Source organism: Tachyglossus aculeatus, chromosome 22 (assembly GCF_015852505.1).
Source record: "Tachyglossus aculeatus isolate mTacAcu1 chromosome 22, mTacAcu1.pri, whole genome shotgun sequence".
Classification (NCBI taxonomy): domain Eukaryota; kingdom Metazoa; phylum Chordata; class Mammalia; order Monotremata; family Tachyglossidae; genus Tachyglossus; species Tachyglossus aculeatus.
In genome coordinates, this window is record NC_052087.1 from 16,680,794 (window position 1) to 16,824,972 (window position 144,179).

At 41.8% G+C, this 144,179-nt stretch overlaps 3 protein-coding genes and 1 non-coding gene across 4 annotated transcripts; 3 read left to right on the forward strand and 1 right to left on the reverse strand.

The window, feature by feature from the left end:
* Nucleotides 1-15,647: 15,647 nt before the first annotated feature.
* DHCR7 (7-dehydrocholesterol reductase) lies at nucleotides 15,648-32,621 on the reverse strand. The gene is given in 9 exon segments (XM_038764767.1): nucleotides 15,648-17,646; nucleotides 19,052-19,183; nucleotides 20,425-20,629; nucleotides 21,277-21,490; nucleotides 22,423-22,513; nucleotides 22,915-23,137; nucleotides 25,641-25,744; nucleotides 32,468-32,509; nucleotides 32,511-32,621. Coding segments are annotated over 9 exon segments (1,587 nt in total). The 3' UTR covers nucleotides 15,648-17,181.
* Nucleotides 32,622-37,187: 4,566 nt separating this feature from the next.
* On the forward strand, nucleotides 37,188-63,579 carry NADSYN1 (NAD synthetase 1). Its single transcript, XM_038765147.1, has 21 exons — nucleotides 37,188-37,272; nucleotides 39,576-39,636; nucleotides 42,054-42,170; nucleotides 42,873-42,926; nucleotides 45,411-45,500; nucleotides 46,544-46,595; nucleotides 46,781-46,869; nucleotides 47,845-47,962; nucleotides 48,185-48,316; nucleotides 49,537-49,611; nucleotides 51,031-51,155; nucleotides 51,444-51,492; nucleotides 53,544-53,646; nucleotides 56,081-56,249; nucleotides 57,675-57,810; nucleotides 58,336-58,442; nucleotides 58,744-58,875; nucleotides 60,092-60,161; nucleotides 62,204-62,332; nucleotides 62,670-62,846; nucleotides 63,144-63,579. The coding sequence occupies exons 1-21, from the start codon at nucleotides 37,188-37,190 to the stop codon at nucleotides 63,195-63,197; spliced, it is 2,124 nt and encodes a 707-aa protein (XP_038621075.1). The 3' UTR covers nucleotides 63,198-63,579.
* A 1,754-nt stretch (nucleotides 63,580-65,333) lies between these two features.
* TPCN2 (two pore segment channel 2) lies at nucleotides 65,334-115,893 on the forward strand. Its single transcript, XM_038765214.1, has 27 exons — nucleotides 65,334-65,410; nucleotides 66,202-66,261; nucleotides 68,905-68,987; nucleotides 78,277-78,338; nucleotides 80,166-80,242; nucleotides 81,514-81,691; nucleotides 84,573-84,689; nucleotides 86,346-86,452; nucleotides 87,731-87,803; nucleotides 91,057-91,156; nucleotides 93,613-93,678; nucleotides 93,911-93,975; nucleotides 94,567-94,664; nucleotides 94,900-94,981; nucleotides 95,576-95,662; nucleotides 97,244-97,363; nucleotides 97,898-97,957; nucleotides 98,381-98,509; nucleotides 99,363-99,412; nucleotides 102,486-102,585; nucleotides 103,091-103,162; nucleotides 106,130-106,206; nucleotides 106,537-106,618; nucleotides 109,119-109,201; nucleotides 109,871-109,952; nucleotides 110,527-110,621; nucleotides 112,052-115,893. Exons 1-27 carry the CDS (start codon nucleotides 65,334-65,336, stop codon nucleotides 112,128-112,130), a joined length of 2,361 nt encoding a protein of 786 aa, XP_038621142.1. The 3' UTR covers nucleotides 112,131-115,893.
* Nucleotides 115,894-134,599: 18,706 nt separating this feature from the next.
* LOC119944279 lies at nucleotides 134,600-134,737 on the forward strand. Its single transcript, XR_005455774.1, has one exon. It is a non-coding gene; the product is annotated as a small nucleolar RNA SNORA7 (small nucleolar RNA).
* Nucleotides 134,738-144,179: the final 9,442 nt, after the last annotated feature.

Consider the following 144,179-nt stretch of genomic DNA (forward strand, 5'->3'; position numbering starts at 1 on the left):
TTAAAATTCCTTCTAAGTCAAACCTTAACAGGCCTAAAAGGAATTAAGCTTATGAAATATAATTAACTCCAAGTAGGTACTTTCCATAGCAAATATAAAGTGGTTACCAATTCATTTGGACTACCTAAACCCTCATAGTCATTCATTCATTCAATCATATTTATTAAATGCTTGCTGTGTGCAAAACACTGTACTAAGTGCTTGGGAAAGTACAATACAACAATAAACAGGGATAATCCTTGCCCACAATAACCAGCTGGCAGAGGTCTTGAAATCATGGCCTGCACACCTTTCCCTGAACTTTTAACTGGTTCTTGCTGCCTTTTTCCACACCTGCCTACAATCGAAAGGTTTGACTGAGTATGAGCAGCTGAGCCAGGGCTGACCAGAGCTCTCAGGAAAGGCAGAGAGAGAATAGGTCATACCCAAGCTATTGACCTTTTCCTCAAGGTTTAACACAATTTCCTGGAGGGTGTGTGCACACATTTTTGCCACTGATTCACACTAAGATTTTATCTTTAGGTTTTCCAGTCAGGCAACCATTACCCTTCCTTGCCTAAATGCCTGCCCCTGAAATGCAAGGCAGAAATTTGGTTAGAAGCCAAAACCATGAATATCCCCAGGATGAACTCATTTAAAATTATGAAACAGAAACAGCATAAAGCAAAAAATAACAAAAACTCCTTTTCACCATTTTAGAGGTTGTTTGTGAAGACATGAGAAATGCCTTCACAATGTTATGCCTTTGCTTTCGAAGCTTGCACTTGCTGATTATTTCTCCAGTGACTGAAAGCAGCTATAATGAAGTCCTAATCTGTGCCTCTCCCTTCTTTCCTTCCCCCTTCTCTTCCAGGAACCATAATCTTCGGTCTTTCAGTTTCACTTCTGACCTTTTAACTGTGAGTGATTTTTCCTTCATTTTCTTTTTGGGAGTAATCAGATTGAATTCTTAATTCATTATAAAGTCTACTGATTGAAGATAAGTAAGCTAGGGATAGGACATAAAACACATGTAAAAGTTTAAATAAGTATAAGCCACTCTTTACCCAGCTGTTGAATTCAGAAACCAAAAACCACATGAAATGCAGCGATAACATATGTTTTGCCATATGGTTGTCTCAGAAATTTTACATGTGATAAAGTATGTCTGTTTTTAGACTCAAAGCTAGTTGTGGGCAAGGAATGTGTTTACCAAGTCTGTTATACTGTACTCTCCTAAGGACTTAGTATAGTGCTCTGCACAGAATAAGTGTCCAGTAAATAGGATTGATCGCTAAGAAGTGATCTAGCAAATTCATTCATTCAATCGTATTGACCGCTTACTGTGTGCAGAACACTGTACTAAGCGCTTCGGAAGTACAAGTTGGCAACATATAGAGACAGTCCCTACCCAACAGCAGGCTCACAGTCTAGAAGGGGGAGACAGACAACAAAACAAACCTCCTTTTCCAGCCCAGCCTGCACCCTCCGCTCCTCTGCCACTAACCTCCTCACTGTGCCTCTTTCTCACCTGTCAATCAATCAATCGTATTTATTGAGCACTTACTGTGTGCAGAGCACTGTACTAAGCGCTTGGGAAGTACAAGCTGGCAACATATAGAGACAGTCCGTACCCAACAGTAGGCTTACAGTCTAGAAGGGGGAGACAGAGAACAAAACCAAACATACTAACAAAATAAAATAGAATAGATAGGTACAAGTAAAATAACAAAATACGTACATACGAGCTGGGGGGCTGAGGGTGGGGTAATAAAGCATACAAATGCAAGTGCAGGGGCGATGCAGAAGGGAGAGAGATTAGGGGAAATGAGGATTTATTCAGGGAAGATCTCTTGGAGCAGACGTGATTTAAAGGTGGGGAGACTGATGGTCTGTATGTTACGAAAAGGGAGGGAATTCCAGATCCGAGACATCCCGCCGTCGACCCCTGGCCCACGACCTCCCTCTGGCCTGGAATGCCCTCCCTCCGCACATCCACCAAGCTAGCTCTCTTCCTCCCTTCAAAGCCCTACTGAGAGCTCACCTCCTCCAAGAGGCCTTCCCAGACTGAGCCCCCTTTTTCCTCTCCTCCTCCCCACCCCCCCACCCTACTTTCATTCATTCATTCAATTGTATTTATTGAGCGCTTACTGTGTTCAGAGCACTGCACTAAGCGCTTGGGAAGTACAAACTGGCAACACACAGAGACGGTCCCCACCCAACAGCGGGCTCACAGTCCAGAAGTGGGAGACAGACAACAAAACAAAACATAGCAAATCACATTTTAGATAGAGGTACATGACACCCTGGTGGTTTTCAAGGCTATCAGCTCTCTTGAAAATGAAAAGATTTTTGTCACCTTTGCTGTTCAGATTCTCCCAGGCTCCACCAATTGTCAGCTGTGTGACTTTGGGGAAGTCACTTAACTTCTCTGTGCCTCAGTTACCTCATCTGTAAAATGGGGATTAAGTCTGTGAGCCCCCCATGGGACAACCTGATCACCTTGTAACCTCCCCAGCGCTTAGAACAGTGCTTTGCACATAGTAAGCGCTTAATAAGTGCCATTATTATTATTATTTTTTTTTTTTTTTTAACATGTTCTGGACTGTACTCTCTGCCTAGAAATGTTTTCCCCTGCCTCCTCTCCTTACGCTAGGGGAGGCAAAATCGATCCAATGTAGACATGAAAAGGGAATAATCGCCCGAGTCACCCTTAAGTTGGTCCACAGATGATAATTAACCAGATAGGATGACCCCTTTTCGAGGAAATCAGCAGGACTGTTGGGGTAATTGCCCACAAGCGGTAACTGGGAGCCCCCACAGTGGCCTCCCATCTGCATAGCAGCTCCCAGCACTTGGAGTCTCTGCTCCTTCCCCTATTTTTCATGTCTGTTTTTACATGCGCTGTTTCCACGCCTGACTCTTATTTTCGTGTCTGTTTCCCTTGCTAGACTGCCGGCTCCTCGAAAGCAAGAATCGTGTCTATTATATTGTGAGCGCTTGCTGGCAGCAAAGCCCCATCCTGAGCATTTGTAAAGCACCAACAGAAATAAATTGTTATATCATATATTAAACTGTATATTATACATTCTTAATGTATATTTGTTTATTTGTAATTTATTAATATTGCCTGTGTCACCCTGTAGCCTGTAAGCTCATAGTGGGCAGGGAATGTTTCTGCTAATTCTGCTGTACTGTCCTCTTCCAAGTGCTTAATGCAGAACTCTGCACATAGTAAGGGCTCAATTAATGCCATTGATTGTATTCTCCCAAGAGTTTAATATGGTGCTCTGTATCCAAAAAATACTCAGTAAATACCACTGATCGAACCACGGATTAAATGACATTTGCATTTCATAGAATGAGAAATTCATAACTATGTTTTATTAGATCACAGGGATCTACACTGTTGAAAATTGGAAACTATGGTTTTGGTTTGTTCTCCCCAACCCTGCTTTTCAGGGCTCTTCTACAAAGCTGAAGGTCAACAACTTCAATGGACCCTAATGCTTTCTAAAGATATGGCTGACTCCTGCCCTTTCCATCATTCTTCAGCCCTCTGTTGTGATCACTAGGGCAATATTTTTTTCTGATCAGTGCTTAGAACAGTGCTTGGCACATAGTAAGCACTTAAATAATATTAAAAAAAATAAGAAAGCAGTGGTCACTTCAACTGCCCACTGAGTTTTCCTCTAGAGCTTGTGGGATCAATATTTTCATATGGACATCTCCCTGAGACTCCCCCTGTGAAAAAGCTATAGAATACATGCCCACAGTCAATCAATCAATCAGTCATATTTATTGAGCACTTTCTGTGGTCATAAGAAGCACTTGGGAGAGTACAATATAGCAGGGTTGTTAGATAAGTTCCCTGCCCACAACAAATTTACACTCTAAAGGTAACTAGAATGGCAGCCTGTCCAGTATGGACCTGGAAATAAAAAGATCTCTAAACTAGGTTCTGGAGAATATCTTTAAGTAAACCTAGGATCACAGAGGTGGCACTGGAACTTCTGATTAGTTCACAACACTCAGCTTTCTGCAAGTTATTTATCAAGAGGACTGGGATGGGAGAGGGTAGTGAAAGATGGAACCACAGGTGGGCTAATAAGGACAACCCCCCTTCTTTGCCCCAACCTATGTCCCCATATCCAGTAGTTGGGGTAGTAAGGTTGACGACTAGAGTATCTGGAATTTGAGCCAGTTTTTAGTGTGGGTGGGTAAATCTCTAAACTTTTCCTGAGAGCACCTGCCCTGTGGGTTCTACTCTTGTGCTTGCTCATTCTGGTTTGGAGTTTGGTCATACCAAAAATCTATCCATACCGCTACCCTGCTCATTCAAGCTCTCATCCTATCCCGTCTGGACTACTGCATCAGCCTTCTCTCTGATCTCCCATCCTCGTGTCTCTCCCCACTTCAATCCATACGTCATGCTGCTGCCCGGATTATCTTTGTCCAGAAACGCTCTGGGCATATTACTCCCCTCCTCAAAAATCTCCAGTGGCTACCAATCAATCTGTGCATCAGGCAGAAACTCCTCACCCTGGGCTTCAAGGCTGTCCATCAGCTCGCCCCCTCCTACCTCACCTCCCTTCTCTCCTTCTACAGCCCAGCCCACAGCCTCCGCTCGTCTGCTGCTAATCTCCTCACCGTACCTCGTTCTCGCCTGTCCCTCCATCGACCCCCGGCCCACATCATCCCCCGGGCCTGGAATGCCCTCCCTCTGCCCATCCACCAAGCTAGCTCTCTTCCTCCCTTCAAGGCCCTACTGAGAGCTCACCTCCTCCAGGAGGCCTTCCCAGATTGAGCCCCTTCCTTCCTCTCCCCCTCGTCCCCCTCTCCATCCCCCCATCTTACCTCCTTCCCTTCCCCACAGCACCTGTATATATGTTTGTACATATTTATTACTCTATTCATTTATTTATTTTACTTGTACATATCTATTCTATTTTATTTTGTTAGTATGTTTGGTTTTGTTCTCTGTCTCCCCCTTTTAGACTGTGAGCCCACTGTTGCGTAGGGACTGTCTCTATATGTTGCCAACTTGTACTTCCCAAGCGCTTAGTACAGTGCTCTGCACACAGTAAGTGCTCAATAAATACGATTGATGATGATGATCCTGGAAGGCGAAAGGGCCACCACCTTCAAACCTCTGCCTAATTTCCAGGCCACTAACTCTCACAGGAATTAGGCCAAATCAAATGTTCATCCTCTGGGCAGCTCTAGTCCAGAACGCAACTCCACATTTGAAAAGTTACGTACTGCAAAATGGAGCAAAGTTACAAGAAAATTAAGGGTTCAATGTTATTTTTCTGTACAGCATGTCTACAAGGGCAAAGATAAATTACTTTTGGCTGCCCTCAAGTGGCACAATTGGGTAATGACAATCATTTATCGTTTATCACTGTCAAACCCAATATTGAAACATATAATAATAATAATAATAATAATAATGGCATTTGTTAAGCGCTTACTATGTGCAGAGCACTGTTCTAAGCGCTGGGGGGTTTACAAGGTGATCAAGTTGTCCCACGTGGGGCCCACAGTCTTAATCCCCATTTTACAGATGAGGTAACTGAGGCTCAGAGAAGTTAAGTGACTTGCCCAAGGTCACACAGCAGACATGTGGTGGAGTGGGGATTCGAACCCATGACCTCTGACTCCAAAGCCCGGGCTCTTTCCACTGTGCCACGCTGCTCCTCCTTATATAAGATGATCTAAAATGCATAGATGTCTTTTCGTTCCAGGGGCCCCTCAGGAATACAAGAACAAAAAATAACGGTTGAATATTCTACATATCGTTTGTCTTCTGGAAAATGACTAAACAACTGTGAATAAGATCTATCTTGAGCTTCAGTCTCTTGGCTGTAGACTGTAAACTCATTGTAGGCAGGGAATATGTCTGTTTATTGTTATACTGTACTCTCCTAAGTGCTTAGTACAGTGCTCTGCACACAGTAAGTGCTCAATAAATACAACTGAATGAATAAATCAGAATTATAGATATAGGTCTTTAAGATTTCCTTAAACTTGTTATGTAACTTAAAATTCTATATATAACTTAAAAGCATCATGAAAAGTGTTATAAACTAGGAAAACAGGACTTCTGTATTGGTGTAACTAACACCTATCATCTGGGGCAACGGGATATAATGCAAACAGCTAAGTTGAATAAAGCAAACCACAACACATAAAGCCTAGTATTGATGCTGTCATGGATGTACTCTTGCAGGAACCAGAAAATTTAAAGCCAACATCATTGGTGTAGGTGAAGTGAAATCCAAAGAACTTGTTTTCCAGTGAGCAACTATCACCAACTATTCCTTAATAAAGCTGTAAAGAAGGATGCTTTTCTGTTGGTAGAAATATGGAAAAATATTTCTGAGAAGCGGTACTCATCCTTTTAATAACATCAAAGCGTATTGAAAATAATACTTCATGTGCAGCTCAAGGCAACAGGCAAAGGATGAAGAAATTGAAGGATTCTATAAGGGAATGGAATGAGAAGCAGCAGGGCTTAGAGGATAGAGCCTGGGGCTGGGAGTCAGAAGGACCCTGGTTCTAATCCTGGTTTTTCCACGACTCTGCTGTGTGACCTTGGGCAAATCACTTCACTTCTCTGTGCCTCAGTTCCCTCATCTGTACAATAGGGATTAAGACTGTAAGCCCCATGTGGGACAGGTACTGTGACCAACTGATTAGCATAGTGTGTAGAGCATGGGCCTGGGTATCAGAAGGTCATGGGTTCTAATCCTGCCTCTGCCATTTGTCTGCTGTGTGACCTTGGGTTTATATTCTCTGTGCCTCAGTTACCTCCTCTGTAAAATGGGGATTAAGACTGTGAGCCCCACATGGGAGGTGAAGGTAAGAAGGGAGGAAAGTGATGGACAGCTTAGAAACCAATAGTGAGGAATTTCTGTCTGATGCGGAGGTTGATAGGCACCCACTGTAGATTTTTGAGGACGGGGGTGACATGCCCAGAATGTTTCTGTAGAAAGATAAATCTGGGCAACAGAATGAAGTATGGACCGAAGTGGGGAGAAACAGGAGGTTGGGAGGGCAGAAAGGAGGCTGATGCAGTGATCCAGTCAGGTTAAGATGACTGATTGTAAGCACTTAACAAATACCATAATTAACATCATTATTATTACCCCAGCGCTTAGTAAAGTGCCTGGGACATAGTAAGCATTTAACAAATACCAAAAAATATAAAGGTCTATAGTATGCTATATATATGTATACTATAGTATATAGTATAAAGGTCAGAAAGAGAAGGACTAGAATGTTTTACTGACAAGTTAAGCAAAAAACAGCAAAGTGAGGAGACCGATTAGTCTCTCTGTTGCGACCAGACAATTGTGAATAATGAAAAAAATATACCCAAAAGAATGATGTCAACGGTGAGCCAGGAAATGGTCTCACAGAGTCACCCAGACGGTGATCAATCATGATTTTACAGAAATGAAAAAAATATTCTCCAATGTCAACAATAGGTAAAAGCTTTTGTAACAGCTCACCACTACAATATGATGTGATCAAAGTTAAAAAATCATCCCTGCCCAAATTCAAATATTTCAAAACACAAAGCAAAAGTATCAATTTAGTGAAAAAATATTTGTTGAATAATTAAATGAACCGAGCATCAGATATAACTCTTCCAGGGAGGTGAATATGATGTGTCCATTGTACAACCTTTGCTTCAAAGAAGGAAAATTTGAAGGCAGAACTAAGAAAAATAAGAGATGGTCAACGAGGAGACTCTAAAAATGGCAGTGAGGCCACTCATGCAAACCAAAAGGAAATCCATAGAAGCCAGGGATTTTTTATCTATTACCAATATTGTAATCTTCCTAGCTTAATACAGTGCTCTGAAAACAGTAGATGCTCGATAATTACTATGATTGATTGAGAGACAAGGAATATAAAACACTTTGCAAGGACATTTGGAAGATGATTACACTATGATGAGTTCATATAAAGTTGAGAGAAGTTGCAGAAATTAAGAAAAGTGTCAAGAGTTTTAAAGTTGAAATAAAACAAGACCACAAACACACGTTGGACAAAATATGTACAAATTTATGTAACAAAACCTCTATTCGCCTTTTGCATTTAGCCAAGAGCAGACCAGAAACCAGTCCCAGGAATAAGCTGGGAAGAAGTTGAAGATACCATAAAATATTACTGCTAATAATAATTGTTTAGCACTTACTATGTTGCAAGCACCATACTAAGCACTGGGGTATATACAAGATAATCAGGTCCCATATGGAACTCACTGGTTAAGTAGGAGGGAGTACAAGTATTGAATCCCAATTTTACAAGATGAGGAAACTGAGGCACAGAGAGGTTATGCGACTTGTCAGTTAATTATATTTATTGAGCACTCAAGTGCTTGGGAGAGCACAATATAACAATATAACAGACACATTCCCTGCCCACAGTGAGCTTACAGTCTAGAGGGGGAGACTGACATGAATGTAAATAAATTATGAATATATACATAAGTGGTGTGGGGCTGAGGGGTGGGGATGAATAAAGGGAAACATCAGGGTGACACAGAAGGGAGTGGGAGAAAAGGAAATGAGAGCTTAATTAGTGGAAATTAGTTGGAAATGTGCCTTCAATGAGGCTTTGAAGGTGGGGAAAGTAATTTTCTGTAGGATATGAAGAGGGAGGTTGTTCCAAGCCAGAGGCAGGATGTGAGTGAGAGATTGATGGCGAGATAGACTAGATCGTGGTACAGTGAGTAGGTTAGCATTAGCCGAGTAAAGTGTGCGGGCTGGGTAGCAGTAGGAGAATGAGGTGAGGAAAGAGGGGCAAGGTGATTGAGAGTTTTAAAGCTGATGGTAAGGAGTTTTTGTTCTACGTGGTGGTGGATGGGCAACCACCAGAGCTTCTTGAAGAGTGGGGAACGTTTTTGAGGTCTGAACGTTTTTGTAGAAAAGTGATCCGGGCAGCAGAGTGAAGTAAGGACTGGAGTGGGTAGGGACAGGAGGCAGGGGGGTCAGCAAGGAGGCTGATATAGTAATCAAGGAGGGATAGGGTAAGTCCTAGGTCCAAGGTTACGGAGCAGGTAAGTGGAGGAACCCAGTGACAGTCATGGAGCGGAGCCATTTGGGAAACACATTGCCTAGTGGAAGGAACACGAACCTGGGAGTCAGATAAACTGGATTAACAAATGCCATTATTATTATTATTATTATTACTTGCAAATAGAGTCTAGAAAATTCAGGGAGTAGTACCTAAGCAGAATATTTTTAAAAAGGAGGTATTCTTCTATTTAAGGAAATGTACATTGGTTTAATATGTACACTGTGAACAAGACAGTCCTTTTGATGAAAGGTTCATTTGGAACTTTTCAAAATTATTGAACCAGAATTCTCTCCTCCTGCAAATATAGTATGTCTTCCATGTAATTTTGTATGAAGCAATATGAAGAATGAGAAGGTAATAGAGAACAATCTGCATTCCACTCAGTATTCTAAACTACTACTGTATCTTTTCTACCAGCTAGTCAAAAAGTGTTGTGATTACTGTAAACCAGTTTGGGGTTAGTAATTACAAAGAAACATTCAGTTCAGTGGAGTTCAATGTTGTTTTCATGGAACTCAGTGAAACGGGAATTAACTTGACAAGTACAGTGAAGACCTTAGGGAGGAAATGAGTTGCAATTGCATAAGGGAAATCATATTGTTCAACATCCTGGGGTATATAAACTTGTGCAAAAAAAATGATGTCACAAGCTCACAGAAACTGTTTAGTTGCACAAAAATCAGCATTCAGTAAACTGGAGTGGAAAGAAAGCACATTAATGGAAGCAATGATCATACTTCTTCTGTACTAACAATGACATTGTATTTGTAAATAATGTAGGACTCTAATGGAAATTGTAATAATTGAACATGCACTTGTACAAAGTGCAGCTGAAGATGCATTGAGGAGCATTTGGGTATGCTACAAATGTTTCCAAAAAATGATCCAGTCACATAATTGGTGAAAAGACTAAAGAAGTGGAAAGCTGTATCTACCAGACCAATACTTGGGACAGTGAACAGAGCAAGGGAAGGAAAGTGCATAAGTTTCAATAAAGATCAGAAAAAACAATGTCAGACAATTGTCACCTATGAAGAAGAAAACTTTACAACTCACTGTTTTTGTAATAATAAAATACAGTTCAAATAAAAAGCAGTGTAGCTTAGTGGATTGAGCACGGGCTTGGGAGTCAGAAGGATCTAGGTTCTATTTCCAGTTCTGCCACTCATCTGCTGTGTGAACTTGGGCAAGCCACATAACTTCTCTGTGCCTCAGTTCCTCATCTGTAAAATGGGGATTAAGCCCCACGGGGGACATGGACTTGTATCTATCCCAGTGCTTAGTACAATGCCTGGCAAATACCATGAAAAAGAATATGGATAATCAATCATCCATCTATCCAAGATGGACGAGACCCATTGATCAATGGTGTGCTAAGTCTCCCTTCAAAAACATATCCGAAACTGCACAAGCGACAAGCACCAAAAAGAAAATCAATGGGCCATGTGCTTCACGGACATCCAAGACGACAGGAAATATCCACGTGAAAGACCAAAAATGTGCTAGGTGTAATATCTGAGGGGTGGTGGTACTTCCCTTGAATATGGCTAGCCAATTGTCTACCTAAGAACCAACCTATCAAGAGACCAACCTACGACCAAACCTAAACTTTCATTTTTGTTGACTGGTCTCAGAGATGCTCAAACCCTGCCAGTGTCCAGCCCTTACCCAAGGGCCCACCTACCCTCTGTCCTTGGAAGCTGAGGTATGTTCACCACACCCTCCTGAGAGAACCTAAGGAATTCCCAGTTGCCAACACTTGGCCCATTTTTATTATACGACATGCAGTAGGCACTGAGAGAGACAGCTGGGCCACCTCAGCATCCAGGAGCCCCAGACTCAGTCGTGGGAGACCAGATTCGTCTTTCCAGGGGAAAGCAGAGTCCCAAAGCTGTGCTTGGGGAAGTCACTCGTTGAATCCCCATTGTGAGCTAAATCCCCATTGTGAGCTCCAGACTCAGTCGTGGGAGACCAGATTCGTCTTTCCAAGGGAAAGCAGAATCCCAAAGCTGTGCTTGGGGAAGTCACTCATTGAATCCCCATTGTGAGCTAAATCCCCATTGTGAGCTATTTTCATACAATTACTCATCCTTAATACATCTTGCCCCTTAACTGCTTATAAGTCAATTTCACTTTTCTTTCTGCCTCCTTTCTGGAAGAGACCTTCTACCCTCTTTAATAATGATAATGATAATTATGGTATTTGGTAAGCACTTACTATGTGCCAAGCACTGTTCTAAGCGCTGGGGTAAATACAAGGTAATCTGGTTGCCCCACGTGGGGCTTACAGTCTTAATCCCCATTTTACAGATGAGGTAACAGGCACAGAAAAGTGAAGTGACTTGCCCAAGGTCACACAGCAGAAATTACAGATGAGGTAACAGGCACAGAAAAGTGAAGTGACTTGCCCAAGGTCACACAGCAGAAAATTAGCAGAGCTGGGATTAAAACCCAGGTCCTCTGACTCCCAAGCCTGTGCTCTTGCCATTAGGGCAAGCTGCTTCTCTTTGGATGGGAGCCTCTGCTCTTACTGCTCATGGGAATGGGGCCTGTTTGGTCTTGGGAGCCCTGTTGTCTGTTGATTGTCTATTTTCTGCCAAGTTATAGAGCAGTTACCTCACACTGATTCATATTGGTCCCTTGAACAATAAACTGATTCCCCAGAATCCTCATCTTTGGTGTAATTGGTTACAGTAAGTAGATCTAGGAGCTATTTTTGTGTGTGTTTGGGGGAGGAGGGGATGCGCAGAGGAAGAAATGGGATGAGGTTTGCTAGTAATAGAATAGAATAATTTGGAAGCTGCATGGCATAGTTGAAAGATGCCTGGGACTCAGGGGACCTGGGTTCTAATCCCAGCTCTGCCATTTGTCCACTGTGTGACCTTGGGCAAGTCTCTTCACTTCTCTATGCCTCAGTTACCTCATCTATAAAATGGAATTGAGACTGTGTACCCCATATGGGACATGGATTGTGTCCAACCTGACTAGCTTGTATCAACCCCAATGCCTAGTACAGTGCCTGGGACAAAGTGAGTACTTAACAAATACCACTAATTAAAATCATAATAATGAGTTATTAATTTGTAACCATGAAGGCAAGTTGTATAATAGGATAAAAAAGTCTTCACAGCCACAGCCAACACCATATTTTCCTATTGCTACCACACACCTCTTTTTTTTTCAAGTTAAAATAGATGGATTGGATAATCCTCATTAATAGTCCCAATAGAGAGGTATCCAAAAATTTACCCTTGTGTGAAATCCTAAGGGCAGTGTGGCATTCTATTTATGGCATAATCCAATCTTGATATATCCCAATAACAATAATGGCAAACTGCTTTCCTCAAGTTGTAATTCTGATATTGATGCTGGTGAAAAGTAGAGGCTAGTAGGCACTGATGTACAGAAACCTCAGTACAAGATAAATAGCTCTAAAAAAAGAACTAACATTGATGCAAAAAAGCAATTAGCTTTGGAAAAGGATTTTTTCAAGAATTTGAGCAAAACAGAGACCTATCTTTTGACTGTTAATTTAACACTCCAAGAGAAAAAAACAGCCAACAATAAAACTCGCTTTAAATTCTTGATGGAACAGCATGAAATATTTATACCTAAGCATGGGCCAGGATTATGAAATGCCAATACTGGTTGTCCCTTTGGGGTCAGACACACATTATGCTAATAGAAAGGAAACCAAATTTGAAGAACCATTCCCCTCCTATGGAAAGCTTCCAACCTTCAAAGATGCAGTGTGTTTGTCTCTCTCTTTCATTTTGTTCAATGCTCAGAGAGTGGCTACTAATGTAATTCACATGTTGCATTATTCATGTCATGTGTGTAGAACTGCCAGAAGCCAGAAGAGCTGAAGAAATCTGGAAAGGAAAATTCTATTTCCTTGATTTTGTGGAATCCTTAAAGAAAGATACTGTTTCTTTTCACTGTTTCATAGAGAGCTTAGGTTAAAACATGCAGTATACCCCCCCCCCCCCCACCAAAAAATAACTGAAATGGTTAAATGTTGTGAATTTATCAATGGAGAGACTTATATACCCACAGGGTTAAAAAGTCTGATCCTAGCAGGTCTAAAATACAGGGCTTAGCCCTGTGTGGAAAACAAGCAGAAAAGACCTTGCGGAAGAGATCTTCCTCAGCTCCAAGGGGTAGGCCTATTTGCTTCATTAACTTGGAGGAGTTGGGGTTTGCCAGGGAAGACTATAAATTCCATGAGGGCAATAATTATATCTGCTCCTAATACTGTTCTCTTCCACACAGTACAGAGGTATACACAGACTAAGGGCTTAATAAATACTATTGGTGAATTAAATCACAGTATAGGTGCTGTGCTATACTAGTAATACATTGTGTATATCCCACACATAAAAAACGGTTTTCCAGGTGCTATGTAATAAGTCTGCGGAAAGCGAATAAAAATTTAATAAAGAAATAAAGGACTAGACCTACCCATTAGATTTATGTTTCAAAAGTTTCAATAAGGCATATCTTTTTTTCCTTTCAAAAAGATAAAAATGTTTTTTATTCTACAGTTTTTTTGGTTTTGCTTTGTAATTTGGTAATGGGCTCACAAGCTAAGCCATACTCCCAGTGGAAACTGAAAAGGCTTGTCTCAGGTGCCCCGTTTTTTAGATGTATCTTTTAACATGAAAATGGTAATACATTTAATGTTCTGAAGCCTAGAAAAAAATCAGTTCAGGCTGATATAATGCAGACTCCACTCCTACCTTTCCTCATAGAGACCAACCCCCCATGGCATCCACAGCCATACAGTGCAAATTGTCTTAACTATGAAATTTCTAGTGAACCAGGGCAGTTGTGCACATTGGTATGGAATGATTGGCCTAGGGCCTGAAAGAAATTAGACTGTGGCCGAGTGAGAATAATAATATTATCCGGCTTCTCTGGGCCGGATTGATGGTGCTACCAACCTGATTAATTTGTATTTAACCCTGTGTTTAGAACAGTGCTTGGCACATAGTAAGCACTTAACAAGTACCATAATTATGATTATCTACTGGATAATGCTGCATAGAACAAAAAATGATTTTTTTTTTAATTTGTCTACAAGACTCATCAAGGAACAAAATTAAGGCTATTAAATGTGGGGTTAAGGACAGGTCTAAGAATTTCACATTGAGAGAGGAGCAGTCCATGATCCCCTTGAGGATAAAATGGAAATGGTTCTCTAAGCTGTAAGCTTGTTGTGGGCAGGGAACAGGACTACCAATTCTGTTGTAGTGTAATAATAATAATAATGATGGCATTTATTAAGCGCATACTATGTGCAAAGCACTGTTCTAAGCTCTGGGGATGTTACAAGGTGGTCAGGTTGTCCCACGGGGGGCTCACAGTCTTAATCCCCATTCTACAGATGAGGTAACAGAGGCACAGAGAAGTTAAGTGACTTGCCCAAAGTCACACAGCTGACAATTGGTGGAGCCAGGATTTGAACCCCTGACCTATTACTCCAAAGCCCGTGCTCTTTCCACTGAGCCACACTGCTTTCCCAAGGGCTTGTACAGTGCTTTGCATATAGTAAGTGCTCAATAATTACCACTGATTGATTATGTTGGTCAGGGGAGGAAACTGCAATAAGTTGAAAGCCAATCTCATAGTGAAGCAGAACTTCAGATCCTATTCTTAGGTAAGAGTTGGGAAAGATATATAAATAACAACAGACCTTTTCCATACTTGAGAAGCAGCATAATCTAGAGGAAATCAATCATATTTATTGAGCGCTTACTGTGTGCAGAGCACTGTACTAAGTGCTTAGGAAGTACAAGTTGGCCAGGGAGTCAGAGTACATGGGTTCTAATACCAGCTTTAGTCAACTGCTTCCTGTGTGACCCTGGGCAAGTCATTTAACTTCTCTGTGTCTCAGTTTCTTCAACTGTAAAATAGGGGTTAAATACCTGTTCTCTCTCTTGCTTAGATTGTGAGCCCATGTGGGATAGGGACTGTGTCCAACCTAATTTGATTCTACCCCAGTGCTTATAAGAGTATTAGATATATAGTAAGCACTTAACAAATACCATTAGAAAAAAAAAGAGCTGGAAAAGGTGAAACAAAGGGCAACCTTAATTAAGTAGCTTCTAAGTAAGGTTAGCCTGTAAAGACTAGAACTTACCAGCATGGAAAGACTCGGTCTGAAAGGGTATGCGATTAGAGTCTGCAAAAATGTAATGTATATAGAGCAAACACAGAGATGGGTTTTTTTTATGTTATTTGTTAATCACTTACTATGTGCCAGGCACTTTATTAAGCGCTGGGGTAGATCCAAACTAATCAGTTTGGATCCAGTCCATGTCCCACATGGGACTCACAGTATTAGTCCCCATTTTACAGATAAGATAACCGAAGCTCAGAGAAGTTAACTGACTTGCAAGACACAGCAGACAAGTGGAGGAGCCGGCATTAGATCCCAGGACCTTGTGACTCCAGGCCAGTGCTCTATCCACTAGGCTACTCTGTTTTTCTATTGCTCACCAAACCCCGTACTCCCCATGAAAGGGGCCACCCACTGAAGCTTGAAGGTAAGAGATTCAAGGCAAATACATTCATTCATTCAATCGTTTTTATTGAACACTTACTGTGTGCAAAGCAATGTACTAAGCACTTGGCAAATAAAAGAAAGGACTTCTTCACATAGCAGCAGTGAGCCTATGAAAGTTGTTATGACGGACAGTTGTTCACATCAAAACTATCAATAGGGTCAGGCGAGGTTTGGATAAATGGTTGAGAGGCACGAATGGGTTATTAGAGAGAAGAGTTGTCAGAAGCTTCAAAAAGTATTTAAATAATCAGTTACTTGTCTGAACCTTTTTTTGATGGTATTTGTTGAGCACTTACTATGTGCCAGGCATGGTTCTAAGCACTAGGGCAAACACAATCCCACAAGGGAAGTCTTCACCCCTATTTTACAGATGAGGTAACTTAGGCACAGAGAAGTTAAGTGACTTGCCCAAGGTCACCCAGCAGACAGCTGGGATTAGAACTCAGGTCCTTCTGACTCCTAGGCCTGTGTTCTAGCCATGAGGCAATGCTACTTCATACCTTCAGACCCTGGCTGGTATTACCTTTGTTCTCAGGTTCCAACTTCTGCAATGGGCTTTTGCTTTTAGTTGCTAGAGACTAATTTTCAATGATAAAAAACAAACAAGAGATACATAGAATAGCTTGGTCATTTACCAAGGTGAATGTAATTATATTTCTCTACCCAACCCCTGGGACTGAACAAAAATGAGTGGGAGAACAGTGAGGGTAGCTGGCAAATTCTTTTCTCATTTCAATGGAGGGCAGAAAGTGCCTGAGACAGCATTTTCACTCAGATTTGTTCTTGTTTTCATTCAACTTAATTGGCCAAAAAAGTCTTTCCGATACTTACAAACAGATTTTTAAGGCTTCAGATCCATTAGACAGTAATCTAAGAAAATGAGCCTCCATACAACAGGTGTTAAAAACAAATGGAATGTTTTGCAGACTCTAGACTGTAAGATCTTTGTGGGCAGGGACTGTCTATTACTGTATTGCACTCTCTCAAGCGCTTAGTACAGTGCTTTGCACCCAGGAAGTGCTCAATAAATATGATTGAATGAATATGGAATGTTAATTGCAGAAGTTAAATCAACAAAAAACACAAGTAGGCTTGAGGCAGAGTTTGGATAAAGGCATAAACTAGAGGTCCATAATAGGCTTCTAGAGGGGAATGTTAGGGATGCTACATGGAAACCACCTAACCATTAAGATAAATGCCACAGAGGGTCAGCATCACAGTTTCTCTGAGTTCCTGTGGCCATTCTCAGAGACAGAATACTGAGCTGGATGGATCATTGGTCCGATCCCAAATTGGCAGTTTTTGTCATTTTAACACTCCATTTCAGTGGTATAGTGGCTTCTGATTCTAATGAAAACAAGAGCAAAATACTTTCAAAAAATCAAAACAAATGGCAGTGTTTTAAAGATAAACCATAACTCCACCCTTCTCCGGACTACAAAGAAAATCAGTTGTTTTTGCTGGTGAAAAGGCAGTATGAAAAGTCCTTCCCCACCCTTTGCAAGAAGACACCCAGAGGGCCAGAATGAACAGGCTTGTCCTTAGAAAATTCCTGGTACCAGTCGCTTGGGCACTGCAGAGGTATATCGCTTCCAGTCTTTACCATACTTGCTAGAACAACGGTGCTCATCCCTGATGCAGCGGTGAATCAACAGGATGGACATGTAGATGATGTAGAAGTAAGGAAAGATATGGTTAAAGCCACAAGCCAGGCAGTAGGCTAAGGAGCCCATTAAGTCCCCGGTATAGTTAAAATGGCGAGTCACACCCCAGAATCCTGAAGTCATCAGTTTGCTGTAGTGCTTCTTCCCATCCACTGACAGGTAGGAACATTCTATGTACTCTGGCTTCTTGCCCCAGATCTTGCAATTCCCATCGGTGCGTCGGAAAAGGTCTTTCTGGTGATTGGTCACCCTGAAGATAAAGTAACCTACCAAACCTAACAGCAGAACTCCCATTGCGTGAGGTACGGAGAGCTCTACGGGATTGTACACCAAGTATAGACCCTGTTAAGAATGAAAGGACAGAGGATGAGAATAATAAAGTGACGCCTTCCTTTATGTTACTCTAAAGTGGACCTCAGTTCCATTTCTATATTGCTGGACCATCCTGAGGAGAAGGGTTGGGGATCTCCGAGTTTACGGGAATAGATTTAGAGATGGGAGTACCTGCACCACAATCTTGGCTCCCCATGTTACTCTGCCATCGTAGCAAAGATGAGCCAGACCAATGAGACGGTGGGAAAGACGCAGGACTATGTGGAAAGAGCATGGACTGGGAGACAGAACACCTGGATTCTAATTCTGGCTCCTCCACTTACCTGCAGAGTGACCTTCTCTGTGCCTCAGTTCCCTCATCTACAAAATGGGGATTCAATAACTGTTCTCCCTCCTACTTAACTGTGAGCCTCATGTGGGACCTGATGACTTTGCATCTACCCCAGCACTTATAATAAGCACTTAACAAATACCCCAATTGTTATTGTTGTTATTATTATTATTAGATCCATCACAGAAGGTGGCATATAAATCCAGAATAAAAACATCACCAACACTGAAGCTAGAGACTCTCAGGTCACGAAGGATGGCTTGTGTACCCAATGTATTGCCAAGCCTTGGTTTGAGACACTTACACTAAAATCCTTCCTATTTCGCCTCAAGGAATTCAGATGGATGAATCATAAACATGTCATTAACATGCATGAACAACTGTCTTTAAAAGCAATGTGTCATTTCACTGGGGTATTCCCCACTTATTTCCAATGCAACACTAATCCATTTTAACTGGACAGCTGCTCCCCTGTTTTTTATGTTTACAGTCACTTGGCTATTCGTAATGGACAGTTTTATAAAATCTGCATTATTCCATATGGAGACATAACTTTTAAAAATTGGCAACAGAAGAATAATACTTTTTTCATTCCACACATAACACATGCTTAAAATTTGTATTCCCCCCCCCAGCAGCACTTTAATGAAATCATATGCATACACTTTATAGCATAAGGAAAAATGTATTTCCACTCCAGCTAAGCTCCTTCCCTGCTATCTTTTAAAAAGCTCTTGACAGCCCACTTCTGCCACCATCTTCCCCGACTAACTGGAATCACTTGCTCATTATCTAGTCACTGCTGATTCTATTCCAATATACAGTGTATATTTTCACTACATCAAAATCCTTATGCCTTAGCATTTATTCAGGAAGTACTATTTACCTGTGTGTTTCTTTCTTACATATGTATGCCTACGTTTATATGACAAATTTGAATGATAAACTCCTGAAAATAAGGATTATATTTTTTTTTTTTACCTCTGTTCAGAATCTGGCACAATATGTGGTCATTTGATGATAGGTAGGATTAACATTCAAAATGGGTCAGAGAAAACCTCAGAGCATTAAAATTATTCTTACCTGTAGAGTATAGAGGTATGGTAGCCAGACACAGTCTCCCCAACCCAAGTACCACCCAAAGTGATCATGGCAGATATCAATGGTTTTCAGGTACCAGGTTTCATTCCAGAAAAAGTCCAGAACATAAATGCCCTGCAAATACACATGCAATAGTTCATCACATCTTCTTGAGAGATTCATATCTGTCTTAATTCCCTCTCCCACCTCCTTTCCCACAGTGTAGCTGGAGGATAAACTTATTGAAAAAAGATTCTTATCTGCTTTGCCTAGGAAGTTGGAAAATTGCCTACAACTCATTTTCTTAATCGATCGATCGATCGTGCTTATTGAGCGCTTACTGTGTGTAGAGCACTGTACTAAGCGCTTGGGAAGTACAAGTTGGCAACATATAGAGACAGTCCCCACCCAACAGTGGGCTCACAGTCTAAAAACTTAACCTTAACAGTCTTAACCTGCTCTGTTGGGCTTATTAGTGACTGTGTAATTTATGTTAACCTGGAAATCCAGATTCTAAAAGTTGATTGTTAGGATAGGTGGTTAGGTCCAGCTGGACCTTTACTATAAATTCTGAACAAGCAGCAGGGACCTCTTTCTAAACCAGCACTGCCCAGGAACTAGGTTGTTCTGTTCACTACTCATATATTCCTCCCTGGACTGACTACACTCTGCCGTCTTCTTCAGATTTTAATAAATTTGCAGTCCTGTTTTCTTAGCATTTTTATTACCTTCAACCTGCTGAACCAATTCTCCAGAAATCATTATCTCTAGATGGTTCTTTGATCGGAAGTAGTCAGTCATGTGCAGAGCACTGTTCTAAGTGGTTGGGAGAGTACAATACAACAGAGTTGGCCGACATATTCCCTGTCCACAGTGAGCTTGTAATCTAAAGGGGCTAGTTAATGAGGCTCCTAGAGCAGCATGCATGGGCACTTGGGAAAAGAAGTCTCATTACTACTTTCAAAAATTAGTTTTCATTGCATTGGCATCCTTAATATCACCCAGTAAGAGCATTTCATGTCTTTTATGGGTCAGATCTTTTAAAGTAGGAGTACCAGTATTTATTGAGTTTCCCCTTGGTGGAATACACTGTGCTTGTAAACATTTGGGATCCTACAGTACATGAATCACATTCCCTCCCTACCAGGATTTTGTAGTATAGCAGGGGACACAGATAAAGGGTTTACAAATCAAGTAATCAAAATGAAGAGTTGACTGTACAACTGATTATGTATTTATAACAAGTGCTTCTGAAGAAGGGTATGAATAAATACAAAAGTATCTGAGGTGGCTGTTGTGATGTGGGTGTTTGGAGTTCAAGAGGAAGGCTTGAAGGATCAAAGAACTATAGATTTCCTATGCAAATATGAACATACCTGTAGAACATTAACCAAGATCATAGAATTGGTCACCTGACCATAGAGTTCCTGCTGCTTGGCTGCAAACGACAAGTTAATAAGAGTCCAGGCTACAATGCCCGGGCGTCCATTGAAGAAAAGCTTGAAATCAAACCATTTTCCTATTCGAGGATTAAACTCAACACCCATCATGAAGTCGTAGAAGAAGTTACCAGTAAATTTGCTAAAAACATACAAAACAGTAATAATCAGAAAAGGTAACTATAGATGAATACACCTTACAGAAGACAAATCAGTTCACTCAATGTAAAGAATGCAAAGCAAAATTACTTCTTGATATAAATTCAGAGTTGAGAAAGCTGAGTCCATGACTTATAAAAACAAACCCCCACAAAAAACTACAGTTTGAAAAAATGAATAGGAAAGTATAAAGCTGTGTTGAACTTTCTGTTATTCAAATTTTTGAAATTATTCACATTTTACATTGTTGCTATTTTGCTATGGATTTTATACTCCTGTATTTTAAACTGTGTTTCTTCCTCTTCTACAGGTTGCAAGCTCCTTGTCTTCACCAACTTCCATTTTATCTCCCACTATACATTTTACAAAGTGCAAACCCTTAATTAATAATTAAGAAATTGATGATGAAGTGAAATTATTTCTGCTGAAATAGTTCCTAATACTGCCAACTTCATTTCTTTTAAATAAATGACATCCCTTTACAAAGCATGCATACTATGTGCTATGCAGGGTTCTTCACAAAGAGAAACTCAAATAGTAGAACATTTCTGGCTAAAGACCTCTACCACAATTAGTAGAAATAAATACACTTATGGATTTTAATAGCTATTACAGTATAAAAAGACATACCAGTCTGTTGAATTTGAAGGGAAAAGATAGCTCTTGATCATTACAAATATGGATACTATATAGCCAAGAATATTGGCACACCAGAGCAGTGGGATCCAGTTGTCAAAGATTACAGTAGGAGAGAACCAGTGGAAAAAATGGGCATTTGCAAACCAGAGAAGATGAGTAATTATCCAGGCCTGAAGGCCATTGATTTCATATTTATTTACTGCCCCTGAAAAGAAAATGAGAAAATGACAGTTCAATATTCTGAGGACCTACATATTCCTTCTTCAAAAGGATGATATTTTTTTATTAGGGTTATTCTATGACTTCTCTCCAACTTTCATTATCTGTGTCTTTTGCTGCAGGACAGGCAGTGCTCCCTTCATCATTTGACAAATCACAGAAAATAAACTTTGGAAATGTCAGTCCACAACACATCCCAAATGCTAGCATTTACACATATTAAAATCAATTACTGACAATATTAGTCACTGAAAATGTCAGCTCAACAAAAATCACCAGGAAGAAGATGGAGTAGATGGGATCTTGTTTGCTGACTATTAGTCCCCACTCACATCCCCCACCAACATGTAATAACTATAATGATGATAATAATAATAATAGTGGCACTTATTAAGTGCATACTATGTACAAAGCACAATTCTTAAGTGATGAGGTAGATACATACTAGTTTATCAGGATGGACACAGTACCTGTCCCACATGGAGCTCACAGTCTATGTCAGAAGGAGAGGGATTTAATTCCCATTTTATAGCTGACGCAACTGAGGCACAGAGAAGTTTAGTGACTCGCCCAAGGTAACACAGCAAAAACGTGGTAGCGCTAGGATTAAAACCCAGGTCCTATGACTCCCAGCTCGTGCTCTTTCCATTAGGCTACACTGCTTCTTTAGTTAATTTAGCAGTTAATGTCTTTTTGGCTGTCACTGGTCACATGTGGCTTTTTTCCAGAAGTCCAAAAAAATTCCTAGCGAGAACACTGCAAACTGAGTTCTAGCTGTAACTCATACTAAGCAATAATATAATCACACAATCCATTTCAGGTGAGTTTTACAATATGTAGGCAGTGAAACTCTGAAATCTAGGTTAGCTCTCAAGACAGTGAGTGTCCATTTTATTTTGTCCCTAAAAATGAAATTACCTGAAGGAGTTATGGCACCTTCTTGTACTCCTCCTACATAGCCAGGCAGAAATTTATGACAAAAATCAGGAAGCAACATGTACAAAAGGACCTAAGGTACAAAGAATTTGAGAAGATTACTAATGGCAGAAATGACTATGCAGTTTTTTGTATGAATTTGCTCTTCCATTTTAAAAGGTTTCAATCAAAGGTTTCAGTGTAAGCATGGGTACTCTCCTTATTCACTCTCTCTCACTAAAGAAGATTTACTGAAGAGAAATGCATTCACCATTTGAATGACAAAATAATTCTCTCACTTTCAATTTCACTTGAAAGTCAAAACTACTCCTTTAGGCAGGTCATTTCTCACCCCAACATTAGCAGTCTGAAAGGAGATGGCCACAGCATATTAACTCAGATCCTATAACCTGAACCTACTTCACCACACTTAACTTTGAGAACAATTTTCACCAGCACTGTAATCTCCTAACAGAACCGTGATGGGAAGCCTACCTGGAAAGTGACCCATGCTGTGTAGATCTGAGCAGCTTTTTGGCTCACTGATGGTGTCTTCGCCCAGATATCAGAGAGATGAATATTCCCAGTGAACAGATCAATAAGAGGGGTAGTCAGAGCACACTGGTACTGGTCACATGCCATGATAAAGTAATACACAATAAATGGGGCAAACATCAGCAGGAATATGACACTTGCTAGGGAAAACCAATCCACCTCCCTGAAACAAAGAAAAATGTTACTTCCATATATCATCTGTAGGGAAATAGAACATCCCAGCTCATACTACCGCAACATTCTTTATTAGAAGAATACATAACAGAGTAGTGAACTGAATAATTCCCCTGCTGCCAAAAATATTTAAGTTTACTGCTCCTTTATTGTAGAAGGATAGTTGAATAAATAGGTTATTAGTAAGTCCCATGTGGGACATGGGACTGATTCATTTGTATCTACCTCAGCGCTTAGAACAGTGCTTGACACACAGTAAATACTTAAATATAACAATAATTAAAAATTAGTATTAATAATAATCATTTAGACTGTTAACTCCTTGGGGGCAAAGAGTCTACCAACTCTGTTGTACTGTTCTCTTCCAAGGGCTTAGTACAGTGCTCTGCACACAGTAAGTGCTCGATAAATATGTTTGAATGAATGAATGACTATCAGCTTGCTTTCTCTGAGGAATCTCCAAAACATTATTTAATCCTTGCTAGATCACTGGAAAGGAATTATTACCTGTGTCTCACAAAGGTGTAAAGATGGGAAGGGGATGGCACATACTGAAGTGAAAAGAGAAATCAAGGACCAATCCAGTGTCTCATATGGAATTAAAAGTCTGTATATGTTGCTGACTTGTACTTTCCAAGTGCTTAGTACAGTGTTCTGCATACAGTAAGCGCTCAATAAATACAATTGAATAAATGGATGAATCTGATTTCTCCACAGTCAGTAAGCTTTCCTTCTCAGAATGAAGCTTCTAGTTCTGTTGCTAAGCAACTGCTGCTCTTATGGAGGCATTCTAGCAAAATGGCCTTGCTGAGTTTTGAAGGAAGTCAGTTTACTATTCTCCTTTATTAGAAGGGTGCTGCAGTAACTCCGAGTGTGAGGGAGAATAATGGAAACTGGATGGGAGGCTGGCAGGGAAATCCTTAATGCTTAGGAAAACCTAGCAGGAGAGTAGGTGAGGTATTAAGATCTACTCATTGATAAGATTAGTAAGAGCCAATTATGACAAAAAATAGTTGGGTCAAAACTATTCAGGAGGCTTAGTTTGCTTTCATCCTTTTCATAAAATGCCAAAAACAGATCATCATCACTCAGACAAGATCCTTGTCTTCCTCTCCCCCTCGTCCCCCTCTCCATCCCCCGCATCTTACCTCCTTCCCTTCCCCACAGCACCTGTATATATGTATATATATTTGTACATATTTATTACTCTATTTATTTATTTATTTTACTTGTACCTATCTATTCTATTTATTTTATTTTGTTAGTATGTTTGGTTTTGTTCTCTGTCTCCCACTTCTAGACTGTGAGCCCACTGTTGGGTAGGGACTGTCTCTATATGTTGCCAGCTTGTACTTCCCAAGTGCTTAGTACAGTGCTCTGCACACAGTAAGCGCTCAATAAATACGACTGATTGATTGATTGATTGATCCTCAGTCATTGCTGGCTTTGGTTTGTGGAAAGCAGACTTCACCTGGGGCGATACAAGGATGCACACTGGAAGCATGAGAGGTGTCTATGGCAACATTGCGTGAGCAGCAGGATGTAAGATCATTGTGCACAGGGAATGTGTCTACCAATTTTGTTATATTATACTCTCCCAAGCACTGTACTAAGTGCTCTGCACAGAGTAAGTGCTCCAGAAAAATGATTGATTGCGTGATTATTGATTTGGGACACTTATTTGGTCTGGTTGAGGCTATGATGCGTGCATGACTAGAACTGGCCCAGATGCTGGAGAGACGGGAACTGTCGGATTGGAAAGCAAAGATAATCTCTTTGACTGTCAGAGGACGATACAATGGTATAGGAAAATACACCCAAGAAGAGCATTGTTTGGCACGATGACTTCCCAACCATTTCTCCTAATTGAAGTAAGCATTAGAAGCAGCGTGGCCTAGTTGATATTGCATGGGCCTGAGTCACAGGGACCTGGGTTCTAATCCTGAATCCATCATTTGTCTGCTGTGTGACTTTGGGCAAATCACCTCACTTCTCTGTGTCTCAGTTACCTCATCTGAAAAATGGGGATTAAGACTGTGAGTCCTATGTGGGACAGGGACTGTGTCCAACCTGATTACCTTGTATCTAATCCAGTGCTTCTAACTGTGTTTGGCACATAGTAAGCACTTAACAAATACTATTATTATCATCACCATCATTTATGGTCTACAAGTACCAAGTGCAGTACTCTGCACACAGCAGGTATTCCATCAATAAATACAGCTGAGGATGATTATTATACTTTCTCTCCAATTCCTCTGCAAAACCTCCTGTGTCACAGAAGTAGGACACATTTTCTGCTGTTTCTTAAGGTGTCCACCTATGGCACTGTCCTAATAATGAACATTTTGGGCCTGTAGATTTTCAATTGGTTCCCTCAGCTGCAAGAGTCTGGATTTCAGCTTCCCAAAACAGCTGATACCCCTTTAGAAAAGCAGTTCTCCAGTAAACATCACTTCTGTCGTGTCAAAATACCATCAGCCAAAGCTTACCAGGCTCTTCCCCACTGTCCTTGAGGTACTTTATTTTTGCCAGAAATCCCATTTTTGTTCTTGGATTTTGAAGAATTTGTTGTGGAACCTGTAGCCATTGGAACCTACAGGAGACAGAGATTTGGACCAAGAGATTCCAGTAAATAACCACTCCAACAATTACGCCCTATTTAAAGAAAAAAATTAAGCATTTAGTACAGTGTTCTTTTCAGAGTAAGCACTCAATAAATTGCACTTATTCAGGGACTTGCAACACCCCATCTAGACTGTAAGCTCATTGTGGGCAGGGATTGTCACTGTTTATTGTTGTACTGTACTTTCCCAAGTGGTTAGTACAGCGCTCGGCACACAGTAAGCACTTAATAAATATGACTGACTGACTGACTGAATGAATACAAAAATAGGGTGGAGGGTATTCAAGTACAACAAACTTCTGTGCTACTGCATCTCACCAAAACTGGTTGGTTTAATTCTTAATAGGACCCAATGAAGCAAGAAGTTGGAGAAAGGGCCCATTGGGAGGGCATGGAATGGATGTACATCAGTAAAGCATGTTTTCTTTTTTAAAAAAATGGTATTTCTTAAGCACTTAGTCTGTGCCAGGCACTGAACTAACCACTGGGGTAAATACGAGTTAATCAGGTTGGACTAACTGTGGTCTATATCCTACGTGGGGTTTACAGTCTTAATCCCCATTTTATTCATTCATTCAATAGTATTTATTGAGCGCTTACTAGGTGCAGAGCATTGTCCTAAGTGCTTGGGAAGTCCAAATCGGCAACATATAGAGACGGTCCCTACCCAACAATGGGTTCACAGTCTAGAAGGGGGAGACAGACAACAAAACAAAACAAGTAGAGAGGTGTCAATACCATCAGAATAAATGGAATTATAGCTACATACACATCATTAGTAATTTAAATAGAGTAATAAGTATGTACAAATATACACAAGTGCTGTGGGGAGGGGGAAGGGGTAAGGCAGAGCGAGGAGGGTGATGGGGAGGAGAGGAGGAGAAGAGGAAAAAGGGGGGCTCAGTCAGGGAAGGCCTCCTGGAGGAGGTGAGTTCTCAGTAGGGCTTTGAAGGGAGGAAGAGAGCTAGTTTGGTGGATGTGTGGAGGGGGGGGCATTCCAGGCCAGGAGAAGGACGTGGGCCGGGGGTCGACGGCGGGACAGGTGAGAACGAGGCACAATGAGGAGGTTAGCGATAGAGGAGTGGAGTGTGCGGGCTGGGCTGCAGAAGGAGAGAAGGGAGGTGAGGTAGGAGGGGGTGAGATGATGGGGAGCTTTGAAGCTAAGAGTGTGGAGTTTTTCCTTCATAGGAAGGTTGATAGGCAACCACTGGAGATTTTTGAGGAGGGGAGTGACATGCCCAGAGCATTTCTGAAGAAAGATAATCTGGGCAGCAGTCTGAAGTATAGACTGAAGCAGAGAGAGACAGGAGGATGGGAGATCAGGAAGGAGGCTGATGCAGTGGATCTTGGTGATGTTGTGGAGGTGAGACCACCAGGTTTCAGTGACGGATTGGATGTGTGGGGTGAATGAGAGAGCGGAGTCAAGGATGACACCAAGGTTGCAGGTTTGTGAGACGGGAAGGATGGTAGTGCCATCCACAGTGACGAGCAAGTCAGGGAGAGGACAGGGTTTGGGAGGGAAGATAAGGAGCTCAGTCTTGGACATGTTGAGTTTTAGATGGTGGGCAGACATCCAGGTGGAGATGTCCTGAAGGCAGGAGGAGATACGAGCCTGGAGGGAGGGAGAGAGAACAGGGGAGGAGATGTAGATTTGGGTGTCATCCGCATAGAGATGATGGTTGAAGCCATGGGAGAGAATGAGTTCACCAAGGGAGTGAGTATGGATGGAGAACAGAAGGGAACCAAGAACTGACCCTTGAGGAGCCTGTGAAGGAGACTGAGAAAGAATGGCCAGAGAGATGAGATGGGAGAACCAGAACATGATGGAGTCTGTGAAGCCAAGGTTGGAGAGTGTGTTGAGGAGAAGGGGATGGCCTACAGTGTCAAAGGCAGCTGAGAGTTCAAGAAGGATTACGATAGAGTAGGAGCCATTGGATTTAGCAAGAAGCAGGTCATTGGTTACCTTTGAGAGGGCAGTTTCGGTGGAGTGTAGGGGACGGAAGACAGGTTGGAGGGGGTCCAGGAGAGAGTTGGTGTTGAGGAATTTGAGGCAGCGAATGTGGACAACTCGTTCTAGGAGTTGGAAAGGAAGGGTAGGAGGGAGATATGGCGATAACTAGAAGGGGCAGTGGGGTTAAGAGAGGATTTTTTTAGGATTGGGGAGACGTGGGCATGTTTGAAGGCAGAGGGGAAGGAATCAGTGGAGAGTGAGTGGTTGAAGATGGAAGTTAAGGAGGGGAGGAGGAAAGGGGAAAGAGTTTTCATAAGATGAAAGGGAATGGGGTCCGAAGCAGAGGTGGAGGGGGTGGTACTTGAGAGAAGGGAGGAGATATCATCTGAAGGTACTGCTGGGAAGGATGGGAAAGTAGAGGAGAGAGTTGAGAGCCGGGGGCAGGGGGGAGGATGAAGAAGGGGGAAGGGAGGCTTCGGGAGCTCAGACCTGATGGTGTTAATTTTACTAATGAAGTAAGAGGCCAGATCGTTGGGGGTGAGGGTTGGAGGAGGGGGAGGAACAGGGGGCCTGAGGAGGGAGTTAAATGTCTGGAACAGCTGATGGGGGTGATGGGCATGGGTGTCAATAAGGGAAGAAAAATCGTTTTGCCTGGCAGAGGAGAGGGCAGAGTTAAGGCAGGAAAGGATAAATTTGAAGTGACATGTTGTTTAGACTTTCGCCAACAGCGTTCCACACAGCTTGAGCATAAGAGCGAAGGAGGCAGACAGTGGCAATGATTCAAGGCTGTGGGTTAGTGGCGTGAGAACAATGATGGGAAGAGGGAGCGAGTGAGTTGAGTTGAATAGAAAGGGTGGAGTTGAGAGCAGTAATCTGGTCATCAAGAGTGGGTAGAGAGGATAGGGAGGCAAGGTGGGGTGTAATGTGCTTCGAGAGATGAATGGGGTTGAGAGGGTGGAGGTCTCTGTGGAGGAGTAATATAGATTTACAGTGGGGAGGAGTGTGAGAGAGGAGGCAGGTGAGAAGATTATGATCGGAGAGTTGGTGAGGGTGGAGGTAGTGCAACAGTAAAAGATGATTTTATGAGGATGGAGTACCTGATACACATAAATTGACTCACCCAAGATCCCACAGCAGACAAGTGGCATTAGAACCCACGTTATCTGATTTCCAGGCCCAGGCTCTCTTTCTATTATGCAACATTGCTTCTCTAGAATTAAACTACTTGTGAAAATATTTTCATTTTTCTCCTGAATCTCTGCAAGGATCGAGCCTAATGCCAAGTGCCTAATTTCAGGTACTATTTAGCACTCTTTTAATTGGCTCCATGAAAACTGAGTGCTAAGCAAAAAAAATCCCTAAGTCAAATACAGTTTCCCATAGGAAATAACATAAAATCCATTAACATTTTCCCAAGATCCAGAAAATTAGCCTGCATAATATACATATATTAGAAATTAGTGATAAAAACATAATAGTTACATGATCATTAGCAATGTAAATAGGTACAGTTGCAAAGTATTTTAATTCAATTTTTATGGGTACTTAAGTAAATATTTAATTTTCAAATATCTTTCATATCTTCCTCAACAAAAGACCCTTCCTGCTAACACTGTATCTACCATGAATCTAATACCAAGAGTAGAAACAAATGTTACGAATAGACAACTCAATCTTTACTCCAGTGTTGTACTGTACTCTCTCAAATGCTTAGTAGAGTGCTCTGCACACAGTAAGTGCTCAATAAATATCACTGATTGATTGACAGGTCTGACATTAAAGGGGAACCTAAATAAATGCTTGATCAGATTCAAATTAATTTCAAGTAAACAAAGAAACCAATTCTACATTTTTGATGACTTTAAAATTGGTTTGACAAATATGGTATGGGTCCACATAAAAGGCCAAATCACAAAAACTTAAATTATACTGAAATCAATAAAAATGGTCCCAACACTCTTACTTTACTGACTTGGACAATAAAATGGTGAAGTCTCTCCCCACCTCCAAAGCTTTACTAAAATCACATCTCCTCCAAGAAGCCTTCCTAAGCTAAGCCCTCATTTCCTCTTACCCCCTCTTCCTTTTGTGTTTTCCATGCACTTGATATTCACTCCATCCTCAGTACCAGAGCACTTACATACGCATCTGTACTCAATTTTAACGTTGATCTCCCCATGTATACTGTGAGCTCCTCGTGGGCAGGGAACACGTCTACCAATTCTGTTGTATTGTACTCTCCCAAGTGCTTAGTACAGTGTTTGCACATATATTGTACTCTCTCAAGTACTTAGTATAATGCTCTACACATAGTCACCACTGGTCCCCAAATACTTCCAACCCAGAAGGTGTATACCAAAGATCACTTAGCAGATCACAGAGATGCTTCTCAATTTTGCTTCGATAGTAACAGGACAGATATACAAACCCTTTAATCTGTTCTTGGGATAGAAAACATAGTTCGCCCACAAAGTGATTTGGCCTGACTGGGGCATGGGGGTCAAGGTCTCTATATGTTGCCAACTTGGACTTCCCAAGCGCTTAGTACAGTGCTCTCCACACAGTAAGCGCTCAATAAATAAATACAATTGAGTGAATTCTATTTATTTATATTAATGCCTGTGTACTCGTTTTGATGTGTACATATATCTGTAATTCTGTTCGTTTATATCGATGCTATTGATGCCTGTTTACGTATTTTGTTGTCTGTCTCCCCCCTTCTAGACCGTGAGCCCGCTGTGGGCAGGGATTGCCTCTCTCTGTTTCCGAATTGTACTTGCCAAGTGCTTAGTACAGTGCTCTGCACACAGTAAGCACTCAATAAATACGATTGAGTGAGTGAATACGATTGAATGAATGAAAGGGCATAGTGCATTCCTAATCCCCTACCCTGAAAAAAGAAAATCAACTTTTCTGCAATCCTGACTTTCACGGAAAATATGAGATGAAAATATGAGATATAAATATCCCTGGGGGGCGGGCAGGAGATAGAGGGTGGGGAGAACACCATCTTCAGCCTTCTTCTCCCCTGTTGCGACAAAACCCCACACCCACTGGAGTGGACTGGGTACATATTTATTACTCTATTTATTCATTTATTTTACTTGTACATATCTATCCTATTTATTTTATTTTGTTAGTATGTTTGGTTTTGTTCTCTGTCTCCCCCTTTTAGACTGTGAGCCCACTGTTGGGTAGGGACTGTCTCTATATGTTGCCAATTTGTACTTCCCAAGCGCTTAGTACAGTGCTCTGCACATAGTAAGCGCTCAATAAATACGATTGATTGATTGGAGGCGGCGTTCCCTCCTTTTCCCCTCCCACTTCACAAGCAGGAGACCTGAAGGCTCAGATCTACCTCAGCACTTCCACAGTGATCGGCACCCAAAAAGCGCTTTATAATAGCATTTATAATGGCATTTATTAAGCGCTTACTATGTGCAAAGCACTGTTCTGAGCGCTGAGGAGGTTATAAAGTGATTAGGTTGTCCCACGGGGGGCTCACAGTCTTCATCCCCATTTTGCAGTTGAGGTAACTGAGGCCCAGAGAAGTTGTGACTTGTCCAAAGTCAGCTGACAGTTGGCGGGGCCGGGATTTGAACCCATGGCCTCTGACTCCAAAGCCCGGGCTCTTTCCAATGAGCCACGTTGCTTCTCTTCAGCGCTTCACAAATACCACCACAATCCCTGCACACCAGACTCGTGCACCTGCAGACACGTGCATTCACATCGACCTCCTCATCACTGGTCAGAGCATAATTCATTCATTTAGTCATTTAATCAATCGTACTTATTGAGCGCTTACCGTGTGCAGGGCACTGTACTAAGCGCTTGGAAAGTACAATTCGGCGACAGATAAAGACAATCCCTACCCAACAACGGGTTCACAGTCTACAGACAACAAAACATCAGGTAGTGGCGGGGAGAGATACATGAAACAACAGGCAGAGACTGTTCCTGCTACCGCCAATGTCTAGGAATTCAAGGCTTAAATACGATTGATTAATTGATTTGAGCCCCGAAGAGGCCAAAGGACTCAGAAAATCTGTGCAATGGGGGCTGCTGCCATTGTTTCATGTATTACCTTCTCCTGCCATTGCTGTTCTGCTCCACAGAGGGTTCTCCATTGTCATTTTGAGGAATGACATTAGGAGGCCTTGCCAGACTGAGCCCCTTCCTTCCTCTCCCCCTCGTCCCCCTCTCCATCCCCCCATCTTACCTCCTTCCCTTCCCCACACCTGTATATATGTTTGTACATATTTATTACTCTATTTATTTATTTATTTTACTTGTACATATCTATTCTATTTATTTTATTAGTATGTTTGGTTTTGTTCTCTGTCTCCCCCTTTTAGACTGTGAGCCCACTGTTGGGTAGGGACTGTCTCTGTATGTTGCCAATTTGTACTTCCCAAGCGCTTAGTACAGTGCTCTGCACATAGTAAGCGCTCAATAAATACGATTGATGATGATGATGATGATTTTGACCACGGGAGGCCCAGACTTCCCGCCACCACCTGACGCCTATGGACTTGGTTCTGGGAATTCTGGATCCGACCGTCCACCCTTCTTCCTCTCCGAAGAATGCCTGCGTTGGTAAAGTAGCCTGCATCCATCCCTCTAATTTTTCCTATAAAGAACACCTCTTTACTTGCCAAAACGAACCCGGGTTTTCTAAAAACTTACATACACCAAGACGCTGTTCTGACCTAACCACGGTCATTCCCAAGAATATTGCTTACCTCGCTATCCAACGGCTCCTGACACAAACTGTCTTCAATTTTGGGCAGAATTACAAGGAAAAACAGAGGGCCCACCCCCAAATCTGACGCGTTCAGGCCGCGATCCAATCTCTGGTAGACAGCCCATTCGTGTAATGAGAGGCGTTTTCTCCATTGGTGCAGACGGATCAAACCATACCGAGCTGATTAGGTAACCATGGTAACCACTAATTCCCTCCCTCCGGCAGGAAAATCTTAAAGAGGAAAAACCCTCTTCCACTCCAAGCTGTCTGCAAGCTGGATATTCATATACTCCCCTGAAAGCCACTTGGAATTCACAGCCCCGGCTCCCCGTCCTAGTCCTAAATCGAAAAACGGACTGCTCAGCTTTTTGGAAAAAAAAAATGCATAGATGCTTCCGGACCCTGCACCCTGCGTGGATCATCATCATCAATCGTATTTATTGAGCGCTTACTATGTGCAGAGCACTGTACTAAGCGCTTGGGGAAATACAAATTGGCAACACATAGAGACAGTCCCTACCCGACAATGGGCTCACAGTATAAAAGGGATATGTACAAGTAAAATAAATAAATAAGTAGCAGGGGGTTCGTAAGGAGGGATGCATGCAACTGGACTGTGGGAGTGGAGCGAGCTAAACACCGTGGCCTTCGTGGAAAGAGAGCGGGCTTGGGAGTCAGGACTGGGGTTCTAATCCCGCCTCTGCCAACTGCTTGCTGTATGATCAAAGCCTTATTGAAGGCACATCTCCTCCAGGAGGCTTTCCCAGACTAAGCCCCACTTGTCCTCGTCTCCTACTGCGTCTCCCTGACTTGCTCCCTTTGCTCTTTCCATGCTCCCAGCCCACAGCACTTATGTGCATATCTGTAATTTTATTTATTTGTATTAATGCTCTCCTCCCCCGCACACACCCCAACTGTAAACTCGTTGTGGGTGGGGAATGTGACTGTTTATTGTTGTATTGTACTCTCCCAAGTGCTTATTGCAGTGCACTGCACACACTAGAAGCTCAATAAATACATTTGAATGAATGGATGAATGATCTTGGTCAAGTCACTTATCTGTGCCTGAGTTTCCTCAACTGTAAAGTCATCATCATCATCAATCGTATTTATTGAGCGCTTACTGTGTGCAGAGCAATGTACTAAGCGCTTGGGAAGTACAAGTTGGCAACATATAGAGACAGTCCCTACCCAACAGTGGGCTCACAGTCTAAAAGGGGGAGACAGAGAACAAAACCAAACATACTAACAAAATAAAATAAATAGAATGGATATGTACAAGTAAAATAAATAAATAGAGTAATAAATATGTACAAACATATATACATATATACAGGTGCTGTGGGGAAGGGAAGGAGGTAAGATAGGGGGATGGAGATTCAATACCTGTTCTCCCTCCTATTTCAGACTGTGAGTCTCATGTGGGACGGACCATGACTGACCTATATTGACTTGTACCTACCCCAGGGCATAGAACAGTTTTTGACACATAGTAAGCACTTAACAAATACCATTAAACAAACTATCAGGGCGTGTTTTCGCAGATCCTGAATTCTCACACGCACAGTTGGACTAGATAAGAAACGGTGTCTTGGATCCACTGCAAGGCTTATGAAACTTATTTGGCTAGTCCCTCTAGTAAAGCCTTTCAGAAGGTGTTTTCAGGTTTGTTCAGGTAATGTGTGATCTTGTGCTCCGGAGGCAGGGGCTTTTTAAAACGCTAGATGAATCCTATTAAGCAATAACTGAATTGATGAATGCTCTGGAATGGTTAACTGTTGCAATTATTAACACCCCCAAACTTGGATAAGCCTATCCTGGTGGTTGTTGGCCCTTTGAGGTCTTCATCTACAGAGTTTCAGTAGACCGTACCTACAGATCCCTCAAAGATCTGTTGCTTAAAGAAAGTGAGAGTCCGGCTCTCATCCAGATCAATCTATCACTGGAATTTACGGAGCGGTTACTGTGTGCAAAGCACCCTTATACTTCAACTCCCATCTTCCAACTACTCCTCTGATGTCCTTGCCCTCTTTCACTGACTTCAGAGCTCCAGGAATTGGATGATCAAAAGAACCGTACATGCAAAGTTGGAGGGAGGCAAAAGGAGAACAGGAGGCGAAATGCATGAAGCAACAGCTGTTTAGATGGTTATGGGGGAGGCAGCAAAAACAAATGGGTCGGAAGCTGGGCAGGGAGCCAAGCAAGGGCAGAGGAGAGCTTAGTGGAAAGAGGACTGGCTGGAGTCGGAGGACCTGGGTTCTATGTTCAGCTCTGCCACTTAGCTGCTTTGTGACCTTGGGTAAGTCATTTCACTTCTCTGTCCCACCATTCTCCCACGTACAAAATAGGGAGTCAGTCCTCTTCTCCTGCTACTTGGACTGTGGGCCCCATGTGGGACCTGATTATCTTTTCATTCAATTGTATTTATTGTGCACTTAGTGTCTGTAGAGCACCGTACTGCGTTATATCTACCCCAGCATTTAATGCAGTGCTTGGCACATAATAAGTTTCTTAACAGATACCATTATTATTATGTGCATGGGAAGATGAGAAGCAGCATGGCGTAGTGGATAGAGCACAGGCCTGGGAGTCAGAAGGTCATGGGTTCTAATCCGGGCTTGGCCACTCGTCTGCTGTGTGACCTTGGGCAAGTCACTTCACTTCTCTGGGCCTCAGTTACCTCGTCTGTAAAATGAGGATTGAGACTGTGAGCCCCACATGGGACAGGGACTGTGTCCAACCCGATTTGCTTGTATCAACCCCAGCGCTTAGTACAGTGCCTGGCACATAGTTAAGCGCTTAACAAATGCCATTATATTATTATTATTATTATTATTATTATTATTATTATTATTATTATTATCTGGAGGGGGGCAGAAATGCAGCTATTCACTTCTCCCACCACCCCTAAACAAAATGCCCCACCACCCCCTCTCACATTTGGCCTTCAAATCAGAAGGTAATGGGTTCTAATCCTGCCACCTCCCCATGGCTGCAGTGTGACCTTGGGCAAGTCACTTCCCTGTACCTCTGTAAAATGGGGATTGAGACTGTGAGCCCCGTGGATTGGGTCCCAACTCGTATCTACCCCAGCGCTTGGAACAGTGCTTGATCTACAGTAAGCGCTTAACAAGTACCATCATTATTATTGAATTGTCCTTTCCATGTGCGTAACACGGTGCCCTGCACACAGTAAGCACTCAGTAAATACGATTGAATTCATTCATTCAATCGTATTTATTGAGTGCTTACTGTGTGCAGAGCACTGTACTAAGTGCTTAGAAAGTATAAGAATCCCGGCTCTGCCAATTGTCAGCTGTGTGACTTTGGGCAAGTCACTTCACTTCTCTGGGCCTCAGTTACCTCATCTGTAAAATGGGAATTAAGAATGTGAGCCCCCCGTGGGACAACCTGATCACTCTGTAACCTCCCCAGCGCTTAGAAAAGTGCTTTACACATAGTAAGCGATTAATAAATGCCAATAAAAAAAGTCGGCAATATATAGAGACGGTCTGAACCCAACAATGGGCTTGTTATTTGCTTCTGCTCTGAGAGCACTGGGCAGCGTCGGGTGGGAGAAGCAAAGGAAGGAGAAAGAGAAGCAGCATGGCTCAGTGGGAAGAGAACGGGCTTTGGAGTCAGAGGTCATGGGTTCAAATGCTGGCTTTGCCAATTGTCAGCTGTGTGACTTTGGGCGAGTCACTTAACTTCTCTGTGCCTCAGTTCCCTCATCTGTAAAATGGGGGTGAAGACTGTAAGCCCCCACCATGGGGCAACCTGATCACCTTGTAACCTCCCCAGCGCTTAGAACAGTGCTTTGCACGTAGTAAGCGCTTAATAAATTCCATTATTATTTTTGATTCTGCTTTGAGAGCACTGTGCAGCATCGTGGGGGGAAGAAGCAAAGGAAAGAGAACGAGAAGCAGCATGGCCCAGTGGTAAGAGAGCGGGCTTTGGAGTCAGAGGTCATGGGTTCAAATGCCGGCTTTGCCCATTGTCAGCTGTGTGACTTTGGGCGAATCACTTAACTTCTCTGTGCCTCAGTTCCCTCATCTGTAAAATGGGGATGAAGACTGTGAGCCCCACCGTGGGGCAACCTGATCACCTTGTAACCTCCCCAGCGCTTAGAACAGTACTTTGCACGTAGTAAGCACTTAATAAATTCCATTGTTATTTTTGATTCTGCTTTGAGAGCACTGTGCAACGTCGTGGCGGGGAGAAGCAAAGGAAAGAGAAAGAGAAGCAGCATGGCTCAGTGGTAAGAGCACGGGCTTTGGAGTCAGAGGTCAGGGGTTCGAATGCCAGCTTTGCCAATTGTCAGCTGTGTGAGTCACTTAACTTCTCTGTGCCTCAGTTCCCTCATTTGTAAAATGGGTTTGAAGACTGAGAGCCCCCACCGTGGGACAACCTGATCACCTTGTAACCTCCCCGGCGCTTAGAACAGTGCTTTGCACGTAGTGAGCGCTTAATAAATTCCATTATTATTTTTGATTCTGCTTTGAGAGCACCGCGCAGCGTGGTAGGGGGAAGAAGCAAAGGCAAAGGGGCTCGCCCAAACCGAAGCCACTCCCTCTCCGGTTGCAGGGCTGGGGTGGGGAGAGAGAGATGCAGGAAGTGAGAGGTTAAACCGATCCGAAAGAGGCTCCGCCTCCGGAGGGCCGGGACAGTGCTCGGCCCAGGGCCAGGGCCAGGCCTCGCCCCCGTGGCAACCGGCCGGCATGGGTCGGAAGGTGACCGTGGCCACCTGCGCCCTCAATCAGTGGGCCCTGGATTTCGAAGGCAATTTGGAAAGGATTTTAAAGAGTGAGTACTAGGGAGGGAGAAACTCCTCCTCCTGGGCCTGCATGGGTGTAAGGGAGGCCAGGGGGATCGATGGACAGAAGAGATTGCCCGCTGTTGGGCAGGGGCCTTCTCTATATGTTGGCTTCCCAAGCGCTCTGTGCAGTGCTCCGCACACAGTGAGCGCTCAATAAATACGATGGAATGAACGATTGCAAGGGGAAGGACGGGAAAGGCAGTCGATCGTATTTGCTGAGCGCTTGCTGGGTGCTGAGCAGCGTGCTCTTGGGAGAGTACGGTGCAACAAGAAACAGACACAGTTGGGAGAGTACGGTGCAACAAGAAACAGACGCAGTCCCTGCCCGCAACGAGCTTGCAGTGTAGAGGGGGAGAGGAAAGGTAAAACTGGGTTTGGGGAGAGGAGGCTCCGGGGTCCAGGTCTGGCTTGCTTCTTTTTTCTCCCCACCTCTTCCTTCTTCCCTTTGCCTGCAAAAACCCCTGCAGAACCAATCAGTTCCAGGGCCAGGAAGCAACCGCTTCCAAGGCCTCCAAGGCCTCCAACTTCCAGGCCCCGCCTACCCCTTGCACCAGTTTTCTCTTTCATTCATTCATTCAGTCGTATTTATTGAGCGCTTACTGTGTGCAGAGCACTGTACTAGGCGCTTGGGAAGTACAAGTCGGCAACATACCCAACAACGGGCTCTTCTGTCCTGAATGTAATACTAATAATCATGGTAGTTGTTAAGGCTTACCACGTGCCAAGCACTGTTCCAAGAGCTGGGATAGATGCAAGTTGATCAAGTTGGACACAGTCCCTGCCCTACATGGAGCTCACAGTCCTAATCCCCATTTCACAGATGAGGTAACTGAGGCACAGAGAAGTGACTTGCCCCAGGTCACGCAGCAGACAAGTGGTGGAGTCGGAATTAGAACCCATGTCCTCAGACCCCCAAGCCCGAGCTCTCGCCACAAGGCTGAACATCAGTGATATACTCTGACAAAACCGGTTTGGGCCACTCACGGTGTTGCAGACTCTGAAAAGTTCAAAGATCCTCCAGACTGCAAACTCTTGGTGGGCAGAGAACGTGGCTCCCAACGCAGTTGTATTGTACTTTTTTCAAGCGCTTAGGACAGTGCTCTGCACACAATAATTGCTCAATAAACACCATTGATCAATTGATCAATAGTTTTACTGTTGGAAATGTTACCGGTTGCAGCCTGCCCTGCCCAGTGTGCTGCCCACTCTTTCAGTGAGGTGACAAAGCACAAAGGAGCAAGATCCAGTGGCTTTTACATGAGGTGGAGCCCAACCTAGTTTCTGGGAAGCGTGTGCCCTAGAGCTAATCCTCAGGAAAGTAGGTTGAAAACATCCACCACCAGTCAGTTGCCAGAAATATGATGAAGGTATTTGTTTCACTTTTAATCCGATCATTGATTTGGTAAATCACTTAGCCGTGTGTATTGATTTGTCCCTTGAAATATATTGGGAATAATAATAATGATGATGGTATTTGCTAAGCACTTTCTATGTGCCAAGCACTGTTCTAAACGCTGGGGTAGACACAGGGTGATTAGGTTGTCTCACATGGGCTCACACTTTTAATCCCCATTTTACAGATGAGGTAACTGAGGCAAAGAGAAGTTAAGTGACTTGCCGAAGGTCACACAGCAGACCTGTGGCAGAGGCGGGATTAGAACCCCCGTCCTCTGACTCTAAAGCCCATGCTCTTTCCACTAAGCCATGCTGCTTCTCCCTGAGCCATGCTGCTTCTCCTAATTAATGATGATGAATTAATGGTGAAGGCCCAAAGACTTGGAAAGGAATGTGAAAGGGGAGAGGACTATGGTCTGGCAGCCCAAAGTTTCCTAACCGAATACTTCTACTATCTGTGCATGTAACTTCAGTACAGCATTTTCACTGTTCCTCAGGAAACCAATGAATCCCACATCTGACATTATATTGCTGCTGTCACCCCTGGCAAGCAGCACCTCAGGAACAACAGGGAGACTTGTTTTCCCCCTGAAATTGCAGGAATACACTAGATCGTAGTGTGATTATTTGCCCCAGGTCAATGGTTCAGGTTTATTTATAAGGAATGGGTAATTATAGAACACTTTGAAGATAAAATAAATGATTAAGGAGGCAGCTAACATTATGTTGTCGAATTGTACTTTCCGAGCACCTAGTACAGTGCTCTGCACACAGTAAGCGTATAATAAATGCGATTGAATGAATGAATGAATTTTGTATAATAGCATCTCTTGGCCTTTGCCATTTTTGCAGGAATCATCTTTTTCTCTCGTTTTTCTCTCTCCACATTTTATAGGTATTGAAATTGCAAAACGAAAAGGAGCAAAATACAGGCTGGGACCAGAGCTTGAAATTTGGTGAGCATATCTTAGTTTTTATTTGGTATTTTACACAGCTCCCCAATTATGTCCTGTTGTTTGCTTAGAAAACTTAAGTAGTTATAGACGAATTATTATCTGTTCTGAATGGAATAATCAATTAATACAGTTTAATTTTGTTGCTGTGACCAAACCAGAGGAAATTACTTCTTATAGTTTCCATTTCTAGAGCAGCATTCTAGTAAATGTCTGTGTGGTCACCCTGTTTGGGGAAGACAGATGGGCGATATCCGTGCTTCTTTAGGTAAGCCAACCTTCTGGGAAGCCCATGTGGCCTACTAACAGTTTTCTGAGAAGGCTGGATCTCTAGCCCAGTGAAGTTTGGCTTTTTCACCTGTCCTCCAGCTTTGGCTGTTCTCATTTCACTGCCGATTAGCAGTCAGGACTGCTCTGACTTCTGAAATGAAAGCTAAGTCTTCCCTCTTCTTTCCAACACATTGAAAGTGCTTGAGTCAGACTGCAAGATCTTCCATTAGATTATAAACTCCTGGAGGCCAGCGAACAGGTGTTGCTTCTTTCGTACTCTCACAAGTGCTCAGTAAAGTATGTCACACTCAGCAGCCCCCAATAAATACCATGGGTGATGATGATGACTGAGGTCACATCCCTTGTCTCTAAAAAAAAACAAACAGTAAGTTACAGAATCAAAACTTATCATAAGTGGATAGGTGGGCAGCAGGTTCATCCACACACAAGGGAATTCTTTTCAGACATTGTCACAAACCAAAATTAGATCCATTTTTAACTTGGGTCTTAATTCTTGTCATTGAAATCCTGAAGGAGACAGTGCCTTTTGGGGCACAAACACTTTGCGTGTTGCCCTGAATAGGCCTTGCATCTCTCGAAAGAGCCCAGGATTTGGAGTCAGAGGTCATGGGTTCAAATCCCGGATCCGCCACTTGTCAACTGTGTGACTTTGGGCAAGTCACTTAACTTCTCTGTGCCTCAGTTCCCTCATCTGTAAAATGGGGATTAAGACTGTGAGCCCCTTGTGGGACAACCTGATCACCTTGTAACCTCCCCAGCGCTTAGAACAGTGCTTTGCACATAGTAAGCACTTAATAAATGCCATTATTATTATTATCCATCAAGAGCAAAAGTTCTTAGAAATCTTCAAAAATTTTACCAGCTTTTCTGACCCTTTTTATAATAGTGATGCCTATTAAATATAACTGTGAAGGCCTTGGGACTGAATACGTTTGGGTTATACAACTTTTACAAGAATTCTGACTTGCTCACAACCTCATTTCTTTCTTTGAAAACTGTAAACTCTTTTGGCCAGCGATCATGTTTATCAACTCTTTTGTACTGTACTCTCTCAAGCACTTAGTACAGTGCTCTGCACTCAGCAAGTGCCATTGATTAATTGATTCAAGGATAACCTGCTTTCTAGGGCTCTGGACAGATGGATCCGAGACAAAATAATAAATTTAAAAAGTCAAAAGGCATTCACTTTTTATAATTGTAAAAATCTTTTAATTGTAAATTTAAGACCAGAAATTTCCAGGAGATATGGCGTAAAGTAACTTTGATTGGGGATCATTTTCTGCCAGAAATGCAATCATTTCTTCTATACAGTGTTTGTTGCAGCCTTGGAGAACTGTGATTTACCGGAAAAAACATGTTGTAAAGACAACTAAGTTAATGGGAATAAGTGAATTAAGATTCAAAAGTACGTGACTGACATTTTGTAGTACAAGTGCTTGTATTCTTGTTATGTCCTTCACTAGTCGAGTGCCCAGTAGTAGTAGAATGTTCTGCACTTTTGCCACTAAATTGATATTTGCATTAAATATTGTAAATTTGCCAAAACAGTCAAAACACATAGTACACAGTACAATATAATAAGGCTGCTGCTGGCAACATAGCCTTATCACATTCTAACACTATTCATATGCATGAAACTTTTTTTCGTACATTAAATCCATGTAAACCAACATATGGATCATGTTAAATTAAGATCAGATTCATTCTGTGAAAATAATGTACTTGGTGGAAACAGCATGGGCTTGGAAGGCAGGAGACCTGAGTTCTAATCCTGGCAAGTGTGATCTTGGCCAAGTCATTTAACTTCTATGTGTCTCGGGTTCCTCAGCCGAAAATTCGGATTAAATACCTGCTCTCCCTCCCCCTTAGACTGTGAATGCCATGTGGGACAGTGCTGTGTCTGATCTGATTGTATTGTATCAATGCCAGTGGTTAACCTTGTGTTTGGTACATACTAATTGCTTAATAAATACAATTATTAATACACATATTGTCTAAATTGTGTAATGAAAACAGGTTTTTGTAGAAATAACTAAGATGTTTTTTGTATACTGAATTTCAAAGAAATTGATGTGCACTCTGAAATCCAAATTGTTTTCCTGTCTTAAATGTGTATGTTCTCTGTACAGTGGCTATGGCTGTTCAGATCATTATTTTGAGTCGGATACAAATTTACATTCATTTCAAGTTTTGGCCGAACTTTTGGATTCTCCAGTTACTCAAGATATCATCTGTGATGTGGGAATGTAAGTGTTACTAGAAGCATTAAAGAAGGGTTTACTGAATAAAAAGTTGATGTTGGGAAAGAGCCACTGATTTTATAAAATGCCTGAGCTGAAGTAAAAGGAGTCAGAAACTTCATATACTGAAACCATTCCAGCTTTTTTATGATATTCAGGGGGCTTTATAATCCAAAGGGTTACATTCTTGCCAGACCTCAAGTTAGGCTAGTCATGCCTTGGTAGAAGGAAATTTTTTTTCAACACCGTATCTTATTCTATCCCAATAGATGCATGTTATTTGAAAACTGTTACCTAATTTCCCAACAGTATTCTATCCAAAACACACATTGTGAGAAAATTGATTGTGCTATATAATTTTTATTATGAACTCTTATGGAATTAAATAGAATATTCAGTTTAGAATGGAAGCTATTCCTGGCTTGTCACAGCTTTTGAGAGTATTATCAAAATACTATATAGAATTCTGGAAGGGAGTTAGAAACAGATGGATGAAAAACTGCCTTCTTCAAGTTGTATCTTGCCCCATGATTCTGAATGTAATTTGAAGGCCACTTCAGAAGGGCAATATTTCCTTGGACCAAATAAAAGAAAGTCTGTTTATTACAGAAGGTTTATTTAAAAACACTATTTGTTTTGGGGAGTTTTTTATATTTTGAATTGTTTTATATAACTATTACTGACCATGCAAACCATTGCTGTTCTCAGGCCTGTTATGCACCGAAATGTTCGTTACAACTGTAGGGTGATATTCCTAAACAGGTAAGACTAAACAGGCATCTGCTTTCTTGCTGCATGCTATATGCTAAGTTTGGACTTCAGCCCAAAATAATAATTATACTCAGTTCTGCTATAATGCATGTTTTCAATGAGTGTTTTATCTAGAATGCTGTTATTCATTCATTCATTCATTCAATCGTATTTATTGAGCGCTTACTGTGTGCAGAGCACTGTACTAAGCGCTTGGGAAGTACAAGTTGGCAACATATACAGTCCCTACCCAACAGCGGGCTCACAGTCCAGAAGGGGGAGACAGACAACAAAACAAAACATATTAACAAAATAAAATAAATAGAATAAATATGTACAAATAAAATAAATAGAGTAATAAATACATACAAACATATATACAGGTGCTGTGGGGAGGGGAAGGAGGTAAGGCAGGGGGAGGGGGAGTGGGGGAGAGGAAGGAGGGGGCTCAGTCTGGGAAGGCCTCCTGGAGGAGGTGAGCTCTCAGTAGGGCTTTGAAGGAAGAGAGCTAGCTTGGTGGATGTGTGGAGGGAGGACATTCCAGGCCAGGGGGAGGACTTGGGCCAGGGGTCGACAGCGGGACAGGCGAGAACAAGGCACAGTGAGGAGATTAGCGGCAGAGGAGTGGAGGGTGCGGGCTGGGCTGTAGAAGGAGAGAAGGCAGGTGAGGTACGAGAGGGCGAGGTGATGGACAGCCTTGAAGCCGAGGGTGAGGAGTTTTTCCCTGTTAGTGAATTAGGGAATATTCTTTTTACAACACGAGCCTGTTCAGGTTGGGTACACTGTGATATCATAAGAAACTATGTGTGTGTGGATGTGGATAGGGTGAATACTGAAACGTAAGCTTTCCTTAGTGTGAGATTTTTGCCAATAAACAATTCTCATGTATTAGGAAACCTGGGTTAATCCTGTAGCCCTGTCTGTCACCCTGTATATCTGTGAAAATAACCAGTTGGTAACAGGCAAATAGATTATAGAGAGTTTTATCCTGAAGTTTCAGAGGCTAGAAGGGTTTTAATAGGTCAGTTAATAGTATTTATTGAGCTACTATTGTGTGTAGAGCCCTGTACTAACTATGCCCTTAGAAGAGTTCAGTAGAGCGGGAAGAAATGATCCCTGCCTTCAAATAGTATAATGATGGCATTTGTTAAACGCTTACTATGTGCAGAGCACTGTTCTAAGCGCTGGAATACAATCCAGCAAGTGAGACCAAAATTAATTTACAGTAAGCGCATAATGATAATAATAATAACAAGAATAATAGTAATAATAATGGTATTCATAAATTCTTACTAGGTGCCAAGCATTGTCTTAAATACTGGGGTAGATACAAGATAATCAGATCCCAAATGGGTTCACGGGCTAAGAAGGAGGGAGAACAGGTTTTGAATCCCCATCTTGCAGACAAGGGAACCTGAGGCATTGTGAAGTTAAATGACCTGTCCAAGGTCATACAGCAACTATGTGACAGAGCTGGGATTAGAACTCAGGTCCTCCGACTTCCAGGCCCATGCTCTTTTCATTAAACCACACTGCTTCCCATTGATTGATTGACTGATAGGAGGAAGAACCAGTGAGTTCTTACGTAATGAGTGAGTTCTTATGTAACAGGGTATTTACATAAGTTCTACAGGTGGTTGTCATTTCTTTAAGAGAGTAGTTAGTGCCGACCCCCTCTAGATCGTGAGCTCATTGTGGACAGGGAACATTTCTGCTAATTTTGTTGTATTGCACTTGGTATAGTGCTCTTGTGCATAGTAGGCACTCAGTAAATGTGATGGATTGATTTGGGTGGGTTTTTAAAGAGGAAGTAAATCTGTAGATTGGGCTGAGCCACATCTGCTCAGTTCATATTATTTCTGTAAAGAGAGATAACCTAGTGCAGTAGTTTCTGTTCTGTGGTTCAGGAAGCAAGACAGTTGTGGCTCTGACTGACCTTCACTTCTCATATGGGCAAGAGTGAGGTGGATTTGTTTTGGGTGAAAACACTGGTTGACTAGAACAGCTCCTCAGGCGCTTCTTCCTCTAGATATCAAGCAGGCCCTAGCTAGTGATTTTGTAATAATAATAATAATGGCATTTATTAAGTGCTTACTGTGTGCAAAGCACTGTTCTAAGCACTGGAGAGGTTACAAGGTGATCAGGTTGTCCCCCGGGGGGCTCACAGTCTTAATCACCATTTTACAGATGAGGGAACTGAGGCCCAGAGATGTTAAGTGACTTGCCCAAAGTCACACCTGACAAGTGGCGGAGCTGGGATTTGAACCCATGACCTCTGACTCCAAAGCCCATGCTCTTTCCACTGAGCCACTCTGCTTCTCACTGAGACAAATATTTTCCCCATTCTGTTCTCTGTTGCAGCATGTTTTTGTCAGTTATTCAGCGTTCCTGTAGCCAAGGCTTGATTTTGGTTTTCCCATCAGTTTTTTTCATTAGATTTTATTGGTAGCTGGGAACCACGTGAGACATGCCTTTACCCTTGAGCTATTTTTCTAGGAAAATTCTGCTCATCAGACCCAAAATGGCATTGGCAAATGAAGGCAACTACAGGGAGATGCGCTGGTTTACTCCTTGGCAACGAACTCGGTAAGATGGATGTAGTTTTCTTCCTTAATGACAATTTGGAATTTTAAAAAAAGCATAATTGTGCTTAACAAATACCATTTAAAACGAAACCACAAGAAAAATGAATGCCTCACTCAACTTGTGCCCTTACTGTATTTTGCTTTCTTTTTCACTGGGCAAGGGATAAGATGGTGTTGTGAGAGAGAGATGGATGGTTATGAATAGTCAATTTTTCCATGATGCATGTTTTTCCTACATGTTTTGGCTAGAACACTGCTAGGGGACCAGGGAATGTTCTTTCCATTCTAGACTGTAAGCTCATTGTGGGCAGGGAACATGACTACTCACTGTGTTGTACTGTACTCTACCAAGAGCTTAGTACAGTGCTCTGCACACGTAAGCGCTCAATAAATACGATTGATTGACTATCTATTTGGAAAGAACTCGATGTAGTGTCAGATGAGATGTGTGTGAATGCGTGTGGCATTGGTCAAAGTGTGTGAACCATAAGGTGTGCTTACTTTGGGTTTGTTAAGAATGTTACTGGAGAAGTGAAGCTATTGTCATTGAGAAGGCAGTGCCTAGATTTGATGGCTGATATTCTGTTGAGGGCCTGGGGGACAGATAGGCTAATGTTAATCAGGCAATGTTTAGAGAGTATGGGGGAGTGCTGAGGAATTTTATATTCACAGTGAGTTTGAGGTTGGGGAAGAGCATCCAGTTTAGATATTTGGTAATTGTTGGTATATCCGGGACTGGATTAATGGAGGGACGTCATTGGTGGAAAGAGAATTGGGAACCATTTCTTCTAAAAATAGAAAAAAAAATCATGGAGCAGATGTGGTTCTCAAGAGACTGAATATCAACCAAAAAGAGTAGACAGTCCAGGCCAAAGGCTTGGGAGACATCTACCTGCATTGAGGAAATGGGAAAATGAGGATCTATGTGCTGAGCACATAATAAGCACTTAAGAAATGCTACAATTATTATTATTGTTACAAATAGAAACCCAGGCCATCGTAGCTTGTATCAGTACTCTTCACAGCTTTGTTATTTTTTTCCAGGACTATAGAAGAATATTTTCTTCCTAGAATGATTCAAGAGCTTACAAAACAGGTGGGCATCTGAAATTTGTATAATTACACTCATCTCTTAGTGTCCCGGGATAAAATTGATAGTTGAAATATATATTTTATTCCCAAAATAATAAATTTAGCTTATGTATTTTCTCCCCCACCAAATCTTTAACCATCATTGTATTATTTTATTATTTAATTTATCATTTTTTTCAATGAATACAGGAAACTGTTCCTATTGGGGATGCAGTGCTGGCAACTCAAGATACCTGTATAGGGAGTGAAGTTTGTGAAGAGCTTTGGACTCCATATAGGTATTTTTTAATCCTCTAAAAAGCTTCTCTTGGTCTAGGATAGTCTGTTTCCTCTTTTATTTTCCTAGTCTTTAATAATTCCCATTATTTTGGAGGTGGTCAGTTGACTTGCCATCTTCTCACACTTTACCTTTTTCATATTGTTGGTTAATTTCTAAAGACAGAAAAATGCTTAATTGGGTGATGGAAATGTAATGAATGCATGGGGGCGTGTCCTAGAAAGCCTGGACTCTAGGATAGAGAATAGGCTTATTGAGTTTTTAGGTGACACCAATCTAAAAATAAGGTAAGTTGCTCACTTCTTGAAATATTGGAGCAGAATTCTGAGTCCTCTTATTGGAGATGTGGTCACTAAGCTCAAGTTTGGGGGAGAAAGTAAACTTCACAGTTGCATGGAAAGGAAGAAATAAAAAAATGTACACCATGATTCAGCAAAATAGTACTCTAGTTAACTAAGCAAGTAGGTTACTTGGGAAGTAGTGTGGCCTAGTGACTGAAGTACGAGTCTGGGAGTCAGAAGGACCTGGGTTCAAATCCTGGCTCCATCGCTTGTCTGTCATGTGACCTTGGACAAGTCTCTTCACTTCTCTGTGCTTTAGTCACTTCATCTGTAAAATAGGGATTATGAGCCCGATGTGGGGAATGGACTGTGTCTAACCTGATTAGCTCATGTCTACCTCAATGCCTAATACAGTGCCTGGCACATAGTAAGCACTTAACAAATACCATTTAAAAATTTAAATTGCCTCATGAAAGATAAAGGTTGGTATAAGGAAGAATTCCTGAGAGTGTGCATTGCCAAGCACTGGAATAGACTTCTGAGGGAGGGTTTGGAGGCCTTTATAAGTAGAGTCAATTTTCATCTCTCTGGGGTGTCTGGGTATGGCTTTGTGTGATGTGGGGATTGATCATCTGATCACCTCTCTGGGCCTTTTAGCTCTGTGACCAGGGTCTTTGGGAATTCTACATTTTCAGCCCTCACATTGAAATGGGACTGGACGGGGTCGAAATCTTCACAAACGCCTCAGGAAGTCACCATACTCTAAGGAAAGCGTACACCAGAGTCGATTTGGTAAACATGGCCACCTCAAAGGTACGTCTGCAAGCACAGGACAGAACCCTTCTGATTATGGAGGGATTTGGGGGAATCACTTGCAAATTGGAAATAATACATAAGATGGCCACCCTATCCCTCATTTTTATCCAATTTTGTCTTTATCATTTAATCCTTTGTCATTTTAGAAAGGAACTCTCTGCAAGTACCATTTATGACTGCAAAAAAACAGTATTTCAGTACATCTTTTTTCATTTTTAGAACGGTGGGATTTATGTCTTAGCAAATCAGAAAGGCTGTGATGGTGACCGGCTCTATTATGATGGCTGTGCCATGATATCTGTGAATGGAAGTATTGTTGCTCAGGGATCTCAGTTTTCTCTGGATGATGTGGTAATGGACTTTTTCTTTATGTTTTGTGCTTTGGATCTACTCTCTCACTCTAATCTCTCCCAGACTTGTTACACTATGACTGTGCCTCTTTGCCCTCCCTTATTAACAATGCCTGGCACATAGTAAGTGCTTAACAAATACCATCAAAGAAAAAAGCAACCCCTTCCCCCCAGAAAAAAACAAAAACAAAATTGCTATTGCTGTACTTAATGGTTTTTTCTGAGCCTGAGAATGTACCAGCATTGTACTCTCTCAAGTACGTAGTACAGTGTTCTGTAAACAGTAAATATCATTGACTGGGAGAATGGTGTCCAACAAGATGCTTACCTGAAGAATTTCATAGGCAGGTATTAGATCTAGATAATCATTAACAGGTGAAGAGCTAATAATAATAATAATAATAATTGTGGTATTTATGTGCTCACTGTATGCCAGACACTGTACTAAGCGCTGGGGTGGATATAAGCAAATTGGGTTGGATAGTCCCTGTCCCACATTCATTCATTGTCGTATTTATTGAGCGCTTACTGTGTGCAGAGCACTGTACTAAGTGCTTGGGAAGTACAAGTCGGCAACATATAGAGATCGTCCCTACTCAACAATGGGCTCACGGCCTAGAAGGATGGGGCTCACAGTCTCAATCCCCATTTTACAGATGAGGTACTGGAGGCACAGAGAAGTGAATTGACTTGTCCAAGGTCACACAGCAGACAAGTGGCAGAGCTGGGCTTAGAATCCAGGTCCTTCTGACTCCCGAGCCTGTACTCTATTCAGTAGGCTACTTGTAGACTGTGAGCCCGTTGTTGGGTAGGGACCATCTCTATATGTTGCCGACTTGTACTTCCCAAGGGCTTAGTACAGTGCTCTGCGCACAGTAAGCGCTCAATAAATACGATTGAATGAATGAATGAATGCTTCTCCAGCTTCTAATACACACTTGGTTTTTATAGTAAGAATTGTTCACACACCAAGTTCAGCAAATATTCCTCAAGTAATCTTGTAACAAGGAGAGCCATGGTATAGGTGAAGAAGAAGAATTTAGAAAAAAACCCCAAAGAGATACTAGTTTAATAAGTGAATATAGAGCCGTTTTGATTCATTGAAGCATTAGAACAGTTGGGAGTGATTTAGGGTAATTTGGCAGACTTTTATAAAAGTATTTAAATATTTCAGTAAGTAGATAAATAAAATGAAGTCGTCTGAAAACTTTCTTTTCTCAGGAAGTTCTTACTGCGACACTGGATTTGGAAGACGTACGAAGCTATAGGGCAGAGATTTCGTCCCGTGGATTAATGGTGAGAATTCTTCAATATATGCTACTTTTATATTTTAATAAAAGTTTATATTGTATATTTTAAATATACATTTTAAATTTTATGGTCTATACTTTATTGGAGAATATTTAAATATCTTGTTTGGGAAAATTTATTTAATTAGCTATCTTAAATCTCTTATAAGTAAATGTTTGAGTTGTCTGCACCTGCTCTCTCCACTTACTCTCCTAATTCGCTCCTTGACCCACTCTAATCTGCCATCTTCCCCTTCATACCATAGAAGTTGTGCTCTCAAATATCACCAGTGATCTCCTTCTTGCCAAATCCATTGGTCTCTACTTCACCCTAACCCTCTTCGATCTCTCAGCTGCCTTCAACACTGTCGACCACCCCCTTCTCCTGGAAACATTGGCTTCACTGACACTGTCTTCTCCTGGTTCTCCTCCTTTCTCTCTGGCCACTCATTCTCAGTCTCTTTCACAGGCTTCTCTTTTGCCACCCACCCCATAACTCTGAGAGACTCTCAAGGCTCAGTTCTAGGACCCCTTTTATTCTCCATCTACACTTTGAAGAACTAATTTGCTCCTGAGAAGCAGCATGGTGTAATGGATAGAGCACGGACCTAGAAGTCGGAAGGTCATAGGTTCTAATCCACCCCTTACTCTGAGAGACCCTCAAGTCTCAGTCATAGGTCCCCTTTTATTCTCCATCTACACTTTGGAGAACTCATTCGCTCCTGAGAAGCAGCGTGGTGTAATGGATAGAGCACGGGCCTGAAAGTCGGAAGGTCATGGGGTTCTAATCCCGGCTCCATCACTTGTCTCCTGTGTGACCTTGGGCAAGTCACTTCACTTGTGATTTCCTACTTCAACCCGGCCTGAACATTTTGCTCTTCTAACACAGACCTACTCACTGTACCTCAGTCTTGTCTCTGTTGCCACTGACATCTCACCCACGTCCTGCCTCTGGCCTGGAACACCCTCCCTCCTCATGTCCGACATACAGTCAGTCTCCCCACCTTCAAAGCCTTATTAAAAGCACAACTCCTCAAGAGGCCTTACCCAGTTAAGGTCTCATTTCCTCTTCTAACTCCCTTCTGCATTGCCCTGGCATTTTCACCCGTTATTCATCCCTCCCCCAGTCCTACAGCACTTATGTATGTATATATACATATACAATATATGAATAATTTATTCATATTATTGTCTCTCTCCTCTGCTGGACTGTAAGCTTGTTGTGGGCAGCTCCCGTGTCTATCGACTCTGTTATATTGTACTCTCCCAAGTGCTTAGTACACAGTACTTAGCACACTCTGCACAGAGTAATGTGATTGAGTAACTGATAAGCAGTAAATGCAATTGGTTGATGGATAAGTGCGAAAGGTTTTAATTAATAATTGTCTCATGAACGCTGAATGATTTTAATCTTCTTTTTGATCAGGCCAGCAGAGCAAATCCCTATCCCAGAGTGAAGGTGGATTTTGCTCTGTCCTGTCATGATGATGATGTTGTTGCAATATCTGAGCCTATTCAATGGCAATATCATAGTCCAGAGGAGGAGATCAGGTAATCTCACCCCAAACAAAGCATTTGGGTATTTATTGGAAACCTTTGTTGGGATTGTGTTTCCTTGGAAATATTCATTTTAAATCGTACCCACGGCAAAATTAAGATCTCTGTTCTTCGATGTCATAACCTGTCACAACAGGAAACTCAGGTTTTCCTTTTCAGTCTTTGGTTTTATAATTCATTTTATATCTAGGAACTTGCCAATAATTTCATTTGACTTTAGGGGCTAAATGTATCACATTGCAGCTGTTGTCTTGATACACTCTATACCTGCTTCGTTTTCAGCCTCGGACCCGCCTGTTGGCTCTGGGATTATTTAAGACGCAGTCAACAGGTGAGAGTGCAAATTTCTACAATGTGTTTTCTCTATTTACAGTGGCTGGGGGCTTTGTAAATATTTATAGTGAGTAGAAAACAGCTGCATACATATAAAGTATAGTCTTCAGCCATCCTGGTGTGTCTTTTTTTGCAGAAGGACCCTCTAACTGTGGGGGTCCCTCTGGGTCCCCTTCAATTCTTCGCCTACACCCACTCCCTTGGAGAACTCATTTGCTCCCAACTACCTCCTCTATGCAGGTGATACCTAAATCTACATCTCCAGCCCTGATCTCTCTGCAGTCTCGCATTTCCTCTTGCCTTCAAGACATCTCTACTTGGATGTCCTCCCGTCAACTTAAGCTTAACATGTCCAAAACATAACTCCTTATCTTCCCACGCAAACCCTGTCCTCCCCTTGACTTTCCCATCTCTGTAGATGACACCACCTTCCTTCCTGTCTCACAAGCTTATAGCCTTGGAGTTATCATTCATTCAGTTGTATTTACTGAGCACTTATTGTGTGCAGAGCACTGTGCTAAACGCTTGGGAAGTACAAATCAGCAACATATAGAGACAGTCCCTACCCAACAACGGGCTCACAGTCTAGAAGGGGCTCTGACTCCTCTCTCATTCAACCCACATATTCAATCCATCAGTAAATCCTGTCGGTCCCATGTTCACAGCATCGCTAAAATCCACCCATTCCTCTCCATTCAAACTGCTACCCACGTTAATAATAATAATGATAATGGTATTTAAGTGCTTACTGTGTGCCAGGTATTGTACTAAGTGCTGGAGTAGATACAAGATAATTGGGTTGGACATAGTCCCTGTACCACAGAGGGCTCCCAGTCTCAATCCTCATTTTGCAGTTGAGGTAACTGAGGTAGAGAGAAGTTAAGTGACTTCCCCAAGGCCACATAGAAGACAAGTAGCAGAGCTGGGATTAGAACCCAGGATTTTCTGACTCCTAGGCCTGTGTTCTATCCACTAGGCCATGCTGCTTCTGATACAGTCACTCGGCTTATCCTGCCTGGATTACTTGCATCAGTCTCCTGTCTCTCCCCACTCCAGGCCATACTTCACTCTGCTGCCCGGATCATTTTTCTACAAAAGCGTTCAGGACATGTCTTCCATTCCTCAAAAAACTCCAGTGGTTTCCCATCCACTTCTCCATCAAACAAATACTCCTCACCATTGGCTTCAAAGTACTCCATCACCTTACCCCCTCCTACCTCACCTCTCTTACTACAACCCAACTCGAACATTTGGCTCCTATAACACTAACCTTCTCACTATGCCTCAAGCTCTTCTGTCTCCCTGCTGCCTACTCAAATTCTGCCTCTGGCATGGTAAGCCGTCCCACCTCAAATCTGACAATTACTCTCCCCCACTTCAAAGCTTTATTGAAATTACATCTTCTCCAAGAGGCCTTCCCTTTCCTCTTCTCCCACTCCCTTCTGCATTGCTCTGACTTGCTCCCTTTGTTCTCCACCCCCAATCCCCCCACCCCACAGCACTTATGTACATATTTGTAATTTATTCATTTGTATTAATGTCTGTCTCCCCCAGCCTTTAGACTGTATGCTCACTGTGGGCAGGGAATGTGTCTGTTTATTGTTGTTTTGTACTCTTCCAAGTAGTACACTGCTCTGCTCACAGTAAGTACTCAGTAAATGCAATTGAATGAATGTATTTTAATAATTCCCAGCAGCCACTACTCATTGTGTGAAAGTCTGCATTTGTCTTGCTTATCCAGTTGACTCTTTTGGAAACTATTACGGGCAGGTTTTCAGTCTAACTCCCTGCCTGTGTTTTACCAACCTCCAACTCTTGTGGGGAGGACTGGGATTGAGATAACGCCATTTATTTGTAGGAGATCACTTTTTTATGGATCCTATATCATTCAATTTCAAGATTTCTATGAGTGTATTTTTTCCTTGTCGTGCATCTGTTTTGAAAATTACAAGACTTCTTTCTGCAATGAAAATTTGAATAACTTGCAATGTTTGGGTTTTTTTAAGGAGTTTGATTTTTCTTACAACTCTTTCTATTTGGTCTTTTAAGGCTGGATTCTTCCTCCCACTTAGTGGCGGAATGGATAGTTCTTCCTCAGCATGTATTGTGTATTCCATGTGTCACCAAGTTTGCCTGGCCGTGAAGAATGGAAGTAAGTGTTGTTGCTGGCTAGAATTCCAGGGTGGCTAATTCTTAAGGCCAGAAACATTATGAGGAAGCACTGTGGGTTACCCACTGAGAAAACTACAGGCTTGGGCAGTCAAGGAAACTATAGCAGTGGATGTAAAGGATGAGTAGGAGCAGTGAGGATCAGCCAGGTCAAACTGAGGGGCCAGCAGCACTCTGAATAAAACTTGTGATTGTCAAGAACTAGAAATGAATTCACAAGTTGTAGAACATTTCTGTCCAGTTTTTTTGATGTAGAAACAGTCAACCATAAGGAATAGCCTAGGGGACGTTTATCACCTGAAGTCCGTGGAACTGGAATAAAGACCCATTCAGAGACTGCCAGCAGGTGAGGTCAGTCTTTGACTCTCTGATTTGGCTGAGAATGTTTGAGCGCATCTGAATGTGGGAACACTCACTCCAAAGATTGCAGTCCCCTGCTAAATTTTTTGGGCACCAGGGAAACTCCTAAGCCCCACAGTGTCAGGGGGCAGTCCAATGGGATCTACTGCTCCAGAGCACTGTTTTTTAATGGTGTTTGTTAAGTGCTTACGATGCATCAAACACTGTTATAAGTGCTGAGGTAAATTAGGTCGGATGCAGTCCCTGTCCTGCCTGCGACTCACAGACTAAGTGCTCTCCAGTGTGGAACACTTTATTGGGTGGAACTGATCAGTGGAAGAATCACTAGTTGAAAAATGGTTGAAATGTTGAAAGCCATAGGACCTAGCTTTGAATTGTATCCATAAATGGTAACAATGTTTACATGATGATTTAGCAAGCAGGTTGAATAATAATAATAATAATAATTGTGGTATTTGTTAAGCACTTTTCATTCATTCAGTCGAATTTATTGAGCACTTACAATATGCCAAGCACTGTACTAAGTGCAGGGGTGGATACAAGCAAATTGGGTTGGATACAGTCCTTTTCTAATGTGGGGCTCACAGTCTCAATCCCCATTTTATGGATGAAGTTAAGTGAGGCACAGAGAAGTGAAGTGACTTACCCGAGGCCACACAGCAGACAAGTGGTGGACCAGGGATTAGAACCTATGACCTTCTGATTCCCAGGCCCATGCTCTATCCACCTCACCATGCTGCTTCTTTGCTTGTCTGTATCTTTGGGTCCTTCACTGGCCAGTTGCCCTGGGCATGGGGAGTGGCCCCAGTTCTTTAATTATGTTCAGAGTGCTTCATATCAGGAACTGAGATAAGGCAGAGAACTCAGTGTGATGAGCAAAGGTTGGATCTGTGTTGCAGATTGTATCTAAATCTGGGAGATAAATTAAGTAAACTATCCTGACTGTTCAGTTTCTGAAGCCCCATTAGATCTTAAGCTCCTCCAAGGACATGGATTATCTTTTATTTCTTTATTTCTTTACTTTATTTTTATAAATACTTTATTTCTTTAATAAATATAATATAAATATCTTATAATATAAATACTTTATTTCTTTACTGTCCCAAGCAGTTTGTAAATTGTTCTGCACATTTTTGGTGTCCTGGAAATACTATTGATTGTTCAATTACAACACTTTGTATTTGTTCAGTTGTCATTACTCATCACACACATTATACTACCTTATTTTTTTAGTAATATTTGAAGAATAATAATAACAATAGTATTTGTTAAGCACCAGACACTGGACCTTCATATCTCTTTACACTTTCCTCCTTTTAATAATAATTGGGGTATTTGTTCAGTGTTTACTATGTGCCAAGTCCTGTACTAAGTTCTATAGAGATACAAGATAATCAGGTTGGACAAAGTCCCTCATAGTTTAAGGAGAGAGAACAGTAATTCCCATTTTATAAATGAGGAAACTGAGGCATAGAAAAGTTATGTGACTTGCCCAAGGTCATATAGCAGTCAAGTTGCAGAGTTAGGATTAGAACCCAGGCCCATGCTCTTTTCATTAGGCCACTCTGATTATATTTTCCTGTCAACATCCCTGTGAGGTAAGGGGAAGTAGGAATTATTGCCCCCATTTTTCAGATAATGAAACTGAAGCATAGAGCGGTTAAGTGCCCAGGTTCTCTCTGCAAGGTAGAGGGAGAGCTGGGGCCAGAACCAAGGTCTCTGACTTCCATCCCCATGCCCTATCCACTTGATATGTTGCCTCCCATGTGCTCAGCAACGGGACCAGATGCCTGCAAAGACCACCATGTGGGCGTCTTGAAAAATTTTGGCAGGAGAATGATATCTCCCTTACTGTCACCCAAATTGACGCTTTATTTGACGAGGCAAGTGGCTTCACAAAGTCTGTTGTTTGAAACAATACATTAAGTGCTCGGAAGGATGATACAATTTACCCACAGCTGCTAAATAGCTTTCTTTGTGCTAGAAATGAAGGTGATCCTTCTGAATAAACTCTGTTGATGAAATTTTAGTTGACTTCTGCAACTGGATGTTTTCAGATCAACAGGTGTTGGCTGATGTGCGTAAAATGGTGTATAATGACGCCTACACTCCTGAGGATCCCAGGGAACTTTGTGGACGCATCTTTACCACCTGCTACATGGCTAGCGAGAACTCCTCTGAGGAAATGCGCAACAGTGCAAAAGAGTTGGCCAAACAAATTGGCAGGTAGGTGGCATAGATATTAGGCCTGACCCTGTAGGAGGAACTGTTCACAGGCAAAGTCTTTGGTGTGTGAAAGCTCTTTGGAAGGGAATATAAGAACAAGAGCAGCAAAAGAGATGCGGGGAAGTGGAGAAAAAAAAAACAAATTAGAAGTTGCAGTGAGAGTCTTACTTAGATTGTGAACCCTAAGTAGGACAGGAACAGGGACTGAGTCCAACCTGATTATCTTGTTCCTATGCCAGTGTCTAGGAGTGCTTGGCATGTAATAAGTGCTTACCAAATGCCATCATTATTATTAAAAGGAGGAAAGTGTAAGGAGATGTGAATGAAAGACAGAGAGCAAAGCAGGCCAGAGTTGTGGTATTCATTCATTCAATTCAGTTGTATTTATTGAGTGCTTCCTCTGTACTAACAGCTTGGGGAGTATAGTATCTATCTATCAATTGTATTTATTGAGCGCTTACTGTGTGCAGAGCACTGTACTAAGCGCTTGGGAAGTACAAGTTGGCAACATATAGAGACAGTCCCTACCCAACAGTGGGCTCACAGTTTGAAAGGGGGAGACAGAGAACAAAACCAAACATACTAACAAAATTAAAATAAATAGAATAGATATGTACAAGTAAAATAAATTAATAAATAGAGTAACAAATATGTACAAACATATATACATACATACAGGTGCTGTGGGGAAGGGAAGGAGGTAAGATGGGGGTGGAGAGGGAGACGAGAGGGAGAGGAAGGAAGGGGCTCAGTCTGGGAAGACCTCCTGGAGAAGGTGAGCTCTCAGTAGGGCCTTGAAGGGAGGAAGAGAGCTAGCTTGGTGGATGGGCAGAGGGAGGGCATTCCAGGCCCGGGGGATGACGTGGGCTGGGAGGCCAACAATAAGCAGACACATTCCCTACCCACAACAAGCTTACAGTCTAGATCTCCAATGGGGATCTCCACTCAGGAATGACACTAGTATCTTACTTCTACTGACGTTAAAGTTGGCCTTCTGGCTGCTGCATGAATAGGCTGGCTGAACCAGACTATTGTGGAAGATTATAGGAAAGAGCGTGAGCTTGGGAGTCAGAGGATCTGGGTTCTAATTCCAGCCCTGCCACTGCCTATTGTTGGGCCTTAGGCAAGTCACTTAACTTCTGTGCCTGTTTCCTCATCTGTAAAATGGTAACTAAATACCTTTTCTCTTTCTCCCTTGGACTGTGAACCCAATGTAGTCCAGGGACTGTGTCCAGTTTGATTATCTTCTAGCTGTCCCAGCATTTAGTATAGTGTTAGGCATATGATAAGGAATTAACAAATGCAATTATTATTATTAATAGTAGTAATAATAATAAGAACAAATGATGAGAAAACATCTACCCTATTGATTTGAGCTATTACCCTTCGTAAGCCTTAAAATAGATTTTCTGTTCCCCTTTTCAGCTATCATATCAATCTGAACATAGATGGAGCAGTGAAAGCCATTTTAGGGATTTTTAGCGTGGTGACAGGTAGAACTCCCCAGTTTCGGATCCATGGAGGAAGTGGCAGAGAAAACCTGGCTCTGCAGAACGTGCAGGTAAGTGTCTCATAGAGGGAGAGTGTGAGTGTGTGTGTCTGTGTGAGTCTGACCCCCAGGCCTGTGGTCTTTCCACTAGGTCAGGCTGCTTCTCGAGTTTTTAAGTACTTTGTTAAGCACTTACTCTGGTACTAAGTGTACACTGCACTAAGTGCTGGGGCAGATACAGTCCTTGCCCCACATGAGGCAGTAAGATGAACGCCCCATTTTACAGGTGGGGAAACTGAAGCACAGATTAATTAAATGACTTGCCCAAGGTCACAGACAGGCAAGTGGCGGAGCCAGGATCAAAACCTAGATCCTCTGACTCACAGGCTACTCCTACTATTTTGCACATAGTAAGCACTTAAAAACAAGTATTATTATTATAAAACTTTGCTAATATTCACTTTCCTTTTATAAAAGACAATAGTTGAGGTGAAACACTTTTTGTCGTGCAGTAGAGGAGATTAGGAAGCTTTTTCCCCCTTAAAATTAATTCATGCTATGCATCCTCTTTTTTTCCCCTATACCTGCTCTCCGTAGGCTAGAGTAAGAATGGTCCTTGCCTACCTTTTTGCTCAACTGAGTCTCTGGTCACGGGGAATTCAAGGAGGACTTCTTGTGATTGGCTCAGCAAATGTGGATGAATGGTATGTGTAATGTATCATTAAATCATATTTACAAGATAAATATATGCCTTTTGAAGATTATTTTTATTCCGTTCAGCACTCAACTGTAGGTGAGAAATAGAATTATTCCTGTTTTACAGATGAAGAAAGTGGAACCCAAGAGAAATCCTAGTTAAATTTGCCTCCAAATCAGCAAATTTTTATGGTTGTTGTTTCCTTTTTAAAACTGCTCCATTGTAGCTTCCCTAAAGTGAGATGAGTGTCAAATGCCTTGTTCCTGCTTTAATTGGAATTGTTGATTAATTTTATTATCTCACTTCAGCCTTCGGGGTTATCTGACCAAGTATGATTGCTCCAGTGCTGATATTAATCCTATAGGAGGAATCAGCAAGACAGATTTGAAAAGCTTCCTCCAGTATTGCATAGAACATTTCCACCTTGCAGCACTAATAAGGTAAGTAGCATTTTGAGTCTTAATTCAACCCTTTTTTTTTTTGCAGCTAGAGAGGAAGCAGTGAAAGTTGCAATGCAATTTCATGATTTTTGTCCCAGTTCCATTGTGCTCATTTACTTTTGAATGGTATTCATGGGTTCAAACCCCAGCTCTGCCAATTGTCAGCTGTGTGACTTTGGGCAAGTCACTTCACTTCTCTGTTCCTCAGTTACCTCATCTGTAAAATGGGGATTAAGACTGTGAGCCCCACCTGGGGCAACCTGATCACCCTGTATCCTCCCCAGCGCTTAGAATAGTGCTTTGCACCTAGTAAGCACTTAACAAATGCCATCATCATAATTATTATTATTATTATTATTAAGTGCTTACTATGTGCTAGGCACTGTCTGGAGATATGATAATTACATCAGATGCAATGATTAAATTCCATCCTGTCAGTTTTCTCTTTGACCATAAAATAATTAAGTTCCGATTGGTTTAAGTAGAAAAGAAAAGACAGCAGAAAAGAAGTCCATTATACTGCAGTCTTTTTACTTTCAGAATCCTCTTTCATTATGAGATAATACTGTGATGTACTACTGTGATGTTTACCCTGCTTTAAGTTACTCTCCCCTCTTTCCCAGAAAGTATTTTGACTGTCTTGGTAGAATAAGTAGCCAATTGCAATTTACCTTTAGATAATGACATCAGTTTAGCATAGATAATGGGAATTCTATTAACATGAGGTGCCATTTTGCTGAATACAATGTGCGATAACATTGAAAATTAAGAACCCCTTATGTTTGCACATAAAATCTAATTCCAAATCTTTACCTTATGATTTTTTTTTACATTGTGTATTTGGTTTGTATTTAAAATCAGTGTATCTTAGTATTTTTATATTGTTTTAATCTATTTTTTGGATCGTGGGACATTAATACGCTTAAAATGATTTTGTGGGGGAAACTAGTACATTGATGCGCATTTGCTTTTCATGGAACCGATTAACTGTATCGGTCAGGGTATAGTGTAATTAAACAAATCACTTTAATTTGCCTTATAAATAGTAGAGTGCTACTTGATATTACTCATTCAAGTAGCCATTTCTGTCAAGGAGGAAGATTTAAAAGGCTTACGCCCAATTCATGATGTATAAGCTCTTTTACTGATATTTCTTCCCAAAGGGGTTTACTGTTCAGCAGCTACAACCGTTAATATCTGGATTTTTCTGTCACAGCATTTTGAAAGCTCCTCCTACTGCTGAGTTAGAACCTTTAGCAGATGGACGGATGACTCAAACTGATGAGGTAACGGGTGGTGACTTTAAAAGAGTCTGTCAATCAGTGGTATTTGTTGAGCGCTTGAAGTGTGTAGGGCACTGTACTAAGCCTTTATTGATGTGTTGTCTTTCCTGTAGCCCAGTGCTGTCCCCAAGTTGCTTCTTATTTACAAGTATCAAGGAGATGGAGATCATGGCAGGCCATAGTTTGGTTCTTCTAAAGTCCACAGGCAGCTGGGGAATGTTCTGGGGAACATTCACTGTCTTTGTCTATCCTAGCAGATGTTTCCAACTGGGTTTTATCCCCCACCCACCACCACAATACTAATAATTATGGTTAAGTACTGAGTAGAATATTCAGATAAGACCCAGTCCCTGTCCCACATGGGACTCACAGACAAAGGTGAGGGGAGAGCAAAAGTTTTACAGGTGAGGAAATATGGCATAAAGAAGTTAACTGATTAATAAGTCAGAAGGACCTGGGTTCTAAATCTGGCTCTGCCACTTGTCTGATATGTGACCTTGGTCAAGTCACTTCTCTATGCCTCAGTTACCTCATCTATAATATGGGGATTGATTGTGAGCCCTATATGGGACAGGGACCATGTCTAACCTATTTAGCTTGTATCTACCCCAGCACTTAGTACAGTACCTGGCACAGAGTAAGAGCTTAACAAGGACCATTAAAAAATGTATATTGTAGTAGACCATCTGTCTGGCTATCTGAAAATGGGCTCACTATCTGAAAATGGGCTCATCTGGCCAGCGTTTGGTTCCAGAGGATAGGGCGCTCCTGGTAAACATAGCAGTGACATTCAGGCATAAATGATATTTACTGACCACCTAGTGTGTGGGAACTACTGTACTAAATGCTTGGGAAACTGTGATAGAAACAAAAGGCATATCCCCTACCCACAAGAAGATTTACAATCTAATGAAACAAATTAGAAAGAATAAGAAAAAGTTAAGTGTGTCTTTAAATCCTTGTGCAGTCACTAGGACTAAGTCCTAGCAGTTAGTGGTGGACACTTGGCTAAAGCTGACCAGGTATACATCCTTTTCAACCAACAAGCTCAAGCTGGGCTGAGCTTGTGTTTAGCTCTCGTTTCAGAGATGCTAAACCATCTTTTATCCTAGTGTGAGGTGAAAGACTTTTGAAACACCTGGGATAAGGGATTGGGGGACCCAAAGTTGGGGATTTTAAAGATGTAAAGAAACAATATAAACAGTCTTTGAAACCAAGAACCAGGAATTGTGATTAAAACTTGCTCTGGAGGTTTGTGTTTTATGGGAGAGTCAGAATAAAGATGGATTTAGAGGGAGGCCCGAGGCTCTTTAAAACTAAGAACCAGGAATTGTGATTTAAAACTTGCTCTGGAGGTTTGTGTTTTATGGGAGAGTCAGAATAAAGGTGGATTTAGAGGCCCGAGGGTGGATAAGGAACAGTAGATAAGACAATGGCAAATTGGAGATGAAGGTAGGAAAATTAAGGAAACACTGTTTAGTCTGTAAGAGTTTTTGTTGTAATTTCGTTTATTTGAACTGTCTTCATTTGATTTTTATCAACGTTGTCCATTAAATAAAATCTTCTCCACTTTAGCTCTTTACAATCTTGTTAAGAAGCAGCGTGGCTCAGTGGAAAGAGCACGCGCTTTAGAGTCAGAGGTCACGGGTGCAAATCCTGGCTCCGCCAACTGTCAGCTGTGTGACTTTGGGCAAGTCACTTCTCTGTGCCTCAGTTACCTCATCTGTAAAATGGGGATTAAAACTGTGAGGCCCCCTGTGGGACAACCTGATTACCTTGTAACCTCCCCAACGCTTAGAACAGTGCTTTGCACATAGTAAGCGCTTAACAAATACCATCATTATTATCATTATTAAAGGACCTCCATTTAGGTCCTGAACCTCAAAACTCCAACAGGGGATAATTATTTAGTATTCATCTCCTCTTTGAAATTCTCCTAAAGCATTGCTCCTTCCCCCTAGTGATCAAATTAAGCAGGTCATTCTATTCCTTTCAAAATGAGATTTTCAGTTTGAAAGAGTGTTGATTTCTTTTTGTCATTTTAGGAGGATATGGGAATGACTTATGCTGAGCTTTCTGTCTATGGGAAACTAAGGAAGATCACCAAGGCTGGGCCTTACACTATGTTTTGTAAATTAATCAGTATTTGGAAAGAGATCTGCTCTCCAAGGCAGGTAACAAAAGAACAAAGAAACCCCTCCCTTGTAAATTTGGCCTGCCAGTTTCAGAAGATAAAGTGCGATGCTTTGCATTTGACTAATGTTAGGCATAGGGTTATGCTGTGTGTCTATTCCTCCCATTTATTTCTTTGTGGGAGGCAAAAATCTGGAATCAGAATGCATTGATTGTCACCTTTTTAAAGAGCTATTATTGCAAAACTATGGGCAAAGTGGTTTTTTTCTCTTGATTTCAGTGCTGCCCATTCTAGATGCATATCAGCTTTATATATCTGTTATTTTGCTATGTTAAGGGTCTGTTGCTAATCTGAAGCCATATCCTTTATACACTCAGGTGGCTGAAAAAGTTAAACACTTTTTCAGATCATATTCAATTAACAGACATAAAATGACAACACTCACTCCTGCTTATCATGCGGAAAGCTACAGTCCTGAGGACAACAGATTTGACCTGAGGCCATTTCTATATAACACTGCCTGGTCTTGGCAGTTCAGATGCATAGATAATCAGGTATGTCAGACTGAACCTTGTTCATTATTTATCATCTCAGCCTGCAAGAACATTGGTCTTTTTTCCATCATGAGAGGACAATAAAGGACAATTTCCTTTCAAAGAAAATGAACATTACTTGGAATGTTTGGTGTCAATCTGGGAAGTGGAATGTTTTTGGAACTTGAATATTTTAAGGGACCCTCGGAACCGTTTAGCGTTCTTACTTGCGGAGCCGGAAGCAGGCTTCTGGTTTTAACGTAAAATAGAGAAAATGCATTTTAAAAAATACATATATCAACACCTTTTTCTTTACAGGTTCTCAAACTAGAAAGTGAGGAAGTGCTAAACAGCCTTGAAGATTTGGATTGATTGTTCTACTGATGGTGCCACTCACTGAAACAAATAATTTTGAAGACTAATTTACCTCAACGTCACTAGTGGTCATGATTATAAACTCAAATGTTTACTTATGTGACTAAAAATGAAAGCAATTTTAGTTTACTTTGAATTCTGATTTGAAAGCATTCAGCTTTTCAGAGGATGTTAGATTTACACGATTTGAGAGAATGGGGCCATCCTTGCTGACACACACTGGACACGGAGTAAATACAACCGTTCTGCACCCAGGGCACTTACGTCCTCTAAACTGGAAACTTGATGTGGGCAGGGAACATGTCTGTTAAATTGTAGTCACCCAAGCACTTAGTACAGAGTTGTGCAAGTGGTAAGTCCTTAATAAATGATTGATTGATTAAAGAGAAATAAAGGAGTAAAGAGTCAATTCAAGATTGAGGGGTGGCTGTCAAAAGGGCTGGTAGAAATAGCCAAAATAGTTCCCAGGCCAATCAATGACCAGAGTGTCACCTACTCAGATTCGAAGTTGCACACACAAAGACCGATGCTTTGATTCTAGGGACATGTCACCATGTGCCTGGGCCAAGCCTCCTCCAGAGCACAGGCCTACTTCACTCAAAATCTTTAACTCAGAAAAGGAATGGACTCTAAAACCTTAAAGTCCTTGCGTTCTTGGCCTATATAAGAAGAGGTATTGCTTAGGCAGAAAGATAACTCATCACACATCCCCCAGAGTCAAATGGAAGCCAAAGCTTTTTTCCTGGCAGGATTCAGAAAAAGGCAGCATCATTTGGAGCCTGAGTCCTCACTGATAAAGGTTTAGCTCTACCCCCACAGGTGGGCATAGCTTTCTTTCCCGGAAATCAATCAATCAATGATATGTATTGAGTACTTAATGTGTGCAGAGCACTTTACTAAGTGCTTGGGATAGTACAGTACAGTAGAGTTGGTAAACATGACCCCTGCCCACAAGGCTTTATACTCTAGAGGGGGAGACCAACTTAAAAATACATTACAACTAGGGGAAATGGCAGAATTTAAATACATGACTAAGTGCTATAAAGTATCAGGGTCCTTAAGGGGTAATAATAATTGTTGTTAAGCATATGCCAAGGATTGTACTAAGCACTGGGGTAGATGCAAGGTAATCAGCTCCTATATGGGGCTCCCAGACTAAGTAGGAGGGAGAACGGAACAGGCACAGAGAAGTTAAGTAACTTGCCCAAGATCACACAGCAGGCAAGAGGCAAAGCCAGGATTGGAATCCAGGTCCTCAGACTCCCAAACCCAGGCTCTATCCACTGCTAGACCATTCTGTTTCTGGCAATCTCAAATTCATAGATGACACAAAAGGGAGGACAAATAGGGGAAATGAGGGCTTAGGGAAGTCCTCTTTAAAAAAAAAAAATGTTTTTAAGCATTTACTGTGTTCCAGGCACTGTACTAACTGCTGGGACAGTTACATGCTAATCAAGTGGACACAGTCCATATTCTCATGTGGGGTTCACAGTCTTAATCCCCATTTTACAGGTAAGGTGCAGAGAAGTTAAGTGACTTTTCCAAGGTCACAAGCAGGTAAAAGGCAGAGTGGGGATTAGAACCCAGCTCCTGACTCCCAAACCTGTGCTCTATCCACTAGCTCATATGGTTTCCCTCTTGGAGGAGATACTGATTTCAGTAAGGCTTTGAAGATGAGGATGTTGGTTTGTGGGACACAAAGGGGGTTCATTCATTCAATTGTATTTATTGAGCGCTTACTGTGTGCAGAGCACTGTACTAAGCACTTGGGAAGTACAAGCTTGGTGTTCCAGGCCAACGGATTTTGGCAAGGCATCAGCAGTGAGACAAATGAGATCAAGATACAGTGAATAGGTTGGAGTTAGAGGAGCCTAGTGTGCAAGCTGGGTTTTAGTAGATTACCACCTGTCTACATGTTTTGTTTTGTTGTCTGTCTCCTCTTTCTAGACTGTGAGCCCGTTGTTGGGTAGGGACTGTCTCTGTATGTTGCCGACTTGTACTTCCCAAGCGCTTAGTACAGTGCTCTGCACACAGTAAGCGCTAAATAAATACAATTGAATGAATGAATGAATTACTGGTGTTAGGAAGAAGTGCCTTAAAGCTGGTGGTAAGGAATCCCAGAAAAAGCCAATGATGGGCAAATATTGGCCAAAAGCTTTGGCCACCCCACCCTGTTCATCCAACATTACAGTAGATGGGTGCATGTGGATGTATGTGTGAGTTCATTATGTGTGAGTCTGAGTGGAAAGGAGAATATATGCTCAACTCCAGGATCTGGATTTAATTTAATGATGTATTTAGTTGGGTCAGTGGATTACTAGATAAAGATGTGCCTTGCCTGCTTAAAGGCTGTTTTTTTTTTCTTGATGCAAGCACCATCACATGGTCAGCATCTCTCTCCCAGGTGTGGGTTCTTTCCTCAAAATTATAAGTGATGGGAGACAGCTCTCCTGTGCACCAGCCTCCTTAAGGGGAGAGAATGGTTTGGTGATGCTGTGTGACTGGCCCTGAATAATAATAATAATGGCATTTATTAAGCGCTTACTGTGTGCAAAACACTGTTCTAAGCGCTGGATGGCAGGGGAGGGACAGGTGTTTGGGGCAGCATTGGTATGGATTCATCACAGATAACCTTTGTAACCCATTGCCACCAGCTTGCAAAAGTGATTCTGTTTCTAGTGCCATGCCTGAGTCTAATTTGAGAGAAAATTCATTCAAGTCAAATATGCCTCTAAAAAAATTACAGATCAATCAGTTGTATCTATTGAGCATTTATGGTATCAGAGCACGGCACTAAATGTTTGGGACATTGCCGTTAGGGGATATTCCATCGAGGCTGGCCTTACCAAGGGAGAGAATGGGGGTCAGAGTCAAGTTATGCAGGCGGACAGAAAGTGTCCCTGATAGCATATGTTAAAGGTCCTTTGGGGCCAATACAGGGCTATAGGAACTTTTCATGAAAGGCTAATGACCTAAAACTGCTCTCTTATCTGAGTTCTAGGTTGCCAAAGTTGGCCAGTAACATTGCAGAAAGGCATCTTAGTTTGCACAGTGCAAGAAAGTAGGTTTGTGGGAAATCAAACAATCAATTGTACTTATTGAATAATAAGTACAATACAATCCATCCCAAGGAAATTGCATGAATACTGAGGGGAGACTGGGAATCAACCTGGATTCAAATTCTCTTTGCCACATGTCTGCTGTATGATCTTGGGCAAGTCACTTCACTTCTCTGGGCCTCAGTTGCCTCATTTGTAAAATGGGGACTAAGAGTGTGAGCCCCATGTGGGACACCTGATTAACATTTATCTACCCCAGCACTTATAACAGTGCTCAACACATAGTAAGTGTTTAACAAGTACTATTGATTCATTAAATCATATTTATTGGGCATTTACTGTATGCAAAGTACTATACTAAGCGCTTCGGAGCACTGCACTATTATTATTGTTGTGGCCTGAGCGATTTATGTGCACTGCTGTCCCGTGAGAAGCAGGATAGAGCATGGGCCGGGGAGTTGGAAGGTCATGGGTTCTAAACCCTGCTCCACCACTTGTCTGCTGTGTGACCTTGGACAAGTCACTTTACTTCTCTGTGTTTCAGTTACCTCATCTGTAAAATGGGGATGGAGATGGTGAGCCCCACGGGGGACAAGGGAATGTGTCCAAGCTGATTTCTCGTATCCACCCCAGCGCTTAGTACAGTCCCTGATACATAGCAAGCTGAGTGGCTTAGTGAAAAGAGCCTGGGCTCGAGAGTCAGAGGTCATGGGTTCTAATTCCGACTCCGCCACTTGTCTGCTGTGTGACTTTGGGTAAGTCACTGAACTTCTCTGGGCCTCAGTGATCTCATCTGGAAAATGGGGATTAAGACTGTAAGCCCCATGCGGGTCAACCTTCTTCTTCTTAATAGCATTTATTAAGCGCTTACTATGTACAAAGCACTGTTCTAAGCACTGGGGAGTTTACAGTGGGATCAGGCTGTCCCACGGGGGGCTCACAGTCAATCCCCATTTTACAGATGAGGTATCTGAGGCCCAGAGAAGTGAAGTGACTTGCCCAGAGTCACACAGCTGACAAGTGGCGGAGCCGGGATTTGAACCCATGATCTCTGACTCCAAAGCCTGGGCTCTTTCCGCTGGGCCACGCTGCTTCTCCTAATAATCTCGAATCTACCCCAGCGCTTAGAACAGTGCTTGGCCTTGTAGTGAGTGCTTAATACCATTCATTCATTTGTTAGTATGTTTGGTTTTGTTCTCTGTCTCCCCCTTTTAGACTGTGAGCCCACTGTTGGGTAGGGACTGTCTCTATATGTTGCCAACTTGTACTTCCCAAGTGCTTAGTACAGTGCTCTGCACACAGTAAGCACTCAATAAATACGATTGATTGATTTGAGCGCTTACTGTGTGCAGAGCACTGTACTATGATGAAATACCATTATACTATTATTCCAGTGCCTTGCACATAGTAAAAGCTTAACAATCAATCAATCAATCAATCGTATTTATTGAGCGCTTACTGTGTGCAGAGCACTGTAGTAAGCGCTTGGGAAGTACAAGTTGGCAACATATAGAGACAGTCCCTACCCAACAGTGGGCTCACAGTCTAAAAGGGGGGCGACAGATAACAGAACCAAACATACTAACAAAATAAAATAAATAGAATAGATATGTACAAGTAAAATAGAGTAATAAATATGTACAAAAATATCTACATATATACAGGTGCCGTGGGGAAGGGAAGGAGGTAAGATGGGGGAGGGAGAGGGGGACGAGGGGGAGAGACAAATACCATTATCATTATTAAATGCCGTAATTATTATTGTTATTATTATTCCGACCGGCAGCGCTCTATTTTCCTCTTCCTCTCTTTCTCTGTCTCTCTGCTTCTCTCTCTCCATCTCTATTTATTTTATTTTGTTAACACGTTTGGTTTCGGAGGAGCGGCGTGGCTCAGTGGAAAGAGCCCGGGCTTTGGAGTCAGAGGTCATGGGTTCGAATCCCGACTCCGCCACGTGTCTGCTGTGTGACCTTGGGCAAGTCACTTAACTTCTCGGAGCCTCAGTGACCTCATCTGTCAAATGGGGATGGAGACCGTGAACCCCACATGGGACAACCTGATCACTTTGTATCCCCCCCCCCAGCGCTTAGAACAGTGCTTTGCACATCGTAAGCGCTCAACAAATGCCAACATTGTTATTATTATTATTTTGTTCCCTGCCTCCCCCTTCTAGACTGTGAGCCCACTGTTGGGTAGGGACCGTCTCTATACGTTGCCAACTTGGACTTCCCAAGCGCTCAGTACAGTGCTCCGCACACAGTAAGCGCTCAATAAATACGACTGATTGATTCCCTTGCGCTGCGCGCGGGCGCCGCGGAGGCCGAGAGAAGGGGGCAGAGGGGAGAGGCGCGGAGGGCCCGCCCTTCTGGTGGCGTCACGGGGTCCCCCTCTTCTCATTGGCTACGGGAGGGAGGGAGTCTCGGTGACGTCAGGAGGGGGGCGGGCCCGGAGCCCCAGCGAGCGAGAAGGGGAGCAGGCCGGAGGAGCCGGGCGTTCCCCTGCCAGCCCGGCCGGCCCGCTCTCCCTCCCTCCCTCCCTCCCTCCGGCTCCATGGCGGAGACGGAGCCCCTGCTGTCCCGGAAGAGGAGCAGCAGCAGCGGCGGCGGCGGCGGCGGCAGCGGAGGCCCGGGGCCGGCGGGGCGGAGCGGGGCCCGGCCCGGCCGCAGCCCCTCCGTGTCCGCCGAGCCGCCCGCCCCCGCCGCCGCGGGACCCATCGAGGCCCAGCCTGGTAAGCGGCCCGACCAGCCGCCCGCCGCCCCCTGGGGCTGCTTCCAGGAACCCCAGCCCTCTTCTGTCTTCTCTCTGCCCCCAGCCCCTTTGCTCCCTTCTGCCCGCTCCCCCGTCCCTTTTCTCCCTTCTGCATGCCCCTCCATCCCTTTTCTCCCTTCTGCCTGCTCCCCCGTCCCTTTTCTCCCTTCTGCATGCCCCTCCATCCCTTTTCTCCCTTCTGCATGCCCCTCCGTCCCTTTTCTCCCTTCTGCATGCCTCTCCGTCCCTCTTCTCCCTTCTGCATGCCCCTCCGTCCCTCTTCTCCCTTCTGCATGCCCCTTTTTCCCGTTCTGCATGCCCCTCGTCCCTTTCTCCCTTCCACCTGTCCCCATCACTTTCCTCTTCTGCCTTCCCCCCGTCCTTTTTGTCCCTTCTGCATGCCCTTCCGTCCCTTTTCTCCCTTTTGCATGCCCCTCCGTCCCTTTTCTCCCTTCTGCATGCCCTTTTTTACCCTTCTGCATGCCCCTCATCCCTTTCTCCCTTCCACCTGTCCCCATCACTTTCCTCTTCTGCCTGTCCCCCATCCTTTTTGTCTCTTCTGCATTCCCTCGTCCCTTTTCTCCCTTCTGCATGCCCCTCCGTCCCTTTTCTCCCTTTTGCATGCCCCTCCGTCCCTTTTCTCTCTTTTGCATGCCCCTCCGTCCCTTTTCTCCCTTCTGCATGCCCTTTTTTTCCCTTCCACCTGTCCCCATCACTTTCCTCTTCTGCCTGCCCCCCATCCTTTTTGTCCCTTCTGCATTCCCTCGTCCCTTTTCTCCCTTCTGCATGGCCCTCCGTCCCTTTTCTCCCTTCTGCATGCCCCTCCGTCCCTTTTCTCCCTTCTGCATGCCCCTCCGTCCCTTTTCTCCTTTCTGCATGCCCTTCTTTTCCCCTCTGCATGCCCCTCGTCCCTTTCTCCCTTCCACCTGTCCCCATCACTTTCCTCTTCTGCCTGCCCCCCATCCTTTTTGTCCCTTCTGCATTCCCTCGTCCCTTTTCTTCCTCTGCCTGCCCCCCGCCCATTTTCTCCCTTCTGCATGCCCCTCCATCCCTTTTCTCCCTTCTGCATGCCCCTCTGTCCCTTTTCTCCCTTCTGCATGCCCCTCTGTCCCTTTTCTCCCTTCTGCATGCCCTTTTTTTCCCTTCTCCATGCCCCTCGTCCCTTTCTCCCTTCCACCTGTCCCCATCACTTCCCTCTTCTGCCTACCCCCCATCCTTTTTGTCCCTTCTTCATTCCCTCGTCCCTTTTCTCCCTCTGCCTGCCCCCCGTCCATTTTCTTCCCTTCTCATGACCCCTCTCCCTCTTCTTCCTTCTGCCTCCCCCTTCTAGACTGTGAGCCCACTGTTGGGTAGGGACTGTCTCTATATGTTGCCAACTTGTACTTCCCAAGTGCTTAATACAGTGCTCTGCACGCAGTAAGCGCTCAATAAATACGATTGATTGATGCCCCCCCCCCCCCGTCTCTTTTCTCCCTTCTGCTTGCCCTTCACAGCCATCGCTCTTCCAGAGCTTCTCCAGTCTGCCTGTTTTTCCCTGACTCTAGACCCAGAATCGGAGCCCAAGCATCTTAGCTTTGTCTGTCCCTGGGGTCTTGCATGGACCTATTCTGCCGCAAATGCTCGCAAAGGTGAATTCATCACCTGTGATGTCAGATTCCAGCACGAAGGACAAACTGTTTTCACAGGGTCCTAACCAAGAAAGGACCTCCAGCAATCACCTGTGCTGTTATTGTACTCATTAAGCGCTTACCATGTATCAAGTACTATTCCAAGTGCTGGGGTAAATACAAGTTAATTAGGTAGGACCCAGTCACAGACCCACATGGGGTTCACAGTCTGAGTAGGAGGGAGAACAGGTATTGAATCCCCATTCTGCAGATGAGAAGCAGCATGGCCTAGCGGATAAAGCCCAGGCCTGGGACTCGGAAGGATTTGGGTTCTAATCCCTGCTCCACAATTTGTCTGCTCTGTGAGTTTGGGCAAGTCGCTTCACTTCTCTGTTCTTCAGTTACTTCATCTGTAAAATAGGCATTAAGATTGTGAGCCCCATGTGGGACAGGACTGTGTCCAACCTGATTATCATGAATTTACCCCAGTGTTTAAGTACAGTGCCTAGCAAATAGTAAGTGTTTAACAAATACCATAAAAAATGAGGAAACTGAGGGAAAGAGAAGTGCCTTGCCCAAGGTCAAGTAGCAGGCAAGTGGCAGAGCCAGGATTAAAATCCAGGTCCTGTGATCCCAGGCTCTTGCTCTTTCCAATAGGTCACGCTGCTCCCCAGAGAGTTTATTGCGTCATCTGTTATAGAAGAGAGTACAAGGCTCAAATCAGGCTTAATTTAAGAGTTGAAATCATAAAATCTTCAAACATAACTGTAAATGCACTCAATCCTGGGACTGCAGTTCAGCAGAGGTACTGTATAAACAAACAGATTTGCTTGGGTCTGTTGCCTCAATCAGGTGAAATTTGGTTTTTGTTTTTAAGCCCAAGTGATCTCCTGCTAGTACTGGGAAGAAACCTAAAGGGACCCTTGTGCAAATCAGGTAGCTAGCCTCCCAAATTAAGCTATTTGGACTGAAGTCGAGTAGTATAGCTAAGCAAGGTCAGATTCAATCAATCAGTCAATCAAAGGTATTTACTGCTTTACTGGGAGTAAAGCAATGTATTAAATACTTGGGAGAGACAAAGTAGACATGACCCTGCCCTTAAAGTGTGTGTGTGTGGGGGGGGGGGGGGGGGGGGGGGGGGAGTTTCAAAGTGCTTAGAGTTTATAGATTTAAGTGAATAGGTTTCTCAGGGGAGGGAGAATAGGGTGGAGAGATTGGAGAGAGAAGCCTTCCTGAAGGAGATGGGCATTTTAGTAGGGCTTTAAATCTGGGGAGAATGGTCTGTTGGATATGAGGGGGAAGGGTGTGTGGGCAAGTTGGTGAGAAACAAGAACAAGGTAAAGTGACTTAATAGGTATTAGAGGAACAAAGTGGGTCTCTCCCTCCTATTTTACCTTGTTTGTTTCCAACTACAACTCATCACACTATGCTCCTCTAACACCGACCTACTCATTGTACCTCGACCTTGTCCATCTCCCCTCCGACACCTCACCCATATCCTGTCTCGGATCTGGAATTCCCTCCCTTTTCGTAACATACAGACCATCAGTCTCCCCACCTTTAAATCACATCTGCTCCAAGAGATCTTCCCTGAATAAGTCCTCATTTTCCCTAATCTCTCTCCCTTCTGCATCACCCTGCACTTGGATTTGTATGCTTTATTTACCCCATCCTCAGCCCCCCAGCTCGTATGTATGTATTTGTTATTTTAATGTCCGCCTCTCCCTCTAGATTACAAGCTCCTTGTGGGCAGGAAGCGTGTATACCAACTGTTGTACTCTTCTAAGTGCTTAGTACATGCTTTGCTTACAGTAAGTGCTCAATAAATACGATTGACTGGATTGTAGGGGGAGGAAAGTAAGGCTATGTAAGAGGGAGAAAGCTGACTGGATATCTTAAAACCTGAAAAATTCAAGATGAGTCGGTGCTTCCCTGACCTTATTGTAGTCGGAATGCTTTATTATTTCTAGGTTCTGGTTTTACACATGTACATGCCCAAGTATTCCTGTTTCCCAGACTTCAGAGGTTCAGTTCTGGACAGTTCTAATACAGATGATTTGAGCTGTAATGCTACTCTGATAGGAAAACAGTTTGACCTTATGGAAAGAGAATGGTCCTGGGAGACAGAGGATTTGGGTTCCAATACCGTGTATGACCATGGGCAAGTCTCAGCTTCTCTGGGCATCAGTTTCCTCATCTATACAATGGGGATTCAATAATATTCTCCTTCCTACTTAGACTGTGAGCCCCATATGGGACAGGGACTGTATTCTGTCTTATTTATTGAGTGCTTATTGTGTGCAAGGCACTGTACTAAGCACTTGGGAGAGTACAGTATAACAGACAGACACATTCCTGCCTACAATGAGCTCACAGTCTAGAGGGGACTGTATCTTGTTCCTACCCCAGCATTTAGTACAGTGGTTGGCACATAGTGACTGCTCAGCAAATACCACTGTTGCTATTATTAGAGGAGTTTTAAGCAGGAAAAGAAGTACCCCCAAAGGCATATTAGAATTTTCCACCCTCTCTCCCACAGTACAGTGAGCAGGCAGGGCCATTACGGCATTATTGCTTAGTTACAGCTGGATGCTCACCCTTTTTTAAGTATTTTAGTAGAGGAGAAGCTCCAAGGAAAGTGTGAACGCTTTCAGAAGTGACTGTTGATCACTTATCTTTTCAGTGCCTGGCACGTCTGTGTTCACTCGGTGCTTGTTAATTGTTAATATAGTCCAGAAAGAATAATAAGACAGACAAGTAGTGTAACCCATATGGGCTGTCATGTGAGAGCGTAGGGCAGAACATGTTAATCCTGGGTTTGCCACTATTTCCTCGCATGACTTTGGCAAGAGGCTTACAGCGTTTACTTACCACATGCTGGCACTCTTCTTTTGAGAAACTCTCCATCTGCTTATTGATGATTTAATTATTGACTGCCTGTCTGAAGTGCTGTAATGAATATGACGAAGTGGACAGTGAACTACAGTTTTGAAGTACATGATGCTTTGCAGAGAAAAACCAGTCCCGTGGAAATTTAAGCCTCTTAACTAACCGTAACTCCCCCCCCCGCTCCCGCCCAAATAAACATGTCCATTTCATGTCAGCCCTGGTAAAAGTCTAGCATTTCCCTAAACCTCCTGTTTTGTTTTGCAAGATGGTGTGCTAATTTTTTAAGATCAGGCACAGAATATGTGGAGCAAAGAAAGGAGCTTTATGACATTTATGAGAGTGGAGACTTTAAGGATAGGATTGGAATTGTGGAAATTGCCACTAATCCTTCAAAAATTGCTGTTCTTTAAGCATTGGCCATCCATGTTTTGGTACCACTTTGTCTTTGCAGGAATGCATTGCAGCCTTTCAAACCCATTGGGCCATGAATGTTCTCCAGAGCATTGTGGAGCCAGATGGACCCCATTTATGGAAGTCTTTAAACCTGTCAGGATTGTAATATTGTGGACATGGTGCTTGTTGCTCTAATTCCTATCCCACTGTATTCATTCCAGTAAACTACAGCAAGAAATGAGTGGTCAGTTTTGGCTGTCCATCTCCATAGTCAAGAGAAACACTGGCCTACCAAGATGGTAGCAAGTAGGCCAGAAGAGACTCATTCATTTGTTCATTCAGTCATATTTATTGAGTGCTTGTTGTGTGCAGAGCACTGTACCAGAACTCGAGGTGTAGCTTTAAAATATATATAGAAATAGGAAAGGTAAGAATGGTTGTGGTAAGAGGGGAGAAACCTTCAGAGTTATCCAGAGGAGTCAGCTGTCATACTAGGAGGGGTTGGTGGGATTTGTGGGACTGACAGTTCCCAGTTCAGGAAAGACTCTGGAGGAGCCAGTCTCTTCTTGAGGACTTGTGGTGGGGATCCCTATTCTATCCATCCCCCCTCTGGAATCACTGTGGAGAATGTTTGGCTTGGGGGGAAGGGAGAAGGGATCACAGAAACCCATTCAGTCCCATTCAGTTTGGTGGCCTAGAACAGGAAAGGAGTAATCTGGTTGGAGGTGGGTGGCCTGGGATCCGTGTTTTAAGCTGAGCACCTAAAGTTTTGTTGCTGGGAGATAGGCTCCTTGTTGCTGAGGATTGAAGACGGCTAACCAGGGTGCTGCTAGAGCCGAGTCAGCCCAGGAAGACAGTCTCCATAACAGCATAGCACCCAGGTCCCCTAAAATACAACCAGAGTTCAGAGTGGAGAAATAGGGTGTAGACTTTGCCATGACCAATGTCCCAACCTGACAGGATGAACATCACAATTTGGAAATAATGTGGGCTCCTGCCCCAACTCTGCTCCCTTCATTGCTGGTGAGGCTAAGAAACCATTCCACGGCTTTGTGAGTATTAGCTTACACTGGCTTGGTACTGTACTTTAAGCTCAGTTATATATAACTCATTTGAATTTGGTGGCCTCTTGTCTGGTTTTGCAACAGCTGACATGCTGTAGGTGGACATAAAAACAAAATATTTAACCTAAACTACTATTAGAACATTAACCTCATTTCAAGACCCCGAGTTTTTGAATTAATGGCCTGGAAAGTAGTTAAGTAGTTTAGTAGCACTTTAGTAATGGCAGGCTAATAACTTAGGTTATGAAAACTGCCCCTTTTCTAGATATGCTGCCTATTTGACCTTTCGTCTGAATTTGCAGGAAAATTGAGAGACTTAGTCCTTTAATGATTTTTCCATAGCCTCGAACTTAACCTTCATTTTAATTTGCAATTAACAAAACTGCACCCCCTTCGATTAAACCACTAAGGGTGTGAGTACAGTGCTTAAATGAAGCTATTAGAACCATAGCATCTTAGGATAGGTAGCTGCTTTAAAATATTCTCTCTGACAAGATAAACTGAAAGAAAAAGACTTGCACTGGTCTTTGCATGGAGATTTGTACTGCTTGCTGTATGGATTGTTTCCACTTTCAAAACAAGTCCTCGGTCATTTGAGGCCTCTATTCAGCTGCGGTTTTCAGGTGTGGAGCAGTAGCAGTTTCAGGCAATGTTGCCCCAAGCTCTGTACATACGTGCAGGCATGTCCTCTGGCAGTGGGTATCATCCAGTAAGAGGGAAGTATTATAGAACTGGCTCCTCTCTGAACCAATTCACCTCTATTCAATCAATCAATGGTATTTTTTGAGCTTCAGAGGTATTTGAGTGCTTACTATATGCAGAGCACTGTACTAACTAGATGAGAAGCAGTGTGGCCACGTGGATATAGCACCAGCCTGCGAGTTAGAAGGACCTGGGTTCTAATCCCAGCTCTGCCACTTCTCTGCTGTATGACCTTGAGCTAGTCACTTAACTTCTGTGCCTGTTATCTCTAAAATGGGGATTAAGACTGTGATCTCCTTGTGGGACATGGACTGTGTCCAATGTGATTAATAATAATAATGGTATTTGTTAAGCACTTACTATGTGTCAAGCACTGTTCTAAGCACTGGGGTAGGTACAAGGTTGGACACAGTCTCTGTCCCACAAGGGGCTCACAGTCTCAATCCCCATTTTGCAGGTGAGGTAGCTGAGGCACAGAGAAGCTAATTGACTTGCCCAAGGTCACAGAGCAGACAAGTGGTGGAGTCAGGATTAGAACCCATGTCCTGTAACTCCCAAGCCCTTTCTCTTGCCGTTCACCCTTAACATTAACACATAGGCATATTCAATTATTCATTTGGTCACTTCACCCCAATATACTGATGTTACCACTAGAATCCTTGTTTTTGCTCCTGTTATACTTACACGATTGACTTTTGCTACCCTGCTGCGCCCACAGCAGGGATCATGGCTTTGGCACCTGATTGCACTTACCAGAACAGTAGGCACTAAAATGCCACTTATTTGAATAACAAACTCAGTACAGACCCGTGCAGCCAGAAGGTCCTGCCTGGTTAGAACTTCACTTATGAACCTAATCTTTAAGAAGTGTGACCTAGATAACACTGTAGCATTCCTTATAGCCACAGCCAATTTTCACTTGACCCAAGAGTTCATTTCTTGGCAACAAATTCATTCAATCGTATTTATTGAGCGCTATCCCTAGTTTTCTCTTCATCTGATAGTTCAATAACTAATAGTTCAGTAAAAGTTTTGAATGAGCCCAAGTTCAGTAGTCCTTATATCCAAAATAATGTCCAAGTCATCCACGTAATGAAAATTGGACTCTCATGAGAAGACCTAGTCCTCCCATCTATGAAGCCCACTGTGTTCAGATATTGGGTTTTATGCAGGTAGTATTTTGGAGCTTCAGAGCTGACTTAAACTCCAGGTGTCTGCTGCAATAAGCATCTTCTTGCTCTAAAGGACCAAGACATAGTCTTTGATGATGGGAACTTTATCTGAATGCGAGAAACAGCCTTCCAACATGGCTACGGAAATTCTACCGCCGTTCATTGGGAGCATGATGACCTGCTAAATTAGCAGGTATTAGCAGAATAACTATTCTGAGGGGCTAGATCCCTGGCAGATGAGAGCAAATCAGCCACAGGGCAACCTTTGTACTTGCGGTGGACCCATCTTTCTTCATTTTGAAGACACTTGGGGAGAGCTGAGTTGGCTCCAGGAAACCTCTTCTTCCCAAATTGCAATGAAACTAGGGACACCATACAGTGCTCTGCACACAGTAAACACTCAATAAATATGATTGAATTGTCTGGAGGTTCTCAGTCACTCCGTAAGTGGCCCTGGCTGGTGACCTGATGCAGCCAATTGTTGACCCTGGAGAGTTGGCAAGGTTTTACATCCCTCAACATGTGGGCTAAAAGGAGTGTAAACCTGACTTAAAGAATTACTCTCAAAGGGCAGTGTATTCTGGCAGCTAATGGACTAGGGATATTGACAAACATTAGCAGTCATTATGACCAGTGTAAACAACTTTACATTAACCAGAACAAAAACAACAAAATGGGGTATTGACATTGGTCATAATGACTTCTGATATTTATCAGTGTACACAACTCTACACTAACCAAACAAAAAACAAAGTGCAGTATTCATATTGACAAATAGCAGTCATTATAGCTAGCATAAGCAAATTTATACTAACCCAAACAAAAACAGCAATTGGTGCCTGGATTGCAGATCTAGCTTGTATCTACCCCAGCACTTAGAACAGTGCCTGTCACATAAGTCCTTAATGAATATCATTTTTGTAAAAAGTTCACACTCATGTGTCCTTTGCCTTCTGTGACTGAGAAATTGGGATAGTCATTTGAATATCACATTTATAAACTGCAAATAAATACAGGAGGATACAAAAATGGATCAGTGAGTCTGAAGAAAAAAATGGGGAGTAACATTCATAAAGTTATGTAAATTTTCATAGGAATATTTCACAGGGCCCTGCTAGATATCTTTGAAGCCCAAATGATTTGATAATGAATGCCAATATTCATCACAGGCACAATAGGAAAACTGACTATTTTTCTCCTGAGGGTTGATTGTTTTTATTGGAAACTGGCAGTATTGGGTAAAGTGAAGTTGGGTGTTAGCCTCTTCATCATCCTGTCTGCAAATAACTTTAGAAGCTAATCATGGTTTGTACCTTAAAAACTCACATTTTATTTTTAAAACTAGGACTCTGCTTTTTATTTTGAGATAAAAAAAGAAATCTCCTGAAGGTAGAGAATTGCTACTCAATTTTTTTTAACAGCAATTTTTTTCTTTTTTGCAGTTACTGCTGAACATGAGCTCTGTATCAGCCAAGCTGTAGTATTTATTGAAGATGCAATACAGGTATTGGAAGTAGTTTGTTTAATTTCACTGTTCTATTTTTCTTCCCTAATTTGGGTTGCTGAAACGAGACCATACTAAATTAAATTTTAGAAGCACTGTTTATTTTTCAGGTAATTAAAAATTTTAAATGCTCCTGTAAAGTGAATATTGCAAGCATTTTAATACATCGCAGGTTTAATAATGCATCATATCAATCCTGAAATAAGCAACTCTGCCTGACCTTTATGAGTTTTCTAATGCTTTGCTGCTCTAGAGTGGAAGCACTCTTTCTTTGGGATTGTTTTCTCACCCCAAAGAAAAGAGTTAAATTCAAACTGACTCTGGACTAATCCCAGCAGGAGTTTGTGTGGCAAAGTGGAAAGAGCAGGGACCTGCAAGTCAGAGGACCTGTGTTCTAATTCTCAGCTCTGCTCTTTGCCTGCTGTGTGACCTTAGGCAGGTCACTTAACTTCTCTCTACCTCAGTTTCTTCACTTGTAGAATGGGGATTCAATACCTATTCTCTTTCCTAAATAGGGAGAAGGATTACATCCTACCTGATTATCTTGTATCTGCCTTAGCATTTTAGTACAATAGTTGGCACATAGTAAGAGCTTCAAATATATTATTATAATAATGATGAAGAGCAGTCGTGGGTGGGGTATTGGTGGGGTTAGCCAGGAGGGATTTGAGGAGAGGAAGTTATGTTTCTTCCATTCTCTTTACTTTGAGAAGCTTCTTGCTTGCCCTGAACAAATAAGAAACTGCTTAGAGTACAATGTGGATTTAGTTAGTGAAGGTATTTATTAAGAACTTGCTAAGTGCTAGAGTAGATATAAGATAATCAGATCATTCAGTTCCTGTCACTCCCAGGCTCAAGGCCTGAGATTGTGATATTTTCCCACTACAACCTGGGTCAGTCCAGCTGGGTGTTGGTCTATTTTTCAGTGACTCTTGAACACCTACAATTTGAATGTCTAAGAAAAAAAGTCAGCCTCCTCAGTCTCTCAAAATGTGGGATGACATCACTGCTTCCAAGAAGGCTGTTCACTGCATTTCCAAACATGGTGATTCTCATATTTTTCTGGGGTAAGAGGAGAACTTAGTGCATTTAAATGGAGTTGACATTTCCATCCTTGGCTAGTAGGTGAAGAGGCCTTTGAGATTGTGCTCAGTCTGGATATACAACCTTCCAAACAATTCAAACTCCTTTTCCACTGCCTCTAACTTTAAAAGGGGTCAGAAACTGCTCCTTTAAGGTGGAGTTGTGGGTTGATGTCAACCCAAGTACTTTCATGTTCCAGCTTGATGGCCATGTTGTGAATGAAGCCTCTGAGCTGTGAAAAGAGTGATGTGAGCCTGACAGATTCTGTAGAGAAGAGTGTGTGACTGCTGGTTTCTTCATCTAAACATACACTATTATCCATGTGTTCAAGAAAAGGAAGCACTTGAACCTGATCTCTGTTGTAGGTTTTTTTTTTAATGGTTTGTTAAGAGCTTACTATGTGCCAGGTACTGTAGTCAATGCTGGGGTCGTTACAAAGTTTTCTCAATTTGTCCTCACAACTTCCTGTGAGGTAGGGATCATATAAACACAGAAAGGTTGTAAATTACCCAAGGTCACTTAGCCTTTCAACAGTGGAGTTCGGCTTGGGATCTAGGAATCCAGACTCCCATGCTCTTTCCTCTAGATCTGAATGCCTCTCCCAACATTAGATTGAAAAAAAGACTCAAGATTGAACCAAGCCTAAAGTATTCCAGCCTGACGTTTTGTTTTGAAGCAGTTTGTCTTGTGAAAGTAGTTGCAGTGACTGTGATTATTTCACTTCTTCTAACTTCTTGCTTCCAGTATCGTTCTATTAATCACCGCATGGACTCTAACTCGCTGTGGCTCTATCGATGGTATTACTCAAGCATTTGCCAATGGTGAGAATTTACTAATTTAGCAGTGGGGTTGGATTTAAGATTTCTAATGTGCTTTTCCTTTAATTTGGCAATCTTAATGTTGTTAACAATGGAAAAGATTAGTTACATTAAGGTTAAAATAGTCAGCCGTCTGCATGATTGTCTTTTGGTTCCTCCTTGATTCTGGTTAGGGTAGGATTTAGCCCGAGTGGGCCATTCCCACCATTACCTATTGATCTCTTTCAGTTAACAAAAACTGGGGCATAGTTCCCTCTGTTCAGTGTTCATCAGCTAATTGGCACCCAGGGTTCTTCTCCAGCTGAAGAAGAGTGTATCTGGAGTGATATCTGGTTTCTGAGCAGATAGCTGCTTCACTGAATGGGCAGTCATGTGATAAAGAGGACTATGGGAAATTCTCTGACTTCTTTCCCCTTAGCAGAGTGATGTTTGCCAGAGGTTGCAGAAAGAGAAAGATACGGGAGAGGGCCCTGAAGAATGGCTGCTAGGTGAGACTAGTAGGTCTCTTGGCCTACCGGGATCTGATGAGAGGCTGATGGAGAGACTAAACCAGTGGTTGGCAACTCCTGCCAGAGTGACCCGTTGTAACTGTGACTCTGGACAGACACTAGTAATAGTAATAGTAGAAACATTTATAATCTTTATTTTAGCACTAACTGTGCAAAGCACTGGGAAAGCAATTTATGCATGAGGTATAGACATGGTCCCTGCCTCTCAAAGGGCTCCCAACCTAGGACCGAATGAGGAGGTTGGCAACAGACAAGTAAGGAAAGACAAACAAGAATACTAAAGACAGAGATGACAAATCCAGTTCTCCCATAGTATTGTGTTTTCACTATGTATTTTGAGTCTAACACTTACAACAGTAGAAAATGTTCTTTAAACAGTGACCATCTATCTGGGTATAATGAAGTGCATGCAGTGGTGTGAAGAAGTGGTTGTGTGTATGTCAAAATGTTGAGTGAGGCGTAAATGCTACAGAGTGAGTTTTCCTTTTCATGAGGCTCATCAAGAATGTGGCCCCTGCATTAAAGGAGAGCCAGCTGTATTTTGCATGTGAAAAGAGTAACTGCTATTTTGAATTAAAATGCAAAATTTTATGAAAGTGAATTGGGGAAAAGAATAAATGAATTCATTTCAGAATTTTTGATAAAACTGTTGGAAGCAAAGACAATAGAAATAGTTTAATCTGAATTAAGATAATTTTATGGTTGCCTGGCTTGAAGTGTGGATGGAAGTCTTGCATTCTAATCTGCCTTTCATTTGTCTTAAAGGATTTCAAGTTTCAATATTTTCCTCATCTTGGCACTGGCATTCATCGAGACGCCCTCATCTCTGACTGTTACTTCTGACGTGCGCTACAGACGGCCCCCCTGGGAACCTCCCTGTGGCTTGACTGAAAGCCTTGAAATGTTTTGCTTCCTAATATTTATAGCTGATGTCTCCATGAAGGTAAGATTAGAAAGCTTGCATCCCATCAGGATCTCAGAGGAGGAGACAGGTTGAGAGAGTGTGTGAAGGAACATGAACTTAGGTGTATTGGTTAATCAGTCAATAGTATTTATTGAGTCTTACTGTTTGCAAAGCACTGTATATTAAGCACAGACCCCTCCTCTAGGCTAAGCTCCTTGTGGGCAGGGATTGTGTCTTCCAACTTTGTTCTATTGCACTCTCCCAAGTGTGTGCTTAATACAGTGCTCTGTGCAGAGTAATCACTCAGTAGATACCATTGATTGATTGAGTACAGCATATAGGAGTTGGAAGATACAATCCCTGTCCTCAAGGAGTTAACAATATAGTGGGGAAGACAGACATTAAAATAAATAAAAGCTAAAGTAAGGAACAGAGTATGAAGATACATACATAAGTTCTTTGTGGTGAGTATCAAAGTATACAGGTGATGCAGGGATGGGTGAACAGGGTGGGAAGGAAAGGTTAATCAGGGAAGGTTTCTTGGAGGAGATATGATTTTAGTAAACCTTTGAAGATAGGGAGAGAGGTGATATGGGAGGAAAGCTCTATAATCTCATGCTTTAGCAATTAGTAAAGTTGGCACAATTGGACTGTGACCATTGGCAAACAATTATGCACATATCCGTAATTTATTTATATTAATGTCTGTCTTCCCTCTAGACTGAAAACTCCTGGGCAGGAAACATGACTGCAAACTCTGTTATATTGTGCTCTCCCAAGCGCTTAATATAATGCTATATACACAGTCAGCATTCAGTAAATTTGATTGTCAAGGAGTAGCATATCCCCCTAGTAAACTGTAGAGAAGGAAAGACTGGAGAGATTTAATCTTCAACCACTATTTTCGATTTGTACCGTGTAATTTAGTCAGCTTCTATTTTGGAAATATTTTCCCTGGACTTGTACGTGGACTCTGGACTTTGTCATTCACTTTGTCGTTCTAACACTAAATCACTCAAAATTTAGATCGAATGTCTCAGAACATTACAAGATCTTGGCCTTAAAAGGGAACATTGTTAGATAACCTTTTTTCTTCTTCCAAATCTTCCATCTTGACCTGCTTGTTTGTCTCTGAAAAGGTGGTGCAGGGCAAGTCATCTTGATAGTGCCTTCAAGTTGAACAAATTGTGTGTGGTTGAGATTCATTTATTAGACTGCAATTAAAGTCTGGGTAGTGGGCTGGTGGATGCATCTTTCTTAAACATTAGTTTAGATAGGAGGGTTTGCTGTTCTTAAATAGAATTGAGGATTAAACATTTTGGCAAATTTGTCTCTCATTTCTTATAACGTCTATTTCTCTGAGAAATTTCCTAGAAGAGGAAGAAAATGAAAACTTCTTTGATCATATGAGGGACAAAGAGATAAAAACATCCATTAGAGATAGAATAAAAACATCCAGTGATAAGGAAAGGAGAATCATTTTATTTGGTACTATCTTTTTTGGAAATTTGCTCTTTTACAAGGGTGTTGTGAGGTTGGGAGAAAGAAACTAAGAACTCAGAATGTCCTTGTTCCCAGAATAGAGGGCCATGAGTAAAAAATCACTTGGAAAAGTACAGAAGCTCAATGGAGATAAAACATGTCACAGATGTTTATTTAAGAGTTGGTAACTCTGGTGGGTTTGGAGAGAATTGAGAAATAGGTTGTTGGTTTGGGGAAGGAACCCTGTGGTCATTCTGTCTGTTTTAAAATTGTTGAAATCCTGAAATGAGATTCAGATCAGATTTATCTAAAACTTATAAGAAAAAAATTGCACTATCATACGTTTCTTGAAAAAATGTAGAATAAATGGCTGGGGGTTTTATTGGTTTTTTTTTTTGTTTTTATAGTAGGAGTTAGCACTGTGTTATTTACCTGATAATAAGAAAGTGGGCAGGTGGAAGAGGATTGTTGTGTGCCACTAGGAAAGATAAGAGCTACTGATCGGAATGAGTGGGCATGAGGATTTTACTTTTCTTCTGAATTTTCTTATCTGCCTCTCGATCCCACCTCCACTTTGATGTAGGGGAACATAGCATTGTGATGGTTAATGTTCCTGTTTCCTCCTACCTCTAAACATTACTGATACAGTGACATTTTTTTCTACCTTTCCATAAGATCCCAGAAAATCCATGGTAGAAGTAATGGTTTTACAGTCAGTGTTTGTGGTTTAAATGTTTCCAGCTCAAAGGTACTACTACTAATAATAATTATGGTATTTTTCAAGTGCTTACTATGTGCCAAGCACTGTTCTAAGCACTGGGGGAGATACAAGATAATCAGATTGTCCCATGTGGGGTTCACAGTTTTAATCCTCATTTTACAGATGAGGTAACTGAGTGACAGAGAAGTTACGTGACTTGCCCAAAGTCACACAGCTGACAAAAGTGCTTACTACATGTCAAGCACTGTTCTAAAAGCTGAGGTAGTTACAAGTTAATCAAGTCAAACAGAGTCCCTTTCTCACTTGGAGCTTACAGTTTAAGTTAGAGGGAGAACAGTTATTGAATCCCCATTTTATATTGAGGAAACTGAGTCACAGAAAAAGCCCTTAATAAATATGATTGAATGAATGAGTGAACAGAGAAACTGTGAACAGTGAGCCCCATAAGGGACAGGGACTGTATCTGATATAAGTAACTTGTACCTACCCCAGTGCTTAGAACTGGGTTTGACACATAGTAAGCATTTAACAGATAACAATTAAAAAAAAAAAGAAAAAAGAGGAGCCAGGATTAGGACCCAGGACTCTGACATTCAGGTCTGTGTTTTTTCCATTAGACCACACCACTTCCCACCATATAAAAAATGTCCTTTCGCTCTGTCATTCATGTACATCTCTTGGACATAGCAGCTTCACCTGGTCTGTTTTGTCTTCCAGAGCTATTTAATAGGTTGGGATGAGTTTCTGAAAACCAAATGGCTGCTGGCTTATATACTGGTCCTGGTGGTTTCCCTGACTGATTGGATTGTGTCGCTGAGCTATGCTTGTGAGGAGGTAAGGATTGTAGGACTCCAGAAAGCAAAATCTGGGGAAGAATTTGCTGCAATTGGAACTCAATTGTGTGTGCATGTATTTGTGTGTGTTTACTGAAAAAGGGTAAAGGAAAATTAATTAAAGTCCTTAGCGAAAATAATTGAGAATCTAGAATCGTTGTAACATGATGTAACTGTTATAATAATCAATACTAGTAATAAATAATAGTAATAATGATGGTTTAATGAGATCTTTCATAGAGCAAATGGTTTGTCATTAACAGATCATAACTGAACCATTGTGAAAATGAATGTACTAAGAATTTGAACCATGTCTAGACCAAAGTGGAGACTATTTCTTCCTAATCTTTCTCCAGAGTGAGAGACTAGAGGTAATTTCAGTGTGAGAATTTAGGAGAGATTTTCAGCATTGCCTAGTGGAAAGAGCACATGCCTGGGAGTCAGAAGACCTTGTTTCTCATCGCAACTCTCACATTGTGCTGCTGTGTAGCCTTGGCCAAATCAAGGAAGTCCCTGCATAGACTTTGAGCCCCATGTGGGAAAGGGACTGTATCTGACCATATCATTTTGTGTCTACTCCTGTGTTTAGTACAGTGCTTGGCACATAGTGCTTAATTATCACAATTATTTGCCATTTTCCGTTTTCATTCATTTTCATTTAATTTTCATCCATTTTCATGAATGAACAAATGAATTTTCCCCTTCATAAATGGAAAAATGGGCACAGCATTTGAAGCCTTTCACTTTCATTAGCTTTTCATTTTCATTCATTTTCTATTTCCGTGAATGAATGAATTTTCATCTTCATAAATGGAAAAATGGACATAGCATTTGAAGCTAAGGGAACAGTAATCCAGGCCAAAATCTTGCTTCATCATCATCATCATCAATCGTATTTATTGAGTGCTTACTGTGTGCTGTACTAAGCGCTTGGGAAGTACAAGTTGGCAACATACAGAGACAGTCCCTACCCAACAGTGGGCTCACAGTCTGAAAGAGGGAGACAGAGAACAAAACCAAACATACTAACAAAATAAAATAAATAGAATAGATATGTACAAGTAAAATAAATAAATAAATAGAGTAATAAATATGTACAAACATAAACAACTCTTGGGGTTCCCTTGTAATATTACATTCAGGTGGGGGCATTTGATCAAAATAATTAATCTGAAGTTGTAGCCGTAGCATTTACAGTGTGAAGGGCATTGTATTAAATCTGCTACTGAGGGAAAAATATGTTTGAAAGCAGCTTGAGTGTGCTGCTAAATTGCCTGAATATAATTGTCCGAGAGAGAGGCAATTTAGATATTTTGGAGTACAAGTCCTCTTTTTACATAATACATTGATCCGTTAAAACATTTGGCCTTGGGAATAGCTCTTAATAAACCATCACCCAGTGAGCCAATAATCATGGATAGGGTATTTATGTTAAGATGAGACATCTTTCTAAAGTACCTCCTGTGGAACAGGGATTCAGCCTAAAATTTTATCCAGCAAATGTTCACTGAAACGTTTTTCAAAGTACAGGTAGCTTCCAAAAGATATAGATAATGGATTAAGGTTCTTTGACCGTTTTTCCATTTCAGAGCCACTTATAGAAAAGGAGAACCGAAGGTCATATATATATATATATTTTTTTGGTGTTTGTTTCCAGACGATTAGAGTACGGCGCCTTCTTCGGCCATTCTTCCTCCTCCAGAACTCTTCGATGATGAAAAAGACACTGAAGTGCATCAAGCGAACGTTACCTGAAATGGCCAGGTGAGTGACCCTGGGTTATTCTTGGATTTTTCATGTGATGCATGGGGTACCCATCGCTTCTGTTTTCAAAGAAGAAAAATCAGGTCATGATTCTGGGGAATCGGGTCATGATTCTATGTCCTACAGGTAGCCCTCTGTTCCTGATGCCTGGTATTTTTGTCCTTTAGAAGTGCCCTTCTTAGGATCTCAAGTACTTGGTGCAAAGCAGTATGGCATAATGGAAAAAGCACAGGTGTGGGAGTTAGTAAACTCAGGTCTAATCCCAGTCTGATACCTTCCTGCTCTGCTTGGGCAAATCACTCAATTTCTCTCTGCCTAGGCTGCAAGCTCTTCCCTCTAGACTCTAAACTCATTATGGATAGGGAATGTGTCTGTTACATTGTTGTATTGTACTCTCCCACATCTTAGTACAGTGCTCTGCACAATAAATACAGTTAATTGACTGACTCATTTGCAAATTGTTCTTCCTTTCCTTTAGACTGGGAACTCCACTATATGGGAGAGGGACTGTGTCTAATCTGATTGTTTCTGCATCAGCATTTAGCACAGTGCTTAGTGTAAAATAATGCTTTACAAATACCACAATGATTATTATTATCCTGAAACTTAACCTTGCATAATGGCATAATGAAAAAAAGCAGAGGACTGGAGGTCAGGAAACCTGGATTTTATTTCCAGCTCCGCCACTTTGTGAGTTGGGGCAAGTCACTTCACTTCACCATGCCTCAGTTTCCTCTCTGCAAAATGGGGATTAAGTACCTGTATTCCCTCTCCCTAGACTGTGGGCTTCCTGTGGACAGAAACAGTGTCAGATCTGATTGTATTGGATCTACCAAGAAGCAGCATGGCTTAGTGGAAAGAGCCTGGGCTTGGGAGTCAGAGGTCGTGGGTTCTAATGCCGGCTCTGCCACTTATCAGCTGTGTGACTTTGGGCAAGTCACTTCACTTCTCTGGGCCTCAGTTACCTCATCTGTAAAATGGGGATTAAGATTGTGAGCCCCAAGTGGGACAACGTGATTACCTTGTATCTACGCCAGCGCTTAGAACAGTGCTTGGCACATAGTAAGTGCTTAACAAATACCATCATTATTATTTTTACCCCAGGGTTTGGCACATAAGGGTCTCACAAAACTATTATTATTAATAATATTAATCCAACACATTTTTACATGGATAAACTGAGTCAGAACAGTGTTGTTCAAAGTCATGGGGGTAAGCGTCTTAACTGGATTTTTATTAATGATTGATGTAGATGTCAATGTGTGTTCTTTCTGATAGTGTTGTGCTGCTCCTGACACTTCATCTATGTCTCTTCACCATGTTTGGGATGCTACTGTTTGCTCGAGAAAAGGTAATTTAGGGGCTGGGGCAATACCCCTGAGTTTCGTTGGCCTGGGTCAAGAAGATCATGGTGAGCAGTGTCTCTGCTGGCTGTTTTAATAGGTAGATGGATGAAAGCAGTGTCAGAATTATTCTAATTCAAGTAATCCTACCAAGGAGATATCCAGAAACTAAACCATTTTCACAGCCCACAATGGCAGCTTTCCCATATGCCTCGGACTGGCACTTCCCAAATCTATACCAAGCCAAGTGATGATGCCAGCACTTTGATTTTTCCCCAGCAATTTGAGCTAAAATTGTTTTTGGCTAGTGACTTGGAAGGTTTCACAAGGGTAATGATGTGATATGTAGCAGAGAGAATGGGGAGAAATTCCAAGACAATATTGCAGAATAGTGAAGATAGAGTAGTCGCCAGCTGCTTGTGTCCAGGCTCCAATTTGAATTAAATGTGTATCAAGAACTATAGTAACTTCGTGGAGTTAATATTGTGGTATGATTTTTGCTTTAGTTCCTGCTTGATGGGGACCTTGGCTTGAAATGATAGATGTTATCTTAGGTCAAGGCAAGAGGGGGCCATTCATTGAAATGCTTTATCTGGCTAATGAAAGGAATCCAGTCTTAATGGAAAATGTCTCGGTATACACCACATTTCAAATCCTAGTAAATAGGCCTCAATTCCCTGAAATTACATACACCAAAAGATGACCTTGAATAAAGACAGTGTTTTAAGCTTAAATAGCTGAGAGGCTAGAGTTAAGAACCAAGCGTTCCTATTTTTATTTTCCTGGTCAGTTTTTTTCTAGAGGACAAAGGAGGAAAGCCTTTTTTGGTGAAGACTTTTTAGCTGATATGGCGAAAGACATTTTGATACCATAGACACAAAGAAGGGAACCTGAAAGCACAGGAATGCAGAGGACAGGATCTGAAGTCGGAAAGAGAAAAGGGGCCTTAACTGAATAGCGCTTTAAGCAGTTGTCTGACACACTGAATAATAGATCTGGCCATTCCTTCTAGATTATGTTCTTTTAACCCATGGAACTGAGTAAAAGAACATACATTCTTTTGTGTATTTTTCCAGATAACCAACTTGTATATTCTTGCTGTTATTACAGTGCAAACAAAGCCAGCAAAGATTTTCAGTTTTTGATTATGAAAGATAAGTTTAGGCATTGCAATAATTTTCTCTTCCTTCCTAATGAGTTCAATTCTAGGCTTCTTTTGAGCCAGATGAGCTTGCCATCTGAGGCAAAGTGAATTTTGGAGGCAATTTAATGCATCTGAACTAGCGATTCCTACAGTCTACATGGCATAGTGGATAGAGCACGGGCTTGGGAGTCAGAAATGTCATGACTTCACCACTTGTCTGCCGTGTGTTCTTGGGCAAGTCACTTAACTTGTCTGTGCCTCCGTTACCTCATCTGTAAAATGGGGATTAAGACTGTGAGCCAGGGACTGTGGGACAGGGACTGTGTCCAACCCAATTTGCTTGTAGTCACCCCAGCACTTAGTACAGTGCCTGGCACATAGTAAGTGCTTAACAAATACCTTAATTATTTATTATTGTTATTATATAACAGATAGTTGGTACTCTGCTGTATGAGTCTCATGGTCATAATTTGTATGTGATCTCCATTCTTGTGAGGAAAGGCAGGGTGGTCTATATTCTCTGTTAGAGAAGAAGGTTTGCATAGGAAGCTTTGTAGATTGGTCCAGAAAATTTGCTCAGTAATGTTTTTTTTTACCAGTCCTGGCCACACTTATCAGCGTCATTGCAATAATGAATCCGTGGCAGTTAGCTGATGACTATAATGTGTCAATACCAATGTTGTGTTAAGCATTTTGATACTCACCCTACCCCCAACAGCAATTATATACATATCCTAATACTCTGTTCCCTCCCATTCATGTAATTTTTTTGTCTATCTCCTCCACTTGATTGTAAATTCCTTAAAGACAGGCCTTGTGTGTACCAATTCTATTGTACTCTATCAAGTGCTTAGTACAGTGCTCTGCACACAGTGCTATATAAATACCATTGTTGCATTATATCATCAGTCCTATAGCCTAATTTCTTTTAGAACCAGAGTATTTTTTTGGACCCTCTTCTAATTTTCCTGTTCTAGAATTGATTTGAGGGAAAAATCCATTGTCCATAGTAAAAAGATCAGACCCAAACTGGTGATGCAGCGAACAAAAGTGAAAGCAAGTTAGGGCATCACTAGTTGGGGCAGTACTAGGATGGAAGATTCATTTAAAAAAGATACTTTGTCCTGAGGAGTTTGCTAGAAAAGGAGAGTAGGAAGAAGCACTAACAGCTTGGCATAACCCAAGCTTATATGAGTAAGGTTTGCTCCTTTTGTGTTTGTCAGAATGTTGCTTGCAACTTGTACTGTCTTGGGCCTTTATACCTCCATGAAGTGTTGTCCACTGATCGCTTGGGAAGCATCAGATTGAATGGTTTATTGCCTGGTGCCCCAGGGATGTTTTCAGACTTGCAGTTGTGCGTCAACCCTTCAGCTCTAGGTTGGGTTCCCTTGTTCAATGCAGAAGCTATGCTGCTTGCTTTTCCTTGCAGCATTTTCTTTTAATAAGAGAGCACCTGACACTGTCTCTTGCCTTTGTCTGTCAATTTTTACTTCCCAGGTACCTTGTACAGTGCACTACACTGGATGGGTGCTCAGTAATTAATTCTACTCTCTACCGTCTTGTGTGTGCTGAGCCAATCAATCAGTGATATTTATTGAGTGTTTATTGTGTGCAGAACACTTTACTAAGCACTTGGGATAGTGTTGAGCCAACTCAAGGGCTTGTGTATTCTTTTAACTGTATATTCTTTTTTTATTTCAATGATTACAAAGCAGTCAGAAGTCAGCAGGAAGGGCACTAGAAAGCGTAAGTGATTGAACTGTCAGTTGCGTACGTCTGTCTGGATCTGTTCACGTTGTGGCTCTTTTAGGTCTTGTTAGTAAAGTTGGCTGCTCGTAGCTTGTCAAGCAGTGAAGTGTGGATGTAAATGGCACTTGACTTGCACTGACTACATGAGAGGAAAAAAAGGTTATTTGATTAGAATCTATCAATTTCTCTTTCCCTATCCCACCTTGCTTGGGCAGGAGAGAGCCCCCAGATACATATAGCTTATGGTGCATTTGGTGTAATCTAAGGCAGTAGGTTTCCATTTGATCCTAACGGACTCTTCTGTGCAAGATCGAGACCGCCCCAGGGCCCTTTCTGGACTCATTAAATCTGAATGACTTTGTGATTAGGATAGCCGACAGGACCAGGAGAGACTGGAGTATTTTCGCAACTTGCCTGATTCGCTGACTTCCTTGCTGGTGCTGCTGACCACTGCGAACAACCCTGATGGTGAGTGAGCAATTTTTCATATGCCAACCCTCCTGACCCTGCATCCAGGGATAGATTTAAGGAACAGCCAGTTGTCCAAGTCTGGTCTCCATCAGACAGGTATTGTAAGACAGTTTATGAAAGAAATGGCATTGATCCCACTTGCTGCTCAGCAGTCAGCCTTATTTTCAGTCCATCAATCACGTGCTGACATTTGTATTATTTGCCACTGTTCTTCATGGTGACAGTACGTCAGACATGCTGAGACATGGCGGTGGAATTTTTAGTGTGTCTCCTTGAAACTGAGTCCCAATGCCTGGGGTACTGAGGGCCCTTCTTCCCCTTCCAGTATCTAACAGACAATTACTCCTCTCCACTTTCAAAGCCTATTGAAGGCTCATCTCCAAGAGACCTTCCCTGACTAAGCCCTCCTTTCCTCTTCTCCCACTCTCTTCTGCATTGTCCTGACTTGCTGCCTTTATACATCTGGCCTCCCAGCCCCACAGCACTTATGTACATATTTGCAATTTATTTGTATTAATGTCTGTCTCCCTCTCTAGAACATAAACTCGATGTGGATAGGGAATGTGTCTGTTGTTATATTGTACTCTCCCAAGCACTTAGTACAATTCTTTTTACACATTATGTGCTCAATAAATATGATTGTCTGACAATAGCCTTCTTACACTGGAGACTGCCCTTAACCCACTCTCAGTGTCAGTAGGGTTGTTGGATGGGAATAAGAGCCTGGGAAATTCTGAAATGCTTTGTCAGTTATGGTGTCGGGGTGACAACAGGATTCCTAGAAACTCCTTCTCTTCCAGGAGACTGTCCTGGATTCATTTGCCTTCTTCTGTGGACTATTTCCTGATTCTTTTCAGCTCTTCTGTGCCAGCTCCTCAATTTTGCACTCAGACCCACTCATGACCCTCTCTACATATCAATATACCCCACTATTTAAGCACCTACTCATCCGCATATCCAGTTATCCTTTATCATCTTCGGTCTGTCAGGTTTTTTTGGCTCTTCCTTCCTCACTAAGCTGTAAACTTGTTGAGGGCAGGGATCATGCCTTCTAACTCTAATGCAGTCCCTCAAAAGTTATCAACACAGTGGTTGTTTAATAATACCAATTGATTGATTCCTGAGGCTGGCTGGAGCCCTGGACTAGTGACCTGTTCTCTTTAAAAGAGTTGTGCTAGAACAGATCCTAGTGACTGTTCTTTCTAAAAGAGAGTTGTGCCAACCCAGGTCGTAGACCACCAGCTTGGCAGTGGGGGGTCAGATTTGCCTCATATTTGGTTTAAATCTACTCGAATGCTCATCTGGAAATAAAACTATTTCCCATTGTAAACTTATTTGAATTCCTTATATAGAGGACCTTGCAGATGGACGGAGACTATCCCCATACTAATGTTTCTTTTCATTGGCCAACTCTCTGCTTTCCGCTTGAAACTTTGTGAGATCGTGAAATGATGTTTGAGCCTGGCTATCCTGCTTGCAGCTACTGAGGGCAGAGCAGTGCACCCTTGGGAGCTGCAGAGGGTAAATCAAGCCCATTTGCCTGTCTCCTTTAAAAGCAGCTTGTGCCTCCTTACATAATTGCTGTCAGGGAAAGCATGTTTTGCTTCTGCTGTACTTTTCCAAGCACTATGTACCTACAGGACATTGCATTCAAAAAATGTTCAATAAAAACATTATTGTAATTTCTCCTGCCCTCACCATTTCCACTCTATTCTAAACAGTGCAGCTGCTGATGGGGTGGACCGGGGGTCATTGTAGTTCGGGGTTTTCCTTGGATCTCCCAAGTGCTAAGCACAGTGTGTTGTACCCAGAGGGGGCTCAGGAAATACCTCCAGTTCCATGGCCACTGGAGGAAAGGTTCTTAGACTGTTGCTCCTTGTGGGCAGAGAACTCTGTTGTTTTGCTTAGTTTGGTTCTCTGTACATGATAGGTGATCAATACTTAGACTGTGAGCCGCATGTGGGACAGGGACTGTGTCCAACCTAATTAACTTGCATCTACCCCAGTGCTTAAACAGTGTTTGACACACAGTAAGTGCTTAACAAATACCAATAAAAAAAAAAGAAAGCTAGGCAGAGGAAGCTGCAGTCACCATCAGGTAGAATAATTTCCAGCACTTGCTAGAGGTTTGTGCACCTTCAGGGGCACAATGACACAAAAATATAATTGCGACCTTAGGTTGAGCACAAGGAGAGGCACTTCTCCCCTCTACATATATGTGGAAGGCTTCTCCATGGACTTAAATCATCCTCTGTTCAGGGACAAAAAAGTTGGGTTGACATTTTGAATAAACTAAGTTTGATGTTAAACATATTTAAATGCCATTTTAAATCCTTTTTAAAAAATATGCTAGAATAGAGCAATGCCTAGTCTTTGTGAAGTGTATAGGAAATGGAAAATTTCAAAGTTAACCTTTTTCAATTGCACTTGTGTTTGATTTCTTTTCCTCTTAGTGATGATCCCTGCTTATTCCAAGAACCGGGCCTATTCTATCTTCTTCATATTATTCACTGTAATAGGCAAGTTTTTCAATGGCTTCTTTATTTTGTACTCCCCTGGACTGTCCCTAGAACTGGGTCAGCAGAGGGAGGGAGGGAAGGAGGGAGGAGGGAGAGAATGGGGCATAATGTCCTGGAAAAGGGTAATTCTGTTGAGAGGAGGTTGCAGTAGGAAAACAGTCAGGAATTAGATTAAATGGAAGAAAACCGTATCATAGAATATATATGACTTTTTATTTTCTCTCCCTTAAAGGAAGCTTATTTCTGATGAACTTGTTGACGGCCATAATATACAACCAGTTTAGGGGTTATCTTTTGGTGAGTAAAATCTCAAGCATGTTGACTATGATTTGTTTAAATTGCAAACTTTGGGAAGAACTACTTTTAGTGTCTTAATCGCCTTAGAAGACTTTTGTATTAGTTTAATCCCCAAATGTCTAATACAACTCTTTGCCCTCAGGATTCAGTAAACACTGTGAATGGTGTTAGTCACATGTATACTGAGAGAAAAGGCAGTATTCTAAGAATATTCTTCATTCAGCCATTTTTCCAAGAGTCATTTCCAGGAGTATGCTTTTTGGACCCTGAAAATGGCACTGTTTTGTTATCCTTGAAGTTCCCACTTGTTAGACACATTCCCCTTTTCTCCATCCCACCTTGTTACTGAGGTAAAGTTCTTGCTTCTCACATTTGAGGGGTATTGGTGAAGTCTGGCAAAGAAGGAGACTGTGATACCTTCCCTTAATACTAGCCTTCCAGCTAAAGTCAGTGTCTTCTCCTCTGGATTTTAGGCCTTTTTTTTTTGTTTGGTTTTCCTGCTGAGGGCAGTCTTTGTGTCTTATGTTTGGTTCTCAGTATAGAGCACCTCCTTCTTAACTGCAAGTAATTTTCCTTCCACAAAATTCACAGAAATCAATTCAATCCTCCCTTTTGAGGCGGCGGTTGGGGATCCGTGCTGCATTTGAAGTTCTTTCCTCACTGAAAAGAACACACACCCATTACCAAGCGTAAGTGAGGCTACTGACTGGGTTACCATCAGCATCAGTGGAATTGACCACGTTTCTTCTTTTTATCTGAAGATGACTTAAGTCCTTCTCTCTTCATGGTTCGTGTCAATTGCAGGGATGATTGCAGTGAGCTCGGTGGTGGTGGGATAAATAAGGAGTTTAGTGGAGTGGTTTCATTTCCAAAAAACTCTGAGAAATGCGCATCACCTTGTTTGTTTTGTACGGTTTCTTACAGAACTGGTGTTAGTGTCGGAACCTTTTTACAAGTTCTACAGAGAATTAAAATGGATCACTACTGCAAACAATCCATCATGCAGGTAGAAATGTAGTTTCTCTCCCCAGCTAATTACGGCTTACAAGTGGCCCAGCCCAGATGTGATCACATTCTGACTAAAGATTGTGGCTCCTCTAGGCCAAATGGGATGCAAGCTTAGCCTAGAGGGGCATCTTCTGAGGGCAGAGGGAGGTGACTTGTGCATTTCATAGAGAGTCTAATCAAGTTTCAGTAATTCCCCTTAAAAACTAGGAGTGGAGAGGCACACTTGACAAGGACTTGGGGCTTTAGTTAATAGGGGAAGAGGAAGTTTAAAAAAAATTTCCATCCACGATGTGAAATTATGTGCTTCACCAGAACTGAGAGAGAGTTTTCATAGAAAACGTGTAGATAGTTCAGTTACGGCTGTTTCTCTCCCTCAGATGGATTTAATCACATAACAGTTTCCCAAAGACACAAGGTGTGTTTAATTTTAAATCCACTTCACAGTTTAGCTCCAGCTAGTCTGCCAGCTGGAACTTTTCTTTAGTTCACTTTCTTTGTGGAAGCTGCTTCAAGACACTCAACACTTCCTGGGACATCTGGAATTTTATATAAAGATGCTGATCTTAGCATTCATAATTTCTTTTATTTGAAGACCGTTGGATCCAGCTCTACTGGCTTGATGTCGGCTGATCAGTTTCAGAAAATTTTCGATGAGCTTGACAAAGATGCAGTTAAGGAGGTAGTGTATCTGATTTGATCCAACTATTAATGCTTGTGATACCTAAGGGCTTTCCAATGTCAGCTGAAATCACACTCTGGGTATGGTCTTTATGTGAACAGTACACTCTGTCTTCTGAGACTCATGCCTAGCAGGATGCTATCTCTTTGGATACTGAATCCCCAAACTAACTGTAAACCTTGTACCCACTCTTTATATTTTTGTAATCCCTTCTCCTCTGAACTGTAATTAACAACTCCAGTAAGCCAATTATTTTTCTGTCCATTGTAATCCAGTTTTGTATATGATGTGGTGCAACTATATAACCTGAAAATACATTGGTATTTCCTTTATTTTGGACAAAAATGCAGCACTAGTGTTTTATTTTCGTACTCCTGTTCAATGTAGCAGCAGGTTTACTCAGTAGTAGAGGGCAGTTGAAATGATTTCACCTTCTTATTCACCTCTGCTTAGCAGCACTGTTCCATAGTTTAGTTCTTCTGTCCCAGAACTTGCATATGATAACTAGAGTCTACTCATTTTTAAAAATACAAGCAGGAATCAAAATACGTGACTAGCAGATTCCAGGGAGAGGAATAGAGGGCTACATATATTGTCCACTGTATGAAAAGGAGCCCTTTCAGCCAATTTCAGTGATTTCCTCCTGCACCCTACAGCTCAGTACCTGCTTTGGGAACCATTGTTTTTGCTACATCTTAGATTAAGCCAGGCTGACGGGGCCATCTGTAGCAGCTACATTTTCTCCAGTCCCATTCAAAATGCTCCTCCAGTTCCCATTTAGTGTATTTTAGGATGCGTTGCCTTACACTGCTTTATGGAAGCCTATTCATTACCATAGAGTAGTTCAATCATCTCTCAGTTTGGGAAGCTGTAGGAAAGAAGCATTTGAATCTTGCCCGTGATTAAATGTAAAAAGAAATCTCTGTTACAGTTGGAAGTAAGCATGTGAATAAAATGGAAAAATGAATTTTTTTATAGTATTTAAGTGCTTACTAAATTTAAGTGCTTACTATATGTTCTGAGTGCTGGGGTAGATCCAAGTGAATTAGGTTGGACACAGTCCCTGTCCCGCATGTGACTCACTACAGTCCTAAGTAGGTGGGAGAACAGGAGAACTGAGGCACAGAGATGTTAAGCAATTTGCCCAAAGTCACACAGCAAGCAATTGACAGAGCTGGAATTATAATCCAGGTCCTCTGACTCCATACTCATATTCTTTCCACTAGTCCATGCTGCTTATAATAGACACACTGTATTATACATACACACATTTCCTACAAACGTCTTTTGGCCAGAATCTACTGGTAAAAGCCCTAGCTTGGAAATCTGTTTTAGAAATGTAAACCAGACAAGGGGCTGTGCTTCAGTGGAAGGCCATACAGCTGACTGGAAGCAGGGGGTTGGAGCAGATGACCTTTTGTGCTTCTTTCCAGCTTTTCGATCCTATCACTTTGCCCCAGAGTGACATATTTAAATTTTTCCTCATTTTTTCTTGCAATTCAAAAAATCCACTTATTTTGGGTGGGAGGAAAGCTTGATTTTTCAGAATGGATTTGCTAGCATCTGTATTTTTCTTTTCAGCATCCTCCTCGACCGGAATACCAATCTCCATTTCTGCAGAGTGCCCAGTTAGTCTTCAGTCATCGCTATTTTAACTACTTAGGAAACTTGGTAGCACTCAGCAATATTGTCTCTATCTGTGTGAGTACCAGTTTAATCCCAGACCTGAGCATAATAATAAATGTGGTATTTAAGTACTTACTGTGCCCAAAGCACTCTTTTAAATGCAGGGATTGATATGATCCCATGCCATCCTATTTGTGAGTTCCCCTTTCAAGGCCCTATTGAAGCATGTTCTGTCTTGTTGCAATAGCAGTCTCTGGGGAGATCAGCTAGGTGAGCAAATGCTGGAGAGTCCATAAACCTTGTGTCTCATTCAGTGTTTAAGGGAAAAAAACAACTTTCTCCAATTCAGTACAAATTTTGTTCTGAAACTCCAAATATCAGTGAGTTTGAAAATGTTTGATTTGCTTGAAGGGTCATCAAATTAAGCCTTTAAGTGGCTTCAAATCAATCTCCTGTCCAGTGCTCTGAAACCCCTAGGCCACCACTGCGTTATGATTCCTGACTTACTGATTTCTTGATTTGGGAAGCGATCTTGTGGGGTTTCTTTATTGGGTGCCATCGAGCTGCCTAGGGATGGCTGGGCTCTGAGGTGGTTCTTTATCCCCACAGGTATTCATGGTGATGGATGCTGACCAGCTGCCCCAGGACCGTGATGACTTTGTCTTAGGGGTGAGACACTGTGTATTAATATCACAAAGGATCCATGTTTGGTTTCACATGTTAGAGTTGCCTAAAGGAGGGAGTGATTCTGTGGGCCCAAGGCATAGAGTGTGTGCTTTTCTCTAATGGGGAGGTCAGTTGGTTTGTAGATAGTCATGACATAGGAATGACCTATGTGCCTAAAACAGCAAATAGGTGGGTGGTTATTCTTCCACACACTACTGTCTAAGCTGGCCAGAGTTTATTGGGTACTGGGCCTTTTGCTATTCAAAAATGTATTTTGAAAGTGTGTTTCACTAGGGTGAAATGTGGAAACTGAGTGAAAATGAGCTAACATTTCATAGGTAAAGAACAAAGTCTAAAGGTGAAGTGGTCAGGGAGGGGAGACTAACAGTAGTTAATACTAACTGTTTTCCTTTTCTGTTTTTCCAGGTCCTAAATTTCTTCTTCATCTTGTACTATTTACTAGAAACAGTGCTGAAGATATTTGCTCTGGGATTGAAAGGATATTTATCATTCTCCAGCAATGTATTTGATGGATTGCTCACCGGAATCTTGCTGGTAACCTTTTAAGAAAAAAAAAAAAATCAGGGCACCATGTGTGCAGTTTCCAGGAATTTGCACAACCTTGTGTGTTGGAATTTAGATGTCTGGCGAGAGAATGGAAGGATATGCGTCTTTGTACTCTTAACTGAAATGAGAAACAGATTTATTTATCTCCATGAAATAGCTGTGGGTCTGGGGGTTTAGATGGAAGTGTCAGGTGTTTGAAAGCTGAGCAAACTTCAATATCCATGGGGAACTTTCTTGTTGAGCTTTGTGGGATGGTGGATGGGGCAGTAGCTCATTGTCAGCCTAATGTGATGTACAGTATGTATGCTACCTGGAGCTCCTGGACTTCAAACCAACTAATTCAGCACCTGTGCTCCTAATGTCACTGACATCTAATATCACTAAGCTTTAGCCAGGCACAGATGGCCTGTGGTCATTGAGAGACACTGTTGGGACTCCTCCAAAGGGTTCCATTTATTTTGTTGATTGGAAATGGTGAGTAAACAGGAAATATTTTCAGGGTTTAAACTGATTAACTCATGAGAAGTAATGAAAATCATGTATAAAGTGGGCCTGGGGCTATCAGTAAAAGTGTGTGCACTTTTTAACTTTTCGAGTGCACCTTCATTTTAAAAATAGTCCATTTGTCCTCATGTGGGGAAATGACCTTCACATACACACCCGAATGCCTAATTACATTTCATTTCATTTAAAAATGTGAAGAAGGAATCATTTGGCATCTGGTAGCAGTGATAATCTCTAATGAAGTTCCTTTTTTAATAACCATTTGCAGTCAAAATCTTTTTCAATCCCAACATCCCAGATTAGTATTGCTGTGCCTTCTTTTCTTTTGTAATTAAAGGTTTTGGAGATCTCAACTCTTGCTGTGTACCGATTTCCTCATCCAGGCTGGTAGGTGTTCTGAATAAAACTCCAGAGCAAGGAAGGGCATGTCTGATTGCCTACCTTATCTCATCCTACAAATGACTTATCTGAAAGAACACTAGGGGTCAACACAAAGGGGGTGTTATTGGTGCAGTTGCGAAGGTCCGTTAAAGTTTCTAAACCAAAACTATTTTGCTTCAGATAACATGGGAATAATTCCGAATTTTCTCTTGCTGCTGTAACTAAATTGTAGCCTGTTATTGTGAGGTAATTTGGAGAGAGGTTTCTTTAAAACATGCTAATCTGACTTTTTAAAATGCCAACACTCTAGAAGGTGGAAGTGAGAAGTGTTATTTGGTAATACTAAGGCAATAGCAAATATGCTGCCTAGTAATCCCTTTGAGATTTTTGAAAGCTTGTCAGTGTTTTCATTTTGGTTTTCCAGATATTTTATGTTTACTGGATTTTGGTGGAGGGGTTATGCAGTGCCTGTGTTGGTCAGTCTTAACCTCAAAACACATGGCTTGCTTACATGCCTTGGCGACTTTATGGTTTTAAACCAATCATTTAGATGTCTTCTTTATTTCAAAACTAAATTCCAAGTATTTTTACTTAGCCCTTTGGGTTTGAAACTAATTGGCTTTGAAACCCGAATTTATCATAAATTTGGATATCTTATGGCCACTTTTTTTAGGGAGATTATTATTAATCATATTTATTGAGTGCTTACTGCATGCAAGTTGAATAGAGAAGCAGCATGTCCTAGTGAGTCAGAGGACTGGGTTCGAATCCCAACTCTGCCGATTGCTTGCACTATGATCTTGGGTTAGTCATTTCTGTGTCTCAGTTCTCCCGTTCTCCCTCCTACTTAGACTCTGAGTCCCATGTAGGGCAGGGGCTGTGTCCATCTTAATTAACTTGTGTATTCTGCAGTGCTTGTTATATGAGTGCATAACAAATGCCATAAAAAATGAACAATTGCATTATTTATAGACTGAATCACTATAATACTTTGTCAAAGAGGTCAGTCAATGATATTTATTGAGCATTTATTGTGTGCAGACCACTTTATTCAGCACCTGGGAGAGTACAGGATAACAGAGTTGAGAGACGCATTCCCTGCCCACAATGAGCTTGCAAACCATGTGTTCCATGGTCATAAGGTTACAACTGTGTTGAGAGATTCCACAGAGCTATAGTGCCTTGTTCATCTTAAATGCATGGGTGATTAGCTGGGTGGGAATATGCACCTACGGATCTGGGAGTGCTTCTCACTGATGTTCTAGACCTGGTCTGCTTAACTTGAACTTTTAGGCAGTCTTGATATGGGGTAGTTTTTCAAACAAAGGATGAATTGTCTGGTGGGAGGGAATGAGGAATGTTTATAGTAGTAACTGTGGTATTAAGCATTTACTACTATCCAGCCACTGTACTAAGCACTGTGGGAGATAAAATCATATTGGACACAGAACCTGTACTCATGGGGCTCACTGTTTAAGTAAGAGGGAGAACGAAAACTGAATCTTAGAGATGAGGACACTGGGGTACAAAGAAGTTAAGTGACTTGTCCAGAGTCTCACAATAGGCAAGGGACAGTGCTGAGTTCTGATGATCTACTGGGTAACACTGCTTCAAAATGATAAAGTAAATCCTTGAAAATGATTTTCTTGCTTGAATTTTCAATCCTGGAGACTCCATTTGTTGCTGTTTCTCTTGGCTCAGCAAGTCAGGCTAAATTGGCTCCTCAAATTTCTGGGGCAGGTTCAAAAAGGGAAATGAGGATTCCCTTGGCCAGTGAACAGTGCCCTGATGAAGAATCTAAATAGGCCCAAGCTCTGTCAGACATACTTTTCTTGGGCTTCATTCATTCATTTATTCATTCTGTCTTATTTATCGAGCGCTTACTGTGTGTAGAGCACTGTATTAATCACTTGGGAAGTACAGTTCAGCAACAGAGTCAATCTCTGTCCACAACGAGCTCACAGTCTAGAATACTCTGAGGACATACCCCCTATATTAACAGAGGACATACCCCCTACATTAACATTATCCAAGTAAGAACTTTTAAGCCAGTAACATTTGCTTTTAAGAGTTTTGAAGGGTTACTGTTCAGGCATGGCGTTAAAACATGGTCCCCTGTGTAAATGAATTTTGTTCCACTTTGTTCTGGAGTTGGTGTCTTAGGCTAATGCATTATGGCCCAACGCTAACACATCTCTTTACTAATGGCTAGGTTATGGATTTTTCAGACTTTGAAATATGTGGAAAATGATTTTTAGTAGAATAAAAATAAGGTTTAAATTTAGGTGTTTTTTTCTTTTCATTTTATTGTTCTTTTGTAACAATGTGATGCAAATGGCCAAGGGTATTCTTAGTATCACAACAACTTTTGAAAACATGACATTTTAGCCATATTGCAAAATTTAGAGTATCAAACTGTAGCATTTCTCCAACATCTAAATCTTGATTTTTAAAAATGTGAAATCTTAAGTGGAAAGAGGTGAGTGATGGCACTCCAGTAAGAAAAGTGAAAAGTGACAGTGGGTGTCTATTATTCAGACTTTTTAGACTTGGAAGAATAGAAATTCCTCAGAAAACGATCATTTATGATGCATTTTATAACTACAGAATGCATGTTGATTCTGTGAACAACAGTTGAGATAGGGATAGTTCCTCACCCAAATATGAATTGGCAAGTTAAATGTGGCAGAATTATGATGGATTTATAAATGGTTGTGAATTTCTTTGCAGTGATAATACAATGTTAAAAACTTAAAAGTGGGAATATTTCAGGTTGTTTGTAGGGTGTAGAAATCAGGTGAAGTTGGGTAAAACCTTAAAATTACGTACCCTCCTCATGGTTCTTCATATAACTCTCATGACCATAGTGTAACTTTTCTTGCTATAGAACTCGGTTGCTATTGCATTCTTTGGCTGTCAGATAAGGAACTGTTTCACATTGAACCTGATGGTCTCTCTCAGTTGGAAAACTCATGTTTATTTAGGCAATCGTAATTCTTTTACTAAATATGCACGCAGATTAACCATAATCATTGTGTCTCCATTCTAATGGGAAGCTCTCTTAATGTGTCTGTCGCAGGAAACCTGAAATGCTGGGCTTGCTTTCCCTGTGGGATATGGCACGACTGGTAAACATGTTCATTGTATTCCGGTTCTTGCGGATTATTCCAAATATGAAGGTGAGCGAGTCTGCATTGCTCAGACTGAATCATCAGTTCATCAAGTCCTTCCTGAAACCCCAGATACTTTCTCTACTTTGTGACCAATAAAACCACCAACCTCAGGGAGAAAGGCTCTTTGCTCAAAATGGGTCACCCCTTTGTGGCGGTTGGCACGAGAAAAAGGACTCTGTGTGAGAAGAGCGGGTTTATGTAACAAAGAGCTCCTTGGTTTGTTTTCTTGCTTTCTCACGGTCTGGTGAGAAAGTGGGAAAGTCACTTATCCACTTTGTGCCTCAATTTACCTCAGAAGGTCTGTAAATAGAGTAGTAGATAGAAATGGCCCAGGATTTCTGAAATGTCTCCTTGGCTTGGTTTGGCCTAGAAATGACCGGGGACTTTGGAGTGATCCAGTTGCACCCCCTTTCATGTGGTAAATTGAGCCTAGTTATTACAGCAGGGTAGAAAAGTTGTAGAAACCCACACCCCAGAATGAGGATTATGAATTTCACATTTTTGTTTTTAGCTGATGTCTCTGGTGGCTAGCACTCTACTGGATTTGGTCAAAAATTTAAGAGCCTTTGCTGGGATTCTTGTGGTAAGTTTTTTTTAACTATAACCTCTGAGTGTGAAATGTCAGGGACTGAAAGGATAATATGTACTCTGTATTCTTTATTGTACACATTTCACATCTAGCATTTCTTCTGGGCATGCCAAACACAGAAAAAGATAATTCAGTATTGGTTTGTAGAAGCTGCCCAGAAAAACTGCTTGAAGCCTTCCCAACTTTGGATTGGCACCTTTGCTATAATCCTCTTGGTTTACTCTATTCACCAGTTTAGCTTTTATTCAAGTTTAGAAAATATTTTGCTTCAAGGATATCATCACCATCAGTAGCATTTATTGGTCACCTTGTTTGTATAGAGCACTGCCTTCAGTGCTTGGGAGTGTACAAAAGTTAGACATGATCCCTTCCATCAAAGAGCTTATTAGTATTAGTAGTATTTCGCATTTACTGTATGCAGAACACTGTATTAAAAGCTTGGAGAGAATACACAGTTAGCTTACAGTGAGGGAGGAAGTCAGTATGTAGAGGGCGAGTAAAATAGAATATGAGTGAAAGTGTTTCAGGAACTTTAAGTACTTAGGGAGCTGAAAGGAGAAAAGTTGCAGCTGGGGATATAAGGTGGAAAGATCTGGCAAAGCCTCCTGGAGACTATGTGTTTTCAGAAGGGCTTTGAAGGTGGGAGAGCGGTGGTCTATCGGATATGAAGCAGGAAGGAGTTTCAGCAGTAAGAGGTCAGCAGTGAAGATGAGGAGAACAAGCTTGGCAAATATGATAGCTTAAGGAAAGAAGGTTTGGAGCTGGGAGAGAATTGATGGGGGAGAGAAATGATTGAATGTTTTAAATCCAATGGTCAGGAGTTTCTGCTTGAGGAGAACCATTGGAGGTTTGTGAGAAGTGGGAAGACGTGCAGACTGACATTTTAGGAAGCTGATCTAGGCAGCAGAGTGAAGAGAAGAAAGGTACTAGAGGCAAAGAGATCAACCCAAATTATTCATCATGCTATGATATGACAAGTGTCTGGATCAGTGTGGAGACTGGATGGAGAAGCGACATATTTTAGAAATGTTGTGGAGGAATAACTGATAAGATTTGGCAATAGGTTGGTGGAAGGGAGCGAAAGAGAGGGAAGTGTCAAGGATAATGCCAAACAGTCAGTTGTATTTATTGAGTGCTTACTGTGTGCAGAGCACTGTGCTAAACACTTGGGAGAGTAAAATATAACAGTTAGCAAATATGTTCCCTGTCCAAGTTGTGGGCTTGAGAGATTGGGGCTTAACTAAGAAAGTTGCTTCTTTCTCTTCACCCCTTTGAAACTACCCTTTATCCCCTCACCCCCGGATTTTAATTTAAAAAAGAAGGAAAAAATTGGGAAATATCTTCAGTGTTCCCAAATGGCATTTCTACCATTACTAAAGTGATGGTGCTACTCAAGGCAAAAGGTATAAACTTTAGGTAATTCTTCCGGCTGTGAGGGAAAAAAAAAATCTTCATAAAATTAGAACCAGTATGGTTAAGGGAAGGACAGTCACACCACAGATGTTTTCTCTGGCTATGGAAAAATGTTAGTTTTTCTTGGGAATGATTGCAGTTTATTAGGCAGATATGAGATTTAATGCCAGAAATAAGTGGTCATTTTATATTGTGGGTATTGCAGATTTCTATATTGGTATTTTTTAAGGGCAAATATAAAGAATTTTGTTCTAGTAGTCTTATAGATGTGGGGTGGGATCTTGTTTCTTGCAAATTGAAGATCAGTTTATAAAATTAGTTATTTAGTGACTTAATGTTTTTCATGAAAGGGTGTGGTCTCCAGTAGGACCATTCCTTGATTCACAAGTTGACTAAGAAATAGGAGGGATAAGGATGCATTTGCACCTAATTTACATATAGCCACTGTCTATCTAGCATTTTCTCATTTAGTTTTTAAATTAAAATATTACTATTGCTCCCTTACAGGCCAATTTTAGTTCTGTTTCCTTTAATATACACTCTTACTCGTCCTGACTCCTACATCAGAAGGGTTTGGCTAAGGACATCACAATGTTTTCTCTGCCTTATTAAAACAGTCAATCAGTCTGTAACTGTGACCCCCATGGTTATTTTGCATCTACCTCAGCTGTTAGTACAGTGTCTGGTAGGTAGTAAGCAATTAACAACTTTTTAGGAGAGGGTTCGTTACCACCAATTCTGTTGTGTTGTACTCTCCCAAGTGCTTAGTTCAGTGCTCCGCACACAGTAAGCGCTTGACAAACACCGTTAACAAAAGAAAGTCCCCTTGGTGGCTGCTGGGTGTGTGCAACAGCAAGTGTAATGTGGCTGAACTTACAGACCAAAAGGGATCTTAACATCTTTTACCTATTTCCAAATCATTACGCACTCCCAACTCATTACTTGCCAGGTGAGTCTATCCAGTTTTCAGCAAAGAAGGAACTTCCTTAATCTTATTTTATAATCCATTCTGATAGGTAATGTCCCTCCCTGAGAGATTTCCGTAAATCTAATCTAAATCCTTAAACTGCAATTAAAACCTACTTTCTCATGGTCCGTCTGTGGTAGAAACTGAAAAGAGTTGTTAAACTGGCCTGAGCCTTCTCTTCCGTGGACTAAATAATTTTAAGTATCTCTGAGGTTTCTTCATCTCAAATTTCCTCACCAGTTAGGGTGAAGTATTCCATGTTACTATATTGCTGTTCTGGTCTCTGTCAGTCAGTGGTTGTACAGATGGCCTGGTAGAGTGCCTAGGTTGGGCATTTTTGGGGATCATAAGGGGCAGTGATTCAGGTTGCAGCCGTCAAATATTTCTTAAAATATTGACTTTTCTAAAGCTCTTTAGCCTTCACAATTTTGAGTCCAGTTCTGTCTTTGTCCCTATCTTGTAGGATTAGGTAATAAAAGTGAGAAGACTCCTGGGTGCCAGTTATTGTGTGTAATTTTTTTCATGGAATGAATAGGATTTCTTAATGTTTCTAACTGGCTACTTGCTATATTCCTTCTCAGGTGGTTTATTATGTCTTTGCCATAATTGGAATTGGGCTGTTTCGAGGTTCTATTGTGCCTCCTCCGGGAAATAATAGGTAAGATTTTATTCTAAAGTAGATTTTGTGGTTCCTATGTCAATCAATCAATCAGTTGTATTTATTGAGTGCCTACATAATCATTAATGATATTTATTGAGCACTTTGTGCAGTACATTGTACTAACACTTTACTTTTGGGAAAGTACAGTACAACAGAGTTGGCAGGTACATTCCCTCCCCACAATGAGTTTACAGTCTAGAGGGGAAGACAAACATTAATATAAATGAATAATTTATAATGCAATTTATAAATATGTACAGAAGTGCAAGGGGGTTGAGGGTAGGGTAGAAATAAGAAATAACATAATATTTAATTGTGTTCTTGTAGCCTGACCTATCCTAACAACACATCCCGGTGTGGAACATTTGAACAGTTGGAATACTGGCCTAATAACTTTGACGATTTTGCGGTAAGACTAATTGCAAGTGCTCGATTAAAGCTTTTCTTCCTTCAATCAGTCAGTAACATTTGAGGGCCGGCTGTGTGCGAAGACTGTAGTTAGTAGTCGGGAAATTACAACAGTAGGAAAAGATATGGTAAGGTAAGAAGTTTTTGTTTGACTACTCTCCCAAGTGCTTTCTGCGTGCTCTGTATACAGTAAGTGCTCAGTAAATACTATTGAAGATTTGGGGAGTGTGGAGAGACATGTGCTGATAAACATTTGAAGAGGAAACTCTGAACTATGGAATGTAGTATACTGAAGCAAAGATAGACTAGAGATTGGGAGACCAGTGAGGGGGGTGATTCAGTAGTCTAATTTTGAGAAAGTGAGAGTTTAAACTAGGGTGGCAGATGTCTTGGGGGTAGAGGAAGGGAGGCGGAAGGAAATAATTTTTTTTAATGGTATTTGTTAAGCACTTACTATGTGCCAGGCACTGTACTGGGCTTTGGGATAGATACACGCTAATCAGATTGCACCCAGTCTGTGTCTCAAATGGGGCTCAAAGTTTTAATCCTCATTTTATAGATGAGGAAACTGAGGCACAGAAATGAAGTGATTTGCCCAAGGTCACCCGGTGGACCTGGGATTAGAACCTAGGTCCTGATTCCCAGGTCTGTACTCTGTCCACTAGGCCATACTGCTTCACCTGTGTTGCAGAAGAACTGGCAGTGCTGAGTGACAGTGAGGAGTCAAGAATAATCCAAGGTTGCTGACTTCTGTGACAGGAAGAATGGTGTTGTTAACAGAGATGGGAAAGTTAGGAGATCAATGTATTTAGGAGGGAAAATGAGAAGTTGAAGGCCATCCATGAGATGGGATTCTACAGGAGGAGGTAATTGATCAATAGAATATTTGAGTCCTTACTCTGTGCAGAGAACTGAAGTAAGTATCTGGGAGAGCAGCATATCATCAGTCATATTTATTGAATGCTTACAGAGCACTGTGCTAAGTGCTTGAGAGAGTACAGTTCAATAGTTAGAAAAGCCCCACCCTAAAAGAACTTTCAATTTAGTAGGGGAGACCAGCTTTACAGTAAATCACTCAAGTAGTCAAGTATAAAAATATATACATACATGTGTATATATATATATATATATATATATATATATATACACTATGTACTAAGTGCTGTGGTGGTTAGTTAGGGGTGAGGTGGGGACCAAAAGTGCTCTGTGGATAAGGATTTAAGTGCCCTAATGATGCAGTAGGGAGAGAAATAGCATGGGGCATTGAGAGATTAGTCAGAGAAGGCCTACTGGAGGAGATGTGATTTAAGTATTTCTCCGAAGGGGAGAGTAGAGATCTGCTGTCAGGTGTGGAGGGGGATGGAGTTCCATGGAGAGGGAGTACATGGGTAAGAGGTAAGGTTGGTATTTGAGCAAACGGTGCAGTCTGAGTTGTTATGGAAGAGGAGCGAGGTTATGTAGGTGGGGAAGAACTGATTGAATGTCTTAAAGCTGATGGTAAGAAATCTGCTTGTTTTAGAGATATATGGGCTACCATTGAAGGCTCTTTGGGGAATGGGGAATCATTCAGTGGTATTTATTGAGCACTTACTATGGGCAGAAATCTGTACTGAGCACTTGGGAGAGACCAATACAACAGTGATCTTACAGTCTAAGTCTAGAGGAATGTGTGCAGAATATGTATTAATAATTGTGGTACTTGTTAAGTACTTACTATGTGCCAGGTATTGTACTAAGGACCCTAGTACTGAGCGCTAGGGCGGATACAAGCAAATCAGGTTGGACACAGTCCCTGTCCCAAGTGTGGTTCACAGTCTCAATCCCCATTTTACAGATAAGGGGACTGAGGCACAGAGAAGTGAAGTGACTTTCCCAAGGTCACACAGCAGACAAGTGATGGAGCTGGGATTAGAATTAGAAAAATATGGGCAACAGGAAGTATGGACTCGAGTGGGAACAGGCTGATGCTATAGTCAAGTGCTGGGATCAGCGACCTAACAGTTTGCTGGAGAGGAAGGGGCATATTCTGTTAGGATTTTGTGACTGAATATGCAGGTTGAGAGAAGAGTCAAGGATAATGACAAAGTTGTGTGCTTGTAAGAGAGGGAGGATGGTGTTATTATGAATAGTAATGGGAAAGTCAGAGTAGAGAGGATTTAGAAGGGAAGATGAATTTAGGTTTGTACATGTTGACTTTGAGGTGCTGCAGGGAATGTTCATGTTGAGATGACCTGAAAGCCAGAGGCATTGCAAGATGGCAGAGAAGGAGAGAAGTTGGGGCTGGAGAGGTAGAGTTGGAAATCAGTTAGGTAGAGATGGTAGTTGAACCCTTCTATTGGTGTCATTGGCAATCTTGGAAAGAGAAGTCTCAGTGGGGTTGGGGATGATGGGAGATGAAAATGAGAATGTAGTAGGACTAGAAGAGAGTTGATTTAGAGGAAGTGAAGGCAATCTCCTTATCCTCTCTATATCACCACATCTTAAACATTTTCATTTCTTAGGCTGCTTTGGTGACTCTCTGGGATGTGATGGTTGTGAACAATTGGCAGGTTTTTCTTGAAGCCTATTCAAGATACTATAGTTCGTAAGTAACTTCCGTATCATTACCAAGGAAATTCTATGGCACACATACCAGAACGACTTTATGGCAGAACATGGGAGGTTCTGGAGAAGGTGTGTCCCTGGAGTGGCTGTGGATCGGAAATGATTCGATGACATTTGAAGTAGTAATAGAATCTGGGTGAGATGTGAAACTTAATTCCAGCGTCGTATATCCATATGAGGATTTTTTTTCTCCTTTCAAAACTAAGTAGACATTCCCTAGTGCTGCTCCTTTGTGGCTTAATTTTGTGCCTTCACAAAAGTCACTTCCTTCTGAAGAGAAAAAAAAATGACTTTTGCCTTTTTCATTATTCTTCCATCTTTTAATCTATTAAGATTCCCCAGTATATTAATACATCCTGTCTTGGGAATTTAATTCCTTAGCCAGGTGTGAGATGTGAAAGTATTGGATTGGAGGGAGGAGAGAGGTTTTTAAACCCCCTCTGTGATACCAACTTCCTTCTGAATCTCAGCTGATTTTAAGATAGAAAAGAAATGACTGACTTGTCAATGATTTTAGATGCTTTCGAGCCTAATCACTGTTCACTTGAAATATCATCCTTTGCTTAGATGAAGACTAACTTGTTGGAAGGGAATTACTTAAGTGTATTAATGACATTTTTGAAGTGTATTTATTTAATGTTCTCTGCAGGTGGTCAAAACTGTATTTTGTAGCGTGGTGGTTGGTATCCTCTGTCATTTGGGTTAATCTGTTTGTGGCCCTGATTCTGGAGGTAAGAAAAAACACTTGTTGCAGGGCCTTAGTGAACTTGAGCTTGTCATTCACTGTACTTTGAAAGTCTAGGGAAATCCTATGCCTTGCTGAATTTAACAAAGCACCACATGTTCATTTTTATATGTTAAATGATCATTTTCACATGAGTGACCTTCCAGGCTATTAAATGTGTCTTCCACATCCGCCTGGGGCTAGTCGTGAAATTAAATATGGTGGCTCTCAGTTCTTTCAAGGAATTAATCCAAGTTTGGTGGAAGTCCAGAATAAATTTTAAGAGAATGTGGTTCTTGTAAACTGCAGGAGAGAGAGGAGTTGGTGTGCCTAGCTGTTTATTCCTGTTCTGTTTCCTCTTGTGTATGTAAACCCACACCGGGAGATTAGCTTTTCAATAAATCCTTTCACTTTCCTATGCTAAATCATATTGAATTATAGTAGAATGTGACCTGGGTTGATTGTTTTCAGATTGCTGTAGAGGCTTTCAAGACATTGTTTGTGGGTGGGACGAGGAAGATTCTGATTCCCTAGGCCACTGAGGCAATAACTTTTATCTTTCCTTTCCCTCCAAACCCTAGAACTTCATTCACAAATGGGACCGTCGATGCCAACAGCAACCTCTCTCTGGAGCTCAGGAAGCCCAGTATCAGATGACAGTGGAGCGCATGTTTAGGTGAGCAGTTGTGGGTCAACAGCGGAGAAGCAGAGCGGCCTAGCGGAAAGAGCCTGGGCCTGGGTGTCAGAGGACCTGGGTTCTAATCCCAGTTCAACCACTTGCCTTTGTTTACCCTTGAGCAAGTCACATAACTTCCATGTGCCTCAGTTCCCTCATTTTTTAAGCACTTACTATGTGCCAGGCACTGTACTAAGTAAGGGTTGGGGTAGAAACAAGATAATCATGTTGGACACAGTCCCTGTCCCAAATAGGGTTTACAGTCTTAATCCCCACTGTACAGATGAGATAACTGGTTGGTCATTTGTAAAGTGGGAGTTTGATACCTGTTCACCCTCCCACTCATACTATCTGCCCCAGGTCGAGTAGGGACTGTGCATTATCTGATTATCCTGTGTCTATCCCAGTGCTTAGTGTAGTGCTTGGCACATAGCCATCACTAAACTAATACCACAATTATTATAAATTAATATTACTAGGGAATAGTTCATCGATCAGTTTCCTAGTGTCCACAAAGACCAAGCATCTGCCTGATTCTGCGGCAGTGGTGATGACACTTTTTTCTTCTTGAATTGTGCTGATGTAAAGAAATGTATTGTTCTGAATTTGGGTCAGCAGGCAATGGCTTATTCCTGGAGATGGAAACAGTGGATTAAATCATTAGTGTTTGAGTGCCAACTGCGTGCAGAGTGTAGTTTGGAGCACTTGGAAGAGTAAAAGTTAAAGCCTTGGTCTCTGTTCATGAATTGCTTACAGTCAAATGGCGGGGAAAAGCAGACAAAGATTGGAAGCTGTAGTCCATGGGTAGTCTTGGATTTTTGCAGTTTCACCAGTTCACCATCGGCCGTGTCCATATTTAAAATTCTGGCAGGAGCAGGGCGGGGGGGATGGTCAACTTGGATCTCAGCTCTTGTTGTCTGCTGTTTCTGTGGTCACTAACAGCCACAATCCCGCCTCTTCTATGGCTGGCCGTGCCTTCTCCTCCCAGATAGCCAGAATGTTGGATAAACTTCCAGTGCTCTAAGTGCAGCTCCCTCAGGCACAGATGGTATTTGTGGTTTCACCTCATTCATGGGGGTTTTTCTAGCCAATAAGCCAATTCCCTACAAATACTGAGAGTATTTTGTACATATAGTGAAAGCAGGAGGGATAGTATTAGATACGTTCCGTAATAGTAAGGGTATGGATAAATCGATGTATGAACAAATTCAAACGGTGATTCTATATACAAAAATGTTATGGGAAAGTGGATCATGTAAGAAGCAGTTCAGCTAGTAGGTACTCCTTTAATGTAACAGGCTTTGGTAGGTCGATGGTGAAAAGAGGGAGTTGCATTCCATGGTCCTAGAGAAATCTGAGGGTTGATGCCGATGGCTATAGGCAATGGATTTTCTTTCCCTTTTTGAAAACAATGTATCTTCTCTTTGTAGAGATGTCCTGGAAGAACCTTCAGAGGAGGAATTGATGGAAAAGCTAAACCAGCACCCACACTTTCATCTGTGCAGATGACAGTCTAGTGCGACCTGCCTTTTTCTCACCTCTAAGCTCTGACCATGAACAGAATTACCAAGGGCAGCCATCGAAAAGGGTTCTCATGCTGAGAAGGAGGATGGTGTCTCCTAGAAATCATCTTCAAATCTGCTGTTCTTAGACACACACACTCTCCCTCCTCATCCAGGCAGTTGGGGAGACAGAAACTGAATGGTCCATCAGAACTTTTTTTAAACAATCGGCAGTGTAGCTCTTTTTTTAGTTTTTTAAATTCCTGTTGTTTTAAGAGAGACTTTCCCCCAGATGCCACTGTTAATTTTATAAACTGTCCAGATGACACTTTTATTTTTTTAAAGAGGAAATGGGAATTGCATTGCAGTGCACTTTAAGAGCCACGAAACCAGTGACCCTGAAACCACTCTGCTGGGTGCTTTTCTGCACCCCAAAAAATAGTGAACCCACTGATGGTGGCAATTTTGGGTGACCATAGAGAGTGCCTTGAAAAACTGAGTGAATTTGTTTTGAAATACTAATGAATGAATTTGTGTGGGAATATTTTATATGAAAGGAAGCTTTTTTTTTAAATTTGAGATGTAATGCCAGCAATACTTCCTTTACTTACCTTCCATAAATAATGCTTTCATTTTTGTACAAATAGTTGCTTTAGATTGGATGGTGATTTCTGAGTAATGCAATAGATGAGGCTTTGGGGCCAAAGTTGACTTACGTTTTTGGTGAAATTGTGTCGTATTTATAATTGCAAGGGCTCTACCTCTTGAGGGAAAAATCTTCCTTTTTGTTTTCTCATTGTTTGGGAAAGTTATTTTATAGACTTATCCTTTTAGAAGAAAACCACTTCAACTATTATTTGAAAACTCAGAGCTTATTTTGTCTGTGTTGGCTTCATTGGCTTCATTAGTCATGAAGGGGTGCTCTTAATACTTTAGTAGATTTTTGAAAAATGCATTTCATGTTTCTTATTTCTCCATTGGACAGTGAAACTGTAGTCATATAATGAGTGTTTTCTTCATGCATTTTGGGTAGAACACTTGAATTAAGAGGACTGTCTTTAGACAGTGTTCATCTGGCTGGGTAGAAAGTGGGGTGGTGTCAAGGGGGACAGATTGTGTGAGTAGTGTCAAGGCATATGCACTACTAGTTAATACTTCTTATTGAGGTTCTTCAAGAATGCAGTTCCCATCTTAGAGGAGATTTATCCCATTTCAAATCATTTTCATCCTCTCAAAATACTCTGAATTCAGACTGTGTGCATTGTGTATACGGGGGTACATACATCTGTTCGTATCTGTCTTCCTTTCATTCTTTTCTAAAACCTATTTGTTGCCTCTTTAGCTTTTTCTGTTCCCTGAAAAGGGAATACAGTTTTTTTCCAGCCCTGTGGAAACTAAACGGGGTCAGGGTATGCACAGTCCAAGTAAAGGGAAGACTGAGCGGTTACACAGTAGATTTACCCTACATAAAAAGCCACCTGGATACCTGAGGCCAAAAAATTTATTTTGACGTCTGATCCAGATTGGTTCCATGCAGACAGTGAATCAGCTAGGTAATTATTTGGACTACCATTTCACTTGGCATGGTTAGACCGACCAGTTGGATGACAAATGCAACTTGAGTAGAAAGAGAATGTAACAATGCAAAATGTTTCCTCATCTCCCTAACTTATTGAATTTGAAACACTATTTCCAAGTCCCCCTGCCCCCCTCCTCCCCACTCCCCTCCACACAATTATTTTTTTACCAAGTGGTACAGCATGTGTATTTGTAATATGAAATAAAACACCTTCTTTCTGTTGTCACCCAGTATTGATCTATTTGCTCCCCTTTTCATTGCACCAACCGAGGCCCTTTGCATCAACATTGGAGGCCATCAGGTTAATGATTTATTTTCACATAGGGAGGTATCCAAATGAGAAAAATAGCATGCTGGCCAATCCATTGGGAGCTGTACCTTTCACACTCCTCAATTCACCCTCCCTATTCTTCTCCTGTTCCTTCCACCTTATTATTTGAAAATGGTTTTGTCTTTTAGTCTTCTAAGTCCCAGATATCTTCTTAACTCTGATTTCTGTTGGGGTTTCTCCAACAGAAGAGGTCTCTGTTGGACAAAAGATCCAACAGACAAAAGGTCTCTCCCTTTTCCTTAGAATTGTATCAGAGACTGTTAAATATGCCATCTCTGGACTGGTTCTTAATGATTCTCTATACCATTTATTTTAGTACTGTGGTCCTCAATGGGGCATCTCCCACTTTCCTTGGGGATGATTCTTCAAGTCTACTCTATCTCCTTTTTGTAGTACTCAAAGAATATGCATTCCTTGCCCCTTCTTGGTGAGACTGAAAAAATGTGGATGTTGAAATAGGCAAGTTAATTGCATTCATCAGTATGTTTCCTTAACAGTGAAGTCAGCTTGGGTCTTCAGTCTTTCCTGCTAAGTGTTGTTCAAGTCCCTTTTTTGTCATACAGATACATACACTATTGAGAATCTGAAGAAAAGTAGAGAAAGCTAGGGGATGCCACTAAAAGGAAAGACATTGTAATTATGCTTAATGCCCAAGTTATCATAGGAAGTATATTCACGATGCATAGAACATAATTAGATTATAAGCACAAAAAAGACCAAGAGAATATTTAATAAATATGATTTGATGATGATTCACTACAAATGTGAATAGCAATTACAAAACAGTATGTTACCTAAGTATACATGTTCCAGTTATTAATGATATTCTTTAATTCTGATGTTTGGCTCAAGACTGCTCAGATGTGTAGTTTTGGGAAAGGATCAGGTAATAATTAGTTTATAAACACTCTAGTTTTAGATATTTGGGGGAATATCAGCATATCAGCAACTTTTTATTGTGAGAGTATGATTTCTACACTAGATCCAGGTATCTACTGGATTGTATTCTTAAATGTCTGTATGTTTAAATTCATGCTGTTGCTTCTGGGGTTTTAATTTATTTCCTTTTTTAAACCTAGTTTTGACATCTAAGCACCACCTAGTGGTGAGACTTCAACAAAATTGTGCAATATGAAAGAATTTTCGACATTAGCTGGCATAGAGTAATAGATGTGATGTCCTTACACAACCTACATTGTGTGCATAACCATTTTAAATGTGTAAAGTGTTAAAAATCTGTTATTGTTGTCAGCTTTTCACAATGATCAGTGTTATTCTCTGCCTCATCTCAAATCAGAGTTTTCCAGTTTGAACTTTTCCACCATCAGCATTTGATTCCTTTAGGTGAGAGGAATCAATAAATCAGGAAGAGGAAATAATATTCATAACAAATCGATTATAAAGCACCTTAAGGAATAAAGTCTCTCCAGAGCCTTCAATATTTAAATGCTTTGCTGGTTTTATTAATTACTTTGTTTAAAGAATGTAAAGTAAGTTCATAATAAGGGTTACAACAGATTTCAGTTGGGGGTGGGAAACATTCATTTTTTTTTTTTTTAGAATGACTTTCACATCCAAAAGCTTCATTTCATGTAGAATCTAGGCAGTAAGTGGAATGACATTTAGGCTTTTAAATATGTACTATCAATAAGTAAATACTACTATCTTGAATTTGTATAATGCCTTCTCCCAGAAAATAAAGGCACAGTAAATACTGACTTCCACAAGTGTCACCACTATGGCTGGCCTAGGCTTCTATGTTTACCAAGTTGTTCTGAATTTTGATTTTTACAGTGGAAGTGTATTTTGTCCGTAGATATTTGTCCATTAAATAATAAAGTATTGCTGAGTGGTCATAAACTTTTTTGTTTTTGCCTTTTTCAATTCTCCTGAGTTTGAATGTTGAAGAATTTGCAGTGCAATATGGAAATGTTTTGAGTTCATGTCTCCTAGGTGGTGGAAAAGAAGGTGAGACACACAATAGGTCTGGCTCTAGGGACAGTACTTAAACAGCTTCCTTCACACAGTTTATGACCATCAATGAATGTTTTAAAAATGAACTTTAGAACAGATGTAAAAGAAATTCTGACATGACTTCTGATAATCTGGGGGAATGAGCAGCATGGCTTAGTGGCTAGAGCATGGTTCTGGCAGTCAGAAGGACCTGGGTTCTAATCCCAACTCTGCTATTTGTCAGCTGGGTAAGTTTGGACAATTTACTTAACTTCTCTGTGCCACAGTTACCTCATCTGTACAATGGGGATTAATGCTGTGAGTCCCATGTGGGATGTGGACTGTGTCCAACCTGAGTACCTTGTATCTCCCCCACTGCTTAATACAGTGTCAGGTACATAGTAAGCACTTAATAAAAACCATTATTATTACCTAAGCCAACCTTTAGTATCTGCTGATTTGTACTATTAATTTTAGAGTTCATGAAGAGGACACAAATGCTTAGATTGGCACAGTTACTCCTAACTTCCTTCCTCCTAATGAGTTTTGTGTAGTTTTGCTTCTTTTCTCCCCTATACTTCTGACCACAATCCACTCCCACCTCCTGGTTGACTTGTGTTGTGATGAGTTTACCAGTCCACTAGTGTGTTTGGTTAAAGGTGTTACATTCAGTCTGAATGTTTTTCTTCCAACTTCCTCAGTGTGTAATTGGCTTGTTAATTCTTACAGCAAAGGAACAAGTATTTTGCAACAAGGATCCGTTGCAAATGCCGTTCAATGGTGTTCGGAAATGATCCCTGCAAAAGCAGAACTCTAGCTTAACTGAGGACAAGAGGCTGAAGAATTTGTTGCCTTTGTGCTTAAAGTCAGGATTTCTTCCGGATTGTGTCCTGAAGTTGGTGAATTTCAAAGTGGAACAAGCTTTCTGGGGCCTTAATGGAGATCTAGGGAAACTGCCATGTATTTGGCTCCTACTCTATCCTAATCCTCCTTGACCTCTCAGCTGCCTTCGACACTGTGGATCACCCCCTTCCCCTCAACACGCTATCCAACCTTGGCTTCACAGACTCCGTCGTCTCCTAGTTCTCCTCTTATCTCTCCGGCCATTCATTCTCCGTCTCTTTTGCGGGCTCCTCCTCCCCCTCCCATCCCCTTACTGTAGGGGTTCATCAAGGGTCAGTTCTTGGTCCCCTTCTGTTCTCTATCTACACTCACTCCCTTGGTGAACTCATTCGCTCCCATGGCTTCAACTGTCATCTCTACGCTGATGACACCGAAATCTACATCTCTGCCCCTGTTCTCTCTCCCTCCATCCAGGCTCGTATATCTTCCTGCCTTCAGGACATCTCCATCTGGAAGTCTGCCCACCATCTAAAATTCAGTATGTCCAGGACTGAACTCCTTATCTTCCTTCCCAAACCCTGCCCTCGCCCTGACTTTCCCGTCACTGTAGATGGTACTACCATCCTTCCCATCTCACAAACCCGCAACCTTGGTGTCATCCCTGACTCCACTCTCTTGTTCACCCCGCACATCCAATCCATCACCAAAAGCTGCCGGTCTCACCTCCACAACATCGCCAAGATCCACCCAACCGCTACCTTGTTGGTTCAATCTTTCATCCTATCCCGACTGGATTACTGCATCAGCCTCCTCTCTGATCTCCCATCCTCCTGCCTCTCCCCACTTCAGTCTATACTTCACTCTGCTGCCCGGATTATCTTTATACAGAAACACGCTGGGCATGTTACTCCCCTCCTCAAAAATCTCCAGTGGCTGTCTGTCAATCTACAAATCAAGCAAAAACTCCTCAGTCTCAGCTTCAAGGCTCTCCATCACCTCGCCACCTCCTACCTCACCTCCCTTCTCTCCTACGGCCCAGCCTGCACCCTCTGCTTCTCTGCCGCTAACCTCCTCACAGTGCCTCGCTCTTGTCTGTCCCACCGTTGACCCCTGGCCCACGTCCTCCCCCTGGCCTGGAATGCCCTCCCCCCACACACCCACCAAGCTAGCTCTCTTCCTCCCTTCAAAACCCTACTGAGAGCTCACCTCCTCCAGGAGGCCTTCCCAGACTGAGCCCCCCTTTTCCTCTTCTCCTCCCCATCCCCCTGCCCTACCTCCTTCCCCTCCCCACAGCACTTGTATATATTTGTTACAGATTTATTACTCTATTATACTTGTACATATTTACTATTCTATTTATTTTGTTAATGACGTGCATATAGCTATAATTCTATTTGTTCTGACGATTTTGACACCTGTCTACATGTTTTGTTTTGTTGTCTGTCTCCCGCTTCTAGATTGTCAGCCCGTTGTTGGGTAGGGACCGTCTCTATGTGTTGCCAACTTGTACTTCCCAAAGCGCTTAGTACAGTGCTCTGCACACAGTAAGCGCTCAATAAATATGATTGAACGAATGAGTGAATGAATGAAACTAGGCCTCTGTGGAATCTTCAGACTGAATTTTCATTTCCATTGTTTTTTTTTTCTTTTTCTTTTTTAATGGTATTTAAGTACTTTACTGTGTGCCAGAAACTATATGAAACACAGGGATATATCCAAAGTAATCAGATGGGACATAATCTGTGTCTTAATGCCCATTTTACAGAGGAGATAACTGAGGCCCAGAGAAGTAAAGTGACTTGCCCAAGGTCATACAACAGACAAGTGGCAGAGCTGTGGCTAGAACTCAAGTCCATTCAACTTCCAGGCCCAGGCTCTATCCACTAGACCAAGCTGCTTCATGGTTGGAAACAGGAAGAGGCCCAATTAGAGAGATGAGAGGTTTAGGAACTAAATTTTTGAATAATTAAACTCAGTCTTTTTACTGTAGTTATGTCTTAATAAAATGCTTTCCCTTTGGTTTTTTACGGTCACCAGAAAATATTGCATGACACTAGTTCCCAAGCAGCAGGCTTGGGTTTGAAATTATTTAGGTAGCTCCTGTCTTTTTATTGGTATTTTTATTTAACTTGTGTATAGGCAGCTGTAGACTTACCTAACCATCTTTTATCAAAATTTACAGCATCATTCTCTTTCTGCATGATTTCTTCACATACCACACAAAAATCCCTTAAATTTAACTGTTGTTTTCAATAGAGAATGCATTCATTTGCTTATTGCCTTTATAGTTGTTGGGATGATTGTGGACACACCTTCCTAAGCTTTCAAAGTAAACAAGTTATTTCTTCAAGTGAAATAAAATCATTTGGGGAGGGTAGTATGTTTCAGACTTCAAATACCAGTTCAGAAATTGGAGCTGATGTGATTCATTCCACTACTTTAACAAGAGCCTTTTTTTGTTGATGTAGTTAAAATGCCTTTGAATCTACATTTTTTCTAGCAATTTTGAAGCAGTGATTGTTCAAAGGTCTTTAACTATATTTTCTCCCAATACCTGTGACCTGGGCCATCTAGGCTCTGTCACTGACATAACCATTTTGTGATTTTAATGAGGCAGATTACTGAAATACTCAAGTATGTTACTGGTTTATGTTAAGATGAGTTTCTCCAAGCGCTTCTCTGCAACAATTTTCCTTGGTTTAATAATGATTTTTAAAAAAACCTATGCTGGGCCAGCATAAACTGAACCACAGAACAAAAGCTCTCTGTGAGGAATAGAACCGGTAAAAATCCTATAGGACTAAAAATAATTATCTAATGAACCCAATTTTAAATTAAGAACAAAAGTGCCATTAGTGGGTCATCTGAGCTCATCTAGTCCAGTATTCTGTTACTGGTGGTAGCAACAGGATGCTTGGAAGAACAAAATAATGGCTGGCCTCCTTGGCACCTAATTTAATTCTCCATTCCCTGAATCACTGATTTATTTTAGATTATTGATTCCTTCTCCCTAGTCCCTTTTAAAGTAAAATGTGTGGGAAATTCTTTGCTTCCTTTTTACTCTTTGCTCTCTCTTTAGGTTGGAGTCCTCCTTTACTGGTCTCTGAAGCTTCCCAGCCTTATTCCCTCTAGACTGTAAGCTCATTGTGGGCAAGGAACATTTTCCCCCAACTGTTCTATTGTATTTTCCCAAGTGCTTAGTAGAATGCTCTGCAAACAGTAAGTACTCAGTAACTGTAATGGATTGATAAGGAGGGCTTGAGTCAGTGGGCATTGTGCCAACTAAATGCTTCATGGAGTGAGAAGATAATAATAATAATAATAATTTTGGTATTTGTTAAGCGCTTACTGTGTGCCGAGCACTGTTCTAAGTGCGGGCGTAGAAGATGAAATAACACCTGAGTCTAGGCCGTTCATAGACATCCCCTGTCACTCCCCTTTCTGGAACTGTGTTGTTGATGTTCTGCGATTTTCCCAAACCGCATTTCTAGTCCTTTTGACCTACTTTGGTCTCCACGACACTGGGGTTTGAGGAAGGAGGTTGTGGATCTGGGGCCCTACACTGTCCAATTCACACTGGGGGCCCAATGGGAGCCAAAGAGGAGGAAATAGAGAAAGTGGATTGCTCTCTCTTCCTCACCATGGATCACCTTCAGGTGATGTCTCTGTATCTTTTCTCTATCTCAATTTTACCAAGTAAATGGGAGTTAATTGTGAATCATTTCCCATAAGAGCCACCAACTTTATTTTCAAAAAGCTTTTCTTACTGTAGTGTACACCATCTGACAGGAAAGATAGCCTGTTGTTGAGTAGGGACCGTCTCTTTTTGTTGCCAATTTGTACTTCCCAAGCACTTAGTACAGTGCTCTGCACAAAGTAAATGCTCAATAAATACGATTGAATGAATGAAAGAGGAATCATGGGAAATAGTATTCCGTAAGGGGCATTAGTTGTGTGTTTTTTGGAGGTATCGCTGGGAAGAGAATGGTTTCTATGACAAATGGACTCTAGCTGTCTATGCACTAGTGTTTTCAATTTAATATTTGCCAGTTCTTCTGTGAATGACCACTCCTCTGACTGTGTCTGTCTCTACTGAGCTAAAATTTCTGACAGAATATACAATGCTTCTGGGAGTTTCCAAAAGTGAAATATTAGTCTCCTCATTGTCCCCTCAGAGGGATTTTAAAGGAAGAGCATCAGATTGGTGGTTTAAAAGATAACTCCATTGAAAGAATACCCTGCAGATTCCTAAATTATTTTCATTTGGGTAAACAAAAAGGAAGTCAGAACTCTGGCCCAACAATTTTGCTCTGCTAACTTTTGAACAATGAGTTCTGTTTCTGGGTGAATTAAAGTGAGTACCATTGGATCATTAAACTGTCACAACTCATGTCCTGCCCCAATAGGGCAATAGTTCTTTATGAAAAGGATTCTGTTGATGGGAGAAGGAAAGCCAGCTTAACCTATATTGTTTTCCTGTGCTGTATCCCAAACATCTCTCCTTTCTGCTTTTGGGGTTGAATTGGTTCCAAACCTAATGCACCGATCTGTTGCCAGTGGTATTATATTAACCAATGGTCTTAGAAAGTAGATTTGAGTCTTTAATGTGGCCTCCTACCTGTTTAATACAGGTGAGAATAATCTTCTCTTTCACCAAAACTGCATGTATTTAGTTTCCTACATCCTAGATAATTGACGGTTATTATTAAAAGGTTAGGACAATCCCTTGCTATAGAAAAAAAAAAAACTCTAAAGAGCTTCTCTTTAAAATTAAAGGTGAAGGTGTTAAACTCAGACAATAAAACTCAGATCAAAGTAGCCAGCAGAAGGCCTATAAAACCAGCAGATTGTCCTTTAAACTTTGCCACCTTCTGCAAGGGGCCACCTCTTTTTTCTTCCTCTCTAATCAAATTTCACAAAAAAATGAGCTATTCTTCACTAGGGTAATTCAATCAGAGTTCCTGGATGGATCAGTGAGAAAAGCACCTGTCTCCTTTACTTTGGGTTTGACCGACAGAACCTAGTAGTCTGACAACAGTTGGTTAATCCACAACTCAGGCCTACAGCCCTGGCAGCACCTGTCGACCAGGTGAACTGTAACTTCATTACTGCCCCAAGGGGGCCCAGGGCCTTATCTCTTTATCTTAAACAAATACCAAAAATGAAGAACAAAAAGTGTCAGCATTTAATAAAATGAGACCGTAAGGAGACCATTTGGCTTGATGAAGTCTAACTCAAGTTAAAATTGAATTGGGCTTGAATTAGGTTCCTTCTTGAACCCTGTTTAGAGTTGATTTCTAGGCTCAGCAGGCCAAACACTCACTGACTCCCCTCTGCCCCAGCCCCTTGATATCTTTCCTGGGGTCATTACCTGTTGAGGCACAGAGCTGTTAAATTAGTAATTTGGACCTCAAAAGGTTATACTGGATAGACCAACCATGCAGATTATTTAGTTCCGGGGGCCTCACCCTTCACTGTTGCTTTTCAGCTTCTCTTGAATGATAATGATGGCATTTGTTAAGCGCTTACTATGTGCAAAGCACTGTTCTAAGTGCTGGGGGGGATACAATGTGATCAAGTTGTCCCACGGGGGGCTCACAGTCTTAATCCCCATTTTTACAGATGAGGTAACTGAGGCTCAGGGAAGTTAAGTGACTTGCCCAAGGTCACACAGCAGACTTGTGGTGGAGCTGGGATTCGAACCCATGACCTCTGACTCCAAAGCCCAGGCTCTTTCCACTGAGCGACTGTCTCAGGTGTGTAGGGGATGAATTCTGAGGGCAACAGTCTTGGGAAGTTGTGGACAGGGAATCTGTCTAATTACTCTGCTGAATGGTACTTTCCCAAGCACTTAGTACAGTGTTCTGCACACAGTAAGTGCCCAATAAACACCACTGATTGATTGGGACCTGAAGGGTTTTGGATTGCTGATACTCCGCTTTGGGTTTGTGTTTTATGCCTACCAGGATGGTCCTAAAATGCACAAAACACTGAATTTGTTCCTTTTCCATAGTAACAAACATTAAAAGAAATAGTTCACTTGTTTACCTTTCCTCTTGTTCTCCCCCTCCTCAAAGAAGGCTAAATTGGAAAACTCTCGAGTGATATCCTACTGGAATATATATATGCTATGGATTCGCTAAGTAAATATCATTGACTGGGATAAGAAAACGGACTCAAGCATTGATGATAATAAGGCAGGAGATGAGGCTGCAATCAGCCACTCCGACAGAATTGCTGGGCCGGGGCTGCACCTATGAACAGCAGCAGTAGCAGATATTACTGGAGCCCCCAGTTTGGTATCTGGTTCGAAAATAGTTGCAAAGAGGGGGAAGATAATTTATGACTTCTGAAAGGTTTCTAGAAGGCCTTACTCTTTGCTATGAGACTGTAACAAATGGTTTTGCAGGGTTTTGTCCCCAGTGATGTCTGATTTTTCTTATAAATGGGTTTTCTAACAACATTTGAGTGGTTAGAAGAAACTGAAATCGGCTCATACTCTATCCTAATCCTCCTCGACCTCTCAGCTGCCTTCGACACTGTGGACCACCCCCTTCTCCTCAACACGCTGTCCAACCTTAGCTTCACAGACTCCATCCTTTCCTGGTTCTCTTCTTATCTCTCCGGTCGTTCATTCTCAGTCTGTTTTGCAGGCTCCTCCTCCCCCTCCCATCCCCTTACTGTGGGGGTTCCTCAAGGTTCAGTTCTTGATCCCCTTCTGTTCTTGATCTACACTAAACTCTCTTGGTGACCTCATTCACTCCCACGGCTTCAACTATCATCTCTACGCTGATGACACCCAAATCTACATCTCTGCCCCTGCCCTCTCCCCCTCCCTCCAGGCTCGCATCTCCTCCTGCCTTCAGGACATCTCCTCCTGCCTTCAGGACATCTCCATCTGGATGTCTGCCCGCCACCTAAAACTCAACATGTCCAAGACTGAACTCCTTGTCTTCCCTCCCAAACCCTGCCCTCTCCCTGACTTTCCCATCACTGTTGACGGCACTACCATCCTTCCTGTCTCACAAGCCCGCAAACTTGGTGTCATCCTCGACTCTGCTCTCTCATTCACCCCTCACATCCAAGCCGTCACCAAAACCTGTCGGTCTCAGCTCCGCAACATTGCCAAGATCCGCCCTTTCCTCTCCATCCAAACTGCTACCCTGCTCGTTCAAGCTCTCATCCTATCCCGTCTGGACTACTGCATCAGCCTTCTCTCTTATCTCCCATCCTCGTGTCTCTCCCCACTTCAATCCATACTTCATGCCGCTGCCCGGATTGTCTTTGTCCAGAAACGCTCTGGGCATGTTATTCCCCTCCTCAAAAATCTCCAGTGGCTACCAATCTGCGCATCAGGCAGAAACTCCTCACCCTTGGCTTCAAGGCTGTCCATCACCTCGCCCCCTCCTACCTCACCTCCCTTCTCTCTACTACAGCCCAGCTCACACCCTCCGCTCCTCTGCCACTAATCTCCTCACCGTGCCTCGTTCTCACCTGTCCCGCCATCGACCCCTGGCACACATCATCCCCCTGGCCTGGAATGCCCTCCCTCCCAACATCCGCCAAGCTAGCTCTCTTCCTCCCTTCAAGGCCCTACTGAGAGCTCACCTCTTCCAGGAGGCCTTCCCAGACTGAGCCCCCTCCTTCCTCTCCCCCTCATCGCCCTCTTCATTCCCCCCCGTCTTACCTCCTTCCCTTCCCCACAGCACCTGTATATATGTATATGTTTGTACATATTTATTACTCTATTTACCTATTCATTTATTTTACTTGTACATATCTATTCATTTTACTTTAATATGTTTAGTTTTGTTCTCTGTCTCCCCCTTCTAGACTGTAAGCACACTGTTGGGTAGGGACTGTCTCTATATGTTGCCAACTTGTACTTCCTAAGCGCTTAGTACAGTGCTCTGCACACAGTAAGCACTCAATAAATACAATTGATTCATTGATTGATGTTACTGTTGAAAGGAATTAAACTCTAGAGCCATGCCATCTGCAAGTACCTTGGAAGCGTCATCAGGTATAAATTTTCTGGAATATTGAAATGCAGGGGTTCTTTGTAAACATATGGTCAGTGAATGCTATTTATTGAGCACTCACTGTGTGCAGAATGCTGTACTAAGCCCTTGAGAGAATACAATAGGGTAGACACAGCCCCTGCCCTCAAGGAGCTTACAGTGGTTTCATTCATTCAATGGTTTGAGGGATGGCTAGTCTAAAACATCTATACAACCAAGGAATTGTAATTCTGTACCTTTAAAAGACAAAAAAACCAGACAATTGTCTATTTTACCATTGTACCTCTCGAACTAACATGTATTCCATCGTTCTTGTGAAAACCGGAAAATCATTTTGTATTGAGAGTAAACCATCATGGGTCAATTTATCCTGCTTAGCAAAGCTCAGAATCGATGATTTGACATTTTGAGTTACAATGAATGGCAGCTACTTTTCTAAACTTACTTGGCTGTATGAGACTTTTAAAAAAATTAAATTACTTTACAGCCCTAGCTCTGGTCGTACAGGTGGTTGGAGGGCATTACGCAGGAGACACAGGGAAATGGGGAAATACTAAAAGCCATAGTGAGAGAAGAAGGGAGTGAAAGTTTAAAGAGGCTAGTTTGGAGTGGAACCAGAGACAGCAGAGAATGGGCAGGACCAGAGAATTACTGGATTGCTAGGCCTGTCCATTTGATTTCCAATAAAGTAAAAGTCAGCTACCCTATCTTAAAACCGCTACAACTGCATACAGATGCTTTAATGTAGCTAAATTATATATAGTTGAGTACAGAATTCTTGTTCATTTTGGTAAAAATAGGATTTCCATCCTTAGTGCTGGAACCAATCTGTTCCTCTGTGCAAACTGATTAGAGTTTAGGTTTCAGCTAATGATGCAGTGTTCATGAATCTGTTGTGTTTTAAGGATGAGGTTAGCCTGTGCATTTGTCTTCTTTTAATATTCACCCCATTTTACAGTTTGGGACAGTGTTGTCCAGAAAGGCAGATAGCATTGTTTCATAGGACATGGCCATTGGTGGAAGTAGGCGGTAATTCATAGCCCTTAGCTCTAGTGACAATATTCAATATTACACATTAAAATGTCAGTCTGGGGGTGGATAGAGTCTTGAAATCTGCTGGTGTGGGCTACATTGTTACTATGCTTGGGTAGTCATTCCATTTTTTTCCATAGGTTTTCTTTCTTTATGTACCTTCTTCCCTTTTCCTCCCTCTATTCCAACCCCCTGAGTATCTGTTTTGGCTTCTTCTCAGGCTTTTTCACTTCACCAAAGCTGTTTAATATTTGGATTTGGCTTACCAATAGTTAATGTTAACATGTTAGCCCTAAGGTGTGCTCGTTATGAATATTATTTCTGAACTTGACTTTCCAGTAGATGGCTGCCATTCACTCATTTTTAAAGAGCCTTTGGCAAAACGTCTTTATTCTTGGATTTGGGTCTTGTCACCCTTAAATTGTTAACACCTTGATGGCAGGCACTATCTTACATTGCCCGGTACACATTGGTACTCAATTAATGTTAATGAGATATTGATATGTCCTCTTTGGAATCAAAGGTACAAGATGCATTTCAATGAACACTACTTAACACTATTAGTGAGAGAACTAAAATTAGAAGTTTTTCTGGAAGACTTTTTAAAAAGCACAAGTCCAGTAAGAAATTTTACCATATTTTCACAAGCAAGTAATGCAGATATGTGGATGTGTGGCATATATATGGCTCTGTGTTCATGCCGAATGAAAATATTTTCACTTGGAAATTGTCCTTACTGCTTAACTTCCAGTTTACACTTTGTAAACAAATCTACCCTCAATCCTGAAATGTCAAAATGATTCTTGGAGGAATTACTTGAACTGTGAGGATGTTTCCTATGCTATATGTTATGAGTGTTCTACGTCACGACAACATTTCTGCCAGAATCCTAACAGGTCTTAAAATCTGCTTTTAGGTGGAAGGACAATTCATTTTTAATAAATTGGGATTTAAAAAAATCATGTACAAAGTTGAAGGTTTCACAAGACTTTTGTCAGTCTTCCATTAAAGTGAATAGAGTTGTGTTCTTGACGTACCAGTCTGGGATGCAGTGGGTGATGGTTTTACTTGCTCTTGGAATCAAATGTCCCTCTCCTTGTATTTGTTTAACATTGCCAACTTAATTTAGATGTAATAACAAGAACTCAAACAAGCCAGCCTTTGTAAAGGAATCTGAGAAGGAACTGAATGGTCCTTAAATGAAAACAGCCAGGGAATCAGGGTGTCTGGTATTGAGATAATAATGTAAAATCAATGCTTTGATCAATTAAAAGGATAACAGCTGTGTGAAAGGTTTCCTGTGGTTAGAATCTTGGGTTGGCATTGCCTTCTAAGTAAGCAAGCACATTGTAAATCAGTAATAACTATCTGAAAGAGCACAATGCAGGGTTTTGTGACCGGAAATTCAGATAGTTTTGCTTCTGTTGGCAGAATGATGAAAAAAGCAGGGGATATTTGCATACAGGTGAGAAAGGGCGAAAATGTTCCATCGAGTCAGAAGTCAGAGGTATGTAAATTGCCACCAGCTGTTATCAGTGACTTCTAATGAATTTGAGAGACTTGTCAGTAGCCGGCAGGGGTGGAGAGGAAGCTGGAGAAAGCAGGAGAACCAGGAGATGGCAGCAAAGTATTTACTAGGTCGCATTGTTGTCCACAGGGAATCAGTTTCTCACAAATTCAATCGATCCAAGGCAAGCAGAAAGCTTTCTAATGACATAGGACCATTTTGTTTGCAACAAAAGTTACAGGCCTCCTTCTCCGTGGGCCTAAGCAAATGAATGCATATTCAGAGTCTGAATACTAATCTTTCTACTTCTGATGCCCCCTTCGGCCTCTAACCCTTTCAGGAACTGAGGAAACTGAGTCAGAGAGGCCTCATGGGTTGTTGAGAAGAATTCCAGACCGGTCCTGGTCCACGCTTCTTTCCTTAAAAAGGGGTGGTCGATGAATACTTCTTGTCTCTTCTTCTACTCTTCTACTTTGGAGAAGCAGCGTGGCTCAGTGGAAAGAGCCCGGGCTTTGGAGTTAGAGGTCATGGGTTCAAATCCCGCCAACGCCACTTGTCAGCTGTGTGACTTTGGGCAAGTCACTTCACTTCTCTGGGCCTCAGTTACCTCATCTGTCAAATGGGGATTAAGCCTGTGAGCCCCACGTGGGACAACCTGGTCACCTTGTAAACTCCCCAGCACTTAGAACAGTGCTTTGCACATAGTAAGCACTTAATAAATGCCATAATAATAATTATTATTATTATTACTGCGGTGGGGGGCAAGGGAAGGCTCACTGGGGCTATGCCTGCTGTTGGCCATCTTTGCCCTTGCCTGAAGAAATAGTTTTGATTAACCTGAAACAGCTGGAAGGCTGAAGGCCAAACAGAGGGGTAGGGAAGGAGAAAGTGCAGCAGCCATCAGCTCTGTCACTGCTGTTGATTTCAGTTTAAAAAGTTTCCAGGTTGGTGACCTGGAGTGAACTGGGAAGAAAGCAGCATTGCAGCTTATCAAATGCAAAGTAGGGTGGAAACAAATGTTCTAGATGCAGACTTTTATCAAGTAGGGGTGATTTTAGATTAAGAGAATAGCTTTTTCTCATTTCAGTTTCCTAAATTTGAATTCTGGTTTCATAACACAGCTATTAGAACTGCTGAAACGCTCATTGGGTTCTTTTCAAGGATTTGAGTTTTTTTCTCTCTCCTTACCTTGTCAGATAATAATCAGCATCCACTCTTAGAAAATAAAAAGCTTCAAAACTCATCTCTTCCAAGAATAAACCGAACATGATCCTATCACACCATTAACCCCATGCCAACTCACATGCCTTAATCACTGTATGTGTATATGTATATATGTGCCTATGTGTGCCTATATGTGTATTTGAATGTTTTTATTAATTCGCATTTGTTTTTTCTCCCTTTAGAGCATAAGCATCTTGAGGTCAGAGACCATGAATTCTCCATTTTAGGGATAAATCCCTGAAGGCTTTTGCGTTCAGTGGGAGTTAAGTAATGTTATAACCTAATGATGACAGTAACCGAGTACACGTCCCTACGGAGTTAAAAGCACTTTATTTCATTTCATCCTCACAATATCCCTGTGAGTAGAGTAGATATGATATTGTTGTCCTCATTTTACAGATGAGGGAATTGAAATATAAAGAGGGTAAGTGATCTGTCCTGGGAGGCAGAGGCAGATCTGGGAATAAGTCTCCCATGTTACCTAACTCCCAAACCAGCACTCTGTTCACTAGACACCTCTCTTCTTTCTCTCTTTTTCCCACATCTTCCCCCTCTTTCTCCTCTCCCCCTCCCTATCTCTCATACCCTCCCTCTCTTTCCCCTTCTCTCTCTTATCCTCTCACCCTTTCTCTTTCCCCTTCTCTCACCCCTTCTCACCCCATCTATCACCCCCTTCTTACCACCTTTCACTCTCCTTCTCACCCCTTCTCTCTCGCCTTTTCTTTCACCCCTTCACTCTCTCCTTCCTCTCCCCTTGCTCCCTCTCTTTTTCTCTCCTCTTCTCTCTCCCCCTCTCTTTCTTCCCCTCTTTCTCCTCCTGTCCCCCTCTCTCCCCATCCCCATTCTCAATCTCTCTCTCCTCCTTCTCTCTCTCCCCTTCTCTCTCTCCCCTTCTGTCTTCTCTGCTCTTCACCTTTATTCCTTCCCCCTCTTCCCCCAACTCCTTCTCTCTCTTTAGCCCTCTTCACTCTCATTCCCCTTCTCTCTCATGCCCCTACTGTCTCGTGCCCCTTCTCTCTATCACCCCCTTCTCTCTCATACCACCTTCTCTCTTGCCCACCTCTCTCTCTATTGACCCCTTCTCTCTCTCATGCTGCATTCTCTCTCTCACCCCATTCTCTGTCTGTCTTTCCATTTCTCTCTGTCTTTCTGTCTCTCTCTCTTTTCATTTCTCTCCTCATAGAAGTTGAGGAGTGCAGAGCAAGCGTCTAAGGTGGTAACACCATCTGGTGTCTCTGCATGGACTCTAGGCTCCAGAATGGTCCAACTAACCTCAAAGCCTTTCAGGCGGCAGTCGGTAATACTTTCTTTTCACAGACAAGCCCAAATTGTGGTGAGAAATGAAAAGGAATTAAATAAAAGAAATGCTTGGGTGAGGGAAGAAAAGTCTTTCCCTCTGTTCTCTGAAACCCTTTTCTTTTAATATGTCCTAAGTTCATATAGTGTGACAGCCAAGATGCCCTAGCTGGTGAAATGTATCTAGATTATCCTGTGATCTGAAAGTAAGCTTTAGGAAAGGCAGCATCTGGCAGGGTCAGAAACCAGTTGCTATAGCCAAGGAATATTAATAATGATCATTATCAACACAGTGTCATACATGGTCTTTGCCTAAGTCCCCTTCATTTGATTCTTACCTTGCTACAGTATTTTATTCATATGTCAACCACTAAATGGCATTTATTGAATTCTTACTGTGTGCAGAACACTTTGGAGAGTACTATGGAGTTTTTCAGTAAGCAAAGCTGTTTCTCAACTTTCTCCGTGTTTTCTGCTTTTTAAACCCTGAGCACAAACTTGAAGAGGTGCCTATTACTGAATGTTTGAGTAGTGATAGTGGTGCAGGGATTTTTTTTTTTAATTTCTTGTTTCTTACCACATCATTCCTCTGGCCTTTCCCCTTCATATCCGATACCACCACTCTCCCCATCTTCAAAACTCTAATAAAATTGTATCTCTTCCTAGAGGTTTTCCCTGACTAACCCTCCTATTTTCCCTCCCTCCTTCATCATGAGAAGCAGTGTGGCTCAGTGGAAAGAGCCCGGGCTTTGGAATCAGGAGTCATGGGTTCAAATCCCGGCTCTGTCATTTGTCAGCTGTGTGACTTTGGGCAAGTCACTTCACTTCTCTGTGCCTCAGTTACCTCATCTGCAAAATGGGGATTTAGACTGTGAGTCCCCTGTGGGACAACCCGATCACCTTGTTAACTCCCCAGCGCTTAGAACAGTGCCTTGCACATAGTAAGCGCTACATATCCCCTTCTCCACTGGACTTGTCAGACTCTGAACTTTGTCCTTTACATTGTTTTCTATTTATACCATTTCATCATTCGTATTGTCAGTTGTCAAAAGCTTCCCCCACCTTATTTTCAGAACCAGAGATTAAGTCTAATATTCACCTGTGCATTTTTCCAGCTCTTTGTACAGCTCTTTGAACAAAGAAAATGCTTAATACATTGCTCCCAATAAATGATAAACTTAATAAATACTACTACTACTACTACTACTACTAGAATGCTGTATGTGGTATTTTCTATCATTAGTATTGAGGTGTACCCATTAAACATCACTTTTTTGCAAGTTCTTTGCCCAATCACTTTCTATCTGGTTAATTACTCTGCAGACTTAGAAGCAGAAAAGAGAATAGTATAATTTTTAATGAGCATCTGAATCTGGATAGATCATCATCTGGGCTATAATTACTGACATTTAAGGAAGTACAGAATCTTGATCCTAACATGAAGGAGGATGTTACTGACTGGGAGAAAGTGAAGGCTTCCTATGCCCAAAGTGTATCAGAAAACCATAACTACTTAGGTTCCTAACTGTCCAAAATTTGCCTGAGAGATTTGAAATTAGGTTAGGATCCTGATTCTACTATCAACACAGTCAAGTAATAGTTACAGGACAAGTCACTGGGGCCAAGAATAAAAAAAAGGCATTCCAGGCAGAAAAGCACTACGTTTTCCCAGGAGTATTGTGGAAATTTCCCCCTTTCCCCAAGACTGTTTAGGAAAAAAATGGAGTCCTTTCCTCTTTCATCAGTTTTCTAAAGGGTAGGCCTGGGACCAGGTACCTGTCTCACTGGCAGACTCCAGCCCATCTTGAATTAGGGTATGCCAGCTTTCTCGGAGTGCTAAGACAACTTTGTAAAGAGTTAAGCTTGCTCAACATTGGTATGTCTTTGTGAACTCTTCCCCAGAGATGATTAGCCAATTGTATTTTGGCTTCCAGTGGGACACTTGGTTACCCGTGAGGCATATTTAACACCAAATAACAAGATAGTATCACCAGGAGTGAATTTCTGGAATACGGCTAGTCAAGCTTAGACACACTCCTTAATGCAACATAGTTTTACAAGGATGTATATGTGATAATTATGGTATAAAAGCACTTGCTATGCATCAAGCACTGTTATAAGCACTGAGGTAGATAGAAATTAATCAGGTCAGACACAGTCCCTTCCCAAAAGGGACTCTCAGTCTAAGTCGGAGGGAGAACAGGTATTGAATCCCCATTCAATAATTGGGGAAACAGGTACACCGAAGCCAAGTAACTTCCTAAAGTCACACGGCAGGCAAGTGGCAGAACCAGGATTAGAACCCAGGTCCTCTGACTCCCCAGACCCATGCTCTTTTCATTAAGCCATGCCACTTCCCCAGGAAAAGTCTTTATATAACATTTAGATATGTATAGAGAATGAAGGATAAGAGACACACATAAGGGAATGCTGATTTGGGGACATCACCAGAGAAGGTGTGGAAAAGAATGGAAGCACTGGAATATAACCAAATCATGTAGGTTCTAGCAATCCACAGCAACTCATGGGGGAATTACATATATAACAACCAGAAGTAGGGTGACATTTTGAACTGGAAGGTTTTAGGGTTGTTTGTGAGTCAGAGGCAGAACTACAACACAGGGGATGAAATATTGAATGAAAGGATGGTCTTCCTTGGATTGAGTATGGTCTGCTGGCTGCAAATTGGTATTTCCAGCCACATGGCCCCCTGTGAATGGCAGTGCGACAGCAGTGTCACCTTCGATCACAGAGGACAATAATATGCTATTATAGCTGTTGCAGCTACCTTGTATCACTGAATGAATGGAAGATCTGAACTGAAGGGATGAGTGAAATCCTTTGAGTTGGTTAAATAGAAGCTATATAGAAGCAGCATGGTGCAGTGGTTAGAGAATGGGCCTAGGAGCCAGAAAGACCTGGGTTCTAAGCCCAGCTCCACAACATGTCTGCTGTGTGACCTCGGGCAAATCACTTCTCTTTGGCTCAGTTATTTGTAAAATGAGGATTGAGACTGTGAGTCCCATGTGGGACAGGGACTGTGTCTAACCCAATTTGCTTGTATCCATCCAGAGCTTAGTACAGCACCTGACACATAGTAAAAACTTAACAAATACCATTATTATTATTATACCACCTTGCTTCCTGTAAGCCCCATGTGGGACAGGAACTGTGACCAACCTGATGAACTTGTATCTACCCCAGGGCTTAGAAAGTGCTTGACACAGAGTAAGTGCTTAACAGATGCCCTTAAAAAGACCCCAGAAAAACACAGAAAAGATTCCCAACTGGAAAGAAGGGAATCAGCTACTCTTTTTCTGATTAATTCATTCAATAGCACTTGTTGTGCACAGCATTTTCCTAAGTGCTGGCAAAAAATAAATGGATGGGAGTTAGAAATGGTTTTATTTTGGCTTCCAGTGGGACAACTCACTGAACTGATAGTTACTGAGCAAGTGAGCCCGTTGTTGGGTAGGGACCATCTCTATATGTTGCCGACTTGTCCTTCCCAAGCACTTGGTATAGTGCTCTGCACACAGTAAGTGCTCAATAAATACGGTTGGAAAAAAAAGTCAATGGGGCCAGAAATAGAAAGGCAAGCCGGGTAGAGCCTAAAGTACTACATTTCCACAATACTCTTTTGAAAAATTGGCATTCTTTTCTTACACTCTAAGAAGAGTGGAGGAGGGAGAGAGGGGTATTGAGATGGTGATAAAAACCTGAATTAGAGGGAGAAGAAAACTGGTCCTTGGGAATGCCAGGCAGCAGGGCATTATCATGTTAAACCCCATTTATTATTTTTGAAGTACCAAAAGGTTTTTCAGACACATCTGGCAAAAAAGTTGGTCCAGGAGTCAGATTAGGGGATGATGGAATCCTTGGGTTTATGGACCCTCCAAAGATAGCAAGCGATTAACCATCTGCCCAACAAACATGTTCCAAGCTTTGATTGACATCAATGAGCTGTCCGCAGGTGAAGAGTATCCATAATTTTGCTCTTTGAACTCGGTAAAAATTGATCTTTTTTTCACAGAACAGATATCCCAGTCTTGATGCAGTTATATTTATAATGCTATCCCTGCCTGGACACTGAAACCAGGAAAGTCAAAGAAACCTTATAAACTTGAATGCCGTGAAAAACCTGCAGATCCATATTTGTGGAAAAGGATACTGAAGGGTTTCAGGTATGTTCTGCATCCTTTCAACTAGGTTTTCAGCTATGTTCTGCATCCTTTCAACTAGGTTTTCAGTTAAGATAAGCTTTCTAATGCCTTCAAAGGTAACAAGTAGAAAAATATTTAGTGAAGTACATTTCCTCCAAGATTTCCCCCCTGATTATGAGGCCTAAGGAAAGGGAAGACAGGTCAGGTTGATCACTTATTATCCTGGGTCGTGAAAGTTTCCATCACTAGCAATCTAACATATGAATATAACGTCAATCTTTAAGGTCTCTCTCCCAAGCATCTCTGCCACCACAAAATGTGTGCAGAACATTCATTCACTCATTCATTCATTCAATCATATTTATTGAGTGCTTACTGTGTGCAGAGCACTGTACTAAGCGCTTGGGAAAGTACAACACAACAATAAACAGTGACATTTCCTGTCCACCAGGAGTTCACAGTCTACAGTGGGGGAGAGAAACTTCAATAGAAATAAATAAAATTACAGATATGTACATAAATGCTTTACCCTCTCAGGGTGGCACCTGGAGAGTTTTCAGTACTCTACCAGTCTCGACTACAGGAGGGAGAGTCAAGCAGAGGCATGTCCATTTCATTCCCAGCTTGGGCGGTGGCTAGCAAGTGGAAGGCAATCTGCTACAAGTCAAAACTCACCTGTGCTGGGCAGCAGAGGCATGGAAGGGAGTCAAGGGTGGAGACTCAAGTTTACTGCACAGAAGAAGGCAATTGTAAACCACTTCCGTATTTTTACCAAGAAAATGCTATGGATTCGCTACCAGAACAATTGGAGATGGAGGTGGGGCATTCTGGGAGAGATGTTTCCATGGTGTCACTATGGGTTGGAGACAACTTGACAGCATAAGACAAGACAATGTAATGAGACAATTGGTTCTGCATAGCTCAGTGTAGAATCAGTCCCCTTTAAGGAAATCTAGTAGTAAAAGAAAACTTCCATGAGGTTTCAAAGCAGCAAAATGATGACTGGGCTTGAGAGTTGAAAGCCTGAGGGGGGAAAAAATATTTTGTACTTGCTCTAGTTAAATACACAAGTATTTGTGAGCAATCCTTCCCTGCCAACTTTTTCTTTCAGAAGAGATATTAAGCTGATGTCCTAATACTTTAGTATTTCCAAAGAGCCCAAGGCACAGGATGTGACTGTTGAAGCTAACTGTGGTGTCCTGGATAAATTGCCTCCTGGGTAATAATATTCTCCCTATGTGACTTCCCTGGGAAATTTCAACAGGAATGGTTCTCCAAGATCTTCATGTTGGGTCTTAATCTGTTGTGTAGTGTTACAGGTCGGCAGCTGCCTTACAAATCTGGAGTGAGCTGTAATAGAGAAGGAGAAAAGAATTATTCCTGGGACCAGCACAGCTGATGTTGTAAATTAGCTCTCTGATCAGTCACCATCACCTCTTCTGATGACCATAGGGCAGTCCTGCCAGAATGGACTCATTTATTTTCTGGGACCATTTTTTTTTTCTAATTGTTTTCTCACTAGGCTAACCTGTTTTGAGCATCTCCTAGTCTCTGATTTGCATGAAAATGATCTATCAAGCTTATAGACAAGTTTGCAACCTGAAACTCATTTTACAAGTCCTCAAGGCAGTCATAGCTTTTGAAAATAGTATTTGTTAAGCACTTATTATGTGTCAAACACTGTTCTAAGTGCTGGGGTAGATACAAGTGAATTAGGTTGAACATAGTCCCTGTCTCACATGTGGCTCACAGTCTAAGTAGGAGGGAGACCAGGAGAACTGAGGCACAGAGAAGTTGGGTAATGTGCCTAAAGTCACACAGCTAGCAATTGGCAGAGTTGGGATTAGAATCCAGGTCTTCTGTCTCCCAGGACCATGTTTTTTCCACTAGGCCATGCTGCTTCTTACTTTCCTCACTGGGATGAAGGCAAGCATTAATGCCCTTTCATTTCATTTTCATACTTATCCCTGTTCTCAGATTTTATTTTGTTTTTGTGTTCTTATAATTTTACTTTTTTCCTTATGCATTTGCCACCACTCCTCTTCCCTCCTTTATTCTTAGTGTGAGTCCTCTGAGGGCCAGAGATGCCGTCTATTTTTCACCTGTGTATTCTTTCTCAGCCCTTTTCCAGTGCTGAGCATACAGCAAGCCCTTAATAAATACCGTTACTACCTCCAGTAGTCTTCATAGTTGCCGTGAAGGGAGAGAGGATCATATTTTTCATTAAAAAATATGATATGACAGAATTAACAGACACGTTCCCTGTCCTTAATGAGCTTACTGTCTAGAGCCAGGGAGACAGACACATAGGCAGAGAAGACTGAATAAACAATTTAAGCACATAATGAACAGTAGAATGAAAGGCAAATAATGCAACATTCATTCATTCGATTGTATTTATTGAGTGCTCACTGTGTGTAGAACACTGTACTAAGCGCTTGGGAAGTACAAGTCGGCAACCTATAAAGACAGTCCCTACCCAACAACAGGCTCACAGTCTAGAAGGGGGAGACTGAAAACAAAACAAAACATGTAGACAGGAGTCAAAATTGTCAGAACAAATAGAAGTATAGCTATATGCACATCATTAACAAAATAAAATAACTATGGGTGATTGGAGGGCCAACCCAACAGATGAACTATCTGGTAGACAGCAATCAGAAAAGGAGTTATCTCCTTGAGCAAAGACTTTATGAAGATTAGAATACAAAGAGACGGGTTTTTTTTTTTTTTAAAGTAGACCTGATCATCACCATCATCATCATCATCATTGGTATAAGTGCTTGGGAAGGTACAGTATGAAAGAGTTGGTAGACATGTTCCCTGCCCACAGTGAGCTGTAAGCTGGAGGGAGAGAGAGACATTAATGTAAATAAATCATATATAATATAATTCACTTAATATTATTCATATATAACATAATTCATATATATAAATGCTGTGGGGTTGAGGGAGGTGCTGCAAATATCAATGTCCAAAGGTCACAGATCTAAGTGCATAGATGATGTAGAAGGGAGAGGGATCTGGAGAAAAGAATGCTCAACTGGGGAAGGCCTCTTGGAAGAAGTGTAACCTTAATAAGTTTGGAGAGTAGTGATCTGGCATTTTTATAGAGAGAGGAAGTTCCAGGCTAGTGGCAGGATGTGGGAAATGGTCGAAGATGAGATAATTGAGATCTGGGCACATTGAGCAAGATGGCACTAGAGGAGCAAAGTATTCTGGGCTTGGCTGCAGTAGGAGAACAGTGAGATAAGGTAGAAGGGGCAAGCTGATTGAGTGTTTTAAAACCAATGGTAAGGAGTTTCTGTTTGTGGAGGTGGATGAGCAACAACTGGAGGTTCTTGAGGAGAGACATGAACTGACCTTCTTTTAGAAAAATGATCCACACAGCAGAGCAAAGTGTGGACTGGAGTGGGGAGACAGAAGGCAGGAGGATCAGCAAGGAGGCAGATACAATAGTCAAGGCGGGGTAGGATAAGTGCTTGAATCAGCATACTAGTACTTTGGATGGATAGGAAAGGGTGGATTTTAGCAATGTTGTGAAGGTAGAACTGGCAGGATTTGGTGACACTGAATATGTGGGTGGAATGAGAGAAATGAGTCAAGGACAATGTCAGGGTTATGGACTTGTGAGATAGGGAGCATAATGGTATTGTCTACATTGATGGGAAAGTCTTGGGGAGGACTGAACTTGTGTGGGTAGATACGGTGTTCTCTTTTGGACATATTTTGCTTGAAGTATAAGTGGGACATCCAGGTAGAGCTGTCCTGAAGGCGGAAGGAAAAGTGAGATTGCGTGGAAGGAGAGAGGTCAGGGCTGGAGATGTAGATTTGGGAATAATCCACATAGATATAGAAGTTGAAGCCATGGGAATGAGTGAGTTCTCCAAGGGAGTGGGTTTAGATGGAGAATAGATGGTGGTACAGAACTGACCCTTGAGAGATCCCCACTGTCAGGGAGTGAGAGGCAGAGGAGCAGCATGGCCTAATGGCTAGAGCACAGACCTGGGAATCAGAAGGAATTGGTTCTAATCCTGGCTCTTGCCATGTGACTTTGGGCAAGCCACTTCACTTCTTTGTGCCTCAGTTACCTCATCTGAAAATGGAGATTAAGACTTTGAACCTGATGTGGGACCTGGACTGTGTCCAGCTTGATTAACTTATATCTACCCTAATGCTAAGTACAGTGCCTCGCACACAGGAAACAGTAAACAAATACCAAAAAGAAAAAAGAAAGAGGAGGTCTTATATGGGGAGTGTCTCCACAATTTTCAAAAACCTCCAATGGTTGCCCATCCACCTCCACAGCTACCCGAAACTTACCTTTGGCTTTAAGACATTCAACTAGTTCCCCACCATTACCTAATGTTACTTCTCTACAACATCCAGCCACTTCACTCCTCTAACATCAATTTACTTACTGTATCTTGATCTTGACTTGCTACTAATCCCATACCCTTGTCTTCCCTCCTGCATAGAACTCCCTACCCCTTCCTATTCAACTCTGCCCATCTTCAAAGCCTTACTGAAAATCATACTGCCTCAGAGAAATATTTCCTAATTTCTCATCACCCCATCCTATTTTCCTTTTCTTCTGTTCCCACTATGCACTTGAGTCTGTACCTTCTAAGCAATTTGATATCCATTCCATCCCGCAACCTTACAGCATTCATACACCTGTCCTTATACTTGGCTGCTTGCCCTCTTTGTAATTCATTTTCATTTTTATTATTTTTCTCTTTCTCCCTCACTAGATTATAAACTCCTTGAGGGCAGGCAGCAAGTCTACCGACTCTACTGTATCAAAAATATAGATAGAAGGAAGTAATAGAGAATATATATATAGTAATAATAATAATAATGAGTATTTATTAAATGCTCACTATGTGCCAAGCACTGTTCTAAGTGCTTGGGTAGATACAAAGTAATCAGGTAGTCCCACGTGGGGCTTACAGTCTTAACCCCCATTTTACAGATTAGGTAACTGAGGTACAGAGAGATGTTAAGTCGCCTGCCCAAGGTCACACAGCAGACAAGTTGTGGAGCTGGCATTACAACCCATGTCCTCTGACTCCCAAGCCTGTGTTCTTGTACAAAAGAGCTAGTCAGTAGGCGAGGGACTCTTGGAGGAGATGTGATTTCAGAAGGGCTTTGAAGATGGAGAGAGCAGTAGTCAGCTGGAAGGGTTTGGCGGCTAGGAGGGTAGTTCCAGGAAAGACGGAGGAGGTAAGCAAGAGGTCAGAGGTGGGAGAGACACCCATTGGTTTTCTCATCCACTCTTACATGTGTGGAGAGGACATCACTGTCAGTGACATCATCTTCAGCAATGAAGGGCATCCAGTATAGGTGTAAATAAATAGACACATATAAATAAAAAATGTTATTAATATAATAATAACAACAATAACATTTGTAAAATGTTTACTGTGCACCAAGCACTGTACTGAGAGCTGGAATCTGGTCCTATTATAAATCAGGTAGGCAAAACGGTTATCTGGGGGGAACTAATCACCCCTAAGTGTGACTCTAGCCTTCAGGGAACTAGGCCACCATTTAGCAAATTAGCTCTTTCAGTGCAATAAATGGTAGTCTGTGACCTGGAAGAATAATTCACTTCACACAGATAAGCACTGCCTTCTGAGAAAGCCATTTAGTTTCCCTGTCTCAAGAAAGGATCAAACACTTGATCTCCTCAGATGACATTCCTTTGCCAGGAGCCTCGAGACTTTGTTGTCTGGCATGAGACCAAATCAAATTTTGAAGGGGAAGTTCCTACACGAGTCACTATTGCAAATTATAAGGAGATATGATTTTCTACCAACTCATATTCAATTGCAGGGGGTTCATTCAACTGCCATTCATTCATTCAATCGCATTTATTGAGCACTTACTGTGTGTAGAGCACTGTACTAAGCACTTGGGAAGTACAAGTCGGCAACATATAGAGATGGTCCCTACCCAACAACGGGAAGTCCCCATGGCTAACAGCCCTGGAGTCCAGATTCAGGTCATTTAAACCACATGACAATGGAGGAAGCTACTCAGATCCCTGACTTCTTGCAATTTCAGTATTTGCCACCTTTAAGGTCTATTTTCTCCAATCAGAAACAGTGTTTAAGATGTGTATGGTCCCTAATTGTAGGGCAGGAACTTCCCTCAGAACTACTGCTCTGATTTCACATCTTGCTAATCACATCTTGATCCATCTAGAGGGGAAAAAAAAAACAGGCTATTCGTGAATTTTCACAAGTTGCAAAAGCAAAACAAAACACAAAAGCATGTTTTTCTTTGAATAAATATCTGATCTCCACCATTCAGATAGCATATGAGGGCTTGAAATCCTTGATCTGTTCTTCAGATTGGAGAAGGGATGTGGGCTTAGCCTTTTTTTCCATCTAGTAAGTGAAGTTGGTTATCTTTAGTAATGCTACCTCTAAGTTTCCTTGTAAGCTTATTTTAAGGAAACGTTTGAGCATTAAGCATTTTCCCACAGCCATTAGACAATATACTTCCCCTTGCCAAAGATCACATTCACATATCCTCATCGTTCCTGCAGCTTGAAGGTGAACTTGGAAACGATTCAGGAATGGACTGCCAAGTTACCATCATTGATCTCTATCAGTATTCATTTGACTGAAGCATCTGATGTAAAAAAAAAAAACAAGGCATTTTCTTGGCTGTGTATGATATTTCTGCTGCGGTAGAGTCTTAGACCTTTATGAATTGAGCATTCTGCTGGGCAGGGAGCCGGGGAGGGAGTTGCTTCTTTGGATAGACAGAGAAGAGTCTTGTGAGAGACATGAGTGTGAGCATTGTGTTTGGCCGTGGCTGTGTGAAACGTCCCAGCTTCTGTTCACATTGGGTCCTTTGAAGCACCTCCAGTTCGCCCAGGTTGGTACACATTGTGCTTCCTTTTGCATTTCCAGTCCATCAAGATTCACAAGGCAAAAACCAAACTGGCCAGTTTTATTGAACCCTGTATCCCTGCCAACAGACCTGTGACAGTTGGGAAAGATTCATTCAACCTGGAAGGCCTTCCACAGAATCCATGCTTGGAATGTCCTGGTTAGTGAGGATGTGTTCCCACCTGTACCACTGGCTGAAGGGAATTTCAGGTCAGAGAATTGCGTCTTTTCATGTTTCCCCTCTATTAACTAGCTGCCTGACACTACAACTTTTTCTATTACAGCTGGTGGAGATTCTGCTTTAGCTTAGGTATGGTCTGAAGCCTAAGGAGTCCTGGGTCCCAGCCTCCACGATACACGAGGTTGGTGCAGCTAAAAGCTGTAATTTTTTTTGTGTGTGGTAACTGAACCACAAAACACCAAGACTGAAAAATTCATGTTTAGGTAGAGGTAGTAAAAATTACATTTTGAGATCCGGTATACTAAATACTAAGTGTTAATATTATTAGATCTGTTGCATCTTTGTGTGGAATTTCACAGCTTTCTGAGCACCATGTGATTTTATAATGAATCAATAGGGAGTTAGTATAAACAGTAATAATAATTGTGGTATTTCTTAAGTGCTTACCATGTGCCAGGCACAGTACTAAGCGTCTGGAGTGGTTACAAGCAAATCAGGTGGGACACAGTCCCTGTCCCTGGGGTTCTCACAGTCTCAATTCCCATTTTAGTGATGAAGTAACTTAGGCCCAGAGAAGCAACGTGACTTGCCCAAGGTCACACAGCAGATAAGTGATGGATCTGGGATTAGAACCCATGATCTTCGATTCTCGGACCTGTGTTCTATCCACTCTACCAAGCAGTGAGGCTTAGTGGAAAGAGCACAGACTTGGGAGTCAGCAGATGTGGGTTCTAATCCCGGCTCCACCACTAGTCTGCTGTATGACCTTGGGCAAGTTACTTAACTTCTCTGTGCCTGAGTTACCTTATCTGTAAAATGGGGATTAAGACTGGGAGCCCCACATGGGACAACCTGATTAGCTTGTATCTACCCCAGTACTTAGAACAGTGCTTGGCACATAATAAGCATTTAACAAATACCACAATTATTATTATTACAGGCTGTAACTCTGAGGCTTGGGGAATATTTATCCTTCTTTCCTATTTAAAATCATAACTTCCCAGCCTCCTAAAGAATGAGAGGAAGAACAAAAGAGCTGGCCTAATTGTTCTTAAGCACATTTTAGAGACATTTTCATCTTATACAGGAAGCTCAGGTGTATAAGGATTGCATAAGGAATGTTCGGTTGTAAAGAGTTAAAGCACATCTTCTTCAAGAGGTCTTCCTGACCAAGCCCTCATTTACCCTTCTGTGTCATCCTTGCACTTGGATTTACACCCTTTATTCACCCCTCCGTCGGCTCCTACTTTCATTCAATCGTATTTATTGAGTGCTTACTGTGTGCAGAGCCCTGTACTAAGCACTTGTACTTATGTACCTACTTGTAGACTGTATATTTATAATAATGTCTGCCTCCCCTTCTAGACTGCAAGCTTATTGTGGGCAGGGAGTGTGTCTACCAACTCTGTTATAATGTACTTTCCCAAGTGCTTAGTACAGTGTACTGCATACACTAAGTGCTCAATAAATACAACTGATTGACTGATTAATTGATTGAGAGAAGCTCCATAGAAGGTTCTTCAGCAAATTTTCAGAAGATCTAACTGGTGAAATTTGATGTAGAATCTGTTCTCTCATTGTTCCCAAGCCTAGCCTTAAAATAGACCTCAGTCATTGGGTTATTTAAACAGGTTTCCAGTAGCACTAATGATTTCATCAAGGTTCACCATCAAAGAGGCTGGGAGGGCAAATATTTTGTCCAATTTTACAGCTGAAAACACTGAGTTTTAAAGACATTCAGCAACTTGCCCAAGGTCACAAAGCAGGCCCGTGGCTGAGCTGGGACCAGAACCTGGAAATCTCCTGAATCACAGTTCTCTGCTCTTTCCACTAGGCTAAGCTGACACACCTGGGCCATGTTTCCTTATCTAATGAACTTTATTAAATGACATTTTATAGATGCACCAGCACATACTGCAAGGGAATTAAAATCCATTTGCAGAGCACTTGTAAACTGTTGCTGACATTTGGAAATATGGGCAAGATACTTAACTTCTCGGTGCCACACTTATTTCATTTGGAAAATGGGGATTGACTGTGAGCCCCACATGGGACAACCTGATTACCTTATATCTACTCCAGCACTTAGAATAGTGCTTGGCACATAGTGAGTGCTTAACAAATGCCATAATTATTAATTATTATTAGTAGTAGTATAGATGGCATCCATTAAAATGTAGAAGATATGCTTCATTTTGACATTTCACTTTTAAAGGCCATTGTGTCAAAAGCTTTCTGGGACCATGGGGCAAATTGATTAAAAAAAAAAATCTGGTTAGTGGATAGAGGGTATCTAATATGGAAGATCCACAACTTGTACTTGCAAAATTTCTGGGTGGCATTTTGGTGGAAAATGAAGCAGTAAGGATGGACAGGAAGGGCATTTCCTGGCAGTTAATGAATGGCTGGGACTAGGGCCCAGGTCTTGGAACCGTAATTCTTCCACCACGTCATTAATTGTCAGGAAGTGCTCCGCCCAATCAGCCAATTATTTCAATTATTCACCATGAAAGTATTAAAACTCAAGGAAAAAATAAAGTAATTTGACGATTCACTGCTAGGAAGAAAGTGGAACAGCATGTTATCCCGGATATGGTATACTGTTCTGATCATTTCCTAGCAGTTAAAGACTTGACCCCACAATCCTTATTCAAGCTTAAATTCTTTCTTCCTACAATGGAAGTTTGATCCATTGCAAACTTGGATTTGGAGTGATTGCCAGTGGGAAAACAAAACGGTTTGCTGTTTTTTTTCCAACGAAGCCCCACTTTCCTAAAATATTTTAAAAAGCTCCTTCTGGAGTAAGGAATTCTAATCAAATCCTTGTTTGAATATCAGTTGGATTAGTCTTTCACTATAAATGATGGACAACCTTTAGTCCAGTCAAGACTTTGGGACCAAGAATCTGCATAAAGTAATTGATTATGGTGCTAATGTTTTGTGCACTTCACTCTCATCCCTGACAGTCATGTTCCTTCTGGATACAGAGTCAACAAGTGTGTAGGTGTGCAGGGGTGCAGG

What these genes read in the sequence shown, in the direction of transcription:
- NADSYN1 (XM_038765147.1), top strand. Translation starts at nt 37,188, where the DNA reads ATGGGTCGGAAGGTGACCGTGGCCACCTGCGCCCTCAATCAGTGGGCC. An exon ending in TTTGGAAAGGATTTTAAAGA is followed by an intron (nt 37,273 to 39,575) that starts GTGAGTACTAGG and finishes CACATTTTATAG; the next exon opens with GTATTGAAATTGCAAAACGA. An exon ending in TTCAAGAGCTTACAAAACAG is followed by an intron (nt 46,596 to 46,780) that starts GTGGGCATCTGA and finishes CAATGAATACAG; the next exon opens with GAAACTGTTCCTATTGGGGA.
- TPCN2 (XM_038765214.1), top strand. Translation starts at nt 65,334, where the DNA reads ATGGGCAAATATTGGCCAAAAGCTTTGGCCACCCCACCCTGTTCATCC. An exon ending in CATATTATTCACTGTAATAG is followed by an intron (nt 93,679 to 93,910) that starts GCAAGTTTTTCA and finishes TCTCCCTTAAAG; the next exon opens with GAAGCTTATTTCTGATGAAC. An exon ending in ACACACACCCATTACCAAGC is followed by an intron (nt 94,665 to 94,899) that starts GTAAGTGAGGCT and finishes GGTTTCTTACAG; the next exon opens with AACTGGTGTTAGTGTCGGAA.